General features: G+C 41.9%; 1 protein-coding gene across 1 annotated transcript; it reads left to right on the top strand.

Moving 5' to 3' along the window:
• The first annotated feature begins 34,928 nt into the window (after positions 1-34,928).
• On the top strand, positions 34,929-123,294 carry LOC126484706 (prisilkin-39-like). The gene is made up of 3 exons (XM_050108302.1): positions 34,929-34,940; positions 64,716-65,319; positions 123,218-123,294. Exons 1-3 carry the CDS (start codon positions 34,929-34,931, stop codon positions 123,292-123,294), a joined length of 693 nt encoding a protein of 230 aa, XP_049964259.1.
• The last annotated feature ends 20,885 nt before the right edge of the window (positions 123,295-144,179 follow it).

The following is a 144,179-nucleotide window of genomic DNA, read 5'->3' as shown; positions in this document are numbered from 1 at the left end:
AGCAACATAGACAGCAGTTAAAGGAAGTCCTTATGAGGTTGAGAGCAGCTCATTTGACATTGAGCCTGGAGAAGTGTCATTTAGCGTTAGAAGAAGTAAAATATTTGGGTCATATTCTCAGTAAGGACGGAGTGCGAACAGATCCGAGGTTGATACAGGCTGTAAGGGAGTTTGGGGAGCCGAAAACTGTTAAGGAAGTGCAGTCATTAATTGGAATTTGCAATTTATACCGAAAGTTCGTTAAGGGTTTTTCAGACTTAGCACAGCTGTTGGGAGTGTTACGGAAGTGTGTGAAATCTGAGTGGACAGAAGAGTGTCAGAAACTGACAAACTGAAAGAAGTGTTAACCTCAAGTCCGGTTCTTGTGTTTCCAGATTTTGAGAAGGAGTTTATACTAGCATTCGATGCATCGAATCAAGCATTAGCTTGTGTTCTTAGTCAGGAAATTGATGGGAAAGAACATCCTGTAGCCTATGCATCTAGGCAGTTGAATGTAGCAGAGAAGAATTACTCAACAAAAGAGAGGGAGATACTTAGCGTAATCTATGGAATCACATATTTTAAATGTTACTTATATGGAAGAAGCTTTTGGGTAGTGATAGATCATGCTGCGTTGAAGTGGTTGTTGGGGTTGAAGGATCCGTCCACTAGACTCACTGGAGGGGCTGTGAGGCTTAATGAATTCGACTACGAGGTGGTGCACAAACCTGAATGGTAATGCGGATGCACTAAGTAGGAAGGTGGCAAAATTGAAGTCATGGGTTATGACGTAGCGGCATGGCAAGAATTACACGATGCGGACAACGATTGTAAATTGTATAGGACACAGCCGCAATTTAATATGTACAACGGTCTTCTGTGCAGGGAAGCAAAGTTAGGTCCAAGGGTAGAAGTGCCACCGAAGCTGAGGGTTGAGGTTTTAAAGGAAGCACATGATCACCTGTTATCTGATCATGGTGGGTGTAGAGCGACGAATAGGAAAGTGCCGCAGAGGTATTTGTGGAGAGGTAGGAAAGAAGATGTGGATCAGTGTGTCAAGAATTCTGTACCATGTGAGCAGAGAGAAGATTTGAGTCGGAAACAGATACAGCTACAACGATTGCCGGAAGCGACATGTCTAATATCTATGTTTGGGACTGATGTCTTAGGATCTTTCAGGTGAACATCATTGGGGAAGAGATTTGTTCTGACAATAATAGTCAATTTTTCAAGGTTTGTGGAGACGGTGGCTATGCTAAATCAACAGGCAGCAATGGTCATGCAAACGTTAGTAAAGAATTGTATTTTAAAGTTTGGTGTACCGGAGACATTAATTACTGACCAAGGGATCAACTTGATGTCGGATTTGATGAAGGAACTGTGTAAATTGTTAAATGTAAAGAAGTTGAGGAAGAGTGTGTTGCATCCACAGGTCAACGGAAGGACAGAACAGGTACACAGAACAATTGGGAAGATGCTGAGCTTTTATGTGGATTCTCATCACCATCAGTGGGACGAGTATTTGAAGCATATTGTATGCGCATATGATGCAAAAATCCATACAAATACCCGTTTGTCTCCGTATGAGGTAGTGTACAGGTGAAAAATGCTTTCTCCATTTGATTTGGTGAGGCAACAGAAAGGAAAGACAGGTGCATCTGTATGTCAATCACAAGAACAATTCGGGATGTTTGGAAACGGTTATAAAAGGCGAATACGAAGACTTTGGAAAGGCAGGAAGACGGAATGAAGCGGAACGGACATTTACCGCAATATAGAGTGGGGCAACTGGTAATGGTGTCCAGCCCCTGTACGCAAAAAGGGAAAACGAAGAAGTTCGTCATGAGGTATCAAGAGCCATACCATGTAGTTGAAACCACATCCTCGTTAATGTTAAGCTTCAGCTGCCAACTAGAACACTGATAGTGCACATTGGGTGGTTGAGGCCATTTAATGGTTGTCCCAGTGTGATTCCAGGCATGTGACAGGATGGGAAGAGGAAGAAAGAGAGAGTGGACAGAGGTGTGTAGCGCTGGGAGAACCAGAAAGATAGATTACTGCTTGATGTACCGTATGCTTTGTGATCCAGAAAGTAGTGGAGTATTTCTAATTTTTCTTAGGTTTCGTGTTATATGTCATTGGGTTTCCGTAGATTAATTAGGCATTGTATTTTCATATGTTGTATGTGTTTTCGAGTATTGTGAGCGTGCTAGAGACAGCAGTCCTTTTGAATTGGGAGGAATGGTATTGGTGATCACGTTCCTCAGGTCAATGAGAAGAGGAGCGTACTGCAGTTAACAGCCGGTATACCGAGAAGAGAAGGCAGGAATTGCAGAGCTGCCATAGAGGGAAGGTAACGGTATGACCAGCCAGGGCGATAAGCACCAATCTGGACATGTGCATAATGCAGTTATGCTAGGAGGAAAAATATGGACTGTCCAAGGGAGATCGTGGAGCCAAAATTGAGCTGACAACGGGTCACGATGCGTTGGATCTTCTCCACCTACGAGAATTTGGTAGTAGTAGCAAGTTGTTTTGAGCGGGGAGTATTTGCAGAAGGGAAACGTATAGAATTCGAGTGGAGTGGAAATTTAATCAATGGAACTGTGTGTAACATAATAAGACCAACCTTCCATCTGACAGCGTCGGTTTCAGGAGTCACGCAATTCAATGTTACGCAGCGACAGCTGTACTGGCCAGAAGCCACTTGAGGGTTTTTGACAAGACAGAATCTGACCTTGTTAAATCAAACTCTGGAAACTCTCCCTCAGCCCTCCCCATATGCTTAAAAGATAGGCCTGTACACCTCCGCCCTTACGTGCCCATTAAGGAGAGAAGGGATCTGATATCTGAGTCTGCCAATAATGCCATGGCAATGGAGGACGCAGAACCAACAATGTAGGCAGGCAGCTAACTAGATACAACGGTCATTGTCAGGGGCGCCCCGACCGAGTGTTCTGCAGAGACCATCTGTCTGGCATCTGAGTCGCCAAGTTAAGGCAGGAGCTAACTCAAGTCAATCATGTGTTTATCAGCTTAGCAGCATGACCTACGGATTGTTGGGTCACTTTGTCGATTGCGTGTTTAGGGTAATATTTTCGTTTTTGATAGGTTGATTTCGTACGCAGGTGAAATTCTGGCTTGTTTCTGGTCTAGATTAGTACTTGCTTTTCAGAACTACAACTGTTGTGTTTGTAAGTGCATGCAACTCTACTGTAAGATTCAATGATGGATGGAGTAGTCGATGATGAAATATTGTGGAAGTGAAGTAGATCGGATCTCCGGGTGGGGACTATTCTGGATAAAATTAGCATTGGGACGGAGAAACACAAGACTTGCTTTCTGTGGGTTTAAAGTGTGTAATATTTGATCCCACGATCGTTTAGTGACCTGTCTTGACGCTCTGTCCCCGTAGATGTACAGTGGCGCCTCAACGTTCCGTGAGTCGTAGTATCAAGCGGTATTGATGTAGTTGTTTATTAATGTAGTTGTTTTTTGTTTATTTTCTGTTCGTTATTCCGTACTTTACGTGTTACGTGCATTCGTGTTTGTATAACTGTGACGCTTGTGACTTTCTCGCCAGCCGCGTCGCGCTCATTCCCACGCGAAGAAGAACAACTCACCAGTCACAAAGGTACCTACGTCCAGCAGAGCATTAAGCAGGGTGACGATAAGATCCCCACCATTCTGGCAACATAGTCCCCTATTATGGTTTGCCCAGCTAGAAAGCCAGTTTGTACTCGCACAAATATCAGCGGGTGGGACTAAATACATGTGTGTTTGCAAAGTTCACGGAGGACCTAGCAGCAAAAGTCTAGGATATTCTAGCTACACCACCAGATACCGATTGGCACTCATCGATTAAAAAGGCATTGATTACACGCTTAGCTCGATCAAAAGAAAAGCGGCTACAGAAGCTTTTGCGCACTGAGGGACTTGGAGATCGCACTACGTCCTAATGATTAAGACGCTTATGTGCATTGGAAAGTAACACCGTAAATGATTAGATTAGATTAGATTAATTATTCATCCCATAGACACACAAAAGAGGGGATGCTCCTGGGTGTGGAACAAGTCAGATGAACACATTAAAAAAATGTAATTAGAAAAACTTGAGTTTCATTAATTTCAATGATCCTCAGTCAATAAACAGTAAATTATTTGCATGAATTAAAATTAAACTTCTAATATTTACAGTTTAATACTTACATCTGTTTTCATTAAATCCATCATTCACACAGTAGCTCGTACCTTGGCTATTACAACGAAGTATTGTCAAAAATTAAAGTAAATTACTTATTTCAATGATTCTCAGTGAAGGACAGTCAAATTAAGTACAAGATTTAAAATTAAACTTCCACTATTTAGAGACTTAAGACCTGCATGTGGGTTCCATACATCCAGCATTCACACAGTAGGTAGTCACTTGACTGTTACAACCAAGTATCATCACAAATTTAAGTATAATAAATTTTCATTAAAATGGTTTACTGCACTTGTTGAGAAATTCATGGATGGGATAGAAGGAGTTAAATTGTGCCTTGTCTGAAACTAAGGTCTTAATGGTTGCTGGTAACACTGAAAATATGTGTTGCTGAATACTGGACTCCCTTCTGGGCAACAGTAAGTGATTTTAAATCTTTATGTATATTGTTCTTATTCCTAGTATTGATACTGTGTACTTAGTAGTTAGTTGGAATAAGAGATGTATTATTTACAAAAAAACTTCATTAAGGAATAAATATACTGAGAAGATGTGATTAGTATGCCTAATCCTTTGAATTGGTTTCGACATGATGTTCTTGGATTTACACTACACATTACTCTTATTTCAACGCTTCTGTACTCTAAAAAATTTTTTTGCTTTGTGGAGATACCCCAAAATATTATAATATATATACATAATGGAGTGAAAACAAGCAAAATATGCCAGTTTTCGTATATTTATATCTTCTATGTCCGACATCATTCGCATTGCAAACAGACTTTTTAGGCGCTTTAGCAGTTTCTTAGTATGTCGCCCCATCTGACTTTATTATCAAGTTGTGATTCCAAGACTTTTACACTCGCAACTGCTCTTATTTCCATGTCATCATATATTATACACACACTATAAGGAAATCTCTTGGAAGTTCTGAACTGCATATGTTGGATCTTTTCCAAGTTTAATGACAGTGAATTGTCTATGGACAACTTATTAACGTCAGTAACAATTTGATTATCTGCCGTTTCTAAATTTACATTTGATTTACTATTTATTGCAATGTTTGTATCATCTGCAAATAAGACAATCTTGGCATCTGGAAATATAACAAATGGCTCTGAGCACTATGGGACTTAACATCTTAGGTCATCAGTCCCCTAGAACTTAGAACTTCTTAAACCTAACTAACCTAAGGACAGCACACAACACCCAGTCATTACGAGGCAGAGGGAAATATAACAGATGACAGGTCATTAATATACACAAGAAAAAGTAGTGGACCTAGTATGGAATCTTGGGGGACACCACATGTTATTTCTTCCCAGTCAGAAGATGTCTGATTGCCTACTGCTGAAATGTTATGTAATTATGTCCTTTGTTTTCTATTAGTAAGATATGACTGAAACCACTTTGCAGCACTACCAGTGATGCCATAATATTTTAATTTACTTAAAAGAATGCTGTGATATACACAGTCAAAAGCCCTTGACAGGTCACAATATGCCAGGTGCCTCTAATTTGTTGTCTACTGAATTAAGGACATTTTCACTGTAAGTGTAGCCTTCTCAGTATCAGAACCCTTAAGAAACCCAAACTGTGACTTCAACAGTATGCCGTTTTCTCTAAGGTGCGTATGTAGGCGTTTGAACATAACCTTTTCAAAGATTTTTGGAAAACCTGACGAAAGTGAGATCAGTCAGTAATTTGACAGCATTTCTTTGTCCCATTTCTTGTGGAGAGGTATAACTTCAGCATATTTAAGGCAGTCTGAGAATGTTCCTGTGATAAGTGATTGATTACACAAATAACTTAGGATACGACTAAGTTCACATGAACACTCTTTCATTAACTTTGTTGATGCGTTATCATAACCACTAGAATGCTTTGATTTCAAGAACTTTATGATAGATTCTATTTCTTTGGGTGAAATAATTGCCAATTCCATTTTACTGAGATTGCTGGTGTGCACTGGTTTCAGATATTCCATTGCATTATTTACTTAACCTGAGAACCCCATGCTATAAGTAACAGAGACAAAATACTTGTTTATATGTTTTGCAACACAACATGGATTTGTTTCCAGGGTTTCATTTATTTTTAGAGCTATCTGTTCCTCCTCATTTCTGGTCCTACCTGTCTCTGAATTAACAATATCCCATACTGTTTTTATTTTATTTCTGGATGTATTTATCTTCTTATAATGCAGGTGTTTAGATTTCTGGATAACCTTCTTTAATATTTTGCAGTAATTTTTGTAATGAGCTATAATGCTTGTATCAAAGGTGTTCCTACATATCACATAGAGTTTCCTTTTTGTCTCACATGATATCTTTATCCCTTGTGTGATCCATGGTTTCTTATTAGACTTCTGCTTAATTTGAGTTACCTTCAGGGGAAAACAGTTTTCAAATAAGGTGGTAACTTTATTAATGAATGTTTTCTATTTTCCATTTGTGTCTTGGATGCTGCAAACATCCATCCAATTATTTATTCGAGCAATTTCCTAAATTTCTCCGTTTTTGACTGCTTCAGAGCCCTTTTGTACTCAGTTCTGATAGATGTTTTACCCTGACAATTTTCAAAATTTAATGTTAGGTGTTTCATATCATGGTCAGATAGCTCATTTACTACTGGTTTTGTAATGTGGCTTAGTTGCATAGAATTGTCTGTAAACATATTATCAATGGCAATCTTAGAACATTTGTATCCCTAGTTGGGATATTTACAGCAGAAATTAAATTGAATGATATACCACTGATTTTAGTAACTGTTCACTGATAGTGTTTTTCAGCACATCTATATTAAAATCACCAGCTACCATTACTTCTTTGTTTTTTAATTTTAGGTGAGACAATAAATCTTCAAGACCGTTTATAAACAGGTTGAAATTTCCTGAAGGTGCTCTGTATAAAGGACCTATTATGAAATTTTATCTCTGTGGTCACATGATGTTCAGAGATTCAGATTATATCAACTGTTTTCGATGACTCGGATTCCTCAATGCACATGAGTAGATCATAAATTTTACTTCTAAGCTCTCTAATATTTTGATGGTAGTTGGCATTTCACATTTACTGAGATGAAATCCGGTGGAAATAAAATTTCTGGTGATTGCTGTGCGGAGAGACAGGTGATATGCAACATGTACGAGATCCAAGAAGAAATAATAAGAGTGGAAGACGAAGAACAAAAATGTAGTGTTCCGTCCCTATTGTTCAATCTATAAATATAAGAATAAAAAGTAAAATAAAGGTTCAAGAGTGGAATTTAATTTCAAGTTGAAATGATGTCAATGATAAGATTCACTGATGACATTACTATCCACAGTGAAACTAAAGAAGATTTACAGGATATGTTGAACAGAATGAACAGTCTAATGAGTACAGAATTGAGAGTAAATCGAAGAAAGACGAAATCAAATCGAATTAGGCGAAATGAGAACAGCGAGAAGCCTAACATCATGACTGATGGTCTCGAAGTAGATGAAGTTAAGGAATTATGCTACCTAAGCAGCAAAATAACCCAAGGTGGACGGAGCAAGTAGGACATCAAAAGGAGACTAGGACTGTCGGAAAGACGGGTCTACCGGTGTCAAACGTGGGCCTTAATTTGCGGAAGAAATTTCTGACAATATACGTTTGGAGCACAGAATTGTAAGTGAAACATGGACTTTGGGGAATTAGGAACAGAAGATAAGAAAAAAAAAAAAACGGCTCTGAGCACTATGGGACCTAACATCTATGGTCCTCAGTCCCCTAGAACTTAGAACTACTTACATCTAACTAACCTAAGGACAGCACACAACACCCAGTCAGAAGTTAATCGAAACATTTGAGATGTGGTTGGTGCTACAGAGGAATGTTGAAAATAAGGTTTGTTGATAAGGTGAGGAACGAGGAGGTTCTGTTCAGAATCGGATGGGAAAGGAACATACTGAAAACATTGACAAGAAGAAGGGTCGCGATGATAGGACATCTGTTAAGACATCAGGGGATAATTCTCTGCTGCTAGAAGGAGCTGTAGACGATAGAAACTATGGAGGAAGACAGAGATTGGAATACATTGAAAATATAATTGAGGACACAGGTTGCAAGTGCTACTCTGAAATAAAGAGGTTGGTAGAGGAGAGGAATACGGGGTGGGCCGCACCAAACCAGCCAAAAAATTAAGATAAATAAAAAGTAAAAAAGGTCAGGGCACCGGCGGTAGCATGAATGCTCAGTCTGGTTCACGCAGGACAAAAAGGCACTGTTAGATTAGTAAAACAGAATTTTATGTGGCCGGATATGTACACAGACTGCAGAACGTGTGGAAAGCGATACGGGCATGCCAGTACAAATAAATCACGCTACACGTCACACCACCATTAGGCGCAATTCCCCCGCTAAGTCAGTGTTTTGAATATGTGCATTCTGTCATCGTAGGCCCACTCGCAGTACTGAAAGGCTACAGTTATGTCTCGTGGTAGTAGGCGGGTTCACCAGATTGACAAGGCCTTTAGAACGTCATGTTAGAAACAATAGCGCAAACATTTTTACGTGGCTGGATTATACATTTCTGAGCAGCGGTGAAAATTATCACTAATCAAGGACGAAAATTTTAAACCTACGTCTTCAGAGCATTAGCCACTTTACTGGTTACGAATCGCGTATGCACCGCGACGTACCAACTCGCTTGAAATGGAGTATTTGAGCGTCTTCAAGGCAGTTAAAAGCAGCACAGCAATACCCAGGTGGACAGAGATACTGTCTGTCGTCTTTTTTAGGTCTTCGTACGTCTTTTAAGAGTGATCTGAAGAGCACAGAGAAGGAACTACTATATGGACAAAAGTTACTACTCCCTGAAGGGTTATTGCGAAGCATGGCACATGACTCCTCAATCGCCCCAGACTTCGCTTTCCGATGGAGAGAACATATACTCCAGCTGAGACACACAATGCCTAGAAAGCTGTTGGAAGGACACTCAGTCGTTTCAGCCGAGATACACTAGGGCAGGTATGCGCTTTTACGCAACGATATAGTACGTAAGCCACTGCAGCCGTCGTACAGTTGACCCAATACGGTAGTTAGTAGGAGCAGCAATACTTTCCACATAATGGTCACTGGTACGCCCACCTCAATCGCGCAGGATCGGATCAAGCCAGCGTGTCTGGATACAACAGACACTACAACGATCACGGAGCGCGAACCAGAAAAGACAAATGAAAGAGCAACAAGCGATGATACCGTACCCCGCGAGCTCCACCGAACACCAGGAAGTGAGACGTCGATTCGGGGAGGATTACTACCGCGCTCCCTGTTAAAACCACTGACTCACGTGGGGCATCGTTCAGTGTCAAGAGAGTATATTTACTAGGATTGGACAAAATGTGAAATTCAGTCTGCGCCATCGTGAGCACTAAAAGGGGAGTAATGTAGTTACCTGTTTTGACATGCTGTTGCTGGCCGGTGTGGCCGTGCGGTTAAAGGCGTTTCAGTCTGGAACCGCGTGACCGCTACGGTCGCAGGTTCGAATCGTGCCTCGGGCATGGATGTGTGTGATGTCCTTAGGTTAGTTAGGTTTAAGTAGTTCTAAGTTCTAGGGGACTTACGACCGCAGATGTTGAGTCCCATAGTGCTCAGAGCCATTTGAACCATTTGACATGCCGTCCCGACAAACACACACTGCGGCGTAAAGGTATCGCGCGGTGGCAGTTGCAAGCTTTACTAATCTAGTTGTTTACTTTCTGTTCGTTATTCGATGCTATTCGTTACGCGTGAATTCATGTTTGTACCATCGAGCATTTGTGGAAATAAATATCTTGTTTACTCTGATACCCACAGTCAGTTTGAGGGGCTAGATAATTTAAAAGAGGAATGAAAAGGCTGGTGTTCGATATAGTTGAAATTCTTTAAGTGAGGTGATAGGAAGAACAGCAGTTCTTGTCAGGTGAGAACAGAGTTAAAAATACGGAATTAGATAAATGTAGAGCAAGAGGAGGAATAACAACGAAAAATAATATGAGTCTGACGGTAACCTATTATTAACAGCATAGGGAACGTGACACAAAGGCAACACCACCCAAAGTAATACAGTTTTATACCTGTACCATACATAAGAGACTGAAGCAATGTACTGTTCGATGAAAGAAGTGTTTGGAGGGTTGAAAAATTAATCGTGATGGGAAAAGGGAATCAACCAATAGGAGAAGGAAGGGGAGGAAGTATATTAGAACAGCGAATGAGGGAATGAACGAAAGCGGAATGAAATGGTAGAATGTCGCACGGAGCGTAATTTAATCATTGATGAAGCTTTGTTTAAGAGCAATGGAAGAATGATGTATATGTGGAAAACACCTGTAGACACTAGGAGCTTTCTGATAGGTAACGTAATGTTAAGAAGGAATTTCTAAACTGTATTTGAAACTGCAATATATTTTCAGGGGAACATGCGGACTCAGCATGTAATTTCGAGGTCAAGCCATATAGATTACAATCCAAGAAGTTGCAGAAAGATAGAAAATGAATGACAGAGGATTTCGGTATAGACGAGTGGGCACATCTGAAAGAGGAAAAAGCAGCAGGATTTTTCAGCAGCACAAGACTTTTAGAGTCAAGCGAAGTATACTTAAAGAGAAGGCAAAATTAGGCATTGGCCCCTTACACCTAATAGTCAATTAATAAATTTCTTAGTAGAATCCACTGATCTATAAAGTGTACACACACACACACCCACACACACACATACATGAATAGTGATAAGTATGATTTTTGTTGTTGTTGACATGTTTTACTTATTTAAAGGTTTTCTAAATATCAAGTTAGTAGCTATCCGTTTTGGCATCGAAGGAAAGAATAGTGCACAGCTTGCTAGATGCTTTCATTGTAATAATATTGCATTGAGTCAGAGTGTCATTACAAGACAGTGTATAGTACATTTGGCAACACTGCGCGCTGCCAAAGAAATCATTAAATATACAATAAGGAGACATGCGGAACCGTGTAAAACGCTCTAGTCGGCTATAAGATAGCAATTTTATCTGTACGTTGCAAGTCGCCTCTATCGTTTTTCTTTCCCGAATAGCCACTTTCTAGCGTAACTGCCGCTGTAGTCGTGAAGTAAAACAAATAAACGCATTAAACTGACTTATACGAGCTTTGATTGTGTAGTTGCGTCTATATAGGACGCCAGTCAGTGGAAGGCGCTGTGAAACGGCACCGAGATGAAACCAGTCTTCTTTCTGCTGTGCGTCTTCGTTGCCATCGTAAGTGAGAACATTTTCTTTTGTCAGAGTGAACCGTCTTTTAGTCTAACGTAAGGACCATATTTTTGCCATTTACTGCACAGAGCGACATCTAACATTTAGCTATTGATTTTAACCTTTCTGTCAATGAATTTCAGTGACTAGCCGGTGGCATATACGAATATATTTCCATTATCTACAGGATATATAACAATAGCTCCACTTTCGCACTACCTTGTGTTTATAAGTATGTCGAGGAGGAACGCCATTATACTTCAAATGTGTGTTAAGTTAAACGAACAGTCAATATCGCTATAATATTTCTTCGTTGACCGGTTTCAGCTTATATATAAGCCATATTGAGAATTTTTGGCCCCCCTATGGCTGGTACTGGCGTCTACTTGGTTTCAATGTGCTACCATGATCGTACAAGAAACGGAGGAGATTCCAGCACCAGCCATAGCGGGCCAAAAATTCTCAATATGGCCTTTACATAAGCCGGAAACTGTTAATGAAGAAATATTATAGCGATACTGACTTCATTTTAACTTCTATATAGCATCAAGTTGCTGTTCGTCATATACTATGATGTCTAATTTTGTATCCTACGAATTTTGGTTGATGTGTAGGGTAATATTTACATTTTTCGGATGTTGTTGGATGTAAATCTACAAGAATTAACAATGACCAAACCAGCAGCTTTGTAATTCAGAAGGCTCTATAACCTCCCTAACGAAAACCTCAACAGTTTATCCCTCCAGAATGAAATGTTCTTACATAGTCCCATTGTGACCACCTCTTTTCATAAAATGATTCGGAGACAGAATAATAACCCTTCAAGTGACCGACGTAGGAGTTTCTCGATGGTGGTCGTCTGGAGAACGAATAAAGCAGACATCTTGGGTACAGGAGCATCAAATATTTTGAATGACATGCAAAAACTTTGAAACTATAAAGGCGAAGCTATTAGGGCTAAAGCTGAACTTAATAGGTATTACTGTAGTGAAATAGAAAAAAAGAATCACATCTTTGTGGTCACGTTGATTTACGGTAAAACGTGCCGGAGTCATTACGAAGACGGGTTAGAAACCTGCGTTACTGTAACCAAACTGTAACATAATTCCGACTAGTCCATCACGATCAAATAAAACAGAATATTTTTTTAATACTGTCATACTTTCATTCTGTTTCCTACTTTGGTAATTTATGCGTGAAGAAATCATTTCCTTATCTCTGATGTTTGAAGGCGAATTGATCTGAGGAACAGACGTTATGCAGATGTTGTACAAATGAAAATAGATAAATTAATGTCCCGTAACATGATCGATGTTTCATCACCCGTCTTCAGTCTGTACAATCAACTTTCTGCACCGACACATCCGCGACAAATTTCAGGCTACGAAATTGATACTGCTGTTGCATCATATGGTAGTGTGGTCACTGTGGCTTTTTTTATCGGATTACCGCGGTTCAAATATCCTCAAAATAGTGTTGAATGTATAAATTCCATACATGTGAAGTGCGGATCGTGTTCCGTTCCGCTGTATTTTAGTCACTTTTTTTAAAAAAATACTACGTGTTTCGAACATACAGTGTTTCAAGGAAACGCTTAGTTTTTTGCCAAACACAACTGAATTTATGGTTCATGTGAATGTGCTGGTCATAATTGTTTCGCGTTATTGTTCCTTGAGCAGCTTCTGCTTCCGTAATCTTTAGGTTCATTAACCATCTAATATCGATTCTGCAGAAATGGAGCGTTCTGCAAATAAACAGTATTGAGCGGTGGACGACCAAAGACAACTCTATCTTTCGAAGCCATTTACAGCTACTTTTAGGCGTTAGAGCTAAGATACCTCCCTTACGAGGAGTGAATAACAACTAATACAAAACTAAATGTCTTCATTTACATGCAATGGGAGTGAATTAATGCTTAAGCAGTACAGACAGCTTTATGGTGAAATAGGAGAATTAGTGACAGATATGAAAGGAGATGAAAATATAATACTAAAGCGGTGGGATGGCGACAGCAGTGGAGAGATTATGGGGAAGGATTCCTACGAAATGTAAATGAGATGTATGAAAACATTCGGTTCCAACTAGATGAGGCAAACATTTTGTTCCTGAATGAAAGGAGAAATTAATATACGTGGAATAGACTGGGAAAAGAGCGATAATACGAAATATACAACAGCATTACAAGATATATATTAAGTTATCAAATATTTGATTGCCAAGTAAACGTTTGCGCTGACTCAGATCTTACTCTATTTATGATAAGTACTGATAATACTCAAAATATTGAGTGAAATGTAGAATTCTGACACACGAAGATGGCGAGAGTCATAAGTGAAAGACTTTGAGGCAAATGTGAATCGTGTAAGTAAGCACATGGATACCAGTTGAACGGAAGAGAAATGAAACGGAAATAATTCAGGTTTTAGAAGGCATGACAGTTACTGTGGAACGAGGGACCGTAAAGAGTGGGTTCTTCAAAATACGTTTCAAGCAGACAACGAAAAACGAAATGAAGTAAAATAAAGCACAACAATATCCGGGAGGGGAGGGGGGCGGGGGGGGGGGGGGGTTTGGGGACGCAGCGAGTATTTTCGGTTAATCGAAAATTAAATTACCATGAAGTATATGGGGGATAAATCAACATGAACTGGGTACGAATTACCAATTACCATGGAGATCGGCGAACTGTTTTTCATAAAGAGCCTGTAACCACCAGTTATAGGTGACAAAGTCCTCGATGTGGTTTACAGTACACAGGTGGTTCATACCCGTTTGTGGTTCTGTGCTGTGTTACTGTGTTGGCTGGGAAAGAGTCACGATAATTAAATAGGTTCTCAGACTTCAAAAACTCATCCAGTGCTAATTTTTCATTTCGTTCCATATGTTTTACTTTCTCTCGTTATGCATTTAAACCCATGAAATTTCCAAATTGGCTTCCTCAACCCTGTGGATAATTTCGTGTCCTCGGTTTCAAAGTTACATATTCATAAGGGCGCTACTAGCTTTTCGTCCACACTCTTGCATGCAGAACACCGTATCTTGTTTTGGTGGTCAGCTATACGTAATACGATCCTGGCAAACCAGTTCTTGTGCTCACCCAAAATAGTTTTCTTCTGCCCTGCAATGTGGCTTTATCATGAGAATTAGTTATTAGTCGCTGTGCACGCACTCTAATTGAGATGAACCTTGAGGCAGTGTGGCACTGACACCAATTTTCGCCAGGCAAAATGACGTCCCGTCAGGTTCCAATATAAATCACCCAAGGGTAGTTCTAGCGTTATGTTGATAGAGAAAATCCTACCCTATGATTCGAAGGTAATAACTGCCTGTTTGACTTCCTTATACTCCTGGAAATATTTTGTCTCCATCTGAAAACTCAATATTGCTATTCTCTCGTCCAGCAGTACAGACATACACCAAGTTATGCTTTTAATCTTGACACACACAAACACACACACACACACACACACACACACACACACACACACACACACAGTTGGACGTGTTGCTTAGCACATGATTCTAATGAGTTTTCGTAGATCCTAGGAATATTACACCAATGTATGTGTTAATGTTAATCTAAATCCTAACAATGGAAATATCAAATTGTTATTTAGTCACACTCCTACATGGTATTAACGTAAACTTATTGAAACAGGAAGAAGAATGAATACCCTGAATTCATCGCTGACACGAATGAATTTAATTATTGGCCGGCACGATAAAATATCTTACTAACATAACAACCATACGTAGTTGTACGATCATACATTCTTTATTTGTAATGATGACCAACTGGTATTCACCGAGCAAAAGGACTAACTCCGATAGCAAATGATGGTCTCGATCAATAAATTTAATTGGGGACATGGTAGGAGTTCGTAAAATCTCCACTTAGGATTGTTGAAAAATATAGGAGAATTTCAGTTTTTGTGCATGTGTAATCCTATGTGTAATCGTATGAGAATCAATTGAACAAAGAGGATTATGCAAGCGCTATAATTCACCTGGCAGAGAACCGTCGGAGATGCTAAGAGTTATATAATTCAAGAATGTCAACACTATGCAAGAATTTACGATACACTCAAATATTACAGGGACTTAGAGAATTTTCTCCCAATGAAACAACATTACAGGACGTTTTCTTTATAGTATGGACATCTGCAGAAACATGAGTGTAACACAGATATAACAATTTGAAATTACTTAATAATTGAATCTTACTGAGCCCAACGCGTAACATGTGACTGTGGGGTCGACACTATGGCATATGTTTATAAGTTCAACAATTGGTAAAATCCCCCCTGTGGGTCCGGGGATTAGAATAGCCTGAGGTATTCCTGCCTGTCGTATGAGGCGACTAAAAGGAGTCCCTCCCCCTCAAGGGGGTAGTTAGCTCCTGCGTCCGGAGACGGACGGTTCCATGACCTATATTTGCGGTCATTTTGGTTTTTCACTTCTTCTCGTTTCTTCCTTCCTTTGGTTGGTTCCTTACTTTGTTCTTCTCCATCTCACTGTCTTCCTTACCCTTTCCCTTGCCTTCTTCTCCTTGCCTTCTTCCCCTTGCCTTCTCCTTGCCTTCTCTGGTCTCCGCCTCGGCGTTTGAGACAGTCTGTCCTCTCTCTCCCTCTCTCTCTCTTCTTTTTCCTCTTCTTCCTTCTTTCCTGTGCGCGCCTGAAGGCCGACCCACGCGTTCGCACGCTTAGCCGGTGACGGGGTAACGCGTAATTCCCCACCCTGGGTAGACAAGTAAGGCACGCACGTACCCCCTGGTAAAGGCCAGGCCCAGGGAGGGGTGATTGCCTGAGCTGATACCTTCTGACCATGCCGATTGGTCCCTCCGTCTGTTCCTCGGGAGGTGTGACCTGAGGTGTAAACATTCACCTAAGGTGGGAGTGCCCTCTGAGAGGGTCCCCACAAGGAAGGAGCGCGCCATCGGAGACGCTGGCAATCATGGGGGATTCCTCCGCAATGGATTTCTCTTCTTCTTCTCTCTCGACTTCTGCCCATACACGGAAACTTGACCAGCCACCAGTGACAAAAGTACTACCGCCTGCCCCACAGTTCCTCGTAGTTCCTCGATCTAAGGACAGCAAGGATTTTTCCTCTGTCAACCCTTTCGTTATCCAGAAGGGCGTACATGCCATAGCCGGATCTGTCAAGTCGTGTACCAGGTTGCGTAATGGTACCTTGTTACTAGAAACTGAGAGCGCCTTTCAGGCACAAAAACTGCTTCGAGCCACACTCCTGTACATGTTCCCTGTCCAGGTGGAGGCTCACCGCACTTTGAATTCGTCTCGTGGTGTGGTATATACTCGATCACTCGACGGATTGACTGACGAGGAGATTCAGTCTTTCCTCGCTGAGCAGGGCGTGACGGCTGTCCATAGGGTCATGAAAAAGGTCAACAATGACCTTGTACCGACCCGGACACTTTTCTTGACCTTTGATAGTGTTCAGCTGCCGTCGCGTACCAAAGCGGGCTACGAGGTTATTTCTGTTCGCCCCTATGTCCCGACACCTACGCGCTGCTACCAGTGTCAGCGTTTTAATCACACTCGCCAGTCTTGTTCCAATGCGGCTAAATTTGTCACTTGAGGCAGGGATGCCCATGAGGGTGACTGTCCACCTCCGTCTCCTCGTCATGTGAACTGTCAGGGTGATCATGCAGCATCCTCCCGCGACTGTCCCATCTACATGGAAGAATGCTATATCCAAGAAATTTGGGTCAAAGAGAAAGTGTCCAGCTCGGCTGCTCGCAAGCTATTTGCTAGTAGGAAGCCCACGCTGCTCCCAGCGGGAAAATACAGCACTGTCCTCGCCTCTCCTCGGACTACCAGGGAGGTGGCGCCGCAGACATGCGATCTGACCTTCAGCACCACGGTCGTCCGTTCGGCCAGTGCTGAGATCGCGCGGTCGACGTCTCCTCTTCCTCCCGTCACCCCTCAGACACAAGCACCTTCATCAGCTTCTGCCAAGACGAAGACCCAGAAGTCAGATGCACGGGCCTTCAAGAAGGAACCGTCCCGTGCAGACTCCATACGTACATCGAACTCCCAGCCATCGACCAGTACTTCCACTAAACGACCTTCCAAGAAGGCTCATAGGAAGCATAGTTCTCCTTCTCTGCCACGGCGCATTTCTTCTCCTGCGCCATCCAGCGGTTGCCGCCCCAGGCCGTCATCCGTTACGCCTGACCGCACCGCTGGTAGCCGAACATCTGGCCGTCCAAAGGCGGAGGAAGCTCCTCCTCCTGGCCATCTTAACGAGATGGCCGATGAACATATAGAACCAATGGACGATGACTGTCCGCCTACTGATAGCGGTGGCAGTGCTCGCTCGAAGCCAGGCCCTCAGCGGCCTTCGAGGTGACCCCTTCTTTCATCTTCCTTTTCTTCTCACGATGGCACTTATTCACTGGAATATTCGCAGCATTCGCTCCAACCGAGAGGACTTGAAGTTGCTGCTCCGCTTGCACCGTCCGCTCGTCGTAGCCCTCCAGGAAACGAAGCTACGCCCATGCGATCACATTGCCTTGGCACACTACACCTCTGTGCGTTTTGACCTACCCCCTGTGGTAGGTATTCCGGCTCATGGAGGGGCTATGTTGCTGGTCCGGGATGATATTTACTACGATCCCATCACATTGCACACCGGCCTGCAGGCAGTTGCCGTCCGAATTACTCTCCCCACTTTTACATTTTCCATTTGTACCGTTTACACTCCATCGTCGTCTGCCGTTAACAGGGCAGACATGATGCAAATTATTGCTCAGCTACCTGCACCATTTTTGTTAACTGGAGACTTCAATGCCCACCATCCCCTTTGGGGCTCTCCAGCATCCTGCCCAAGGGGCTCCCTGTTAGCAGACCTTTTCAACCAACTCAATCTTGTCTGCCTCAGTACTGGCGCCCCTACTTTTCTTTCGGACACATCTCACACCTATTCCCATTTAGACCTCTATATATGTACTACCCAACTCGCACGCCAGTTTGAGTGGTATGCCCTTTCTGATACATATTCGAGCGACCACTTCCCGTGTGTCATCCATCTCCTGCATCATACCCCCTCTCCGTGCTCAACTAGTTGGAACATCTCCAAAGGAGACTGGGGACTCTTCTCTTCCAGGGCGACCTTTCAGGATCAAACCTTCACAAGCTGCGATAGTCAGGTCGCACACCTCACGGAAGTCATTCTCACTGCTGCTGAATATTCCATCCCTCATACTACTTCTTCTCCACGTCGCGTACTGGTCCTCTGGTGGACCGCAGTATGTAGAGACGCTTTACGTGCTCGTCGACGTGCTTTACGCACCTTTAAACGCCACCCTACAGTGGCGAATTGTATCACTTATATATAAACGATTACGTGCGCAGTGCCGTCGTATCATTAAAGAAAGCAAGAAAGCCAGCTGGGCTGCTTTCACAAGCACCTTCAACAGTTTTACTCCTTCTTCTGTTGTCTGGGGTAGCCTGCGCCGGCTATCTGGCACTAAGGTCCACTCACCAGTTTCTGGCTTGACGGTCGCGAATGACGTCCTTGTGGCCCCTGAGAATGTCTCCAATGCCTTCGGCCGCTTTTTCGCAGAGGTTTCGAGTTCCGCTCATTGCCACCCTGCCTTCCTCCCCCGAAAAAAGGCAGAACAGGCTAGGCCACCTACCTTCCGCTCCTCGAATCGTGAAAGTTATAAAGCCCCTTTCACCATGCGGGAACTTGAAAATGCACTTGCCCGGTCACGGTCCTCCGCTCCAGGGCCTGATTCTTTTCATATTCAGATGCTGAAGAACCTTTCTCCTGCGGGTAAAGGTTTCCTTCTTCGTACTTATAATCGCATCTGGATTGAGGGACATGTTCCCGCATGCTGGCGCGAGTCTATTGTTGTACCGATTCCTAAGCCGGGGAAGGACAAGCACTTGCCTTCCAGTTATCGACCCATCTCGCTTACCAGCTGTGTGTGGAAGGCGATGGAGCGAATAGTTAATTCTCATTGGGTTTGGCTGCTCGAATTTCGACGCCTACTTACCAATGTACAATGTGGATTTCGTAGGCGCCGCTCTGCTGTTGACCATCTGGTTACCTTGTCGACCTTCATTATGAATAACTTCTTGCGGAAGCGCCCGACCGCGGCTGTGTTCTTTGATTTGGAGAAGGCTTATGATACTTGTTGGAGGGCGGGCATTCTCCGCACCATGCATACATGGGGCCTTCGCGGTCGCCTCCCTCTTTTTATTCGTTCCTTTTTAATGGATCAACAGTTCAGGGTACGTGTGGGTTCTGTCCTGTCAGACACCTTTCGCCAGGTGAATGGGGTGCCTCAGGGCTCAGTTTTGAGCGTCGCTCTCTTCGCCATAGCGATCACTCCAATAATGGATTGCCTCCCAGCTGATGTATCAGGCTCCCTTTTCGTGGACGATTTTACCATCTATTGCAGCGCGCAGTGTACATGTTTCCTGGAGCGCTGTCTTCAGCGTTGTCTTGACCTTCTTTACCCCTGTAGTCTCGCCAATGGCTTCCGTTTTTCTGCCGAGAAGACGGTCTGTATTAACTTCTGGCGCTACAAAGAGTTTCTCCCACCGTCCTTACGACTCGGTCCCGTTGCTCTCCCATTCGTGGAGACAACAAAATTTTTAGGTCTTACATTTGACAGGAAACTTAACTGGTCTCCACATGTGTCTTATTTGGCTGCCCGTTGTACCCGTTCTCTAAATGTCCTCCGTGTTCTCAGTGGTATGACGTGGGGAGCGGATCGAACCGCCCTACTTCGCCTATATCGGTCGATCGTCCGCTCAAAGCTGGATTATGGGAGCTTCGTATACTCCTCTGCACGGCCGTCCATCTTACGCCGCCTCAACTCCATACAACATCGGGGTTTACGTCTTGCGATCGGAGCGTTTTATACTAGTCCCGTCGAGAGTCTTCATGCTGAAGCCTGTGAATTGCCACTGACCTACCGGCGCGATATACTGCTTTGTCGGTATGCCTGTCGGCTACTGTCAATGCCCGACCACCCGTCTTATCGTTCCTTTTTTGACGACTCTCTCGATCGTCAATACGGGTTTTATGTCTCTGCACTGCTACTCTCTGGAGTTCGATTTCGTCGCCTCCTTCAACACCTTGATTTTTCACTCCCTGCAACCTTTAGAGTGGGCGAGAGCCACACGCCACCTTGGCTCCAGGCTCAGGTTCGCGTTCACCTTGACCTCAGCTCGCTCCCAAAGGAGGTTACCCCCGGTTCGGTATACCACTCCAGTTTTGTCGAACTTCGTTCGAAGTTCATTAATATGACCTTCATTTATACAGATGGCTCTAAGACCAATGACGGGGTCGGGTGTTCTTTTATTGTCGGCGCACAAAGTTTCAAATACCGGCTCCATGGCCATTGTTCGGTCTTCACAGCTGAGCTCTTTGCCCTCTACCAGGCTGTTCTTTACATCTGCCGCCACCGACATTCTGCTTATGTCATCTGCTCCGATTCCCTGAGCGCCATCCAGAGCCTCAGTGATCCGCATCCGGTTCACCCTTTCGTGCACCGGATCCGACGCTCTGTTCAGCAGCTGGTGGACGACGGTTCTCCGGTTAGCTTTATGTGGGTTCCTGGCCATGTCGGTATCCCTGGGAACGAAGCTGCAGATGTCGCGGCCAAGGCTGCGGTCCTCCAGCCTCGGACAGCTTCTTGTTGTGTCCCTTCATCAGATTGTAGCAGGGTCATTTGTCGGCGCATTTTATCGCTGTGGCATGCCGATTGGGCTGCACTTACGGACAACAAGCTTCGGGCCTTGAAACCTCTTTCCGCGGCTTGCACGTCCTCCTCACGCCCTTCTCGGCGGGAGGAGATAGTTTTGGCCCGGTTACGGATTGGACACTGCCGGTTCAGCCATCGCCATCTGCTGACGGCTGTGCTGGCGCCGTTCTGCCCATGTGGGCAATTGCTGACGGTCCGCCACATTTTAACGTCCTGTCCGGATTTTACTACACTGCGTCTTGATCTGGGCCTGCCATATACTCTCGATGCCATTTTAGCGGATGACCCAGGAGCAGCTGCTCGCCTTCTTCGTTTTATCAACTTGACAAACCTGTCTAAGGACATTTGATTATGCTGTTTTTTTTAATCCTATGCCTGTCAATCTGTCTTCTATCGTGTTTTCCCTTTTAGTTGCTGTTTTAAACTTGTGCCTCGCGGTGCATTCCTAACGTAGTCTGGGCGCTAATGACCATTGAAGTTGTGCGCCCTAAAACCACAAAAAAAAATTACAAAATATAACGCGTTTTGGTCCTGCATTGCGGGCGTTCACTTACCGTGGTACTTTTCTACATGACAGCAGTGAATATATTTTAAGAAGCAGTCATAAAAAACATATTTCATTTGTGTGATAAAAAGAGCATGGTCTGAAAATCAAGCTATCGCGGAAGAATCACAAGATTCCTCCCAAAAGCAGTGCAATACTAACTTCAAAAACTGAACTTTCGAATTACATCCCAGCACTGAAAGAGTGAGCTTAGTATATACGCGCATTTAAACAACATTTTAATACATTCATTTTACTCATTGCAGAATAAATAGCAATCATGTCCCCTTTACCCCAATTCCATATAAAATCATTTTTTTTATTTTTTTACAGTATTATGTAGCTGATGTCTCGCTGCTTGTAGCTAAAGCTGAGTTAGAACACTTCATGAGATTTGTCAGCTGAAGTAACATCTGACATATTTACCTTTTGCATTTAATCCAGTAGCAAAAGTTGATTCTCTTGAAGTAGAGTTCCTGCTAATCACTGACTCTGATGTCCAGAGTATAGTTGAGGCAAGGCTTGACTACCTCACATTCTGCAGCTGTTTTCATATCATGGAAAAGCAGGTCCACTACAGCAATAGTAGGGTAAGGGCAGCACGATCCCAACTTTGAAACTGATATCAAATTGATATGCAAATTGATAACATTGATCAATTAATTACCGCCAACCCCTCACCCCCATCCCGAAATGATGCTGTGGCGTTTTGCCAATCAGTAATGGGCCCCACAATTCAAAACGGCAGTGCCCTTTCTGGGACTCGAATCCCACTCCTTCTGAATGGATAGGCCAAGTACACACCCCAACACAGGGAAGCTGTCCACATGCAGGAGAGGAAGGCTAGGTAAATGTATGTTACTTGTTTTGCGTGGAAAACTGGATTAACTAATCATAAAGATCGGTCCTAATTACACATCTATATTTATAGCACTACATAAGGAGTGCCTAAAATCGCAATACAGCTCAAAAAATGACAATGTCTTACAACTGGTGTTATCTTGCTGGGATAAAATTTCACAGTACCACTCCAATTCTGCATAGAATGATCCCTTCACCTACACGCTGGGGGAAAAAGTCTGGGGTGGAAGGTACAATCTTCATTTTTGGCAGGAATTGTGTTCAATTGACGAGGTGCGGGCATTGGACAGACGGAAGTTGAGTAAGCGTATTACCTGTAAGCATACAACTGAGGACTGTGTCTGTTAGACATCAGAATTTGCTACTGACGATCCCTGCTGCACTGCTCAATAACCACCCTGCAGCCCAAATGATCGAAATTCAAAAATGCGAACACACTATACCACAATTGATGTAAATTGCTTCACTGTGCTAATTACATATTGAAATTGTCGTCAAAACAAACCAGCACTCGTAAACAATGGGTTATAATGCAATACATGTACTGGCTGATTGGAAAAAATCTTTGTAGTAACATTTGTACAGTACACCATGTGTAAAATTGAAAAATCATCACTGCCTAATGTCCACGTAATTTCGAAACCTTCATTAATGTAATAAAAAGCGAGTATTAAAACTGTGAAGTATATGGTTTCAGAGTGTTCCGGGCGTTCAAATTAGTGTGTGTAAATAAATTGTCACACACGTGGTGTTACAAACATTTCACAAACATAAAAAAAAAAAAAAATGGTTCAATGGCTCTGAGCACTATGCGACTTAAATTCTGAGGTCATCAGTCGCCTGGAACTTAGAACTAATTAAACCTAACTAACCTAAGGAGATCACACACATCTATGGCCGAGGCAGGATTCGAGCCTGCGACCGTAGCGGCCGCCCGGCTCCAGACTGTAGCGCCTAGAACCGCACGGCCACTCCGGCCGACTCAGACGCACGAAATGACATTAGAGAATACAGTCTTTCACTCCATTGGTTCACATGTCAGTGAAAACACAATCATTTTATTTTCAGGAATAACAGGCTGTAATTTAAGAGGACATCGTTGATTTGTACACTACTGTAGCTCCTGTTTTACCAGTGCGATGCTATATCAAACTGGTGTTTATGAAACGTAAAAAAAGAAAGCAAATCGAGAGAGATGTCTTCTAATACGACCTCCTAATGTCACCTTTTAAACAACCCTGTAAGATTCTTATAATACATCATAAAAGTCAAAAACCTTCTGCATGTTGACATTAATCCTATTAAATATACTTGTATTGGCCTACTGGAGCAGGTGGCCAGTGACCAGATATGTCTGCACAGACCTGTGTATACTCTTGTCGCCTGTGCTGGAAGAATAACGTATCCCACAGACTGTCAATCGTAAGAGAGGATTCCTGTGTGGTGCTTTTAAAAGCAGATTGATACAGTGTTTTTCAGCTGTAACACATCCAAGCATTGTATGGCTACAGCTTTCGACACCGCCTTACATTTTGTTTTTCTACGATGACTTCGAGGTGTGTGTCAGGTTATAAACTGACGTTAACACAGTTGGATCGATTTGCACTTATGTAAAGCTAGACATTCTGTGATACAACCTGTGCTTAGCACATTGTGGAGCATTTCCAAACATCTGTCTGAAGGTGATGAACTTTACATTTAACCTCATCTTCCACAGTGAGAGGTTAACAGACGTACAGTGTTCCACCAAGACTCTTTCAAACTAGTATCATAAAACACAAGTGTCTAGCACTACATGATATGAACACAGAACAAAACCAGCACTGTATTCCCATTCAAGTGCCTTAACTACCATTCCACAGAAATTAGTTCCCAAATAGAGCAGTAGAGCCCCAGTAAATTGCGTACCCAACATTCTGATGAGAGGAATTTGATGGATAAAGAGTGTTCCTCACATGATACTCAATTATATAGGTAATGATGGATGTGTTTGTATGGGTTGATGGATATCTAAAATGCATAAAAACGTGCTAAAGTGCTGTTTACTAGCTTCTACTGAAATGAGCACGTACATTTACTATACCAGTCTGACTCTATTCCTTAGAGCAACAGGGCTCTGCTCCCCGAGTGAAAAGCATGAGAAAACATATCCAGTGTAACGATGGTGTCATCTCCTGAGCTGAAGAGGCACCTGTATCTTCAAACTGAAAGACGGATGAGTATTTCGAAACAGGATCTGAAGGTTGCTATTCTTTCAGCTACCTAGTTTCAGAGACATTTGAGAGGATAGTTACTATTATGGATGTAAGGCGAAAGGTTAATGCCCATGAACCATGATGTGTCGTTTCCTGTTACTACCTTAATAACATAAATACCTCTGAAATAGGTACGCCTTTGGAAATCACAATTTCAGTTAATTACAACACAGATTGAGTAAGATATCACACCTCAGTAATACAGCAATAAAAACAAGTAGGCCTACAAGAATCATGAAATAGCTACTAATTTCTTTAAAGGGAACAAGCAGGCGTTTAATAATAACGGCTCCAGTTGCATAAAATTACGAAGTGCAAAACAGTCAGACCTTCTTTAATAACTGCTTCGGCTAAGAAAAATTACCAAATGAAAAACAGGCAGACCCTCAGTATCAACAGCTTCAATTAATCAAAATTACCAAATAGGAAACAGGTGGGCCTTTTTTAACAACAGAATCAATTGAGAAAAATTACCTAATAAAAAAATAGGCAGGCCTTCCATAATAACAGACACAGTGAAATAAAGGCACCAAATCGAAAAGAGCCAGGCCTTCAATGACAACAGCTTCAGTTAAGAGAAATTACGAAGTACAAACATGCAGGACTCCGACAATAACAGCTTCTGTTAAGAAACATTATCTTACGTGGAAACAGGGAGGCAGTTTCTAATAAATGCTTCAGTTAAGTTAAATTACCAAATAGAAAAAATATTCTTCATCAATGAGAACAGCTTCAGTTAAGCAAAATTACCAAATGCAAAGGAGACAGGCCTTCAATGATAACAGCTTCAATTAAGTGAAATTACCAGACAGAAAAAAAGTAGGTCTTCTTTCATAACAGCTTCGGTTATGTAAGACTGCCAGACAGAAAAGAGATAGGCCTTCATGAATAACTAAGCCGGTTAAGTAACCAAGACTTTGAATTACCAGCTCACAAGGAGTGCAACATAAGGCTTATATTAAGGGAGCAAAAGACTACACCAAATAGGAGACCAAGAAAGATAACAATGAGAGGAACAGACATTCAAGGTTCTTTTCATTGGGTACAGAATGGCTGAAGAAGATGAGGTTAATTACGTGAAAGTGACAATAACTAGCCAATCGGTATACTTGTGTCACTGCAAGGTAACGCCTCCTGGAAAACTAGGCTGCGAAACCCAGTTATATAGCCCAAGAAATTGCAAATTTTGAGACCAAGGCACGTCCTGAGCCAATATAATTAATAGACCAATGACGTCTGTAATTCCTGCAGGTAACTCTAAACCATCCAGCAGTATTGCACTTATCTGGCGCTCGGAGGCATTTGGCAGGGAGGTATTCTAAAACCCACCTTTCTAGTTACTGCATGATGATGGAGTGGGGGGGGGCGAAGGGGGGGAGGAGGTCTGGCTCAGGAAAGACCTTCGGCTCACACAGTTTAAGAAATGCTGTTCAGAAACAACAAGGCCAGTATAGACTCAGGAAGAGCAAACAACGTCAGAATTTAAGGACCCAACTGGTGGTGAAATGCATTTAATAAGGGAGTCCATTATCGCAACAGACCTATAGGTATCAATAAGAAATTAACAGTCAATACCTCAAATCCAAAATTTAACAAGGTCATGAATCAAAGGTTTAGTTTGCCAGTTCCAAAGGCGGTCCAGAGTTCAGCACAGCGCAACTGGATTCAACTCTCTAATCAGTGTGCCACATCGCAGAGACGGCTCGCCACCTGGCCAGGCTCCGCACGAAGATGGCTTTCTACGTCAGCCACCGATTCAAACCTGCTCACAAATATGCCCAGCAACTACTCGCCAGACTCAGTGCCCAAGACGCTTTCGCAAGTGCCCGCCTTACTCTCCAGGCGGACCTCTCACACCGTCCTCCCCGCTGCGTTATCACTCCTCGAAACAACACGCCCTTCCCCATTAAACTACACGAACAGATGTTAGTGGTCTCAGACCAGAGGGACCTCACACGACAGAGCTGGCTAGTGGCGCCAGCAATTCGAAAGGCGACCTCAGAAAGCTTACCACGGCTCAAATCCCCCCCCCCCCCACCCCTTTGACCAATGAAGAAGAGGAAGTGGAAGATTAATTGACAGGTGGTTAAGTGCACCCTGAGCACCTTACCAGTGGTGGTATGAGTGCCAACAAGTTAATCGGATCCAGAATCTTGATTCTAGGGCATGGGCCTATGAGATCACTCACCTCGCTGACCAGTGGATCCTTTGCCGATTAGCCACATGACACCTCCGAGGGCACGGGCGCGTCGAAAACAATTTACTCAAACAACAAAATATAAACATAAATTATAATTACAGCAAATGTTCCTTCAATGGATGCCTGATTCCGGGCAGCCACCTGAATCCATAGCAAGCTAGCTCCTTGCAAACAACGGACTAAATTAATACAATGCTTGACAGACACTAAGGGATCCTTAAGCACTAAGGAAATGATCACAGAAAATGACAAATGACCAGGGTAAGGGTATACAATTCTAAAACACCGCTGTCAACAGAATGCAACCACGCACTGCTACGTTACACCTTACCCTACACATCAAAAAAAGTTTTGCATCACCCCTGTTCCCAGAGCTCCTGAAGATAGACGTTGACTGTCGATATTGTATCTCAGACACAGTCCCTTTGGCTGTTCAGAGATGTCTTTAAACCTGCCCGAAGGTGTAAACAACCAAGGATGAGGAGCGCCTATTGGACAGAGGGGGTCCGACAGCCGATCAAATACAGGCAATGCACCAGGAAGGAGGTACACGTCTCGTGTTGTGTGTAGTTCAACAATGCCTAAACGGTCAATACTGTGGTTCGATCGCGTCCGCATTTTTACTTGGCACCAAGAGAAGTGTAAAGGCGTCTAGGAGTGAACCAAAGCGATGTTGTTCGGACATGGAGGGGATACAGAGAGACATGAACTGTCGATGACAAGCCTCATTCAGGCCGCCCAAGGGCTACTGTGGCAGTGGATGACCGCTGACTACCGATTATGGCTCGATGGGACCCTGACAACAACACCACCATGTTGAAAAACGCTTTTCGTGTAGCCACAGACGTCGTGTTACGACTCAAACTGTGTGCAATAGGCTGCATGATGGGCAAATTCACTCCCGATGTCCACGGCGAGGCCCATCCTAGCAACCACGACGCCATGCAGCGCGGTAAAGATGGGCCCAACAACATGCCGAATGGATTCAGGATTGGCATCACGTTCTCTTCACCGATGAGTGTCGCATATGCCTTCAAACAGACAATAGTCGGAGACGTGCCTGGTGGAAACCCGGTCAAGCTGAACGCCTTAGACACACTGTGCAGCGACTGCAGCAAGGTGGAGCTTACCTGCTGTTTTGGAGTAGTACTATGTGGGTCCGACGTACGCCGCTAGAGATCATGGAAGGCGCCGTAACGGCTGTACGATACATGAATGCCATTCTCCGACCGATAGTGCAACCATATCGGCAGCATATTGTCAAGGCATTCGTCTTCATGGACGACAATTCGCCCCCCTCTCCCCTATCGAACACATCTTGTGAGGGATTTCCTTCAGGATAACGATATCGCTCGACTAGAGTGGCCAGCATGTTCTGCAAGCCTGAATTTTATCGAACATGCCTGCAATAGATTGAAAAGGGGTCTTTATGGAAGACGTGACCCACCAACCACTCTGAGGGATCTGAGGGATTGCCGTTGAGGAGTGGGACAATCTGGACCAACAATTCCTTGATGAAGTTGTGGATACTATGCCACGACGAATACAGGCATGTATCAATGCAAGAATGGGTATTAGATGTACCGGTGTGTAAAGAAATGGGGACCAATATCTCAGAATGTATCGCTGTATGTTGGTACAACATGCAATGTGTGGCTTTCATGAGCAATAAAAAGAGCGGAAATTATGTTTTGTTTTGGTCTCTATTACAGTTTTCTTTACAGGTTCCGGAATCTAGGTGATTCAAAACTGTTTTTGATGTGTGTATTGCGGATAGAGGTATGTAAGACGGAAGGTTAGGGGCCATGTACCGTCACGTGTCATTTCCTGTTATTGCCTTATTGACATAAATACCTCTGAAACAGGTAGGGCTATGAGAATCACAATTTCAGTTAATTACAACCAGATTGAGTAAGATACTAGTTATGAAACAGCTTTTAATTTACTTAAGAGCCCGTCAGTAATAGGAGCTTCGGTTGAGTAAGATTACCAAATAGAAAACAGGCAGCATCTTCAATAATAGCTTCAGTTAACTCATATTACAAAGCAGGTAACAGGGAGGCCTTATTTAAAAAACAGCGTGAGTTAAGTAAAGTTACGAAATAGAAAACAGGCGGACCTTAAATCAAACAGATCTAGTTCAGGTTAAGTATAATTACCAATAGCTAAATAGTCAGGCCGTCAGTAATAACGGCTTCAGTTAAGTAAAATTGTGGTTGTTGTTGTGGTCTGCAATCCAGAGACTGGATTGATGCAGCTCTCGACGCTTCTCTTTCCTGTGCCAGAAATCTTCAACTCCGAGGAACCTGCAACCTACACCCCTCAGAATCTGCTTAGTGTATTCATCTCTTGGTCTGCCTCTACGATTTTTAACCTCCACGCTTCCCTCCAGCACTAAATTAGTGATCCCTTGATGCCTCAGAATGTGTCCTACCAGCCTATCCTTTCTTCTTGTCAAGTCACGCCCCAAATTCCTCTTCTCCCTAATTCTATTCAGTACATCGTCATTAGTTACGTGATCCACCCATCGAATCTTCAGTATTCTTCTGTAGCACCACATTTCGAAAACTTCTATTCTCTTGAAACTTCCTGGCAGATTAAAACTTTGTGCCTTTGGAAGGTAGGAGACGAGGTACTGGCAGAAGTGAAGCTGTGAGGACAGGGCGTGAGTCATGCTTGGGTAGCTCAGTTCAGTTGGCAGTCTGGCTTTAGCTGTCGCCTCGGTCGCACGCTCCTCAAGTTTGCTCCGTGAACGTTCAGTGTTTACACCAGTGTTTTCGTGTTTCATTATTGTTTACTGGCGTTTTGCACCTGAGTTAAGTGTTATAAATTGAGCTATTGGTCTTCGTTCGTGTCGTCGTTCCACGTAGTGCCGTTGGGATGTCGGCGTGGTCCGAAATTCCTTCGCTGCAGAACATGTCAAACTCCGTGAGAGAAAACACCGTGATTTTCACCTTCGACAAGTACACCCGTCGAGTACAGCTCTCTGCACATTAAATACACGACTGGATTACCGAGGTAATTGGCTTTCATTCTGAATCTGTTCATACCATGCAGCTAGACTCTGATGAATACTGCATTTGTGTAAAGTTTAACGATCCGGTGAGTGTAGACCGCTTTCTGGAAAAATTTGGTTGTAAAACGGAATTTATACACCGTGATGGTACTAAAAGTACTGTAAAACTCAGGAATTCTGAGACTGTAATTAGAGATGTTAGGGTTCTGAATATTACCATAGAAGTAGACAACTCGAAAATTGAAGATGTCCTTTCAAAGTGTGGGGTAATCCGGCAAATAGTCAACGAAAGGTGGGCTTCGCATTTCAAGCTGCAGTGCTTCAACGACATTCGCTCCGTGGAGATGAAAGTGAAGGCAAACATTCCCTCCCACATCTTTGTTGACGGGCACAAGGCGCATGTTTTGTACTCAGGGCAAACCCCTACATGTCATGTATGTAACGAGTCTGGTCACCTCCGTCAGGACTGCCTTCGCCGTGTTTTTGTGCTAAAAAATAACCTTACGCAACGCCGAAAATTAACACTCAACGATTTGTTGCCAGCGAGTAATACAACAGAGCCGGCGGCTGTCGTGGATCCTGTTACTAAAAAGTGGTTCAAAATGGCTCTGAGCACTATGGGACTTAACATCTGTGGTCACCAGTCCCCTAGAACTTGGAACTACTTAAACCTAACTAACCTAATGACATCACACTCATCCATGGCCGAGGCAGGATTCTAACCTGCGACCGTAGCGGTCACGCGGTTCCAGACTGAAGCGCCTAGAACCGCACGGCCACACCGGCAGGCTCCTGTTACTACCTCAGAAAATGTTGCTCGTAATGTTAATGTATTTCCGTCTTTAAAGCCTGCATTAACTGCTGAAATTCCGTCCCGTGACAGCGAGATTCCCACTAAAAAGCGTCCTCTAGAGGACACTGAAAAGAATGTTGATGATGACTCTTCCTGTGAAACACCCGTTGCTAGGAAGCCGAAGCCAAGTCCTGAAGATCTGTTGGAAGTGGAAAAAGGAGATGAAATGCAGGTCGGTGTGGCTCCCACTTCCGCACAAGGAATCATACTGTCACGAACAGATAGTGACGCAGCTGGTAGTGACCTTTCAGAGAAATGTGACCCTGAGCCTGAGGTCACGGCTGAAATAACCGCATCAAGTGCACAACCCATACAGTGCGAACAGTACGAGAAAGTACCAAGTAAACAACCTGCTGACTCCGAAGCGCAACACCGCACCGAAGGAGGAAATGAACAAGCATCACCGCGTCGCCAGCAAGACAACACAACAGACAACAAGCCGGAGCCAAATATTGACGACTCGCAAGCCACCGCCATTGCACCAGACGGCCACTGTCGGAGGCTGCGACCGAAACCAGGTCTTGCTGTCACGCGTCATCAAGTGAAAGCCACACCAGAGAAGAAAGAGTTCAAGAAAAAGAATATTAAATACGAAGTCATCAGGTCCAACAATGACGAGGAGAAAGACAACAGTGACTTATAGCAATGCATTGTCAGGATTTCAGGATAATTTTCTTTTCAAGCATTTTGTTTAAAAGCTGTAAAAAATTTTCTAGAAAGTTCGTACATGTAATGGGCACACAGCTTGTAAAGATCGTGACTTGCAGAGGAGCACTTTGCTGCTGTAATCATACCGATCCTCTTCCCAAATAGCTTCTTCTGGTATGTCTGTGATGCAAGCTTATAGCTTTACTGCCATTAACATTAATAAAATAACAGTACCCTTGAAATTGGCAGAACTAAAGGAATTCTTGTACCAGTCTGGGACAGATATCGCGTTGCTACAAGAAGTTTCGATAACGGAATTTTGGATCCCAGGCCTTTTTTAAATTGTTAATGTTTCTACAAACGCCAGTATCGGTACAGCCATTTTCATAAAGGAAGGCATTCCGGTGACTGAAATCGAACGACTAGAATCAGGAAGAGCCGTAGGCATAAAATTTTTCGATGCGACCGTGCTGAACCTTTACTCCCCATCAGGAAATTCCCATAAATTGGATCGTGCGAAGTTTTTTCAAGATGAATTAATTTATTTATTGAGGAAAAATCCGTGTTATTTTATACTAGGTGGAGATTTTAACTGTGTTTTAAACCAGAAAGATCAACAACCAAATTTCAACTACTCGCCACAGTTAAAAAAGTTGGTAAGTGATCTACAACTTAAGGATGTGTGGGATCTTCAGCAACCGACGTCAGCCGAGTTTACGTATATAACCAGCCACTCCCGCACCAGACTGGATAGAATTTAAGAGTCACCAAATATGCAAAATTTTTTATTAAACGTTGAAACTGTTACCGCGTATTTTAGCGATCACAGTACACTTTTAACTTGCTTTAATTTAAGTGTACAGCCAACCCGTCGGTTCAGAGGCCAATTTTTCTGTTTTAACTGACGAAGAACTGGAACAGGAAATAAGAGTAGCGTGGACTATGTGTCCCCGCACAGCAGACAAGCACCCAACAGTCATTGACTGGTGGACTAGGAGGGCTAAACCAAGGCTGCGGAAAGTTGTCATGCAGCATAGTGTAGCGAGGCACATGGAGTTGAGGAATACAATGGAGTTTTATTATGAAGTTTTAAGAGACTTATATCAACAGGCACATGATGACGTGATTCGTATGAATGTTATAAAATAAATAAATAAAAGCCAAGTTATTAAGCATTAAACGGCAACAGATGGAGGGACTATAAATTAAATCGAAAGCCACATCAGTAGTAGCAAATGAAACAGCTTCTCTGTATCACTTGCTGCGGTATGCTACAAACAGACGTCAAACTTTTATTGATGATGTCCAGACGCACACTGGTACAAGGCTTACATGCCAGAAATAAATACTGGACGAAGTCACAGGTACTATGACAACTTATATGCCCCTACCACAGTGGACAATGGAGGACTTTCTCACTACTTTAGGTCCACAATTGTCGGGAACAGAAAGCGCTGCCATCCTGTCACATGTTACTAAAGATGAAGTGCATGAGGCAATGCGTAACTCACCTCTCAAAAAATCTCCGGGATCTGTGGAGTTTTATGCCCGCTACTGGTCTATAATTGGGGACAAGATCACTTCCATGGCGAATGAGGTCCTGAATGGAAAAGCGGTCCCTGCAATGTTTAAGGAAAGTAAAATAGTACCGATTCCTAAGAGTAAAGGCAAAAACAACTTAAAAAATTTTCGGCCTGTTTCGCTACTAAATTCTGATTACAAAATAATTTCACGTATTATCAACAAAAGACTCTCTGCCTTTTCCAACAAAGTATTGAGTCATCATCAATCTTGTTCTCCAACCAGAACGATATACGAAAGTCTATCTGTATACAGAGACGTCATTGCAATGACCTCAGTGACAAGTATAAAATGTGCTTTAATCTTTATAGATTTCAACAAAGCTTTGGAACGCATTAGTCATAGTTACCTCTTTGCGACGCTGTCAAGAATGGCTTTCCACCCTCAAACTGACAACATGCTAAGAAATATTGCAACAGGTAGAAATGCAAAAATAACAATCAATGGCTGCTTTTAACTGGACGGAAACTACGAGGAAAGATCACGGTGCTGTAATGGAGAACATCCATCGAACTATGGACCAGGTGCAAAAAGATTCATCAACTCCTGCATTTTGTCTAAAGCGTATTTCACTGCGTAGGTGTTTCCAATCCCCAAACTAGTAGCGAAAGGGATCATGTCCACTGTTACCAATAATTTTTGGCGAGGAGACATATTCAGGGTTGGTGCGACTACCGTTATACTGGATGTCAGAAACGGGGGCCTCGGTTGGGTGGATATTCGAAATAAAGCGTCTGCTCTGTTCCTCAAACGGACTTTCCATATAGTCAGAGAACTTCCACAATGTATAACCGCAAAGCTCTTCGAGGCTGTAACACCCCAGAGCCTGCAAGCACCGATTGATGTGCGAAGGATTAATGCCCGTCTACAGTATGTGAGGACCTTTCTCCTCGAAGCAAGTTATCTTAGTGACGAAATCAGGCCCAATACATGTATCATAGCGCGCGACATCATACTTGAAAAGAAGTTAAATGAGGGCAGAAACAAAATTGAAAAGAAATTCCCTAATTGTGACTGGAAAGCTGTATGGCGGAACATCAACTAGCCGGTCTATCTAGAGACGCTATTTCCGCATGGTACACAACATTTAACAATATCATCAGCACCAACGAGAGACTATATGGGATCGGTTTACACCAAACACACCTTTGTGGAAAATGCAATCTGGTGGATACACTCATCCACCGATTCACCTGTGGCGGCAATGTGAATAACTGGAATTGGATCAGGCAACAAATCGCCTTTCTCACCAGATCCTCGACGGAATATATAACGCCATCGCTCCTCCTGAGACAACATGACATACATTCTGAAATTAAAAACCAACGCCATTAGCTGGTTCCTGGGAAAATATGTTAGTTGTGTCATCAACAAGCTTGGGTCGGACAACGAGATGGAATTCCGCGTTTACATGAAGTGTGAATACGCAAAAATCTGCACGTATCGCAACCACAAGAGGCACTACTGCAACATGCTGAAGATCATTTTTGGAAGAATGGTTGTCGGTTAAATATGTGGAACCACTGCAACATCTTGAACGAGAACGAACAGAAGAAAATTAAAAGTCACTTGGTTTCTTATTATTATTTACTATTACCTTGATACCGAAACTTCTATGTTACACGAAGAGTTTTTTCAAAACAATTTGTTCAGAATTACTCGTGTTCGACTTCCAAAGCATTTGTGTGATTCAAGAAAAATTGTTAATTTTTATCAGTGTTCATTTCCTACTCAGAGAAGAGATTTCTTTGTCTTTCGTAGATCGGAGAATGGGAGTTTTGTATTGAGATTTCTGCACACTTGGTGCTATGACCCAACAGGTAACAAAAAAAAGGGGTGGGAGGGGTTTGGGCCTCGACGACGCACTGGCAGTGCCGTGAAGAGACACCACTGCTAGTGCGGCGTGTACCACGCCCTGCCCTGACCATCCTAAAAATTAATGCGTTGTGTGACAATGTACAATATTCTGAATAAAAAAGAGGGTGGACAGAGCGAGAAAAAAGTCGGTAGAGCACTTGCCCGCGAAAGGCAAAGGTCCCGAGTTCAAGTCTCGGTCCGGCACACAGTTTTAATCTGCCAGAAGCTTCATATCAGCACACACTCCGCTGCAGAGTGAAAATCTCATTCTATTTTCTTGTTGTCTAAACTATTTATCATCCATGTTTCACTTCCATACGTGGCTACACTCCTTAGAAATACTTTCAGAAAAGACTTCTGACACTTAAATCTACACTCGATGTTAACAAATTTCTCTTCTTCAGAAATGCCATAGACAATCTACATTTTATATCCTCTCTACTTCGTCCATCATCAGTTATTTTGCTCCCTAAATAGCAAAACACATCTACTTCTTTAAGTGTGTCATTTCCTAAACTAATTTTCTCAGCATCACCCAATTATTTCGAATACGATCCATTATCCTCGTTGATGTTCATCTTATATCCTCCTTTCATGAGACTGTCCATTCCGTTCAACTGTTCGTCCAGGTCCATTACTGTCTATGACAGAGTTACAATGTCTTCGGGAAACCTCAGATTTTTTATTTCTTTTCCATTGATTTTATTTCCTACTGCAAATTTTTCTTTTGTTTTCTTTACTGCTAGCTCAATATAAAGATTGAATAACATCTGGGATACGCTACAAACCTGTCTCACTCCATTCTCAACCACTCTGATTCCCTTTCCTGCACCTCGATTCTCATAACTGGCATCTAGTTTCTGTAAAAATTGTAAACAGCCTTCCAGTCCCGGTATGTTTCCATGCCACCTTCAGAATTTGAGAGAGAGGATTTTCCAGTCAGGATTGGCAATAGCTTCCTCTAAGTCTACAAATGACAGAAAAGTACGTTGGTCGTTACTTAATCTCTCTTCGAAGACAATTCGTAGGGACAGTATTGCCTCGCGTGTTCCAGCATTTCTATGGAATCTGAAGTTATCTTCCCAGAGGCCTGCTTCTACCAGTTTCTCCACAGCCGTGACTTATTAAACTGATAGTTCGGTAATTTTCACTCCTGTCAACACCTGCTTTCTTTGGGATAGGAACTAGTATATTCTTCTTGAAGTCTGATGATATTTCACCCGTATCATACATCTTGTTCACCAGATGGTAGTGTTTTGTCACAGCCAGCTCTCCCAGCGATATCATTAGTTCTAATGCAATGTTGTCGACTCCCAGAGCCTTGTTTTGACTTAGTGCTTCCAGTGCTCTGTAACTTCTTCACACGGTATCATATATCCCATTTCATCTTCATCTACGTCCTTTTCCATTCCCATAATATTGGCCTGAAGTACATCGCCGTTGTATAGACGCTCTATATACACTTAGCATCTTCTGCCTTCCCGTTATTTGCTTAGTAGTCATTTTCCATCTGAGCTCTTGATTTTTCATGTAGGTGGTTCTCTTATCGCCTGAGGTCTCTTTAATTTCCTTTAGGCGGTATCAACCTTACCCCTAGCGACATATGCCTCTACATCCTTACATTTGTGCTCTGGCCATCCCTACTTAGCCATTTTGCAGTTCCTCTCGATATCATGTTTGAGACCTGTGTTCCTTTTCTCCTGCTTCATTTACTGCATTTTTATATTTTCCCATTTCAATATCTCTTCTGTTACTCAAGGATTTCTACCAGCCCTCGTGTTTTTGTGTACATCATCCTCTGCTGCCTTCACTGTTTCATCTCTCCAGGCTACCCGTTCTTCTACTGTCCTTTTTCCTCCTGTTCTTTTCAGCCCTTCCTTAATGCTCCCTCTGAAAGTCCCTACAACCCCTGGTTCCATCTCCTTGAATTCCTACATTGTTGCGGTTTCTTCAGTTTTAATCTACAGTTCATACCCAATAAATTGTGCTCAGAGTCCACATCTGACTCTATAAATGTCTCAAAATTTAAATCGGGGTTCCTAAATCTCTGTCTTACTTTTATATAATATCTCCGAAACCTTCCAGTGACAGCAGCCCTCTTCCAAATTTACAAAAGTCTTGAATGATTCTTGAATCAAGTGTTAACCATAATTAATTGGTGCTCTGTGCAAAGTTTAACGAGCCGCCTTCCCCTTTCATTCCTTACTCACAGTTCATATTCACCATTACGTTTCCTTCTCTTCCTTTTGCTACTATCGAATTCCAGTTTCCCATGACTATTAAATTTTCGTCTGCCTTAACTACATGAATAATGTCTTTCATCTCATCATACACTTTTTCAATCTCTTCATCATCTGTGGAGCTAGTCGCCATATAAACGTCTAGTAGTGTGGGAGGCGTGGGCTTCATGGTTACAATTATGTGTTCACTGTGATGTACGTAATAGCTTATCCCCGGGTCTATCTTTTTTTTTAATTCATTATTAAACGCACTCCTGCTTTACACGTGTTTGTATCTACAACCCAGTATTCACCTGACCAGAAGTCTTGTTCCTCCTGCTACCGAAGTTCACTAATTCCCACTATATCTAACTGTAACCTATCAATTTTCCTGCCTGATTAAGCGATCTAACATTCCACGCTCCGATTTGTAGGATGCCAGTTTTCTTCCTTCTGATAACGGAGTTCTTCTGAGTAGTATCGCCTGGGGCTATTTTACCTCCGGAATATTTATTTAACCATACAGTAATGTCGCATGCCCTCAGGAAAAATTATGGCTGTTATTCCCCCTTGCTTTCATCAGTTCGCAGTACCACCACAGCAAGGCCGTTTTGGTTAATGTTACAAGGCCAGATCAGTCAGTCATCGAGACTGTTGCCCCTGCAACTTCTGAAAAGGTTGCTGCCCGTCTTCAGGAACCAATCGTTAATCTGGCCTCTCAACAGAAACGCCTGTGTTATGGCTGCACCAACAGTGTGGCTATCTGTGTCGCTAAGGCCCTCAAGAGTCCCACCAATGACGAGGTCCATTGTTCATGCGGGAAGGGAGTGTAAAATTACCAAATAGAAAACATGTAGGCCCTCGATAATAACAGCTTCGTTTAAACAAAATTATCAAAGAGAAAACAGGCAGACCTTCAATGATAACACCTTCAGTGAGGCAAAATTCCCAAATGCAAAACAGGTATGCCTTCAATATTAACAGCTTTAATTAAGTGAAATAACCTAATACAAAATTGGCAGCCCTTCAGTGATAACACCTTCAGTTAAGTAAAATTATCGTATACCATCAGGCAGAACTTCAACAAAAACAGCATCAGTAAAGTAAAATAACCTAATTGAAAACAGGTGGGCCATCTTTATCAACAGCTTCAGTTAAGTAAAATTACGATATATTAAACAAGCAGACCTTCTTCAATTACAGCCTCAGTTAAGTAAAATTATGATCAAGAAACAGGCAGCCCTTCCTTAATAATAGCTTCAGATAAGTAAAAATGTAAATGTCGTGTGACTAGGGCCACCCGTTGGGTAGACAGTTCGCCAGAAGCCAGTCTTCCGATTTGACGCCACTTTGGTGACTTGCGCATCGATGAGGATGAAATGATGATGATTAGGACAACACCCAGTCCCTGAGTGCCGAAAATCTCAGACCCAGCCGGGAATCAAACCCGGGCCCTTAGGATTGACATTCTGTCCGCTATCGGGGGGGGGGGGGGGGGGGGGGACTTCAGGAAGTAAAATTATCAAATAGAAAATAAGTAGGCCTTCAACGGTAATGATTACATAAAATTAAGTAAAATTATCAGATACCAACAAGCAGGACTTGACTAGTAACAGCTTCAGTTAAGCAAAATTACCAAATGCAAAACATGGAGTCCTGTAATAATAACTTCAGCTAAGTAGAATTACCACACACATAACAGGTAGTCCTTCTTAAATAACATGTTCAGTTAAGTGAAACTACAAAATCGAAGACAAGCAGACCTCCTTTAATAACACACTACTAAATAGAAACCAGGTAGGCCTTCATGAATAACTGATTTAGTTAAGTAACCAAGAGTTGGAATTGCCTCCTACAAGTGGTACACCAGAAACGCAAGGAGCACAAGGCCACACCAAACAGCACGGCCAAGAATGATTATAACGAGTGTCTGGGTTTCGAAGGTCCTTTCCGTTGGATATTGACTGGCAATAGTAATATTAACGATGTAACGTTAATTACGTGAAAGCAACAATAACTAGCGAAACCGTCTGCCTGCGTCACTGCAACATACTGCCTCTACAGTGACGGCGAAGAGCCGAAAAGAAAACTAGGCTGACAAACTCAATCACATAGCCCCAAAAACTGCACGTTTGTAGACTCAGGCTCCTCCTAAGCCAATATAATTAACAGGGCAATGATATCTGCAATGCTCGGCATTGTTACATGAGAAAGGTACCTATCTGGTGTCCGAATATGTTTGTCAGGGCGGCTGGCTAAAACCCAAACACTTAGTTACTGCTTGACAATGGGGTGGAGAGGTGTCTGGAAACAGGATACAAGAAATACGTTATTGCTCCGGCTAAGGGAGTACCGTTGGCTCTCACAGTTTAAAACCTCCTGTTAACGAACAACCAAGGCCAAGGCCAGTATCGAATCAGGGAATGCAAACAACAGCCACAGTTCAAGGAACCAGTTGGTGGTGAATTTGGTCAGCTAAAAAATCGCAGTGCTCGCAACAGACCTATAGGTATCAATAATAAAATAACCAGAGGGACAATAGCAAAGATTAACTTAGTGGCGCCAGGAATTCGGAAGGCGACGTCAGCACCCCCACCGTGGCTCAAGGTGGTTAAATTCTCACTCTCTCGTATTTTCAACAGTAAAGGAAATTCACAGCAGAAACATTCCATTGAGATTCCTACATGTAGAAGTATATACATTATGTGATCAAAAGTATCCGGACACCCCCAAAATCAAACGTTTTTCACATTAGGTGCATTTTGCTGCCACCTACTGCCAGGTACTCCATATCAATGATCTCAGTAGCCATTAGACATCGTGAGAGAGTAGAATGGGGCGCTCTGCGAACTCACGGACTTCGAACGTGGTAGGGTGATTGGGTGTTACTTGCGTCATACGTCTGTACGCGAAATTTCCGCACTCCTAAACATCCCTAGGTCCATTGTTTCCGATGTGATAGTGAAGTGGAAACGTGATGGGACATATACAGTACAAAACGTACAGGCTGACCTCGTCTGTTGACTGGCAGACCGCCGACAGTTGAAAAGGGTTGCAATGTGTAATAGGCAGACATTTATCCAGACCATCACACATGAGTCCCAAACTGCATCAGGATACGCTGCAAGCACTTGTCAGGTAGACGGGAGGTGAGAAAACGTAAATTTCATGGTGTTGTGGCTGCTCATAAGCCACACATCTCGCCGGTAAATGTCAAACGACGCCTCGCTTGGTGTAAAAAACGTAAACATTGAACGACTGAACAGGGGAAAATACGTTGTGTGGAGTGACGAATCACGGTACACAATGTGGCGATCCGATGACAAGGTGTGGGTATGGAGAATGCTCGGTGAAAGTCATCTGCCAGCGTGTGTACTGCCAAAAGCAAAATTCGGAAGCCGTGGTGTTATGGTGTAGTGGTATTTTTATTGGAGGGGCCTCCCACGCCTTGTTGTTTTATGTGGAACTATTAAAGTATAGGTCTACATTGATGTTTTAAGCCCCATCTTGCATCCCATTGGTGAAGAGCAAGTCGGGGATTGCGACTGCATTTTTCAACACGATCGAGCACTTGTTCATAATGCACGTTCTATGGTGGAGTGGTTACACGAGAAGAACATCCCTGTAATGGAGTTGCCTGCACAGAGTCTTGACCTGAATCCTATTGAACACCTTTTGGATGTTTTGGAAAGGCAACTTCGTGCCAGGACTCACCGATCGACATCGATACCTCTCCTCAGTGCAGCACTCCGTGAAAAATGGGCTGCCATTCTCCAAGAAAACTTCCAGCACACGACTGAAGAGTGAGTGGAAGCTGCCATCAAGGCTTCAAGGCTAAGGGTGGGCCAACACCATATTGATTTCCATCATTACCGATGGAGGATACCACAAACTCTTAAGTCATCTTCAGCCTGGTGTCCGGATACTTTTGATGACATGGTGTAAGTAAGCAGACGACATCGCTGGTATTGATCAACACTGTTCTCACTGCTTCTGTAATTTACAGACATTCAAATCGAATTAGCCGCTTATGGAGTGCTCGTAAGTTACAAGTAGCTTTCACCCTAAATTAAATAAGAGGGATTGGAGCAGCCTCCAACAACAGATTGTCATTCTACCTTTTGACGGGGGTATGCTGCCACAGCTGCAAATTTTAAACAACTAATGGCTGGGGTAGCCGTCATTTACAACCTTCGTTTTGTGCCCAGCCAGCGTCGTGGACCCTTGTGTATGTCGACATTGTTGGTGCTGCTCGACTGCCTCGACTGCAAGGACTTCCGGCTATGGCCGGCCATGCCTCTCAGAGAGAGTGCACACGATGTGGGCTACAGTCAGCATAGACGGTAGCAACTGACTCTTTCCCAAGCAGCAGACTTTTGAAAATGCTAACTGGAGACTTCTCCAGAATTTCGTTGTTGTCACAGAGGGGTCCAGCCTTTCGGAGAAATACGTTTAAAGGCGTGCAGGAAGCGTTCATCTGATTTATGCAGACAGTATATCATCAGATGGATCTATTTGTGGGACACCAGTGAGAGAGGGAGGGATGAGGGTGTTAGGGGGGAGGTAAGACTGGCTCTATGTTGAACAGCAGATGACCGCTCATGGAAGAGAACACACATGCAACTACCGCCCCCCTCTCCTGGTGTAATCTTTTGTGGTCGGTTTTTCTCGGTTTTTATGGTAGTTGTGTTATTACATCGATTTTTCCCAATCACCAGTACATATATAGCAATATGACCCACTGGTTAAAAGTCTTGTTTTCTTTTCACGACAATTTCGATGTGTAATTAGAACAATGAAGTAATTAACATCAGTCGTGCTACTTGTATTGGCATTCCCGAATTTCAGTCACCTAGGCTACAGGGTGATTGTCTAGCAATCCAGTGGGGGGCGTCTGTACTTACCTCTGCCGTCAAACAGTGATGAACACAGTCCTCAGCTTTATAACCACTGGTAATACAGTTATTAAACTCTTCTCTGTCCAGTGCCTGCATCTTGTCAACTGAACACAATTCCCGCCAATAATAAAGGTAATAATTTCCACTCCAACCGTTTTTCCTCCAGCCTGTGGGTGAAGGGATCATCGTGTGTAGTATCTGAGTACATCTACCACTAGTTTCGAGTGGTATTGTGAAATTGTTTCCCAGCAAGGTGACGCTAGTTTAATGACATTGTCAATTCTTGGGCTGTATTGCAGTTTTTGGCGCTCCTTGTCTGGTATTATCTATATAGATGCGTAATTAGGACCAATACTCATGATTAATTACGTAATCAAGACCGGCCTGTACTTCAGTTTCCCGCCCAAAATAAATATAGTACACCAACCCAATCTTCCTTTCCTGCATCTGAACAGTTTCATTGGGTTGGAGTGTGCCCTTGGGCCTTTCGTCCAGAAAGACCGGAGTCGGCGTCCCAGAAATGGCACTGCCACTTCGAATTTCTCGATAATTCCCGAATGGAGGTGGAGTGGGACATCAGAACACCCTTGGAAGAAAGAAATTCCTGCCACTTTTGAAGGTAGCACCATTTTATTAATTTCTCACCAACATTAGAAATTCCTGCCAAAATTCGAAATTCCTGCCAACAGGGCATGTGGTGGAAGGAGAGGGCGATGGGGGAAATGGATAGGGTGGGGAGAACCCATGTTACAGTTGGGAAAAGCCGACTCTGTTATCTGGGGCAACTAATTGAGCAATTTAATTAATTTGCTCATCAATTTGGTATCAAAATTGGAGTGGTACCACCCTTACCCTACTGCACCCTACCTTTCTTTTACAAACAAATGTTTTCTTGAGTGGGTGTGCAGATATTATCTTGACTCGTTAGGGTAGAACAAAACTTGAATGCAACGAATTCCTCGAAGGTACAACATGACAATCCAGGTGACATTTCATTGGTGCATGGGGGCTTATTTATATGCAATACAAATAATTTTAGTAGCTGTATGTCCGGTTACGAAGTCTCGTAACCGGTTGGCCCTGAGTAGTATTAGTACGCAATCTGACTGCATAGAATAACAACAAAGAATGAAAGGAAACTTCCGTTAACACAATTAATTAATTAAGTCCCCAGCAGCTATTAAAGCTACGACACAACAAAACACAAGTGTAACTGTTCTGTGTGTGGAAGTGTGATTCAACGTACACATCTGGCACGGTTCTTCCTGAATTCGACAAGATGCTTTAAACGCCATTCACAGTGAAGTAATTAAAAAAACCAGAAATACTATGACTGCACATAGGAACCAGAATTACACTCTAATACATGAACACAAGCCAGATGCTTTGTTGACTGAACCTGTGACCAAGAGGCATTGTTATTTAGGAAATTTGTAATACAAAATTTTTTGTTTCCTTCGTATATATTGACGAAAAATACACTGTGATCATTATAACTGATGTGTCGACAGAAGTGCCGACACAGTTTTATTTTGAGGGGGCCGATAGGCACGCTATCTAACGCAGACGGGCGTGAATTCTGGAACAGGATAAGTAGTGAATTCTAATAAGAAAAGTATGCAGCTCCTCGAATACTTAACTTTATTCTTTGTTGGTTTACAACGTTCTTCTTGAGACATTTATACGATAACTCTCAAACTATATAAGGCTAATGGCGCCTTGCTAGGTCGTAGCCATGGACTTAGCTGAAGGCTATTCTAACTGTCTCTCGGCAAATGAGAGAAAGGCTTCGTCCGTATAGTCGCTAGCAAAGTCGTCGTACAACTGGGGTGAGTGCTAGTCCGTATCTCGAGACCTGACTTGTGGTGGCGCTCGGTCTGCGATCACACAGTGGCGACACGCGGGTCCGACATGTACTAAATGGACCGCGGCCGATTTGAGCTACCACCTAGCGAGCGTGGTATCTGGCGGTGACACCACAATAACATCCCCATTCGAACAACATCTGCTGTCTAGCCCATCAGAAACACTGCACACGACATGGCCTCAACTAGTAGAGATATTGACATACTCTCAACAAGCAGTGCCCGCAGCAACTTCTGAACTACTACTGCCCACGGCAACTTCTCAACTTCTACTGCCCAGTGGAGGATGCTGAATAATACTCTTTGGCGCAGTCTCTGGCTCTGTGACTCAGTGTAGCCACCTTTCATATGCCCCTCCTCCACTGGCTAGAATTTGATGGTATTTTTGCCAGCATTGGTGGTGAAAATACCACCAAATTCGTCCAGAAAAATACAGACAAAAATAAAAGGTAATATTAATAAGTAAATATCACATAACTAAATAAATTTTGGCTTTGCACTGACCCTTCAATAACCCAACATATAAAATACAGTAAGGAATACAAATGCTTGCCTAGGTGTGATTTTACATAATAGTTTACACAAGTATCATGTGATTAAACAATTCAATCAATAGTGTCAGCAATGACGAATAGGTGCAGGTAAGAGTCTCATAACATTTTATAAACAGTAAATACACAAAAAAATCAGTTTATGCAAATATTCACATAAAATCATTTCAATGGTTCAATGAACAAGTAGCACACCTCAGAGTAGTTGACAGTTCCAACAGTAGCACCCAGCAATGGTCAACAGGTGGAAATAGCAGCCTCATAACATTTCATCAGCAGTAATTAAACAACTCCAACAGTGGCACCCAGCAATGTTGAACAGGTGAGGACACCAACAAGTGACATCATTTCAGTAGAAGCAATCCCATCAGTGGCACCCAGCAATGTTGAACAGGTGCAGACACCAACAAGTGACGTTATGTTAGTAGAAGCAGTTCCATCAGTGGCACCCAGCAATGTAGAACAGGTACAGACAGCAAGAAGTAACATTATTTCAGTAGAAGCAGTTCCATCAGTGGCACCCAGTAATGTTGAACAGGTGCAGATAACAGTCCATAATATTCACCAGCAATAATTACACAGTTCATCAGAGTTCCTCAGTACAAATTAAACATTTCCAAGTGGCACCCACCAATGTTAATAGGTGTAAGCATGAACAACAGTTTGCACACACAATTGCTTTTACAAAATTATCATCAATGCTCTTACACTAAACATGCAAATTATAATAAACACCAAATGATATCAAATAATTGTCATATTAACTATTACAATAACACAAATATCAGTAAATCTATAATATTTATGGGTGTCAGTGCAAGCCACAGCAAACAAGCAAAATAATATTTAGGATGTAGGTCAGTACCAATTATTTGGGATTATGAAAGGAAAACACACAAATAGACTCACTCATATTTCATCGACATTTAAGTATTACTGTGTAATTGAACAGTGCTAACTGTGTAAATGCAATTCTGTCAAAATTTGATGTTCAACATGTGTATCATGTAGTAGTGGCAACAGTGCATAACAGTCAATAATAGTTAGTCAACATCATAGTCATCATGTCAAGACCAATGTTTGCCAAGCCAAATCAAAATGTACGGTTGCTGAACAACTGTCAGTGTGCCAAGATATGCAACTACTTCCTCTCTAAAAATAAAAAAAATTATATACTGCTTATTGATTTAACAAAGTGTGTGTGTAGACAATCTTCTTTCCACTTGAGTGTTCTAGTCTGCCATCTTCATCCTCCTTGTTCCATATAAACCAACAAAAAAAAAAAATATGCCCCTCACTTACTTTACCTCTTATCCACCAAAACTCCAATAATCATCAGCATCACATAATCTTAATACTTCAATAATACCTCTTACGTCGATACATACAAACCTTATCATCAATACCATTATCTTAACTCTTGTCCACCAAAACTCCAATAATCATCAACTTCACACAATCTCAATACCTCAATAATATGTTTTCAATATATCGATACATATAAACCTTATCGCCAATATCATTTCACTTCCATAACAACTCTTTCCTCTAGTCAGTCTCCTCGAACAAGTGCAGATAATATCCTAGTGCAAACTTCAATTTATCATCCAATGCAATCCGAAGACACAATGTCCACACACAACCTCTGTGTAATCCATATTACCCAAATCTTCTACTCATTATGAATTATAAAATACAATTTGGTTACGTTGTCCATCATTAAATAAAAGAAATTCATACATGACCTCTAACAGCCTTTAGTTTGAATAACTCTCAGTAAGTAAGTACGAGTACGGAGTGTGAATAATCGTAATATTTCACAGTGTGTACACCACTTGAAGAATCATGGCAAAACAGAAGCAAACATGTGGAGTATTTCTTGTGTCAAGTGTCACTTGCTATTTCAATTGTTCACGAAGAATGCAGTGTAATAACTGTCAATGGTCTAAAGCTAATGTTGGTAAGTTCATGTCGTTAGCTTCCTTCCTATTAGCATAAATTTATACAGCTTCCATAAAACCTCCAGCTCATGTGACTTCAGTGAAGTTTCTTGTACCATTGTCGTTTGTAGCATTATAGCAGTTCATTTTTTTATCTTAAAATAGGCACTGGGCGTAAGCAAAACATGCAAAAGCGAGTAAATATACCAGTGGAAAACAGAATGTCAACAAGTAGATGCAGCATAATCCCTATAACGAGGCTCTGCCAAGCGAACAATCTATAATTAATACCATAGTGTGACCTAAACTCCATGTTCGTACACCGTATATCAGTATTTCTATATACCAAATTAAAGAGTAGTTATGACAACAAAACAGAAATGTGTAAATATGCAATCCATACGCACAGCAGCAAATATATATCTTACATATTAAACAGGTCATTAGCATCATATCAGCATAAGCAAATAAATGTTCACATGTAATCTTAATAAGTAAACATGAAGGCGCAAGCAGATAAATCACAAAGTATAACTTACATATAACCATATCAGCACAACTAATCAGGTGACAATTATAATTCAAATAAATAAGCACAGCAGGCACATAATAAAAAAAATATGACATCAGTGAAAAAGCAGTGCAGCCAAGCGATGCATGATACACATAAGTAACAACCCTGTTCATTAATCAATCATTGTTAGAGTCAGCAAATGTACGCAAGCACGTCGCTTCACAAGTAAATTCATAGAACATAAAATTTAGCACAAAGTATAAATCACGTAATCGCGAGCAGCAAATTACTTCTAAAGTACGTATCTAAGCGGAAATATGTTACCTGAAAAATAAACTCAGTAAATAGTTACCTTTTTAGTTTATTGGTGTCTTCTTCGAAATTACATTCTTCCTGAAATTTTCTCGATAGCAAGTCCTCTTAACGTCGGACACACACAGAGAATTTATCTGAAGTTCTTCAATATTTTATACAACTGTATCCTGAAAAATACTGAACGTTAATAGCATAATTTATCAAGTCACTATAGCTTTATACTGGATTTAATCAGAGAAATTAGACTGTGTATTTGTTTACGGCTGTCAGTGCATTCGCACTGAGCGCTCGATCAGCTGTAGGTATGAGTGATGTAGGAGGTAATTGTTTGCGGTCAACGACTGCCTTATGCGGCGCGCAGACTTGACTGTTGCTTTGATTATGTGCCGCCGACGGAACACGGCGCGATATCGTTGTATTCTCTGCATGTTTACGTATAACTGTTAGTTTCTCAAAGTATGTCATTCCACAAAAATTTTAATGTTCGATATATGATGTATTCCCTTAGAGCGCCGAGATTTAAGTGTTTCTACTCCGACAGTGTTATCATGAAGAATTTTGCGAACCCTATACGGACCGTTATAAAGCAGAAAAAATTAGCGAAACAAGCCTTTTCCTTTGTGAGACAAACGGTGAGACTTAATCAACACCTTTTGACCAACTGACAAGGTTTTTAAACGACCAGGACGTTTAGCTGATTTCTCTCTTCAAGCAGCCGCAGATGCAATATATTGTAGAGCCAGGTTGACAACTTCAGAATGCCGCAGTTTCCGTGAAGGCGGAAAAGAAACGATTTCAGAAATGCGATTTGTCGGTGCTTTATGTCTTAATATCAATATAGGCGGTAAAGAAGTTGAATCATTAGGGAGTTCATTGAGAATGTTTTGGAAAATATGAAGATATTACTGAAGTAGCAATTTTCTGGTAATTTATGAAAGCATTTTCTGGTACCAAAATGTGCATAACTGCAATGTGTATGCATTAATAATCATATCATCCATCGCGTCTGTGTATCTATTGTTGTTGTCATGAATGAACACACTGTCGTCATAATACTCAGCGAAAACATCAGAAGTAAGAAACCTTAAACAATTTGTGTCTCATTCAGATTTCGTTACACACACGAAAAATTTCAAACATCTCGGCATTCCGGCAATTGTCAAGTTCACATTTCCTTCCTTAAAGTTTAAAATTGCCTTATGTGTGTTAAGAAACTCCATACCTAATGTAATTTGTGTACTGAGTAATGGAACAATAATAAAATTAGCAGAAAATTCATATCCTTGACAAATGAAATTTAAGTTGGTGTGTTGTTTGACTTCCACACTTTTACCAGAAATAGCTCCTCGAATTGTAGTTTTAGAAACAGGTAACACAGGAGAAGCAATAGTTCTTACACATATACGAAAAACTGATTCTCTAATAACATTTAATGGGCTCCCAGAATCTAAACCCGCAGTGAACTTATTCTTACTCACGCATACTTCAATAACAGGATGTAAAAAGGCGTCTACATTATTTTACTTTTCGTCTAGCAAAATATCTCTCATGTCTCCCAAGCGTACGTAGTGTAACGTCGTAGTGTCATTACTTTCTGAACCGTCTATATTGCTGCCAGAAGCCGTAGCTACAAGTCATTGTCGATTGCTTGCGTCACGTCTTTGATTATTCGCGTCATTCCGCGGATCAATTTCTACGATTTGCACTTGTCTCTCTGAATTTCTGTCACGTGGAGGATGCCAGTTAGGTCCTTCCTGTCTGTTACATGCAAATTCTTGGTTGTGTTTGTTATTAAAATTTCTGTTTTCCTGTCTATCTGCATGACTACTTCTTGTGTAATTGCGACTGTCACTTCTGATATTATTGTTATATCTACTACCCTGGTTATTTCTGTAGTAAGAATTTCTATTATTGTATGAATAAATACTGTCTTGATGATTATCGTTTCCGTATGATTGATCGTTTCGGTAGGAGTTTCCGTTGTTATAATTGTCTGTGAAATTTCTGTTAGAACGTCTGTTATTGTCATAAGGCTGGTATCTATTGTCCTGTCTGTTTCGTCTGTCATTTTCAAAATTACCGCTATAACGTCCGTTCCGATCACTATCCCTTTTCTCTGAAAATCTATTGTGAAAGTCTCAATGCCGTCTTTACATCTTCCGGCTGAAGCAATGTGTCTTATCGATTGTGGCAGCTTACTTAAACAAATGCGAATTAATTCAGTCGGGCTATAAGGGCTGGAAAGGAACTGATTCTTTCGAATCATGTCTTCAAAGTATTCTGCTGGCGTGCGGAACTCCGACTGTTTAAAATTACGCTGCATAATAAGACTATGACTCTGTCATGCGTGTTTTCGGACTAATATGCCGATAGAAATGCATGATAAAAATCATTTAAATTATTACAATCTCTAATAAGTGCGCGCTCGCGCGTCGCCGGTTCGTTTTCTAAATATCCACACATAAATTCCAGTTTGTGACTTCGTGGCCAATTTGGTGGAAGTGCGTACATAAATTGATCTAACCATGAACATGGATGTATGTCATTCTTAGAATTGGGAAAGATCTTAAATTTCCGAACAGCTAAATAGTGTTTATAGTCAAAGTTTTCGCCCCGTGGCGACAAAGACCTACCGCGTCTGTCCCAGTCCGAATGTCGATTATTGTCAAGTTCGCGCGCCTGGCGCTCTCTTGTTGCATCTCGTAAATGAAATAAATTATTTTCTTCAAAGCCCTCTGCTATCTGTGATTCTAAATTTCTTCTGCTGTCTTTTCCTACGATTTCGCTTTCAATTTGTTTGACTTGCTTTCGTAACGCCTCAAATTCCCTTTTAAAGCTTTCATTAAATTTTCCCTGATTTTCAACATGTTTATTTATGTTCTGGTACTCTTCTGTTTCCGCAAATTGCAATGGAGCTGTATCATCTGAATCTCTGTCCCCATTTAAACTAAGACTTGTCAATTTATCTGAAATCTCCTCAACTCTTTGCGATAAGTCACCTATTTGTTCTTTCTGTTTATTTACGTCTTCCGTAAGTGTCGCGACTCGGGTTTCAGTATTAACACATTTAGTAGATAATTGTGCATATTGCTGTGTAAGATTATTTATTCTGTCATTTGGTACGTATTCCTCGATTCTTTCAAATATTTCTTCCTTATCTTATACACGTTGTAAATTTAACTCTGAGAATTTTTTTACTATCACGCGATCTCTTTCTTCCTGTTCTGTATCCTGCTCCTTTTGTCTAATTTCAATTGAAATTTATCTATTATTGTGAGAATTCAGAATCGGTTGTTCTTCTTCTCTAATTTCTCTCTTTAATTCATCTTTCATGTTTTTAAAACATGTCCCTAATCATGAGTCTAACCGTGCTTCCATTGTTCCCATATCAGTTTCTAACCGAGTTGCCACTGTCTTTAATTCAGATCCCAAATTTAATATTGCACTCATCAACTGCTCCATATTAACTGGTTCGAAATTCTTTTCACCCCTAACATATCCCGCAAAACCAGCTTCCTTCGTCATAGCTGTAAAGCTATCTGTGTTCGATTCTATTCCAGAATCTTCTGTCGTTAATCTCGTATTCTGAAAATTTTTTGATTGTGAAAAATTTTGAACTGGTTCCGGAGCATTATCCCGACTTATTAAATTGTTTTCTACTTCATTATTCATCATACTGTTCTCCTGTGTTGGCATTTTCGTCATTCTCCCTATCCATCATTTATGCCTATTTCATCGATCGCGTAATCATTTACAAAACATACTAAACTCGTCACTATACGAAAATTACACACAATATGACACTTTATCACCAACAATAACATTCACACGAAATGCTTCCTGACAAATACGATTAACGAACAATTGAAATCTTCATAATTGCACAAAATTGTCAAACCAGTATACAAGATATCAAAAATTAAATTCTGCAAAAATACCATTAGAAGAAAGATAAGACAACTACAAATGTTCATTACCAAATCTACACATGCAATATAGACTACAATTTCTAAACTACAAATTACTACAACAATACTACTGTCTGCTATTTTTACTATCAAAAGAATTCCAAGGGTCGATCCGAAGCAGCGGTCGCCACGTGCATGGGGGCTTATTTAAGTACAATAAAAATAATTTTAGTAGCTGTATGTCCGGTTACGAAGTCTCGTAACCGGTTGGCCCTGAGTAGTATTAGTACACAATCTGACTGCATAGAATAACAACAAAGAATGAAAGGAAACTTCCGTTAACACAATTAATTAATTAAGTCCCCAGCAACTATTAAAGCTGCGAAACAACAAAACACAAGTGTAAATGTTCTGTGTGTGGAAGTGTGATTCAACGTACACATCTGGCACGGTTCTTCCTGAATTCGACAAGATGCTTTAAACGCCATTCACAATGAAGTAATTAAAAAACCAGAAATACTATGACTGCACATAGAAACCAGAATTACACTCTAATACATGAACACAAGCCAGATGCTTTGTTGACTGAACCTGTGACCAAGAGGCATTGTTATTTAGGAAATTTGAAATACAAAAAATTTTTATTTCCTTCATATATATTGACGAAAAATACACTGTGATCATTATAACATCCCCATTCGAACAACATCTGCTGTCTAGCCCATCAGAACAACTGCACACGACACGGCCTCAACTAGTACAGCTATCGACATACTCTCAACAAGCACTGCCCACGGCAACTTCTGAACTACTACAACCCACCACGACTTCTCGACAAGAACTGCCAGTGGAGGCGGCTGAATAATACTCTTTGGCGCAATCTCTGTCACTGTGACTCAGTGTAGCCACCTTTCATTGCTCATAAAACAATCTTGTCTTTGTTTTCAATTTTGGGGAGTGTGGTTGCTCATTGACAGTCAAGTCACAACAAAGCTGTGACATGAAAGCGTAAAATGCCCCGCCCACGGCAGGTAAAGCCATTTATTTGTCGTCACACATTAGCGTTTTCTCGTGTTCTACGGCTCCCGTTAAATGTCTGCACTTGCAGAAACAGATGCTCGCACACAGTATATATTCCGCGACTTACACCACAATATTGTTCTGTCACGATCATCTTGCTTGTACTATATAAGGAGTGTGAAATGTCGTTTGTCTGAAGGCATTTAACACTCCATATACCCTACTTATAGGAAATATGTCGGGACCTTTCACAATCTCAAAAAAAAAAAAAAAAAAAAAAAAAAAATTATTTCTCATTATAATACAACTGTCTATCATTTCTTTCTTTATAAACGAATAAAACTTCGTTTTTAATTAGAAGTATTTTCAGTTTTGTGGTTTCGTTTCAAGTAAATTGTACTGAACGGTGTTAGTCTACTTAGTGTATCTTGCTCTTATTTACTTCATATCCTGTGCAGTGCAAGAAGATGTCCTGCAATGAACGATCTATCTATACAGAAAGATATCACTTTAATACGTATATGCGCATGTGTGTGTGTGTGTGTGTGTGTGTGTGTGTGTGTGTGTGTGCGTGTGTGTGTGTGCCGGCCGAAGTGGCCGAGCGGTTCTAGGCGCTACAGTCTGGAGCTGCGCGACCGCTACGGTCGCTGGTTCGAATCCTGCCTCGGGCATTGATGTGTGTGATGTCCTTAGGTTAGTTAGGTTTAAGTAGTTCTAAGTTCTAGGGGACTGATGGCCTCAGATGTTAAATCCCATAGTGCTCAGAGCCACTTGAACCATTTGTGTGTGTGTGTGTGTGTGTGTGTGTATCAGGTCAACTTACTCGCAGTTATTACATTTACCCATTTATTTAATAACAAATTTCTTTAAAGCCAGTATACTTGGGAGTTTCTTATTTACTTCTTGTATATGCACGTAGTTAGTTACCTTTGTCTCAGATTATTACTACCTGATTAGTTGCTTGTTGGGTATAAGCTTACAATTCGGTCTCTAGAGTCAAATTTCAATACAGACTCTAGTCAACAAGCGTGTAACATTAGTGCTCCATTCATTTTCTTCTCTATTGTAAGGTAAGCCTATTCGGTTATAGAACTAGTTGGTAGAAATTTTTATTTCATTACCACCAGTCATTATATGGCTCCATACTTCTGCATTCACTGCACTTACACTTCTTTCAAGGGCAGGGACTGTTTCAATCACCTATACCATTATAGATGTGGGTTCAAACTTATTTCCCTAAAAAAAATAAAAAAAAAGTTATACATGTCATTCCCTCAATGGATTTCTCTGACCCAGGTATAGACTATCTCCTCTATGGATCCGTCTAACCTCACCACTCTCCTGGCTACACTAAATGGTACAGGTCATTCCTCCCACAGATTAATCTGACCACGGTATAAGCCATTTCTCCTACGGAATCTGCCTACCCTTTTTCTCTCCTACACCTCATCTGCTTCTTGGGTATGCTTCATCTAAACAGTCACTAGACCCCATTGGACTAATAGCAAATTATTTATTTGAAAGTTTTGTGTAATAGTCTTATGGTTAAAAGTTCTCACTCTTTCGTGCCTGTGTAATCAGATTTTCTTGCACCACCCTTGCAACTTTTCCAAATCAATTGCAGGTGAATTCGGCCATGTAAACAATTTTTACAATGGCTATCCTATAAAGATTTTATTTGTAATTTCTGTTGGAGTTAACCCTATCGACATATGTGGTAAATAATCATGGATTACTTCAAATTCCTAATACTTTCATAACACGTCACTAGGATTGGTGTGTGGACTATATTTGGGTATAGTATGTATCACAATCCTTCCCAAGCCAAGAACGCCTTAAAATTAATGCTAAAATTCTGGACCATTATGAGTTAATAGACGACGTCGTCTAGCCATATCTTGAAAACTCTCTTGCAAACAATACATTGGTGTATCGGCATTTGTTTGTTTAATGCTATAAAGTTTAACATAGGGTGACCAACATTCAGCACCTTCGTTATAAAGAGTGTTTGTATTAAGCGATACTACTATCTGTTCTGTTATAGAACTTACAGATTTCTATGATCTTTCCTCCAAATTAGATAGCGTTTCAGGTGTGTTAACTATTTCTCTAAATTTTTTGAACTGTTCTGAAGCAGTTAAACGCTCGTTCGCTTGTGAGATTTCCTCTTCTCACGAACTAAATTGCAGTGGATCTTGATCTCATCATTCAACTCCCGAGGCAACTTGGTCAAAGTACTTGCGATATTAATTCATTTAGCTTCTACTTACTGTTTGATGGATTCTGTTATCTCTAATTTTAGTTCTTCTGTAGTATTTTCTACCTTCACAGACAGTTCGTTACCTTTAGACTCTGCTTCGTCAGATAGTCCCTTGTTAGTGCCAGCAAGTTTATTTGATGCATCTACTTCTTAAAATTAGAAGTCTTTTTTCAGACTATTTTCCAAAAAATCCTGTAACGTGTTCTGGAGCCTCTGCGGCCATTCTTCTAGTAATGATTGACATACAACGCGAATATTTTCTATTATGTACCCTCTACTCCTGCCCTGTTTTCTTAAACATAATATTGTACACTGTGTCGCTGTCTACAGGAAAAAATGTTGCCAAAGAGGATTTCTGTAATTTCTGAACAGCCCACACTTTCCGAAGAACTGGACTCTCTCGTCGTGCAGCCGATGTAACCGCGTGTAAGTGGCGATGCCCCGCGCTGTCTTCCACTGACTCGTACAGTACAGATGCTTCGAACACAGCGACAGGTGGACTGCACCGTGTAGTGCGGCAGCACACATCCAACGTTTCTCAGCTACTACTGCCTCCCCGATGTACTCAAGATTCGAAATCTTCTTCTCCGAAGCCATCAGAAAATTCTTCTCCTCCAAATCCGCCGAGAATTAGTCCATCGTAATTAAAACACAGATTTATTCGCGTCTCGACGTTGATTATTTGACACTTAAATTTACTTGAAGTTGCCGCAATACTTGTACCACAATTCTGTAAGTATGGCTTGTCCTCAGATTCGGTGAACTGTTCCAATATTTCTCTTCGCTTTCTACTTAACGAATCTGTTCGCTTACAGGTTCTCCTAATGTTTAATCCTTGTTGCCCTTAACAACGCCGTAATTTATCACTCACTTAATTTCAAGATTTTGCAAATTGTTGCCCTTAACAACGCCGTAATTTATCACTCACTTAATTTCAAGATTTTGCAAATTTGTAGTTCCTTTACCTTCTCCTTTTTGTTCCAATGCTCTGCATCCTGTAGACTGGGAACAAACTGAAGTACGGTTTGCCTGTTGTTTTAGGATGCTATGAAGCTGCTGGCTCGCTCCTTGTTGTCGACGCTGAGGCAAAACATTTCATGAGATTTTTCACCCGAAGGTACATCTGACGTATCTACCTCTTCCTTTTAATCCGGTTGTCGTAGTTGATTCTCTTGAAGTAGAGGTCCTGCTAATCAAAGCCTCACAAATTCCGTGTGTAGCCGAGGAGATGCTTCACTTCTCCACTTTCTCCCCGTGTTTCTGGAGCAAAAGAAGATAACTTCTACTCATATAGCTGAAAAGTAGGTCCACTACCTTTCTTTTACAAACATATGTTTTGACTGTATGAGCTTTCGGGCAAAGAACCTTGCCGCTCCCTTTTGACACGTCCGTGGTTACGACCGCTCACAACAGCCTCTGAAAGACTGCACTGGTGAAAAAGTGCAACACACCAGATAACTTTAAACTAAGAGTTTTAACAGTTTACAGTAGCACACAAACTATGCACCCCCTGTAGGAGGGACGTTCTCGCTTCCCACGCCCGGGTTCCCGGGTTCGATTCCCGGCGGGGTCAGGGATTTTCTCTGCCTCGTGATGGCTGGGTGTTGTGTGATGTCCTTAGGTTAGTTAGGCTTAAGTAGTTCTAAGTTCTAGGGGACTGATGACCATAGATGTTAAGTCCCATAGTGCTCAGAGCCATTTTTAGGAGGGACGGAAATGGTACAGAACACTAACAATTAAAATATTAACCTTGCCACCGAAAGTGGAACTTGATTTTAACTTCTAAGAAAAGTCTTACGGTGAAAGGGTGGCAACTTTATATACTAAAATGATCATTCAAATAAAGCCCATTAAATGCAATCTTATATAAAATTTTACAAGGCTGGCCAAACAATAGTTAAGATGCTCTACAGTACACAGATACCGCCTCTTAATATCATAGGCAATAATATCAAAGTTTCCAAAGTTCAAAACATATTTCAGGAATTCGGCAGTTGCACTTCAAGCAATAAATTCGTTAACACCGAATCCGACAAACACGACAGAGGCAGCTATTAACGTACAGCAGATTGACAGGGGGATTACTGAAAACCCGAACCGCAGATTGCTCTAACCCTCCCCAAGCCCACAAGGGAAAAACGGACCACCCAATTCACAAATAACCACCTTCCCGCGGGTGAGCAAACGGAGAAGAATGGTGGGAAGACCCCACAACAACGGCTGGTCACCTCACCAAGAAAACAAGTAGAATTTAACAAGTAAATGAAAAAACATATCTGCAATCAATTAACTTCTAATAAACTGCGATTTCTGGCGAAGACCTTGCGCAGCACCCCCAACGCTCTCCCGAACCGTCCGCTGCCAGATGCTTCAACGGACGCAGGAAGGCGCGCCGATCTCCCGTCTCACGGCGTCGCAGCTCGCCCCGGCCAGCCCGATGTCGTGGTTTCACTCCTGTCGCTCTCGTGTCAAGCGCGAAGCCACTACCCCTTTCTATACGGCGCGGCCCACTGGACTCACGTGGGGACCTCACATGCGCCGACGCTCAAGGCGGACAAGTCATCTCCTGTCTCAGTGCGCGATCGACCAATCGACCGATCCAACCGCCAATGACCGTTGCCCGAGCAACTCGAGCAGACTGGCGGCCTTACGCGCATACTCAGATGCCGACAGGGCGATCGCTAGATGAGTTCTGTTACTGGCGGAGTGTCAAAACTCTCATTGTCTGGCTTAAAGTTTGATCCAAACGACAGACATACTCGCACTCCGACGACACACAGACACTAACTGCCACACAAATGCGAACGAGAGACAGACCAGAAACTGGTGACGCGAGACTGACCTAGCCTCACCCCGACTGACCAACTGTCCAGACTTGTCGCCTAGCGAGCTCATATCGCCTCTTAAATGCACGTGAATAGGCTACCTTTCCCCTTTCCCACCAGAGAGAGACACGAAAGCTGCGACTGGCACAGCGGCGCCAACGACAGAAACGGAGGGCGACTGCTTTACACTACGCGCTGCGGCGCGCTCTTCAAAACAGCAAACTTTACCACGGCTCATGCCCCACGCCGGTTTCAGGAACTCCTGAAGACAAACGTTGGGTGTAGGCTGTGTATCACAGACACAGTCCCTTTTATTGTTCAGAGATGTCACTAAACCCGCTCGAAAATGTAAACAACCGTCCTTGAGCAGCGCCTATTAGATGGGGTCCAACAGCCTATCATTTCTAGTCATTCCATCAGGAAGGAAGTAAATACCGCGGTTCGACCGCGTACGCATTGTTACCAGGAAGGGCTCTCAACAAGGGAAGTGGCCAGGCGTTTCGGAGTGAACCAAAGCGATGTTTTTCGGACATGGAGGAGATCCAGAGAGACAGGAACTGTCGATGTCATGCCTCGCTCAGGCAGCCCTGGGGCAACTACTGCAATGAATTACCGCTACATAAGAATTATGTCTCGGAGGAACACTGACAGCAGAGCCACCATGTTCAAGAATGCTTTTCGTACAGCCACAGGACATCGTGTTACGAATTAAACTGTGGGCAGTAGGCTGTATAAAGTACAACTTCATTCCCAACGTCCATGGCGAGGTCAATCTTGGCAAACACGATACCATGCATCGCGGTATAGTTGGGCCCAACAACATGCCAAATGGACCGCTCTGGATTGGCATCACGTTCTCTTCACCGATGTGTGTCGAATATGCCTTCAACTACATAACGGTCAGAGACGTGTTTGGAGGCACCCCGGTCAGGATGAACGCCTTAGGCACAATGTCCAGCGAGTGTAGCAAGTTGGAAATTACCAGATGTTTTGGGGTGGCATTACATGCGACCGACGTATGCCGCTGGTGGTTATGGAAGGCGCCGTAACGGTTGTTCTTCTTTTAGTGTTCAACCATGAGGTTGGTTTGCAGCAGAGCGCCATTGCTCTCTTCTCTCTGCCTTCCTCTTCACTTCCACGTATGTGTTACATCCAACGTCATTCATGACCTGTTGCATGTATGATACCCTTGGTCGCCCCGGCCGATTCCGTCCCTCAATAGCTCCTTCTGCTATCGTTCCCTTGATGTTGTTGTGTCGTAGGATGTGCTCTACAAGTTTGTCTCTTCTTGTTTGTATGTGCCTCCACAGAGATCTGGTTTCCTGTTCTCTTCTAAGCACTTTATTTGTTACTTTGTCTCTCCAACTGACCTTCATCATCCTTCTATAGCACCACATCTCCAGGGCCTCTAGCCGTCTTCTCTCTTCTATTCCTATTGTCCAAGTTTCACATCCGTATAGGGCCACACTCCAAACGAAACCTTTCATGGGACGTTTCCCTATTTTCAGACTGATGTTGTTGCTGGTGAGTAAGTTCCTTCCCCGATTAAATGCAATTTTGGCCTTTTCGTATTGTGCTCGCAGTTTTCTTTCCGGTTCCTACCATCCCTTGTGATTTTGCTTCCGAGGTAAGTAAATTCCTGTATCACTTCCAGCTCCTCTCTTCCAATTCTCACTCTCAGAGTTTCATATTCTGCTCCTGTACTGCATACCATCACTTTAGTCTTTTTATTGTTTATTATCATTCCATACTGATTGCATAGAATTTTTTCCATTGTTCTGAGGACTTCCTCTAGATGTTCTTTTGTCTCCGTGACTATAGCAATATCGTCTACATAACGTTGCATGTCTATCTTCTGCCCAATAATTTTGATCCCCACCTCTGTAGTTTCTCGAACTTGGTCTATAACTACCTGGATGTAAGCAATGAATATAAGAAGAGAAAGAGCACCTCTTACCCCTTTTCTAAGATTTGCTTCTTGTTCCTGGAGACAGTTCCTAAACATTGCCACCTCATTCTTATGGAAACTGAGTATCACACGGATGTCTTTGTAATTTATTCCACTTTCCCTCAGCACTCTGAACATCTCTTGCCAGATAACGTTATCAAATGCCTTCTCCGTGTCTACAGAGACGATATGAGTCGGTTTATTTTTCTGTAAATGCTATTCGATAACGTGTCTCAGTGCCAGAATCACCTCTCTTGTTCCCAATCCCCTTCTGAAACCAAAATGATCTTCAATCAGCATATCCTCCACCTTCTCTTCAATTCTCTTCAGAACTATTTTTATGAGGATTTTTGATGCAGTTGATACTAGGCTTAGAGTTCGGTACTGTTCACATTTTGTATCTGGTGCCTTCTTTGCTATAGGAACGATGATACATTTCTGGAAGTCTGTCTGCGTCTCTCCTGTGTTATAGATGGACCTAATAAGTTTAAGCAGCATCATTTCGTGCAGTCACCAGCATTCTTTACTAGTTCTGCGGGGATTTCATCAATACCCGTTGCTTTGTTGTCCCGTAGATCTTTTAGAGCTCTGTCAAATTCTTCTTGCATAATGTCATCTCCCATGTCATCTTCGTCTACTTGCTCTTCTCTTCCTATTACTTCCTCCGAAAGAGGTGTTCCGGCATACAACTCCTCTATGAATTCTTTCCATCTCTTCACGGCTGTACGATACGTGAATGCCATCCTCCGACCAATAGTGCAACCATAAAGGTTGGCGAGGCATTCGTCTTCATGGAATACAATTCACGCCCCCACCGAGCACATCACGTGAATAACTTCCTTCAGGATAACGACATCGCTCTACTAGAGTGGCCAGCATGTTCTCCAGACATGAACCCTATCGGACATTCTTGGGGTATATTGAAAACGGCTGTTTACGGACGACGTGGCACAGGAACCACTCTGAGCGATTTACACCGAATCGCCGTCGAGGAGTGGGACAATCTGGACGAACAGTGCCTTGATGAACTTGTGGATAGTATGATACGACGAATACGGCATACTTCAGTGCAAGAGGACGTGATAGTGGGTTTTAGAGGCAGGGATGCGTACAGCAATCAGGACCATCATCTCTGAAGGTCTCGCTGCATGGTGGTACAACAAGCAATGCGTGGTTTTCATGAGCAATAAAAAAAGGGCGGAAATTATGTTATGTTGATCTCTGTTCCAATTTTCTGTACGGGTTCCGAAACTCTCAGAACCGAGGTTATGAAAATTTTTTTCATGTGTGTCATTTGGTACGCCTAGCTGGAGAATGAATCACCTTCTTCACTGCGGGTGCACAAATACGTCCAGTCTCCTGTGGGAATCTCAGAGTAGCGAACAATGAAAAAATGGACAGACACTGCGCATGGGTGGCGACCTGTAGGAATGTGGATCAGCCGTGGGGGGTACCGATATAGTCCTTGCAAGTTCGATAACGCCGAATGGTGCTGTGGTTAACGCACCTGCATAGTGAGCAGGAGCTCTCGCGTTCGAAGCCCAGTCTGACACACGTTTTCGGACGTCACCACCTACTCCACGTAATGTTCTGCTGCAGCTGACAGCAGTGATCCCCTTCAATTTACATATGACACAGGATCTGTTGTTCGTAAAACAAGTGGCAGCTTCTGTTTATTAGTAGAATAATGAAATGCAATCGGTCTACAAGGGAGATTGCTTAGAAAAGTCTCGTCCGCCCAGTCCTAGAATATAGAGCAAATTGGTGGCTCCAGCACCAAACTGCACTGACAGAGGATACTAAATGTATACAGTTAGGAGTAGCACTGGTGGTCACAGATCTGTTTGACCCGTAGAATGGTGTTACGGAGATGATAAAGAACACGAAATGCCAGGCATTAGGAGATAGACGCAAAGTATTGTGAGAAATCGCATTTAGGTTGAAGAGACAGTTTCATGTGATGCAGCTAGGCTTCATGTGATGAAGCTAAGAATACTTTAGACTAATATTATACTGCACACACAGACGTTCTGCGATTCATACGTGCATCGAACTGGGATGTAGTTCTCATAAATTTCTCAGTGTGGTTCACTCCCTGCGATGCACTTCTCAACGATTTGCACACTGTGGATGCAGACGCAGTTGTAGAGTTATAATTACAAACAAAATTGGTTTCATGTTTTTCAGTCAGTTATAGAGGACGTGCTCATGTAGCTGTGTGACTGGCAGGACACTTTTTGTACACCTCTTGTCACCTATTCACGTTTGTAACTGTCTTTCGTTTGCTACGGAACGGCATCTTATGAGAGTCCCCCTACATGTACCATTTGCTTATCCACAGATATGGATCATAATTTACTTTATATGTATTTTCATGTGTGCTTTGTCGTGCAGAAAGGATACGATAATTAAAATATGAATTCCGTAATTCGATTTCTATGTTTTTCATTGTAGTTTGTGATTATGGTGTCGTAAGTAAAGCGAATTGTTACTGCATCTGACAGAAAGTAAGATAATTTTCGATCACTTCTGATAGTAAAATATTTGGCATTGTAAGTCTTGTCCGAGTGCCTCCAATTTTCTTCATCCGTGTATCATGTAAGACCATCGTCCCTTTTAGCTGGCGAGAAAGTTGCAGAGTTCGAATGAGGGGATTAGTGCACTTTTCGTGGTCCTTTCCTGGCCGCAAATTTCACTGGAAGCAGTTTTCAGAATTCCGTCTGCACCCAGTGTTCGATAAGGAGTTGCATAGGATTATCTGTTCCCTGATTTCCATTACAATTTTCAAAATTTTGCTGGCATTTAAGTGCGACAGAAAGTCATAAAACCACTTATGTTTGATACATGTGCACGTGTAAGTCCTAAATGCTGTTGTGTGCGAAATCTTTTAATGGTCGAAATATGTTATTAGAAAAGATTTGCTTTAGGCTTCGTGAACAGCTCATATCTTTAGCAATCGTGAGCATTGCATCTGAAGTATTACTACTCCAAGTTCATGACCGAAGAGCTGGTGTGTTTAGAGTGCAGTGTCGTAGGTAAAGATATAGATTCCATACTTGGAATTTTATATATAACGTGAAAGTTTACTTTGGTAACTTGTGACACTGATGAATAATCTTATGACCCCTTTACTGTTGAATAAAACATCTCTCATCAAGTGCAGAGCACCAACACATTATGAGAACTCTCTCCAAACACTCGTTAAAGAATGTGAGGTTGGTTTAGCCGTCTTTAACTACATTATAATATCCTGTAGAAAACTTGAACAAAAAACTGTACCCAACTGGAAGAAATCACTGGTCACACACGACTACCATAGAGATGGCTGAAGTGATCCACAAAATTACGATCCGGTATATTTTAGTTCCATCTCTTGCGGAATTTTAGAACACATTCTGAGTTGACAGTGAGGTATCACGGAGAGCACGGCCTTGTCCATGACAATCGACATGTTGCACCTCCCCGTAGAGAAATGTTTTACAGAAAAGGCCGCACGGTCATCCAGTCACATCCAAAACAGACTGCCAGCTTGCTGTAAATGAACAGAAATGTAATATTATGTACTTTTCTAATCCAAAATGATAGCGTCCTATGAGTATTATATCATAAAGCCAAGTATGGAATCTGTCATATAATAACATAAGTTTCCATTTCTGTAACCATCATACAGGCAGAACTCTAGATAAAACTTGTTTGAGACTTCGTTTCTTTGATAAGGTACAGTGAAAATGCAATCAGTCTACAAAGCAGTAAGTTAACATATCATTCGGTTTAAACATCCTACAACGTTGTTAATACTAAATACACAGACACGGCATTTTAAAATTACATAATGAACGCCAAATGATGGCATGTTTCTTATCATTAACATTGAAACAATGACGATTAGGAACTGGAAAACGCCTGAAGTTCGACGCCAAGTATCATGCAAAAGCCCATTCATGTAGTTTGAAGAAACAACTCTAAATAACGAATCTAGGAGTACACTACTGCTCCTTAAGCTTTCGATCCTGTAGGCATTTAAAAGATAAGATTATGAACTATTTGCAGAAAGCACAAGGGCATATGAGCATTTTTCCCATTCTCTATACGCAGCTGGAACGGCAAGAACGGGAAGCAGCCCTAATGTTAATATCACAGAATGTATTTATTACCGTGAATCTCAATGTGGTTTGTGGAATATCGACACATAAATTGCTTGCTTTGTACTTTGGCAGAATAACAGCAACATTTACAAAATAACTGAAGTGCTGTATGCCACTATGGATGTAGTGGAGGATATAAAATGTGAGTAGCCGAAGATGTCCTACAGCCTGCTAACGGAAAACATTACAAGGTATTGAGGAGGGTAAATGAATTGAGTATACAGTTTATAACTCAATATGCACTGGAAATGTGTGTGTGTGAAATCTTATGGGACTTAACTGCTAAGGTCATCGGTCGCGAAGCTTACACACTATTAACCTAAATTATCCTAAGGACAAACACACACACCCATGCCTGAGGGAGGACTCGAACCTCCGCCGGGACCAGCCGCACAGTCCATGACTGCAGCGGCTAGACCGCTCGGCTATCCCCGCGCGGCATGGACTGGAAGTAAAGCACTGCAGATAGTGAGGAAGAGATCGTCATAAGGAAAACTGACGAGATGTAGTTGAATATCTTATGCTTCTAGGAGACGAAACTATCTACAACAGGGGTAGCCAAAACGACCCATAAAACTACACTCCATTATATTTGACCTCCATCTGCTGTACAGTCTTCCAGTATACCTCATATGTTAATGGAACAGGATGATGATAATGACGTTTGGTTTGTGGGGCGCTCAACTTCATGGCCATCAGCGCCTGTACAAAGTCCCAGTCATTACACTGTCAAATTTTTTACTCAGTCTAATCCAGCCACTGTCACGAATGGTGGTGATGATGATGAAATTAAGAGGACAACACAAACAACCAGTCCTCAGGCAGAGAAAATCCCCAACCCGGCCGGGAATCGAACCGGGACCCCGTTATCCAGTGGCAGCAAATCTAGCCACTAGACCAAGATCTGCAGTCAATGGAACAGGAAGAAATGTTGTGGGATATGATATATCCACGGCTATGCACTTCATTGTGGTTTTGTACAGATATAAACGTAGATGTAGAATTTGTATTGCTTCATTATTACAATGGATAACAGAAAGAATAGCCTAATTTACGCTGGGAACAAAGCGAATACTATTAAACTAAATCTTTGTTCATGTTGAAAACGTTATTTGTAAGGTGACTGGCACTGTCAACATCTAAGATTTCATGTGGTGTCATCCTGGCCTCACAGGTACTGACTGGCAGCTAAGTAAGTAGGCATATATGAACACATCTGCTGCTCTTAAAAATAACCATGGCCTACCTGTCATTACAGCATGGCATTACATTAAATATTATTATCAGTTGCAGAATAGTAAGCCTAAATTTTGTGATGATTGTGTTGCAGGTGGATGGTTACGCGCCTGGTGCTTTGGGATATAGTGGCTTGGGTCAGCAATATGGTGGTCTGGGATTTCGTGGTCAGGACTCTTTTAACCTGGGATACAGTGCTTTGGGGTACGGAGGCAAGGACTGTGTTAGTCCAGTATATCATGGCGTGGGATATGGTCAACAGCAGTTTGGTGGTGTAGGATATCCTAGTACAGGATATGGCTCTCCAGGTTACAGTGGCAAGGACTATGTTAATCCAGTATATGATGGCCTCGGAAATGGTCAACAGCAGTTTGGTGGTCTAGGATATCTTAGTCCAGGATATGGTTCTCCAGGTTATGGTGGCACAGGCCTTTCTTATGATGTCGAGATCAACATTCCAGCATATGAGCCGTATGGGACTTTGCCTCTGCAGTATCCCCAGTTTGGTGATATCGGATTTGGTGGGATAGGATATGGTGGCACGGGCCTTCCTGCTGTTAACGTCGAGATTAACGATCCAGCATATGACTCATATGGGCAGTTGTTAACAGTGAACGAAGCTGCAGTTCCTCTGGACTATGGCCAATATAACCTACCTTCCACATACACTGCACCTCTACCCACCTCATATCAAGGAGGTAAGAAAAGACATCAGAGTGTTTTTACCGTTAAAACTGTAACAAAGTAGCCATTAGAAAGTCCAACCCCTCCTTTGAAAGTATTTTTAAGGTCAGAATTGCTTATTAGTTTTATGTTATAAGGAACAACACAAAAACAGGTACATCTTATAAGACACTTTGTTTCTTGGACAGACTTTTCACTTTTCTTAACTATATTTCTAATTTCCAATAATTTGCTGAATCACTTTAAAACAAGTATTTCCATAAATAACCACCTCTCCATTTCGTTTACTTTTGTTTCTGTCGAACTAAACACTCATTTGAAAATTGGGAAGATATCATTTTGTTCTCCATGTGGAAGAAGATGAAGGGCAGAAACTCAAATGTGCAACACACCAATGTGTTTATTCTTATTTTTAATATGTATCACACTGTGACCATTGTAAAGCTATAAAATATGTGTTTAGCTGTGCACTCCAGAATAACTAATCATTCCTCAAATAAATATCGGCATACACATGACATAGAGAACGCATAACAGAAATACTGACTTTAATGCAGTGTATTTACTGTCCAGTTTGAGTACAGGGCCATGTTCACAGTACTGTACAAAATCAAAGAAGCATTAAATTACTGTGAACAACATGACCTGTAAAGCCATTAGGAAAACCACATTTATAAGACGATACGTGAAATATGCACTTATGAATCCGGCATTACATACCATAGATTTTTCGAAATTCCAGGTACATACTTGCATTCAAGCAGAACAATTCTAAAAACAATAACTGTGTGAAATTCGGGTGCTAATTACTACAATGAAGATATTAAACCGTCTAAGGATAGTCAACAAAGAGTAAAATTTGATCACAATGTCATGGTCAAGTTGTTTGAAGTACAAAGATAACACAGCATGAAACATACACGGAGACATCACTGATTACAACATCAAAATGTAAAACACATATATATAAAACACTATACAAAATACTATAATGAATCCTATGTAAAACATGTAAAAGCTTAAAACACACTCCAGGATTTTTAGGAGTGAGAAGAGTGTGAGGTTGTGATTTGGGCAGTATACTGATAATTAAGAACATGGGTCTTACAAACGTAAAGTAAGCTCAAAAGAGTACATCGTGTGCGCCGTTCATCGCCATATATGGTGAGACACTAGAAAACATGATAATAAAAGTGTTAATTCAGGAAGAAAATGAGCTATAATACCAGCAACAATTTTTATAGCAATATATAAAGAGTGTGACGTGGTTGTAGTTATTACACCAAAAATCAAGCACAGTATATCATTGCACCATATGGCAAGTAGAAAATACATGCTGTAATCTTCTAGACAGAAGAAGGTATGCCAATGAAACGCCCTGATAAACCCGTAGCACAGGACAAGTAGTACGAATTGTGGAAGGGAGCCAGAAAGAGTGGCTGATGAAGGTTTCTCGGGTCTCCAGCCGGGTGGTAGCGTTGATACCTCGCGACGTTATGGGAAGTGTCATACTACCCATCTTCTGGCGAAGTGTCGAGATTCGCGGAGAGCGGGCTATTTATATGCGCGGTCACCCCCCTCCACTGGACCTCGGGTGGCTGCGGTGGACCAGCGGCGTGGGCGCGGTGGTGGGGATGGCGGTCGCCCCCGGCGCCCGCGTTCGGTTCTCGGTGTAAGCATTCTGTTTGCGTCCGCGGCGGAGGACAGTGACTGGCGTACTCCCGACGGATTGCAGCTATCGCCGGGTTCCATGCTGCGCTGAGTTGGTATCCCTCGTCTCTGTTGACCCGATTCTCGTAATTCCTTATTTCTATGGATTCTTTGATCACGCTTTCCCAAAAGACAGATGATCGGCACAGTACCTTCGTGTTTTCGAAGTTGAAGGTGTGTTCTTCATTGATGCTGTGTTCTGCTATGGCTGATTTTTCTATGTGGCCTAGTCGCACACATCTGATATGTTCTTTGCAGCGTTTAGATATGCAGCGCTGTGTTTGCCCAATGTATTGCTTTCCGCATTCGCATGGTATACTGTATACTCCTGGTGTGTTAAGGTCCAGCGCGTCTTTGGCAGAACCTAGGAGCTCCCTCGTATTCGGTGGTGGTCGGAGAATGGTTTTGATCTCGTATTTTCCCAGAAGTCGTGCAATTTTGGCCGGGAGCGGACCCACGTACGGAAGGAAAGCGAGTCGTTTATCTTCTTCTTCGACTTCATTATTTTCGTCTTGGGTTCTCACTGCTTCTTTCTTTCTTTTAAGCACCCTGTTAATCAGCGTTCTACCGTAGCCATTTTGTTGGAAGACCTCTCCCAGATGTTGCAGCTCAGATGGTAGGCTGTCTTTGTCGCAGACGGCGCTCGCCCTATGTACCAGGGTGGTCAGTACTGTTTGTCTTTGTGCTGGATGGTGGCAGCTTGTTGCATGAAAGTATAGATCCGTATGTGTCTTCATCCTATGCACTGCATGGCCTAGTGATCCATCTGCCTTCCTCTTAATTCAAATATCAAGGAAGGGGAGGCATCCATTTTCTTCCATTTCCATAGCAAATTTTATGTTCAGATGGATGCTGTTGAGGTGTTCAAGAAACTCATCTAGTGCCTGTTTGCCATGTCCCCACACGACAAAAGTGTCGTCGACATAGCGGAAGAAGTGCTTCGGTTTCTGTCTGGCAGTTTGAAGGGCCATCTCCTCGAAATGTTCCATACAGAGGTTTGCAATCGCAGGAGCCAATGGGGAGCCCATCGCCACACCGTCGATCTGCTGGAAGAATTCCCCGTTGCACTGAAAGTATGTGGTTGTTAGTGCGTGTTCGAAGAGGCTGACTGTTTGTGGTTCAAAGTGCTGGGTTAAAAGTGCCAAGGAGTCTTGAAGAGGCACTTTCGTGAAAAGTGACGCCACGGCGAAGCTCACGAGTAGGTCCTCCCTTCGCAGTCGCATGTCCCTGAGTATTTTTACGAATTCGGCTGTTTCTCACATGGTGGCTGCAGTGTCCCACAAGGGGTTTGAGCAGTGTCGCTAGGTATTTAGCAATTTCGTAACTGTGAGAGTTGATGGAATCCACAATCGGTCTGAGAGGTACCCCTTCCTTATGGATCTTGGGGAGTCCATAGAGGCGTGGTATCGCTGGAGCTCTGGGGTACAGTCGCTTCTTCATTTGCTCTGGTAAGTCCGATTTCTTCAGCAGAGCTATCGTCTTTCTACTCATCGTCGGGGTTGGATCCTTCTTCAGCCTCTTGTAGGCCTCGTCTTGTAGCAGAAGGTTTATTTTCTGTCGGTACTCGGCAGTACTTAACAGGACTGTAGCGTTCCCTTTGTCCGCTAGTAGGATCGTTATATCAGAGTCATCTCTAAGGGACCGGAGAGCTGCTCGTTCTTCCGCAGGTATGTTATTTTTAGGCAGTCGAGATCTGTCGATTATTCTGCAAGTTTCCCGTCTTACTTCCTCGGCTTCCTCCTTTCGAAGCGCTCGTACTACTTCTTCCACGCCACTGATAATGTCTCGTTTCGGGATTGTTCTGGGGACGGGGGCGAAATTCAGTCCTTTTTTGAGGACTGCAATTGTGGCAGCGTCCAGTTCTTTTCCAGTCAAATTGACCACGGCTCTGGTATCATTCATCTCCTTTTTTGTCGTCTGAGTCCCGGCTAATCTGCCGAATTTTCCGAGTTGTTTAGATGTAGAGCCCCGTTTTGGCGCCTCACTGTTGGAGTAAGTGCTGCAGTCGACCCATTCCCACAGATAGGCTGGTAATGTCCCTGCCAGTGTACGTGGCATGTGAGGAGGGTGTGCGTATTCCTATCAAGCTCCTTCCGAGTGAAATGAATGCGCTCCTCTACTAAGGCCATGCCTGCTCTTCGTAATATCCGGTCGGTCTTCTAAGATTTTACTGGATGTCGAATCACCGCAAACCTTGGTAAGATGTAGGAAAGCCAGTGTGCTGAGAAGTTTCGCTTTCCTGCTGCGTTCTTTCTGTAGCCTTTTTAAGCTGCAGACTATTTACTCCCCGTAGAGGTGTCGTATATGTGATTGTAGGCTTTCCCGGCGTAAACTATTGATGAAGGTTTCTCGGGTCTCCAGCCGGGTGGCCGGCCGGAGTGGCCATGCGGTTCTAGGCGCTACAGTCTGGAACCGAGCGACCGCTCCGGTCGCAGGTTCGAATCCTGCCTCGGGCATGGATGTGCGTGATGTGTGTGATGTGCCGGGGGCGACCGCCATCCCCACCACCGCGCGCACGCCGCTGGTCCACCGCAGCCACCCGAGGTCTAGTGGAGGGGGGTGACCACGCATATAAATAGCCCGCTCTCCGCGAATCTCGACACTTCGCCAGAAGATGGGTAGTATGACACTTCCCGAAACGTCGCGAGATATCAACGCTACCACCCGGCTGGAGACCCGAGAAACCTTCATCAATAGTTTACGCCGGGAAAGCCTACAGTCACAGAAAATGTGGCTGTCAGTTACACTCCAAACATAAAACTCTTTATTTAATTGTCCAAACATTACAGCGCAACTTATAAGCTTGACTATCGACAGAAACATCTTTATTTCTAAAACAGCTGAAAGTCCTTTTGAGACAGAAGGCTCTAGGCTTTAACCTTAAATAGTATTTACGGCCAAGCAATTTAAGACTTGACTAGTCAGATAGATTAAGTTTCTTTAAAGTGGCTGAGGACCGATAAATTTAAAACAACATAACTATAATAACCTTTCAATAGACAGAAGGACCAAGCTTTATGACCAATAAGAAACCTTACTCCACAAAGGCTGAAGGCCATTGTTAAAAAAAAAAAATAATTAAAAAAAAAACTGTAATCAGTTTTCCAAGGTAGAAGGCCCAGAGCATTTAACCTTACGTTATATTTAAGACCAAAATGATGTAAGACTTGATAAGTAAGAACCTTAATTTGAAAGTGGCTGAAGGCCCATCATTTAAGAACAATACAATGACGATAAATTTTCAACAGGCAGAAGGCCCACAGCTTTATCTTGAAAGCATGTAATACTTGATAAGTAAGTACCTTAAAACTTATAGCGGCTGAGGGCCCATGCTTTAAAGAAAATACAGCTACAATAAATTTTCAACGGGCAGGAAGCCCACAGCTTTACCTTTCAAAAGGTAATACCTAATAAGTAAGATTCATAAAACTTAAAGTGGCTGAAGGCCGATGCTTTAAAACCATACAATAAATTTTCAATAAGCAGAGGGCCCAAGCTTTATCTTCGGACAGTGTAAGACTTCCCAATTTAGAAAAACTTACTTTTAAAATGGATGAAGGCCTTTGATTTTAGGAACACAATTACAAGCATACAAATTCCAACCATCGGCTATGAGCCATTAAAAATACACAATTAAACGCCAACAAGAAAGACAGTACAGGCAACGGCAGATGTTTCCAGGCGGCTCGGCCTGCCGTTAAGGTCTTAACGTTCGCTTAGGTGAGACAAGAAATCGGCCCAACTATACTCGATCTGCGGCAACACACCCGAAAGACCTTCAGGGACTCACTGACAAGACAACTTGCTAACCACCGACCAGTATATGAGAATTCCAATGCCAAAACGTTACAGACATAGCCACCCACAACCTGGAACATATTTAGCTGTCAAAACCTACAGACCTACCAGAATGTTGGACAGGGACAACAGGTGAGGAAAGTACACTGAATAAATCTACATCTGCAACGAGGGCAGGTAACCGACACACTAACGGCCACAAGGCAGAAAATTCTGCTGGTGCACTTGAATTTAAAACCGACAAGTATATTTAATTCCACCACATGGCGGCTAAATTTTAACCAACTCGAACACCCGCTGTTGCTCCCAGGAATACCACCAACGGCGAACCACAACCAACAGGACAACGTGAACAGACGTGGCTTAATTAATTAAATCACCACGAACCTCACAGCACTCTGAACATCCCCGACAAGCTCTGACACTGCGTAGAGACCACCAGCGGGCCCGGCAGACTGCGCCACACAGAGACTTGCTTGCTGATCCACTCCAACCGACCGACTCGCTGCACACCACCAAGCCGGCACTTTAAACACCAGACCTAGGATGGTATACAGCGCTAAGATCAATGCACACCACTGCTTCCACACTTAGAAAGAGGGAGAACCACTGCATAATGGCAGTAACCTCGGGAAACCAAATGCAGAGTAACAGCCAAGTCTTAAAGCAACGCATAAACCGAGGTCATAACGACTCAACCTCCCACCCCCTCAAACTTAATCCAAAGAGTGGGTAATCCAAACGCTGAGCTGCTTGAACTTAACCTGACTAACGTGAACCACATATTGCTTACCTGAGTTGTTCTCCTTGACCAACAGATTTACCAGGCCTAATATATACATGATAGTGCATGGCCCCAAGAAACGAGGAGTACATTTACCAAGATTCCCACCGTGCACCTGCCTCCCTTGGAAGCTGTGGACATAAACCTGGTCCCGCGGCCTGCCCTTAAAGGTTTCCCGATTACGATGATAAAGCTCCGCTTGCTTATCATGAGCTCTGAGTATATTACGCCTGCCCCGGTTTTTCTTGATAACACCTGGATTAACGTTGGCTGGAATAAGATCTTGAATTACCTACAAGTTCTAAAAAGGGTAATTAACTGGGTAGTTAAAGATCAAGAAAGCAGGCGTAGCTCGTAAGGCTTCATGACTGGCGGTATTAAAGGCAAAACTAAGCCAGGGAAGACTGGAGTTCCATTTACTGGGGGTTTTCTGATGACAAATAATCAGAGAAAACATTCCAATTAACTCTCTCCACAAAGGACCCCTGCGGATATACAGGATGGTGGTGACATGCTTGACACTGCTCTGAAAACAGAAGGCCTTGAAAGGGCCCGAAAGAAAGGCAGAAGCGTTATCGCTAACTGCTTGGGTAACCTCAAATCACTGAAGATACTAGTTAAGTGGTTAATGGTGGTGTTAGCGGTAAGGCTACAACTCGGAAGAAGTTAAGTAAATCTAGAGAACGCTTCGATCACAAATAGTAAATATCAATGCCCTCTTTTAGTACGAGGTAAAGACCCCAAATAATCAATATGGAGCTTGTGCATGGGAGAGAACTCTCGTTCAGAACGCAACCAACCCTGTTGAAGAGTATTGCTGGGTTTGGCTACATTACACAAGCGGCTTTGGGATACCATTTGTCTCACATCCTGGTCCATGGAGGGCCAAGTTAGAGGCTCCTTGCTTTTCTGGAGAGTCTTAAAGTCCCTAAATGGCTACCCACCAACGAATCATGAAAATAGCAAATGACCAGACGTACCAACGTTACAGGCAAACAGATCTTAGACTGCTTAGCATTGCGAACCATCCTGCAAAGAATACCCCTCTTGACCTCATACTCGTCCGAGAGCTCTCCTGCCAACACACGTTGCTTAATACCGGCCCAAACAGGGTCCTGATCCTGATGCTGAACAATGTCTTCGACCAAAAGCGGAATTTCACCCAACACCATGCAATTAAGATTGTCGCGCTCCATGTACTTCCTTCTCTCACTAACCGTAGCTTCGGTAAACATCCAGCTGAGAACACCTACAAGGACATTTCCAGCGCCTTTCACAGGTTTGACTTCAAACTGAAATGCCGAAATACGCACTGCCCACCTGGCAATACGGCCAGTTTTACGCGGCCTGGCCAAATCACAGCTCAACGGTTGATTGTCGGTTTCCAATTGGAAAACCGGATGTTCAAGGTAGAAGCGGTACTTCTCTAAGGCAACTAAAACGGCCAAGGCCTCGTACCCATACACAGAGCACTTAAGCTCGGCATCAGTTAAGACACGTAAGATAATGCCTGTCTCCGGCCATCAAACTCATGGAATCCTCGCATTAGAACAGTCAGTATGCGCAATAAACCTTTTATTAAAATCGGGTACCCCAAGAGACGACGGGTAAGCTATCAATGTCTTAATGTTCTCAAATGCAGCTCCTGGGCAGGTCCACATTCGAAACCCACACCCTTTCGATGTAATTGATTTCAGGGTGCCACCAACTGAGCAAAATTAGGAACAAAGCGCCTAAATTAATTTGCCATGCCTATAAATTTAGCAATTCCCCGCTTATAAGCAGGAGGTGGCAATGCCCGCAGGGTTTTCGTCCACTCTTGGTCAATGGGAATACTCTGACCCGACACTATATGGCCTAAGAAAGACACCTCCTGCTTAGCTAGCGTGATTTTACTAGGCTTAACAGTTAGACTGTCTCCTTGTAACCTCAAGAGAACTTGCTGGATATGCTCCAAATGATCCTCAAACGAACGACTGTAGATAACCAAGTCGTCCAAATAATTATAGACACGTACTAACTTCAAGTCACCAAGGATAATATCCAACAAACGAGTTAGCACCGCCGCTCCGGTAGCTAGTCCAAAAGTAACTCTGTTCAATTCGATCAAGTTCCAATCAGTACAAAAGGCAGTAACATGTTTACATTCCTCAACCAAAGGAATCTGATAATAGGCCTGATTGAAATCAAGAACTGTAAACCAGTTAGCGCCAGCAAACCAAGTAAAAGAATTATGCACATCTGGCAGGGGTACTGATTCAAATATAACCTTAACTTCCAAACTGCGGTAGTCAACCACAGGTCTGTAATCGCGCCCCTGATCTTTAGGTACCAAAAATATTGGAGAAGCACAAGCCAAAGCAGAGGGCCTAATCACTCCTTGTTGGAGCATCTCAGACATTTTAGCCCTGAGTTTCTTCACCTTCTGGGGTGAGAGGCAATATGGAGACTGCCTAACCGGAATATCATCAGAGAGACGGATATGATATTCGAGAACGCTAGTCACAACAAGGTTATAACTAAGGAGTTGGGGAAAACTGTGCAACAGCTCGCTCAACTGGGAGGCCTGATTGGGCTAGAGATGGGCCAAATCAAATTCATTGGCTGCAACCTCCACGGCGAAGGCCCGGGCAGTCTGCTATACACTAGGTTTAGCGCAGCAGTCGCAAAGGCCGAACTTTTCGCTAGGAGAAAACTTAAAATAAAAGGTTTTTCTGGAATAATCCAAGATCAACCCGGTTTTAAGGATGAAATCACACCCAAATAATAGATTAACAGGCAGTTCTTCAACGAAGGCTAAGGATATAGGCCACCGATATACTCCCTGGACCCAACCCTGCTGAGGTAACCCCTGGCCATTGGCCACCCGACAACTCCGCACCGGCGAAGGGACCAAACGAGATTTGGTAAGATGTCCAAATTCCAAAAACCACTCAAAACTCAATAACGAAAAGAAACTACCAGAATCCAAAGTGCAGAAACAGGCTTGCCACCCACACGAGAACAAACATAAGGTAAAAGTGGTGATGAGGGAGCGACCATCCGGGTACGCCAAGGCCTAAAGGTTCGAACCTGAGCTCGCTGGCGAACCCGGCGTCATCTATTGGCTCTAGTAGCACGAGGCTGAACACAAGCGCGAACCAAATGAGCTGTACTGCCGCATCTGAAACAGCGCCGGGTTTCCCTTTTGATAACTTGAACGGTTGCAGATAATCCGGAATCGTGGCCTACGTCACGCTCCTTACTCTCCTGAGGTACGTGGCTCTCAAGTGGTAATGCGGACGCTGCTATAACCGCATCACGGGGCTGTCCCCAGGTTTCAGGCTGTTTACGGAAAACAAAATACGACTTATCCACCACACGCATTCCCTTAAGAACGATAGGGACTAATTTTTGTTCAGGTAAATCAATCAATAAGACCAAAGAGGCTACCTGGACTCCTCACTCCGCTGCCCTTCTCAAATGTAACGACACTCGAGTTGTTTCTGAACTCCGGTGGTCAATCTTTGGCTAATTACGAGCTCCCTTAATTTCTGCAACGGAAGCTCTTCCCCCATGGCACGTGATAGGTGGTCCTGGAACTCACCTTTAGCTAGAGGGTACAACAATGACAAAATTACTTGGTGTTAAACGCGAAAGGCGGCCGCATGTTGCTGTAGACGAACCAGCAACCACAACAGTTTCTCCACCTGATCAAGTCGTTCTACAACCAATTCAGTAATATACCGAAGGTAATAATCCAGAGGATTGGGCAACTTAGCAAACACAGTGTCTAACTTAACAGATAACGGATCAGTGCCACCGACAGACTGGCTATCATGCTCTCGCTGATAGCGCACATCGCTATCGCCAAACTTCCTCTCATCCAACTCCAAACATGTAAGCTTAAACTGTAATGCGCTTGGGGGTTCCCCAACTCATCGGTAAATTTATTGTGTTGATCCCCCGCAGCTAACGTACTTAAATCGGCTACCCTATTATCTAAATGCATCAACTGCGCCCGCCCCCGGTCCAGCTGACTGTCACTAGTATGGGTTCCCTCTAGGAGACAAATATTGTCCTCAAGGCCCTTAATAGCCTCAAACAGATATTTAATCGTCGCTCCTGTCACACCGACCACCGCCAACGTGACGTCAACTGGTTGCAGCACGGCAGCGCGCAAACAGCCACCAGTTCTGGAACACTTCCCTCAATCGTTTGGAGCCTTACTGCCAACTCGTAGATTAGGTGGTCTTTCCTGAGCAGGCCGATCTCCAAACACTGTCTGATTCTAAAACGGCTAACGGCCCATGAATTAAATACAACTGCTATAAATATGTTTTTTGAGACATGTGGCTCTAGGCTTTAACCTTAAATAGTATTTAAGGCATAGCGATGTAAGACTTGACTAGTCAGATAGATTAAGTTTTTCTAAACCGGCTGAAGGCCGATAAATTTAAAACAACATAACTACAATAACCTTTCAATAGGCAGAAGACCCAAGCTTTATGACCAATAAGAAACCTTACTTAAAACGGCTGAAGACCTTTGTTAAAAAACACTGCAATCAATTTTCTAAGGCAGAAGTCCCAAAGCTTTTAGCTATAATAGTATTTAAGCCCAAGTGATGCAAGACTTCAAAAGTAAGTATCTAAAATTTTAAAGTGGCTGAAGGCCCATCGTTTTAAGAACAATACAATGACAATAAATTTTCAACAGGCAGAAGGCTCACAGCCTTATCTAGAAAGAATGTAATACTTGATAAGTAAGAAACTTAACCCTCAAAGCAGCTGAGGGCCCATGCTTTTAAAAAACAATACAGCTACAATAAATTTTCAATGGGCAGAGAGCTCACAGGTTTATCTTCCAAGTAAGATCCTTAAAACTTAAGGAGGCTGATGGGCAATGCTGTAAAACAGTACAATTAATTTTCAACAGGCAGAAGGCCCAAGCTTTATCTTCAGACAATGTAAGACCTTCCCATTTTAGAAAAACTTACTTTTCAAACAGCTGAAGGCCAAAAACGCAATTACAAGCATACAAATTCCAACCATCGGCTATGAGCCATTAAAAATACGCAATTAAGTGCCAATAAAAAAGGCAGTATAGGCAACTGCGCTCAGAAGTTTCTAGGTGGCTTGGTCTGCCCTTAGGTGAGACAAGAAGTCGGCCCAACTACACTCGATCCGCTGGCAACACAACCAAGAGACAGTCAGGGACCCACCGACAAGACGACTTGCTAACCACCTACCAGTATACGAGAATTCCAAAGCCAAAACGTTACAGACACAACCGCCCACAACCAAAAATACATTAGGCTGTCGAAACCTACAGACCATGTTGGACAGCGACAACAGGTGATGAAAGGACACTGCCTGAATTTACGTCAGCGACCAGGGTAAGTAACCACAACAATAAGGGCCAAAAGGCACATGAATTTCAAACGGACAAATATAGTTAACTGCACCACAAGGCGGATAAGTCTTAACCAACACGAAAAATCGCTGTTGCTCCCAGGAATACCACCAACGGTGAACCATCAAACAACAGGACAACGTGAACAGACGTGGCTTCGTTAATTAAATCACTGCTCAACTTTCATGTCCTGGGTCAGTGAACCACAAACTTCGCAGCAGTCGGAACAGCCCCCACACGCTCCGACGCTGTGTAGAGACCACCAGCAGGCCCGGCCGACTGTTCCACACGGAGACTTGCTTGCTGATCCTCTCCAACCGACCGACTCGCTCTACCGGCACTATAAAGACCAGACTAAAGAATGTATACAGTGCTAATATCGACACACAGCACAACTGCCACATGTAGAAGGAGGAAGAACCACAGCATAACGGCAACAACTGCGGGAAGCCAAATGCGGAGTAACAGCCAAGTTTTAAAGCAATGCATAATCCGGGGTCAGCACGGCTCAGCCAACAAGGCTGAATCATCATTCTACGTCAGAAGCAACAAAAGACAATAAAGGTACAGCGACATTTATATTAAACCTTTACACCTGTGTGTCATTGCAAGAGCGAAGACAAGAAAGCAATACAGATGGCAGAATACAAGACCCTGAGGTAGCATGAAAATACCATTTATATCTGGTATCCTATATTTCCAATGGGATAACAAAGTTACTGTGGTTATTCATATTGCATTAGAATCACTTTGTACTTAATATCCCTTTTGGGTGTACAATCATCCTTGCGAATAATACAGTTTCTACCAATACATCTGTGGTAAAATTAGAAACACAAAGGGTACAACTTGCCAGTCTTACTAGAGTCTGATTATGAATTTTCACATAAATGTGAGTGAAGGTAAATGTTATAAAAGGATAAAATATTGAGGAAAAATCAGCTGTGAAACTCAGCAACATTTAGATAAAAAAGCCAAGACCTAATCCTCAAATTACCAAATAGGAAGATATACCAACATAGTTAACATTATTAATCACATTCAGCATGAAACAACAGCAATAAGGAGTTATACAAATGGTGGAAGTTACCAATATCACTAGTGTCACATATTAAAATCTACAAAAATGTAAGGATGATTGTAAACCCAGAAAGGATACCAGTTTTAATGAATTACCGTAATTGTAATGACTTTGAAAAATTAGGATGCTAGGGATTGATCTTAATAAATGTGCGTACACCTTTATTGTTTTTTCTTACTTCTGACGTAGACGGCTGATGTTACTTATATGTGCATACCTTTATATTAGTCATAAACTTACATTTTCAACTTACCATGTGATGAAAAAACATATTGTGCCTGATATTAGCCATAATAATTACATATGTCACACATTTGGTTTATTGCTAGGGCAGTTATCGTTGGTTTTGTAGCTTATCCTCCCTCACTTATCACTTTACTTACCATATTTTCCAGACAGTCGCTAGTCACGAGAATAAACTGGCGGACAAGCTACACCCTTTTTTGATTTTTATTTTAATCTTTTACATGTTTCACATAAGGTGCATTATATTATTTTGTACAGTATTTTATGAACATGTGTTTTGACCCTGCAATCTTCAATGTTTTCGTCTACGTTCCATGTTGTGTCGTCTTTCTAGACCATGGTCCTTGAACGTGATACTGTTTCCATTTATAATTCTGTTGTTGACTGTCTTGAACTAATTTAATGTCTTCTACAAGAAGGAAGTCAGTACGAAGACTAAGTTATCTGTAAACCGTTCAATCTTTCGACCAACTTTGTTGTACGGGAGCGAAAGCTGGGTGGATTCAGGTTACCTTATCAACAAGGTTGAGGTTACGGATATGAAAGTAGCTAGGATGATTGCAGGTACTAGTAGATGGGAACAATGGCAGGAGGGTGTCCACAATGAGGAAATCAAAGAAAAACTGGGAATGAACTCTATAGATGTAGCAGTCAGGGCGAACAGGCTTAGATGGTGGGGTCATGTTACACGCATGGGAGAAGCAAGGTTACCCAAGAGACTCATGGATTCAGCAGTAGAGGGTAGAAAGAGTCAGAGCAGACCGAGGAGAATGTACCTGGATTCGGTTAAGAATGATTTTGAAGTAACAGGTTTAACATCAGAAGAGGCACCAACGTTAGCACTGAATAGGGGATCATGGAGGAACGGTATAAGGGGGGCTATGCTCCAGACTGAACGCTGAAAGGCATAATCAGTCTTAAATGATGATGATGATGATGATGATGATGATATTTTTTGCTGTGACTGTGTTTCATAAAGTTATATTGTTCATAATTGTTCTGTTTGAGTTTAGTTATGTACTTTGTATTTCAAAAATGCGTGATGTGTAGTGATGATTTCATAATTGGTATTTGACGAAAGAATTTTCTTCTGAATATTGTTATCATAATTTCTGACCTTGTACGTGATATTGACCACAACAGTTTACTGCAACTCTTGTTTCGTTTTTGTAAAGTATCCTGAAAATGGTCCTGGACTGAAACTAGTCGGTAAATACATCCCATTGAAGGCAGCTTTTACGTTATGCGATTCCTGCCTCATGAAAGAAATCCCTCACGTTGATATAACATGTTTTCATATCACATGGTGCAACTTCTAAGCCTTCTGAAAGGTCTTTCTGCACTGTCTACACTACACAGTCTTAAAAATAAAAAGTTTGAAATTGAATCACAAAGCCAATAGAGAATCTTGTTATTACAATTCGGACGACGGACCACATTCTAGTGTATCAGACATTATTACAGAAAATATTGCTTCAAATCATTCGATGGCTATGGTTGAGTTAATGAAATCCGCTGCGTTTGCTCCTCGGAACCACATTAACCGTTTCTTTCAGCTTTTCAGCATTAGGAGGAATCTTCGTATGGTTTGGTATAATCTCACCAGTCATTGTATACTTGGTTACTGGGATACCTGAATGTGAGGACAGATCAACGTTTCATTCAGCGTCAAGTCTGTGTACACAAAGTAGATGTAATTTATTGTGTTTATTCATTATTACATTCTGCAATGATACGTAACGTTTTCCGATGCGAATGTGCTACACACTGATTCGACTTACACGTGGAACCGAATGACGTGAATGTCACCAGGTAGAGCCTCAGATGCATGAGACCCTATTCTATATAGAAGTGTAAATCAAGCTTTGAAGTGAATTGTTTGTTAATAGAGATTTACCATCAGAAGGCAGGTGAACAGGAAGCAACATAACCAAAACGCCCGAGAAGAGGCCAACATCCTTTACTGCGTAGCCTGAGACCTTCGCTTTGCACGCGAGAGCTAAAGTCATTCGCCTTTACTATGTTATTGTTATGCATTACAGTATCAAGCGACTCCTCAGAAGGAAGTGAGTACCGATGTTCCTGTATTCTCTAGTGAAGTACTCAGATGGCAGTTGTCATTTATGGACAATGAATTCAACCAAGCATATGTAGTGTGCCACCTTAATACAGTGCAGTAGCAAGGGCGGTCTGTTTGATCCAAAAAGAATGGATTTTCGCTCGTCTTGCTGCAGATGCCAATGTTTCTCCATCTGTCATCCATAGGTCTGGGATACACTAGAGGCTGACACAAGACCAGTTGAACAACGTGGACGACGCATTACGCGGAGACTGATACTTCGCGACTTCGTACGGCTACCGCTACCGCTAGAGTAGTGTAATGAGGCCTCTGAAGGGCCACTGGATCAGCTGTGTCCTGTCATTTTGTAAGGAGCAGGTTTTTTTTTTATTTACTTGGCCTTCCGAATAGCAACCCGATCTAGCCATCAATGTTCCAATGTACATAGAATTTAATACAAGAATACAGAAATGCATATTAACAAGTAGAGAAAGCTCAAACCATCACAGTTGTGTCCACTACATTTTTGCTATAGTTAGAAAAAAAAACAGTTAAAATTGTGTTGAGTTACAGTTATGTACACCATTAAGAAATGCAGATTGGGACAGTAGTCGTAAGGAACATAACAATGAATTTATAAAGGCGAATGTCTTTGGTAAATGAAAGGGAACCTGCTCATTGAGAAAAGCGGTATTCCACACTCAGAAATGTCTTCAGAAAGTCTAATTGTTAACAGTCAAATTTGGGACGGATACATATGATGTGGTTGACATCATCTTGCGACTCAGTGTCACACGTACATGCCGGCGAAGCATTAACGTTGATCCGATGTTGATGTTGAGGAAAAGAGACGTGATTGAAACGAAATTCTACGATAATGTAAATCGTGGATAGGTCCTCATGAAGCACGGCTGTGAAGGAATCTGTGGTTGGAGGATAGCACAACAACTGCCTTTCGTCTGCTGTGCAATTTCCACATCTCTTGCCATTGTTAGTTTGCGTCTGTGTAGGGTAATTTCAGATCCAGGACAGCGACTAAAAATGTCGCTTGCTTGGCTGATGCTTCAGTTCCCTCATTATACTGGATTGTCCTCCCAAACCGTGCGCTACGAATATATTGCGAAACTACATCCAAGGTATAGCGATTAGATGTTCTGCTCCATCTCAGGTGTTGAATATTTTGAAGAACGCTTTGAGAGTCAGAGACAGTTAGGATTTCGGGGAAGGAAGTGGAACAGACAAACTTTAGAGCTTCCAGAAGTGCCATTGTATTCGCCGTAAATATAAAAGTGCTTGGGGGCAGTTTGAAGTTTTTCCGAACCAGAATCTGGGGGCGCAGAAATACACCAGTATACTCTTACAGTGTAATTTCGGTTCCATCCGTATATACACAGGAAAAACCAGGCCACTGAGCTGCAACAAGTTGCTTAATCTGCTACTGACAATAACGCTTCCCAAACAGTTTATATTAAAATAATGGACTGGAATATGAGAGCTGAGTACATGAAGATCGTAGTCAAAAAGAAGCAAATGCGATGAACATAGTATAGAACGTATGACAGGTGACCAAGTATGAAGCTGGAACAAACGGCCGGAGCTGTATTCCTCCTATGGGAGGCAATCCAAAGTCGGTAAATGTAGTCTTTCCTTTGGTAGACAGAAATGTCCATACCATGAATGTAGAATTTATCCGATAGCATGTGGCATCCAATGCTCAAGGGCATTTCCCCTGTTTCCATCAAAAGGGCCTTCGTGGTGGACTATCGCTCCAAGATAGGTACGAATGGCTCTGAAGTATCCAGTTTGATGAGATGAACTTCTGCCGCGTTGTGGTACAGTTACAGCCACAGTCTGGCCGAGATCGAATAATCCCAGGGTACACGAAGAAGGGGCTGCGAGACGTCCTGTTTCACTACCCCGTTTGACACGACAGCATCTCAGAGCCGCCTTCAATTCTAACATTCCCATGTGAACTGGCAACTTCATCACTGGAGAAATGTATTATTCGCAGACGAGTCTCGATTTCGTCTGACGCAAAGTGAGGACCCTGTTGTAGATGCCGTGCTGAGTGGTACTTGACGAATGTTGTCCAGTTAACTGACAGATTCGGTGAAGGTTTTGCGACGTGTGAGGAGGCATCAGTTTTAACAATCTCACAGACCTCGTTGTCCATGGTCACCTTACCGCCAGGCAGTACACCCAACATACACTGTTGGACAATGTGGTGGATGCTGAGTAAGTTGACGGCCCTGAATACCTTCTCATGCTCCATAATGCAAGGAGCCATAGGGCATCAGTAGGGACGTTTTTTGCCGCCTAGACACTGAAGTACTGTAAAGGTCAAACGCCATCGAGCATGCGTGGGAGCCACTTGACAGACGGGTTCATGGTCGTGCTGTTCCACCAAAGACTGTCCCAGAACTCTCAAGGGCTCTCATTGGAATATGGGAACTGAAAACACTGTCTGACGTCTGTAGACTTCTACGGAGCATGCCAAGTAGATGTCTAGCGGTGAGAAACACCCACGGAAGGCATAAACATTACTGATACTCTCAGTGTCCAATGAAAAGCATAGAGGATGAGGGGATGAATCATATCCCCTCCTTCTTTTCAGTACTCCATTTGAGTATTGTTTATATAAGGAAACGATGATACTTTGTTGCTTACTTAATTTCTGGAAGGTAAAGGTATAATTCGGTAACATACCCAGTCCTCCATTATTAGTCAGTGGTGTATGGAAGACATCCAAAGTCATGTTCGTCTAATTCTGTTGAACAATATACATTGCCTGACAAGTAAAGTGAAGCACTCGGAAGACACAGTCAAATGTCAATGTGCCGTCGTACATGTACACATGATCGGCGGGTATGTGATTAGACTGCCATTTCTGAGACTGGTGTCGCCTCCAGAGTGTATTAGTGTTGTTGGTGTCCATTTCCAGGTCTTGCAGGCTATATAAGAGGGGTCAAAATCGTCAGATGTCGAGTGACTGTTGTAAAGGACATAGAGGTGAAACATTCTTGTGACAGAAAGCGCTATCAGTACGTGAGAGAACTTGAAAGGTGCCCCACTAGTAGGATAGCTGGGTTTCTATAGGACATTATAGACACTGAGTATCAGATTACACCGATAAAGATATCCAGTGTCAGATTACCCACTTGGGTTCTTTGGTACGCTCACTGCCTCTCCTCTGGGGAACCACTTTGATTTGATCAAGGTCACCCAGGAGAATCGCCAGCTCCTCCCTTCCTCCCACTATGCCCCTTTCCACATCTTCGTTGTCGACCAATGTGGATCATGGATCCCATCTTCACCTACCACATCATCATATTGTATAACTAGAACACTTGTGTGGCTGGAGTTCAGTCAGGAGATCGGCAGCATAGGGACACATTGTGGACTGTATCTACTTGCTAATAACAAATGACTTTAAATCACGTCACCTGAGTTCTAGGCCAAGGATATTAGTTAGCAACAGTCTAATATTGCGTCATTCAAAGCACCAAAAGAGACTACACCCAGGCTGATATGTAAGTACACTCATTCTTACACAGCAGAACGTATTTTTCCATGTTTTTTTTTTTTATTATTTTCGTCAACATTATGTATTTTTTACCCATTTCGCATGTTTATCAGAGATTCCGTAGTTATACATATTTTCCCAAATTTTTCGCATTTTACCAATTTACGCAATATCAACACTACAGCTCCGACGATGTGTCGACGTAATGATGCTGTCAAGCAATCACAGTGCATTGTGTGTCTAAAATAGCTATCAATGCTACTGAACATCCCACTCACAATTTTCATCTTTTATAAGTGAGAAACTTGAGGGGGCGCCATAGAGAGAGAGACAGTTTTAAGCTGCGGCTGTTACGTCACTTGAGGCCTATGTGTTAATAGTAATAAAATGTTTCATCATTCAGGCAACACCAGACACTTCACTAAAGTAAATATGTAAGTGCTCTCATCTTTTTACATTTACCACTATTTTACGCATTTTAACCAATTACTTGAAGAGGGTCTGGACATCATGTCTACAGCACATCGTTCTGCATTGCATCACACCCTGTCACAATGTCACTTCAACGTTGCAGGATGTCACGCCGACGTCACTGATGCTCTCACCTAATCAGAGAGCAGCATGCTCGCGATTTATATTTCATCGCTAAGACACCACTCCATTACTATATTATATGTTTTAATATAAACTGTTTGGAAATTGTTATTGTGAGTAGCGGATTCAGAAATTTGTTGCAGCTCAGTGGCCTGGTTTTCCCTTTGTATATACCAATAGATCCAAAATTTCACCGTAAGGGAATAATGGATGTGCATTTCTCTGCCTCAGATTCAGATCCGGAAAACCTTCAAGCTACCCCCAATAGCTTCTATATTTAAGACGGAGACACTGGCACTTCTGGAAGTTCCTACGTTTGTCTGTTCCACTCTCTTCTGCGAGGTCTTAATTTCGTCTGACTCTCAAAGCGTCCTTTCGAAATACTCAACACCCAAGATGAAACCAAACATCTAACCGCTACATCTTGGATGTGGTTTCGGAATATATCACTGTGTGTGTGTTAGCAACGAAGACATTGGTAGAAATAATGGCGTCACAGGATATAAATGACATTATAGCAAATTCTATAACCAAAGATTGTGTTTGCATAAGAAATACCAGACCATGATAGACAAACCAATTACAACACTACATTGTGTGACTGCGTGACAAAATAGCAAAAATTGAGATGATTATCAATTTCTAGCTAAAGATGCTGTATTTATAACAAATAAAACACCGAGATATCAATAGAAAAGCCACCTGCTAAGTTACCACGACACTACTAGATTATGTGAGATCGTAGTGAAGTTCTGATTATTCCAACCAGAGATACAGTGTGTGTAACACAGCGCTAAATCCTACACGCCAAGAGAAAGAACTGATCAATACGAGGAAATAACCCATTTGAAGCATGGCGCCTGACGGACAACCCTGAAACGTGGTGTGTAGCAGCACCCATTGTCCACTGAAACCTCCAGTGGCAGAGAAAGTTGCGGTGTAATCCACATGTCCTGGTGCCTGACGCAACTGACTCTGCTGCAGAATCATTTCTGGCTGAGGAATCTCCCGCCTGCAGTAATATCAGCAAAGAGATCCCAACACCTCGATGGATCTATCAGAGACGACTAAAATATACATCTACATTATGAGGAACTCTCTACAGCATCTTCAGCTTGAATAAAACAAGGAGATGCTAGTACCATATTGAATTCTAAGTTTGGGAGTGGCCGCCATCAAATTTATGACCACGAAAGAGAGCCTCAACCTGTCTCCTCAACACTAGTCAGATCATTTCCCAAGGCACGGTAGAGAAGACCTCTACAAGCTCACCAGAGTAGTGCAAGCTTACAACAGTCTCCTCTCCACAGCCCTCTCTCTACACCAATCGAAGGAATTCTTCGGAGTATCCATTATGATTTAAAACTTGCGTTGGTTCACGGGACAACACATTTTCAGGCAGGCAGCATTCCCTGGAACAGTGGATCCATATAATTACAGTCGTGTGACGAGGGCCTCCCGTCGGGTACACCGTTCGCCTGGTGCAAGTCTTTCGATTTGACGCGACTTGCACGTCGATGGGGATGAAATGATGATGATTAGGGCAACACAACTCCCAGTCCCTGAGCAGAGAAAACCTCCGACCCACCCCGGAATCGAAACCGAGCCCTTTGGATTGACATTCTGTCGCGCTGACCACTCAGCTATCGGGGCGGACGTAATTACAGTTAATAGATCTAAAAAAAAAAAAGTGTACCTTAGTTTGTGGCGATGCTGTAAGAGTCGTAAATGCAGACCTCCAAGGAAGCTGACTGTGGATGAGAAGTGGCAGAGCTGTCAGGCAGAATAAAAAGTCTTGCAATATTAGTGATGTGACGTCTTTATAAATGTTATAGACAGATGAGGAAGTAATCGGAAGTATATACGTCCTCGTCATCCACAAATGAGGCTGGGCAATGGCGACAGTGCCGCAAAAAATAGCTTTTTCTACACAAATCAAACAATGGAAAGTCCAGGATGGAATGAAACAATGCGAGAGAAGGAAAGTTGCTACTCACCATATAGCGGAGATGCTGAGCCGCGATAGGCACAATAAAAGGCAGTGTAGTTTCAACTCTCTGAGACTGCGGATATGTGTGCAAGTTGCACTTGAGTGAGTATGTGTGTGCGTGTGTGTATGTGTGTCTACTGCCGACAAAGGCCTTAATGGCCGAAAGCTATGATTGAATCTTTTTATTGTGCCTATCGCGTCTCAGCATCTCCGCTATATGGTGAGTAGCAGCTTTACTTCTCTCGTATTATTTTTCTACAGAAAGGTCAACGACCTACAGAGGCCACAGAGCCTCGGGCACAGTATCACAAAATGCTAAGTTAGAAAAGTACGAGTATATAGATGACGTATCGCCTGCTGATACACCGATTCTCTAAAGCGTATTTACAACAGTCCTACTGCCATGTAGTTTGAAATTGCAACCAACACAAGCACACACTGACATACACACGCACACACATACTCACACTCAGTGACTGCCGGGAGAGAACGGACTGCACATACCTGAATACCTCGTAACATTATAAACGCCTCCCCATTTGTGACGAGCAGTCGAGAAAATATGTCGGAGCTTCCACAGCAGCGGACTACCGTTGCCATGGCACCGACGTAATGCCGTGAGCCCCGTGAACATAAAGACAACCCCTATCCGTATAGGTAACCGCCTGTCCCAGGCAAGATCTATCTCGTTAGCTCTGAGTAACTGTGAGGGAAACGACTAACACCAAGAGGTAACTGGAGGGGGATCCCTGGCCTGTGTGTGTTGCTAGCAGTAATGGCCCGCAACACGTGCAAACGCATCCTCCTGATAACTCGTGTCACCTCTTGAAGTGGTTAAACCAAGACGATTAAAAAGAATTAGGCACCGATAAGTAACCACGCACTGGCGGTACCCGATAGTGCCACTGTTGACAATGTTGACAGTGAGAAACTGAGGAATTTGTGTGAATAAAAATCTTTCCAATATTATTTTTATTACACGTCTATGAGCTACTGGGTTTACACATACCATTTTAGTAACAAAATGTTATATTTTCAAGGAAGAGTCGGACTTATGAGTTACTAAATTTGATCAGCCTTTGCAATTACATTCTAAAATTTGTAAAAAAAGCCACGTGTTTCGGGTTTTTGCTGCACACGCCCTAGTTTCCACTTTAAAATTATATGTATACGCAGATAACTCCAAACATTGTGACCACTGCACACCATGACGTTGGATGCCGCCTGGTTACGTTGCGACCACACGACGCGCCAACAAAAGTATGTACGCAGAGTAGACGCGGGGGAAGATATGCTCTGCAAATGGGGAAATCTATCGAGGTAAGCGACTTTGACGAAGGGCAGATTGTTATTAGGCAGAGCCTGTGAACGAGTATTTAAAAAACGGTGAAGCTAGTCGAATGTTCACGTGCGACTGTCTGAGCATCTATGGCGAGAGGTAGAAGGACAGTGAAACCACCACTAGGTGCTAAGTGGCTGTATGTCCACGGCTCTTCACAGAACGTGGAGTTCGGAAACCTTGTCTGTTTGGTAAAGTAGGATAGACGCCGATCTGTGGCATCTCTGACGAAAGAGAACAATGCCTATGCACGACAAGTGTTTCGGAGCACACTGCACATCTTACGTTGTTGAACATGGAACTCACCAGCAGACCACCCCTACAAGTTCATACGCTGAGCAGACGACACAGTAAATTACGATTGCAGTGGTCACGGGACTATCGGCATCCCACCATCGATCATTGTAAGCCTGTCGGCACTTCGGGTGAATCACACCATTGAAGTGAACGGCGGCTCGAAATGAGCAGCGTGCCACAGACTGGTGGGAGCAGTATTGTAGTATGGGAGACATTCTCCTGCACTTGCATGAGACCTTTAGTAGTAATCGACACATTGACATCTGCGAATCACCTGCACCCCTTCAATCTTGATGTCTTCCGCGACAGCGATTTCATCTTTGAGTAGTACAATTGTCCGTGCCTCGAAGCCAGAAATTTGTTACAATGGTTTGAGGAGCCTTACAGTGAACTCAAGTTGGTGTCTCCGCGATAAAATTCGCCTGCTGTATATCCTGTAGAAACCATGTGGGCCGCTGTGGGGCGCCATAACCGCGTGCGCAAATTGGCTCTGAGCACTATGGGACTTAACTTCTAAGGTCATTAGTCCCCTAGAACTTAGAACTAATGAAACCTAGGTAACCTAAGGACATCACACATATCCATGCCCGAGGCAGGATTCGAACCTGCGACCGTAGTGGTCGCGCGGTTCCAGACTGTAGCGTCTAGAACCGCTCGGCCACGCTGGCCGGCGTGCGCAAATTAGCGGCTCTGTTATTTACTCGAAGTACACGATATGTGCGTAGGCATTTCATGCCACATACCTCCTAAAATCTACCAACAAGCTGACGGATCTGTGATACGGAGAATCAGTGATGTATTTCGTTTCAAAGACGGACAAAGAAAACTGTTATGCAGATGGTCATAATATTTTGTCTCGTTAGTGTACAGAACATGTTTCTACAACCCATTATAGATCTGGATTGTCTATTTTTTTCTTTTTTACAGTAGAGTGTCGACGTATTGCATCCTGTCATTGTCGAATAATCATTTAAAGCTACAGTTGTCAACCACATACAAACATGTAGCTAAAATTATAAAACTTATGTTTATAATTTTGGCAGTCAGAACTAGGAAACGTGTCATGATCAACAACACGTAAACTAGTATTACCTCCCCAGGAGATAAGTTGCAGGAAGATCTCAGAGCCATATATCTAAAACTGTAATAGGTAATTGTCCAACTCTGCTTGAGATACATTTCTTCTTTAAGCATCAGGAAGGCATACTTTGCTCTACATCGTTACCAGCAATTCAGCCAGGATTCATTGTGTTATCACAATTCTGATTACGATCACTAGATCGGTTCTACTGGCTCTGAGTACTATGGGACTTAACATCTGAGGTCACCAGTCCCCTAGAACTTAAAACTACTTAAACCTAACTAACCTAAGCACATCACACACATCAATGCCCGATGCAGGATTCGAACCTGCGACCATAGCGATCACTAGATTGTTTCAAATTCCTAACAATACTAACAAAAATCTCAAGAGGATGCTGTGCGTTTGATAGCCTTAGTAACTGCAAATAACTAACATGTTGCTGACCCCACTAACGTGGCTGATGAAACCATTTGATGGACAGATAGTCACATTTTCCCGCCATTAGGAAATCCTTATAGGTCCTGATTGTCTTTTTTTTTTAAAGTAATCGATGTATGGTACTGCATCCTTCATGTATACTTCTTCTGTGCACTCTGATATTAACGTTTATTACAATTTTCCAAATTGTTAACCTAAACCCCGTGGGAAGTATTGTATCCCATACTGGTGTGCTTACGACCAATAGACAGTCATCCAATGTTCGTGTAGTCCAGAGCAGAACAGTCAGAATCGCTGTTTGGTGGCTCATGTAAACGATTTTAAGGTCAAATAATTAAAACTATAGGCACACAGGGCATAGCTTGTTAATGAATTTTCGGACCTGATTAGATAGAACGTATGTTTGGACACACAAGACACTTAATTAGCTGGCTGATTCCCGTTATGCCTCAAATCATCGACATTAGCATTTGTAAAAGTGCAGGACAAATAATATCATGCATACGTAACTTGCTGCTTTCAAAACCAACAGCAGATGCTTTTTACTAATGTTTTTTATTCACTGTAGTAGCAGAAAACCATCGGATATACACCATGATGACAACACTTCCAGTCACATGATATAAATGTGGTTCAACTTGCGCTATGTTTTTTGTGCCACAACCAGTGGGGTGGTATGCGTAGCCCACCAACGACAAGCAGCATGCGTAGTTTGCTCTGCACACCGAACACACATACTTAGCGACGTAAATTTATTAGACTATCAGCCTCGACCAATGCAAAGAAATGTGAGAGGTAGCTCCCAAACACTACAGCTGTATGAAAGAACGTGATGATTCACCCCTGCTGTCCCCGTAATATATGCATACTTTGATATCGTTTCAAGTACAACTAACTGTGTACTTTGATAAAATAATTTGAGTTGTCTAGTTTTAAGGTGGAGATCGATTACACTGAATCATCGATACTGGCAACTGGTTTGTAGCCGATTCGGTGGTGGAATTCAAAATAACTTCACTGGATGTAAGACTGACTAGTCACCTAAACTGGAAACTCCAGAGAATTAAAGTAAACACTGTCTACTTGTATGGCTGCACATATAATCAGGCCTGATAATTGGATATAGTTCTTTACTGTGTATGTCTATAGTCTTAATTATTAAACGTTATTATTTAAATAAAGTCGGGCCACATTACTTATTATAGAACCGAGATTGGAATCTTCCTTGATTATGACACCAGTGCTACAAATGGTAGAAACATAATCTCCCCAGATGTGTTACGCTTCCACCACACAGTGCTAGAACCAGTATGGTGTTCTAAATGAATAACTATCATTGAACTTCAAATATACAATTATTTACGACGTTCATAACGTGTTAAGAATTTTCGTTGCACGTTATGACAAAATACGGAAATTGATCAACAGATTGATATACTTACCAAGTTCGATTAATGGATGTGAGCTACAATTATCTCGAGAAATAGTTCAATAAAAGTTTTTTTACTGACAGTCCAGTGCTTACATAAGCACACACATCAAAAAAAGTTTTGCATCACCACGGTTTCCAGAACTCCTGAAGACAGACGTTGACAGTGGATATTATATCAAAGACACAGTCCCTTTGACTGTTCAGAGATGTCATTAAATCAGCCGAAAATTGTAAAGAGCCATGCATGAGCAGCGCAGACGAAGGGGATCCGACAGCCAATCATTTCTAGTCATTCCACCCGGAAGGAGCTACACGGCTCATGTTGTCTATAGTGCTGCCATGCCAGGAAGGTCTCTCAACAATGGATGTGTCCAGGCGTCTAGGAGTGAATAAAGCGATGTCGTTCTGGTATGGAGGAGATACAGAGAGACGGGAATTGTCGATGACATGCCTCGCTCAGGCCGCACAAGGGCTACTACTGCAGTCGATGACTGCTACCTACGGATTATGGCTCGGGAGAACACTGACAGCAACGCCACCGTGTTGAATAATGATTTTTGTGCAGCCACAGGACGTCGTGTTACGACTCAAAGTGTGCGCAATAGGCAGCATGATGCGCAACTTCATTCCCGGCGTCCGTGGCGAGGTCTATCTTTGTAACCATGACACCGTGCAGCGCGGTAAGGATGGGCCCAACATGTCGAATGGACCGCTCACAATTGGCATCACGTTCTCTTCACCGATGAGTGTAGCAAGTGGCTTGAACCAGAGAATCGTCGGACATTTGTTTGGAGGCAACCTGGTCAGACTCAACGCTATACACACACCTTCCAGCTAGTGCAGCAAGGTAGCGGTTCCCTGACGTTTTGGGGTGGCATTATGTGGGGCCGACGTACGTCCCAGGTGGTCACGGAAGGCGCCGTAACGGCTGTACGATACGTTAATGCCATCCTTCGACCGACAGTGCAACTATATCGACAGCATATTGGGGAGGCATTCGTCTTCATGGACGACAACTCGCTCCCCTATGGAACATGTCTGGGATATATTGAAAAGGGCTGTTTATAAACGACGGATCTACGCCGAATCGCCGTTGAGGAGTGGAACAATCTTGATCAACAGCGCCTTGATGAACTTGTGGATAGTATGCCATGACGCATATCGGTATGCATCAATGCAAGACGATGTGCTAATGGGCATGATAGGTACTGGTGTGTGTAGCTATCTGGACCACCACATCTGAAGGTCTCGCTGTATGGTCGTACAACATGCAATGTGGGGATTTCATAAGCAATAAAAAGCGCCGAAACTATGTTTATGTTTATCTCTATTCCGATTTTCTGTACGAGTTCCGGTACTCTCGGAACCGAGGTGATGCAAGGCTTTTTTCGATGTGTGTATATTGTCGAAGAAATATTAGACATAGGTTCACTGTGTTGATTCAAATGCTTGTCCGAAGGGCGCTTATTGATTTCAAGGAGGCCACTCAAACATGGTAATCCTCTTCCTAACACACACTATGCACACACACACACACACACACACACACACACACACACACACACACACACTGTATGGAGCTTTCTGTCATTCACAAAAGTGATGGTAGAAACGAACATGTTTACCGATCCATAATTTCATTTATCTGACGCGAAAATGTACGTTGTCTCCGTCTGTCACTCCTTAATAGTGTTTATACGAAAAAATATTTGTCCTATTTGAGTTCACCTGATACTGTCTTGTTGATTGAACCTGCTGGTACAAAGTCTAGCATTACATTCTTGGTCTTTGTGTAAGGTGAGTGTTACAGTAAAGAAATATTCACTGGTGTAAAGTGTGGCCAACAAGCTTATAACATCACACTACAGGATATGAGACATACAAGATTTTGGGTTAATAGAAGTAGAATGTAATTATTGTTTAACCTATTTTAAACACACAGTGCCTAAACAGACTGTCCAGCAGCAGAGTGCTATTAGAGGATAACATCACATTAAGTGATTATGGGTGTTTTTTCATCTTAGAACAAAATGATAAAATGATTTATTCATATCCTTTCTATAGGCTTCCCTTCCCAAGTGTATCAGGCTGATTTATGTCGTAGATGGCACATCGTTGGAGTTCTAACCTATGTCTGAATCAGGGGAGAGGCGCATTCGTATAAAAACATCTTAACGTACCTACGTATCTGATGGTATTACTGTAACGAGTACGAGTATTTCTTGCTACTAAACACTGCTTTCTTGTTAGTAATGCCATATGGGTAAACCAAGTAGCTCACAGAAATTTAATAAAAACAACATTAGAACGTTTTTTTTATACTGCTTCTTCTCGCTGTCACTGGTTTTAGCTTGGCGGCACATATCGTCAGTGTCATCAAGCACCAGCTTTCTCTGATAACGGCAGCGTGTGAACTCTACTCGGCTCTTCTTTCTTTTGAGTGGCCTTGGTTTAACCATCTTAATAGGGGGTACGAGTTATCGGGAGAAGGCGTCTGCACTTGTTGCTAACCATTACTGCTAGCGACACTCACAGGTGAGGGATCCCCTCCGTTTATCACTTCATGTATGCCGTTTCCTCCGGTACTTGGAACCAATGAGATAACTCTTCCCTGTGACTGGCGGCTGCATATACGGATAGGTGGTGATGGACGGCTACTGTCTGGTCTTTGTTTCCAGGGCCCATTGGACGTACATCATTGCCGTGGATCATCCGTTCCTCCGCTGTGAAAGCGCAGACAGGAATGTGCAGCAGCTCGTCATAAGTATGGCGGTGTTTGTGCTGTTGTCAGGTATGTGCAGCTAGTTATTTTTCCAGCAGTCACTATGTGGGTTGGTGTGAATTTTGATCGTAATTTGAAACCACAAGGTGGTAGGTTAGTTGTTAGTAAGTCTTCGGAGAATAGTATCCGCGACCTCTACGCTTCTCTAACTTCGCATTTTATCATAGAGGGAGCGACACTCTGCGGCCTCTGTGAGTCGTTGACCTTTGTGTAGGAACAGTTTATTTTTACTGCACTGTGGCCATGGCTCAATCTCATAAGTGCGTGGGGAAGCCGTACGAGTATATACTTCCCGTTATTTCCACATCTGTTTACAAATTTTGTAGTGTCTTCACATTACTAATACTGCAAGATCTTTTACTCTGCCTGGGAGCTCTGCCAGATGTCATTCACAGTCATATTTCTTGCAGGATTGTATTTACGGATCTTATTACATTGCCACATACTGAAATCGTTGCAGGCTTTAGATATCGCAATTATCATTGCTTGTACTCACGACACCAGCGAGTGCTGCCGTGTTGGATATGGGTTCGCTCACGTATAAACGCAAACTTTAAAAGCATCATGGTAGGGTAGGATAATCTGCCAAGCCATCAACAGATTTCCTCTGGTGAGTTATGAGTGGTTTTCCTGAATGGCCTTTTCTGCGAAGATCCGAGCTAGCGTTCCTTCCTCCGCCATGCATGGGAAGATGGCCCGACTTGTGCTGGGCAAACAAATTGGGCTCTGTCTTTCACGATTATGGACTCGGGGATGAGCGTAGATGCTGGAGGAGATCCTTGCCTTATCAGCATCTCAGTTGTTTTGTTTGACCTGCGAATGGTGTGGATAGTTCCTCATAATCTATGATGTGTATTTGTAACGATCTTTGATATTTCTGCAGTCGTTTAGGTATATATTTGTAGCTATTACCACAGATTGGAGTTCCATCTGCCAGAACTGATATAATAGCAGTGGTTTTGGGTTATCAACCATGTTACAGAGGATTACACCGCAACTTTCTGAGTCATTGGTGGTTTATTGGAGTTGTGTTCATTGCAACAATCAAGTCATAGTTTTTATATTTTTAGTAATGCCAATGAGAAGAAAATCTCCCTCTGGAATTCCATACAAAAACCACAAAGTGTCATTAGAAATCAAAATATTTTTCTCCTCAGGCAAAGTAAGGCGAAAATTTTAATGAAATTCAGCTGTATTCATACTAAATATTCAAGGTCATAAAATTAGTGATTATTATTTTTCATTTGTTCAGTCCATTATATTTCAGTTTAACCTGTCGATGTTCAAAAACTGAAAATCCAGATAGTTATTAAATTCAAATATCAGTCTAGCAAAAGAATCCTAAGTTCGTTATTAAGTTCCACACAAATTTTCTTCCTGTATGTAGTATTCAAATATTCATATCCAGCAATGCTATGCAAAAGATTTACCTCCAGCAAACGAATTTCTTAAACAAATTAGAATTCCTCGTATCATTGAGCCTCTTGAGTTTGGCTCAGTTACGTATGTAGAGCAAATTTTTATAAATCAAATTTAAATTTAGTTTAAAAGAGAGAAATTCCGGGCCTATTGCTGGTGGTTTGACATTTTCTTCTGTGGCATTGATGCTGTCCCATTTTCTTCTGCTTGTAGATTGATGAGGTGCCAATTAGCTGTCAGAGTTCAGATGCCCTAATAGAATGCATGACAGCAAATGATTTAGTACTGGCCAGCCAAACCATTAACTAAAACTCAAGATTTGCCTTTATGGGCTACAAAAACTACTTATAAACTGAAACATCCTGGCAGATTCAAACTGTGTACCGGACCGAGGCTTGAACTCGGGACCTTTGCATTTCGTGTGCAAGTGCTCTACCAACTGAGCTACCCAAGCATGACTCACCACCCGTCCTCACAGCTGTACTTCCGCCAGTAGCTCGTCTCCTACTTTCCCAACTTCACAGAAGGTCTTCTGCGAAACTTGCAGAACTAGCACTCCTGGAAGAAATTGTATATATAGTTTGTATTTCGAGTGATAAAGTTGATTCATGAACAAAAAATGAGATATATGTTAGCATTTTCCTGAACCAGTACAGCAAAAGTTTATCCTTTGTGGAATAGAGAAAGAGGAAGTTGTGATCCCAATGCCTAGAGGCAGCACACAGCTGTTTATGTCACACCCACTTCCTGAATCAGCCAATCGGATCAGTGTTGTCACGCAGGCGAGACCACTTCTGAGCTCGAAAAAACAGATCTATCCTTATTTATTTCTCAACCAAATATTAACCGATTTGCAAAATTCAAGAAGCTAGTGCTGTGTACATGAAAAAGGCTATTGATGGGAATAATAGTAAATAAAAGTGGATATTATCCTGCAACTGACATACTAAAGTTTTCCTCTATCTTTCTTAACATGAAGTTAACAAATCTAAATTGTTTCGTTTACTTGTATAATTAAAATTTTTCATACAAAAATTAAACTCTGAGAAAGATATTTTAAATTTTTCTTAGCATACATGATCATGTAAGCAACTGAATAATTAGACATTTTATCACTGAATGTGGTACACAGTTTCACTGTCGTGTGGACAATACATTATTTTTCTTGACATATTCATGAGACAGATGGAATAATTTGTTTTTAAATTGTATGGATTTACATTAACATCATCATTCAACTGGTAATTCGCTTAAAATCTCTGGAAGCATCATATCCCTTGAGATAGCTGTTTGGTGGACCTAGATTACACATCTCTTGAGGAAAAACTTAATTTCTTCCATTCTTTATGTAGATAATCTGTAGATTCATGTCATTAGATAAGGATCAGTCAATCAGTTGTTTATTTTTTCCATTAGTTTAAAACATGACGGAAATAAGGCTTACCAGAATCTGCAGGTAAATAGTAACTGGTGGTATCTAATTCAAAGTTGCTTTTCCAATTCACTCTAGAAATCTCTATAATCTGTAGATTCATGTCATCAGATAAGGATGAGTCAATCAGTTGTTTATTTTTTCAATTAGTTTGAAACATGATGGAAACAAGGCTTACCAGATTCTGCAGAGTAATAGTAATTGGTGGTATCTAATTCAAAGTTGCTTTTCCCATTCACTCTAGCAATCTCTATGGTTTGCAGTTCGAAGAAAGATAGGGGACTGTACAAATTATTTAGTCTTTCTTGTTTATATCTAACTACAGTGATATGGTTTCCATTGATACTCATCAATTTTGTCTTCCTTAACAAGTATGTTCACATCTTCTACACCAGCCTGATTATATTCAGCCCATCGAAGAAGGGCACTGGTTGCACTAGTATGCCAAGTAAAATTTACAGTAATATCCCGTTCCAAAACAGTTCCTTATGATCTTTAAATAAATCGGTGGGACTAATCTAGTCGAAAAATGTACTTCATTTTTCTTCCTTTTTGTCTTTCCATTATTGTGGATATGACCTTCCATGGTTAACTCATCGACTAGAGATGAAGTCAATCAGATAAGGGCAGACGAAGAAATAAATGGGTGTTCCATTCTATATTGTTTCCTTCCTTCATAGTGATAACATTAAAAATCTTTGCCACATTATAATCAGTCAGCTATTTGTTGCATTTTTCATCATATGTTGCATAATCTGCACCATCAGTTCCAATAACACTGAATCTCATGTACAATCGAGTATGATTGGGATAAAACCAACCATCTCCAATATTTATTGTAATGTTTGTATCCTTGTTGGGAAAATTTAGGTAACTTTTAGTCTTCTCATTCACAGGGATCAAGAAAAATTTATAGCTGTCTTATTCTTGTATAAATGATAAAAATGTATTAGTTATTTTCTAAAGTGACTGTTATAGTAGCATCACTGACACCAATCAAATTATCGTTTCCATCAATTACAGTCATTTTCAAGTCATTAATTTTATCATGCACTAGAACAAATACCGGATAATGAAGTTCCTGAATTAGTGGTCGACCAAACTCAGCACTAGACTTGAATGAAGCAATAATAGTAGTTTTTCAATGAAAGTGATCCTTAAAGCATACTTCTTCCTACCAAGAACAGTGGCAACCTTTGTTTGCTTTCTCCATTTTCAATTTATGTTCTGGCCTCACTGACCAACTTTTCTGCTTAGATGAGCTTCCTGTCCCATTTTCATGCTCAGTTTGAAGTCATTCAGGAGCAAATACCATCCTTCAGACTCCACAACGCACTCAAACGATGAAATGTGCCGTTGTGCCCTAAAGAGAGACTGACTGAGATGACGAAGAGGTTAGCACAATGGACTGGCATTTGGGAACATGACACTTCAAACCAGTATCTGTCCAAACTGATTTATGTTTTCCGTGATTTCCTTAAATCGCTTAAGGCAATTGCTGGGATGATTCCTTTTGGGGGTCATGACCAACTTTCCATCCTTCCCTAATCCGATGGGACCGATGAAGTTGCTATTTGGTCTCCTCAATCCTAAGTAATACATGTTGTGCCGTTGTGCCCTAAAGAGAGACTGAGCGAGATGGCGAAGTGGTTAGCACACTGGACTTGCATTTGAGAACACGACACTTCAAACCTGTAACCGTGCAAACTGGTTTATGTTTTCTGTGATTTCCTTAAATCTTTTAAGGCAATTGATGGGATGATTCCTTTTAGGGGACATGAGCAACTTCCCATCCTTCCCTAATCTGATGGGACCGATGAAGTCGCTATTTGGTCTCCTCAACCCTAAGTAATACATAATGCTTTGGGACCTTATATGCGCGCTCATCGGTACAGAAACAATGATTCGAAGTGAAGTCAACAGATAGCTGCATATGCATAAGATGTAGGTACAGTATGGCAGATTGCAAGCCAATCATTCAAAATGAAGGCAAGAATTCAAGGCTACTGTTCATAACAACAGGGTACCAGAACTACATCAAGATACCTGACTCTTTTCTGTTTCACCTTAGAAACACAGGATCTCGTCACACAACTTCTGTGACGTGTTCCTGATACAAGCCTGAACACATCTATATCAGTGGCGAACTGATCAGTTTAGTTTATTGTCATGAACACAATCTGTGCTCTCTGTGCAGTCATTGGTACATTTACCCTACTCCTCAGAAGAAATCATAAATAAAAATGGCAAGCTCCTGTCCCATTCTATTTGATGTGTAATAATAGGACCAAGTAGACATGGAAAAACAACGTTAATGGTTGATAATTACATTTTAGCTCCAGGTTTGTTAAATTAGATGGATGTTAATTATTGATATGTTTACTGTAAAAGTATGGATTAGCCAAAACATCACGAATTCAAAAAAATATGCAAGAGATTAGAAGATAAAAATCTTAAGGAAATTGTATCATTTATTGATAATAATGAAGAATCATTAGATTAATGACAAGATAAATTGTTTGTTGTATTAGAAGATTTCATTCTCACACACCAGGATTAGTTTAGAGCTATTTAGAGGCAGGCAAAGAGAGATAGTTGCTTTTTATTTAGCTTAGACATACTGAAAAATATCGAAACAGTCACTGAGAGATAATCTTAATTTTTTAATTATATCTAACAAGATGATACACATTTCGCAGATATTAACCATGTGTTTGTTGGTGGTTGAAAATTTGATGATTTTAAGAAGGTTTAGTAAATGGTGGAATGAAGATCAGTCTGAAATTTCTATGATAGATTCAGTAGGAAACCCACTGAGGATAAAGAAGATAACAATGAAGTTAATAACAAAAACTATAAGCCATCTATTGTTATATCTAATAGATGACAAACTTGTAACTGATAAAGTTACAGAAATGTTTGACAAAGAATAGACAGCCAAATCGTCAAGACAAATTTCCGAAATTGGGAGAGTTATTCTTTCTAATCCAATCGCATACAAGCTGAACGCATTTGATGGAGAGGAGGTAAACGTAGATTTCTATGAGCAAGAACAGCAAAAAACAAGGTGTCCTGATACATGCCCTGCTGAGAAAGTTTTGAGTAAAAAAGTTGGTGATCTATGCATTAAATGCATAAATCTTATCAATGTTATATAAAATTTAATTATTAAAAAGTAACTGAATTTTCATTTGTATTGTGAAATTACCTAGTTTTTATATTAGCTCAATATGATGAAGATTGTCATTAATTATGTGCGTACCCATCATAATATGTTAAAAATTGTAGTATCTAACTTTGCATAATTTGTTTTCTTATTCTTTGGTACAAATTTGTTGAGCTAGGATCATAAGTAATTCTTAACAGATCTTTAAAATCTGAATGTATACATATAATATTGTTCAGTTGTTTAAATATGTTCTTCATTGTCCTTGGGTGACGTAATAACAGTATTCACTGTCATAATCAAAAATCTCAAAAGAACGAAGGGTCGTTTAAAACGTGACATTAATTGTTTGAAAAACAACAAGTGGATTTACTTTACTTCTATATGACATATTACACCATCATACAGTTTCTTTACGTCATATTTTATTTTGTATTTATTGTGTTTAGAAACTAACACCAAAACTTCATATGTAATTCAGTTCTTGAATTGTTTAGCTTCTCCCTTTCGTCATTTATGCCTGGTTCATTGATAACTATTCATGATTTGTCATTACCTCTCTATGCTGAGATATTCTTGAGGATTAAAGTATGAAATATTGTTTTATCGTCTATATCAGTATGTTTCCTTGTCATAGTCACTTCCTTTATATTCTAGTATTTCTGAAATATTCCTAGCTTTAAACCATGGAATTCTTCTAATTAATTAACACTGAAACTTGTTTACCATCAAATTTGAGTTTGATGTTGCTGAGGTATATGATTGCTTCCATTTAATGGAACACTTTCATTTAGAATAATTTTTTATTTTAATTAAATTTAAAATATTATAGATGATTGGATATTGTTTGGTTGATTCATGTATTGATAAAATTATTGGATTGGTGATGTATGTTATCGCCACTATCCATTATTTGATTATTTTCTATCTTTACTGAAATCTATTGTGATGAACAAATGAAGGCAAATGAAACAGGTATACTGTTGAGAAATTCTTAGTGAATTGAAATTTCCAGAAGCTAATACGTAGTGATACTCTTCACTGACATGTAATGTTTAACCTTCAATATCCCAGAAGCTAATGCATAATGATACTCTCCACTGACATGTAATTTTTAACCTTCAATATCTATTGGATGACCATTTTCTAAATTTTTTAATTAAGACATTTTTGGTTCAGTTACAAAATATCCTACTCATTCAAAACAAATCTACCACAAGAAAGATAGTTATTATCCTTTCCTCAAAATTACATATGTTTTTATATTGCTTAGTGCTTAGTAACTAATTAATGTAAATACATTTTCAATTTTTCCAAATCCATTTCTGAAAATATTTCATGATATTTCTTCCTGCAATAACAATTTCAAATGGTTTTAATTTTTTTAATTTCTCTGCATTTGCATGAATAGTTACACATGGTTTGTGGTACCATTGTATTTCTTACCTAATCAAAACTGTTTCTGGTAAATGGATGTGATCAAGTCCAAAAAGTGAGAAATTGTGAAATGGAGAATTTAATTGACAATTTTCCCTCACATAAATATACAAAATATAACCATTTACATATATGTAAAGCACATATTAGCAAATATCAAAAAATTGGTATAATAAAGACACTTGTGTATCTCACAAACATATTGTACCTAAATATTAAAAATCATTTAATGTGAATTTCAAATGTAGATGACTCGAAATTATTATTTTCGATTAAAATGATGATAAACACCAAAGGGGAAATAAAACTGTATTCATTATCAAGAAATTAAGGGTTTTAGTTGTTTCAAATTAAATCCTGCATCTAGGAACAAGCTCTCATGAAGATGCAAGATTTGTCAACAAGATGACAAAATGCAAATTAGAGTTTAATATGCAGAAGAAACGACTATTAAAGGCCTCAAAAACATGTTGTATAGAATTCCGTAAATTTACCCTTTTTTATTTTTCGTTTTGACAAATCTAATAATCATTTTTCTCTATTAAGTGGAGAGCAAAGTGAGAGATTACACAGACACTTCACTTTGTGATGTTTGCAGGAGAAATAATATAAGTAACTGCAGCAGGATAAGAAATAATGGTTTACTTAATTTAATTACATCACATAATTTGTCAAAATCTTGGCATTAGTTGCTACAGAATATTGAGGACACAAGATTAGTTATATTACACGAGTTTCCATTTCATGCTGAATTATACTGAAACACTAAATAAAGGCCCAATTGTGGATTTAATATAAATTATTTTTGTAAATTTGATGACTTTATTTTTGAGAAAACAGTGCGACTAGATCAGATATTTACATTCATTGGTAAGTTTATGGAACAAGGAAAAGAGTATAAACCATTGGAAAAAGAGTTATTTGATATGAAACAAGCAAGACCAAGATTTAGTAAAAATTGTAAGCATAGTCTATTGACTTCAGAATGGGTTGTAATAGTGCAAATATTACTACTCATGATAACATCAATGAAAAAACGATTATGGAATTAAAGCACTTAATCCTGTGGTAGAAGTAACTAAAAAGAGAACTAATTCCAGAAAAGCAGAACAGTAAAATGTGACAAACACAAATTCAAAAATTTTTATGCAGTTTCTACAGGATATAAGGCATTGCGTAATACTAAATAATTTGTTCACGTTTTGTGCAACAAAATCAGATATATATTACCATCTGATGATGTGATATAGTAGATACCACATTTAATATTCAGATGTTAGCAATTCCTAGAGGCAATATGGGTGAAAAAGTAATAAATTTATATGCTGACAAAAGACTGAAAGATGTATAACAAAAAATAATGATAAATATAATCTGTGTTGAGATGTTATTCTATTTCATTTTATCTATGAGTTACGGAATTCCATTATGCCATCTTCAGGCTCCATATGCATCCCTCAAAAACAGCAGGTATTGGCTTACAGGGACCAAATGTTCCTGGATGTGGTGAATTCTATATTGTGTACCAAAGGCTTCCTTCAAAGATTTGATTGCAATCAAGTCTTCAAAGTAAGCAGTTTTAGTACAGTTCAGAATTCATGAAATCCTGGAACGTATGGCCACAGTATGCCAATAACGTCTACTGTTTGAGAGATGTATTTGTTGCCTGAAGATGGCATGGTGGAATGCTAAAATTGGTAGTTAAAATAAAGTAGTATAACATCTCAATTGCATACCTGTTGGCAAATTTCATGGTAAAATTGAGCAGTTATAACTGATCTAACTTATCACACAAATTATGTCCTGGATAGAGAACGAACTACAGCTGCTATTAAGAAATTTAGAGTAGGCGATAAATAAATAAATTACAAATAGTGTTAAGTAACATACTACATAAATCGTTAGTAGAATATAACGAAGAAAGTTTACTCTATTTGATAATAAAAGTGCTGAGCAATTGCCTGATATCCAGATAAAAGTTTTATGTGCCTAGAATTTAAATTCAGCTATCTATAGTTGTCCTGAGGAAGAAACAAAAATATATCTGTATAAAAATTAAAACCATTTTTGAGTATTCAACAGTACTTCAGCTTTCTTAAGATCATAATATTTCTGTTATAAATGTAACAAGGCATATAACAATAAGAACAAACATACATGTCAAGCAGAAAATGTCAGTAAATTATGCAAAAGGGAAGAACATGATACTATGGGAAATAAAATATATTATGAACGCTGCAATAGTATTATTACTATGAAGAAACTGTAAACAATCACCAAGAAGTTAGTAAACAGTCTGTAAATGTGTAGAATGTAAGTGTATTTCTTTGAATCTGGATGACATAAATGTGGTTTTGGGAAATGTAGAAACTGTGACCTAATAGTAAAAAATCAAAGTCATCAGTATTACAAAAAATGCTCATATATGTGGAAAAGAGTTTGGTGGGGAAATTACCATAAAAGGATGCCAAAATTGTACTCAAAGTGGTTGTTATCCTAATGGAGAATACCAAGATTATTATGTTTCCCAGTGCTAGAAATATAAAAAAATAGAGGAAAACAGTTCGGATTTCATAAAAGGGGAGGGGAATACCCATGACAACTAGTTGTAATTATACTGAGAGATTCATGTGGTCTCATTATGAACCTCAACAAGGGACTGGTATACATTGTAAGGTTACCCTTGTATTTTAATTTTCGTTGGTCTGTTCATAGATAACCGAATCTTTACACATTGACAGATTTGCTCTAGGTATTTCGGCACATTGGGTCCCACTGCTATGAACTGATCTTTCAACATTTCAGTTAATATGTGTGATGATTTATTTACAACCTTGGTCAGTGTGAACCATTAAGAAACCGTTAGAAACTGAGTAATGTATCAAAATATAGCAATGGATAACATAAAAGAAAGATCGATTGACAATGGCACAAGACGTATTATGTGAGAGCAAGTAACACTTCCTTTTACTGAACTTGCTATAACAAGACTTTAATAGCATTTTCTCCTCGATTATTTCAACAGCATTAGGAAATATCAATTGTAATCTCAATAACTGGATAAATTATTTTTCCTTAGACTAGTTGAACTGGAATCGCAATGAAAAAGGGATCTGTTTTAGATTTGTTTTTATTTTCAGTTTTTCAAAGCAAGAAGAGCACTAAATTCACACACTGAAATTCACACACTGACAGTATCTACCAGTGGGTGGAAGCCCAGGTAACAGTTATCAGTATGGTCTCCATAAAACTATCTGTTGTCACACATGAGTCCTGGCTAGGAGAATGGGCCTGAATTTGAAGATATTATAAGCAAACATAGCACTTTGCACACATATGCATGCAATTAATCCAGCTACCCCACGTACCACAAACACATGCAAGAAAGACGGTCAGCAGAGTATGTTACTTCAGTACGCCATGCTTGTAACAGTATTTTGCAAGATCGGAAAAAAATTGGTTCGCTGCGGGATGTCGGGACAGGAAGGTCCATAACAGTGACGGTTCCGATATATTGGGATGCATGGCCACTGTAGATTCGATCTAAACGTTGTGTACCGTTCACAGTTCGGTTGCAGTCCGAATAGCGAGCAATGACATCTGTGTTTGACTCCTGACGAAGTAAAGAAAAATATAGCCCCTCCAGGCAAAAAAGGTAAAAAAATAAAATGATAATTGGGTGGTTTTAATGTTTCAGATGTTGTACATCTTCTCCCTCCATCTCAGTGCAACCAATAGAACGTCTATTCAGCTATGTGATACTGTCAGAAAAGACGTTCTCTTGTGATGTTCACTTCACATTGGCTTGAACGTACCTACGCCGTCAAAATCGTTGGCCGTTCATGTAAATTTCTTCAGTTCCTCGTATTGTCGTATTTTCATAGCTGAAGAATTTTTTTTGAAAAAAAGAATTGTCAACGATTTGCTAATAAGTCGCGATAGGTGTCGTCGTGTCGTTATTTCTGTTTGGAAGTCAAGGTTTATATGAATATTTTGTGCATACTTCCTCAACTTCAAAAAATTGTGGAAACTGTACTTCGATTTAGATATGTTGCTCCATTGCGATTTGTGACTCAAAAACGTTGACGCGCTATGGCTGTACTTCCACAACTTAACAATGCAACTGACTGACCGAACGCACATCCATTATTTCCTGTTGTTAGTTCAGGTTCCAGCAACTGTTAGCACGCTAACGTCGCTTATAAGCCAGGAATAATATCAGTCTTGAAACTTTTTGGATGGACACCTTACTTAAGTTCGTCAGAAAATTTACCACACCTGAAAGACAGAGTACGCAGGCGGCTGCGTATAGAACGCATGTATGATGCGCTGATCATCATAAACTTATTTTTAATCATTGGAGCCTTTACTCTTGATTGACATAAACATCACTTTTGAATGACATAATAAGTTTCACTTTCGTTACGTTTCTCCATCTATATTTGCTGAGTTATCTCAGACTATTCTCCTCCAAGAGTTCTACATAGTTACCTGTAGCAATGAAGTTTTGTAGTTGTGTTTTAGTTTGCCGATTACTGAAAGAGAAGTTTCGAGGAAAGCCAAGCTATCTCTTAGGCTACATTATTAAAAATCCCTTCTTTAAGAATCATACTTTAATGTAAGCATACCTATTAGGCTGAAGGTTAATAACTGTCTCATTCACCACCTTGCCAGCTTGAATGAAGCTTTTGTTTTGCAACATTATACAAGTGGTTCACTTTTCCAGTTCAGAAGACATAAATCCCAGTTACTTCATGCACTTTCCCCCTGCTACGCTCTTGTGACAATAATATTGAAACACAGTCCTTCGAAGATGTAAAAATCACTTTTATTCCACTGATTAAGTTTAATTTGGATGCTTAAAAATACCTGTTGCCCAAAGAAGGTAAAGTTGCGGGCGTTGCTTGTCTGTAAGCTTGATAAATCCTGATACAAAGAAAGTTTGTATATTAACCACTATTTTATGAAAGGTGGAGTGAGAAAATGAGCTCTGAATTTGCTGTAGACACTATACGCTCAGCCACTTGACACCTTCAAATATTTTCTAACGTATCTGCCACCAGTGCACGAAGCTACAGTTACGTTTGTATCAGAACTGTTGTGTCTTACATACTCGTCAAATATGGGGTGCCTAGGTAGCCTACTTCCTTGAATCGCTAGACAACAATTCAGGCAAACTGCATTAATGATTTTTATTATAGTAACATAAATGACAATACTTAACTTTGAGAATTTACAGTGGTGTGTCGCAAGCAATGAGCCGCAGATAATATAAGAAAATCTCTTCAGTATACACAACTCCTTATACAAGTGAAACACTGCAGTTCCTAAGCCGCTGCTGTGGAGCTCATAGAACGGCTAGCCTTCAACTGAGCCGCTGACAGGCAGCACTGCGCTTATGTTCTCTTCGCCCAGAGCCCGCTGCTGTCTCGGTGTCGTTCTAGAGAGGGGTCGGTCAGCGTACTATTGGCTGATGCTTTCTCCAGAGCCCTCTCTGCTCTGCGTTCCTGATCCTCGTGCCAGGGTTTGACGTTTACCCCGAAACAATAACATCCAACGAATTACTATTTTCGTGGCTGTAACCCACCTTGGTTTAAGAATTCTTACTAAACTAGGAAAATACGTCACCTGTAACAATGCTGACTACTTACGACCTTTCGTAAGCCGGTACGCAACTGATTATTAAAGGAAATCCTCTGTTTGGTTCCATATCGTAAGATTCAGATTCGGTCAATTTGCCTACCGCTCACGTATGAACAGGAGAGCTTTTCACTGCGTACCTTCAACATCATTGGGATACTTAGCGATCGACTGAGAACCAACAGCGAGTGATCATCGACGGGATAAGAGATGAAGCTAACTTACACTTAGCATACCCTCCTGAAACAGCTACTAAATTAAAACTGTCCCCACACCTGATGGGACTCATTCTGAATATGCTTTCGGTGTGAATTTAATTTATTTCGTGCTTTTATGGCTACCTCGTTTAATTCATTCTAATTTTATAAGTTACTATACTGAGCAAGCAGTAAAAGAAACGAAAGAAAATTCGGAGTAGGAATTAAAATCCAAGGAAAAGAAATAAAATCTTTGAGGTTCGCCGATGACATTGTAATTCTGTCAAAGACAGCAGAGGATTGGAAGAGCAGTTGAACGGAATGGACAGTCTCTTGAAAGGAGGATATAAAATGAACATCAAGAAAGCAAAACAAGGATAATGGAATGTAGTCGAATTATGTCGGGTGATGCTGAGGGAATTAGATTAGGAAATGAGACGATTAAACTAGTTAAGGAGTTTTGCTATTTGGGGAGCAAAATAACTTATGATGGTCGAAGTAGAGAGGATATAAGATGTAGACTCGCAATGGCAAGGAAAGCGTTTCTGAAGAAGAGAAATTTGTTAACATCGAGTACAGATTTAAGTGTCAGGAAGTCGTTTCTGAACGTATTTGTACAGAGTGTAGCCATGTATAGAAGTGAATCGTGGACGATAAATAGTTTAGACAGGAAGACAATAAAAGCTTTCGGAATGTGGTGCTACAGAAGAATGCTGAAGATTAGATGGGTAGATCACATAACTAATGAGGAGGTACTGAACGGAATAGAAAAGAGAAATTTGTGACACAACTTGACTAGAAAAAGGGATCGGGTGGTAGGGCATATTGTGAGGCATCAAGGGATCGCCAATTTAGTATTTGAGGGCAGCTCAGAGGGTAAAAATCGTAGAGGGAGACCAAGAGATCTATACACTAAGTAGATTCAGAAGGATATATGTTTAGATGTATGTTGCAGTAAGTACTGGGAGATGAAGAAGCTTGCACAGGGTAGAGTAGCATGGAAAGTTGCATCAAACCAGTCTCTGGATTGAAGACCACAACAACAACAACAATTTTATAATTTATAATAACTGATGCTCAATATTACTATGACCACAAGTGGTTTTACGTAAAGTAAGTTAAAACAGAAGGCGACAAGTTATATATCAATGTTTTAATTAGTTGCGGTTTATTCAACTAACGATTTATCAAAATATGACTACAATTTGACACTGTTGTTCCGTATTAACACGTTTTCTGAATACGTATTTTAGACACACGTACATTATTTTCTTAGTGACAAAAGTAAGAGGGAGTGTGAATGTTCTTAAGGAACATTAAAATATAACTTTGATAAATGAAGCAGCTCCTCTGTTTGAATGTCAATGCGGGGAACCACAACAGAGTAGTGAAGCATGTGAATGTTCTTGCCTTGAAGCAGATGAGCAGATATTGTTCCTGGTGGCTAATTCGTCATCCTGTTTCTTCACATACCGAATATTGCGGTTTAATAATGCTTGCCATGTTGCCAAACAGAGCGATTGTTCTCAAAGTTATTGTCCTGTAATTATTAGACCACCACACAAGACTGCAAATTTATGCATCCGTGACTATTAAATTCTTAAGACGACTTACATTTGGGTAAAATGTTACCATTCCATTTTGTAAATGATTTGTTTTAGATCTCGTTGCACGTAAATTCACATTTCGCTAAACGCTCGAGAGCGTCATTGACACAGCTCCACTTTCTAATAAATAGCCTTGCTCAAAGTATAAAAAAACCTTAAAAATATTTTCCGTCATTTTAACTTGTTACGGAAATGATATTGCAGCACTGTTGTAAACGTTTAATATAAAGTTAACTTTTGTTCCCAATATCAAATAGTACATGTCCTAGCGACGTGCCCTGCATGCTCGCTCAACCTCGAATCCGTTCCGCCGTTGTCGCTAAAAGCGCGTCAAGGCCGTCAGAACAAAAAAGGCAGTGTTTTTTTTCAGCTTAGTCAGTTTATTATTAAAAACCGTAATTCAACTTAATAAACTTCATCAGAGAGATGCATAGGCATTTCCTAGTGGTAAATTACTTATGTACGGATTAACAACTATTATTTTTATACGTATTCATAAAACTTTCAGATATTTAAAAGCTAAAATCGTAATACATCTTCTACAGCTTCAGCTACTAGTCAGTGTCGATAATCATATAACCAGTATTTTAAAAGTACAATGCTTTCAAGAAAATATTTTAATTTTGATTTTATAAATAGGTAATTTGATTTTTTTTACATCATATCACGTGGAAAAAAAGGACAAACAAGACTTAAGGACGATGAATATCAGATACTGAGACGAGTAACAGCATATCAGAAAATCTGTCGACAATCTACATCATATCTTCCGCAAGCCACGGTGGCGGAAGGTTGTCGCGTCCTGGCATAAATGGGAGCTGGTCAGTCTGCGTCCCCGAGAGATGCAGAGCAGAAGGCAGAAGGACAATTCACAGTAAAGGCGTTTGATTGTTTTCTTCTATCTGAGCCAACACTGGTAAAGGCATTTACTAGAAATGCAGGTGGTGAGACTCGGTAGGGAACTCGTTTTGGAGACTCCCGGACAAACAGGGTTTTGAAATAGTTCAGTATTCCAGGACTAACTAATACACTGGAGGCTAGTTGTAGGGTTAGAAGAAGCATGAATAACAATGTTACAACAGAAGCCAGTGCAGAAGTCCCAGGAGTGTATGCTAACCACAGTAGCAAACACTGGCAGCATCTTAAGGCTACAACTTAGTTGGAAAGAGAAACATACTGAATGTGACACTGTTCACTGAGGCACTCCAAGAGAGGGAGCAGACTTACATGGAGCTGGACCGAGGCTGGTGTCGACGGACGTGGATTCGGCGCCCACAGCGTCTGACTGAGAACTCCGCCAAAATGCGGAATCTAGGGGTTTTAAAAGGTCGCGTGAGGGCTCTGTTTTTCCCACTTAAAGCCACCCAGCCAATCCTGTAGCCCTCTTGCAGGTACCTGCCAATCATGGTTTAGTTAGGTCCCTTGTACAGCTCCTAAGGCGGGGATGTTAATGCAGTTGCACTAAGTGCGTATTTGGTATAAACCTTGTTCAGCCGAAAGCTAAACGTAACTGTTCTGCCAAATACGAGTAAGGCTCGCACCATTATTATTATACGTCACTTAGCCCCGTCCCTCGGGCTCCCTGGAGTAGGGACTGATAGCTCAACAGTTTTTGGCGTTTTCGCTCTCTTTCTAACCCTTGTGAGTCTACTGACGTTGCTGTTTTGATATCAAGCTGGCTTTATACACGTGCCTGTTGGTTACAAAGTTCTACGGTAAAAATAAAATAAATGTCGTGTGACTGGGGCCTCCCGTCGGGTAGACCGTTCGCCTGGTGCAAGTCTTTCAATTTGACGCCACTTCGGTGACTTGCGCGTCGATGGGGATGAAATGATGATGATCAGAACAACACAACACCCAGTCCCTGAGCGGAGGAAATCTCCGACCCAGCCGGGAATCGAACCCGGGCCCTTAGGATTGACATTCTCTCGCGCTGGACACTCAGTTACCGGGGGCGGACAGTTCTACGGTGGCAACTTACTACAGCGTCTAGACTACATATGAAGTTACATGTTAATTCCTTGAAGAGTGAGTAACGCCCTGGGACCGCGTCTGGGGGCGTCTGCATTTTCGCACGGCTCTCCCCTTACTGTTTACTTCATGTAACCTTATCTCTCTTAGTTTCGTCTGCCCTCGGCATCGTCTCTGCTTCTACGCCTTGGAATGCCTGTCCTCCTTTCTCACAGCTTCAAGATAACACTACAGTAGCAAGGAATAATCACTATGTTAAAGGGTGCCCTGTATCACTGCTGGTCATTTCCATTCCTTTTGCAGTCGCATATAGACTAAGGGAAAAACCACTATATGCCTCCATATGAGCCCTATTTTCACGAATGTTGTCTCCGTGGTCCTTACCCACAACGAATGTTGGCGGCAGTAGAGCCGTTCGGCAGTCAGTTTCAAACTACGGTTGTCTAAATCTTCGCAGTAGTGTTTCTCGAGAAGAAAGTCGCCTTCCCTCTAGGGATTCCCATTTGAGTTCCCGAAGCGCCTCTGTAACATTTACGTGTTGTTCAAACCTACCGCTAACAAATACAGTAAGACCTATTGGAATTCCTACCATAGCTTCCGTCAGTCCGATCTGGTACGGATCCCAAGCACTCGAGCTGTACTCAAGAATAGGTTACACCATCGTCTTACGTGCGGTCTCCTTTACAGGTGAACCGTTCTTTCCTAAAATTCTTTCAGAAAACTGAAGTCGACCATTCAGCTGCCCTACCACATTTCTCACATGCTTGTCGCATCTCGTATCGCTTTGCAGTGTTATGCCCAGATATTTAAATGACTTGACTGTGTCAATCAGAACATTACTAATACTGTATCCGAGCACTACAGGTCTGATGTTCCTACTAATCCGCATCAACTTAAATTTTTCCACATTTAGAGCTAGCTGCCATTTGTCACACCAACTGGAAATTTTGTTTGAGTCGTGTTGTATCTGCCTACAGTCATTCAACTCCGACACCTTATCGTACATCACAGCATCATCATCAAACAGCCACAGATTGCTGCCCACCGTGTCCGCCATATCATTTATTTATACAGAGAACAACAGCGCTCCAATCACACTTCCCTGGGGCACTCCCCACAATACCCTTGTCTCTGATGAACAATCACCGTGTCGATGACGATCTACTAGGATAAGTTATGTAAGAAGTCTCTCATCCATTCACAGATCTGTGAACTTATTTTATATGTTCGCACCTTCGTTAACAGCATGCAGTGGGACGTGGTGTCAGATGGTTTCTTGAAACGTAGAAGATATGTGGATCCGTTGAGGTATTTGTAAGCGTATGTGTACTTTACTACACAGATTATTCTAAAGATCAGTGGCGACTCGTGAGTAGACATTTTGATATTCAGAAATTTTTTGACTCACATAAACGTGGAAATGTGAAATAGCATCTTCTGCATAACAGTTACGATTCTCCAGGAATTTACACAACTGCAGCCTGTGAGTTAACGAGCATTTCGCTCTCTTTTAAGCATATGGCCGAAAGAGTCAGCCTTCAGGAATGGTGAAACTAACCCTGTCGTCGAGGACTGTATGCCACAAAGAGCACTGATTAGTCACGAGATAGGGAAACCGTCTATTGTGCTGAACGAGGCCTAAGCGCTGTAGTGTGTTAGTGAGACAGATGAAAACCTACGTCATAGGGAAACCCAGTGAAACTAATCCTGTCGTCGAGGACTGTATGCCACAAAGAGCGCAGATTCGCCACGAGATGGGGAAACCGTCTACTGTGCTGAATGAGGCCTAAGCACTGTCGTGTGCTAGTGAGACAGATGAGAACCTACGTCATAGGGAAACCCAGTAGAAGGCTTTTGTGGCCAGGGATACGTAGCAGTGTTAAATATGGCGGACCTAAGATCGGCCGTAAAGGAAATTATTTGATTCTGAAGCAATGGAGGGAATGAAGCCACAGTAATTTTAATCTACGATCCTTCATAAAAGTTCATGGTAAAAAATAAATAAATGTCGTGTGACTAGGGCCTCCCGTCGGGTAGACCGTTCGCAGGGTGTAAGTCTTTCAATTTGACGCCACTTCATCGATGGGGATGAAATGGTTCAAATGGTTCAAATGGCTCTGAGCACTATGGGACTCAACTGCTGAGGTCATTAGTCCCCTAGAACTTAGAACTACTTAAACCTAACTAACCTAAGGACATCACAAACATCCATGCCCGAGGCAGGATTCGAACCTGCGACCGTAGCGGTCTTGCGGTTCCAGACTGCAGCGCCTTTAACCGCACGGCCACTTCGGCCGGCGGGGATGAAATGATGATTAGGACAACACAACACCCAGTCCCTGAGGGGAGAAAATCTCAGAGCCAGCCGGGAATCGAAACTATACTCACATTCCGTCGCGTTGACCACTCAGCATGGTGATCCCAATAGAACTTTAATATTTATCATATCTATAATAGTTTAGGAATTACTGTTAAAGTGAAATTAACAAGTTTTGTAACAAAGACCTGAATGCTAAAATATGAACGCTTTGGTCGATCTTAACGACCGACATTTCATATAGAAACATACAGTTAAAATGACAAATATTGTAAACATCAACTCTGTAACCTTACTTGTTTAATAGATATAGTAAATTTAAATTATCAGTATTTTCAACTAAGCATCAGATCATCACTTCCTCCAAACAAAACACATTGAACGATGACAGCATGACACCTCATTGAATCATTAAGTAATTGAATATTTGTTGCAAAGTTTAGTCCATAATAGCTAATTCTGTTCTTTATTTATTTACCAGAAAGCACACTGGTGCAAGGATACTGGTCGTGACATTCAAAGTTAAGAAGGAAATTGTATTGGCTTTATGTCAAAGTGTCAAAGAATTTAACGTTTATTATGGATATTACGGATATTATTGTTACTTTATTTAGAACGTGAAAGTCGTCAAACTTTGATTATTCCAACATGTTAACATGTAATGTAATGTAGAATAAGCTGTAGCTAATCAGATGGACGGCTTGAGGAAAGGGAACTGCCCTAGTCAGTTGAGCGAAGATGTTCGGCGTGCGGGAAACGCGGTCGGAGACGGGCAGAGGACAATGCTGGTCGAGACACGAAAGGGGACAGTTCGGATGGAGACACGAAAACGGACAATTGTGTTCTAGACACCAAAGAGTTCGGTTTGGCTGTAGACACGAAAGGTATAATTCGGATACAGACGCGAAAGCCGACGGTCGGTCCTTAGGCAGCTAGGAAGTGAAGCGACTTAGAAAATTTCGCGTTTTATGGTACCGCGGGACTTGGTCTCTGAGCGGTCAGCAGCCACGCACCTGGTGTGAACTCTAACGTTTCGCCTAGTTAACGAGATGGACTTGTAATTCGCGATGAGATTGTGAATGATCTGTGTCAAATAAATATGCGCTCGAGTGTAACAGTAACTCTAAATACGATCACTTTCGCTACTAGTTTGCTTTCTGAATAAAAATTATTCTTACCAAATAGCAACTGTGTGGCCTATATTATTTATGGGTCGTTAATTTAGCTCCCGAATGTTATTATTACTGTTATTATATGTTATACTAACTTTGTATTTCGCAAACTTGTCATCAGCCAGACAATTTACCCAAAGGGTCACAAGTGTCTAATTTATGGCGTGTGATGCGACACGTGGGGTTCAACCCGTAGACGAGTATGAGCCAAGACATTTCGACGAAGAGGAACCGCTTGTGAGCCCGAATATCTTTTTGATGTTAGCTCGCAAGCCGCTCCCACAATAATCATAACTATAATAGTAATAATGACGCAATAACGGCATCTGACTACATTTGCCTCTACAGTGAGTGAATTAGTGTATCTTGAGAGCATGCTATCATCTAACGGGATTCATGCCGATTGCGAAGTGAACAAAAATGAACGTCTACGCTAATGTGCTACCAACTAGTAGTTTAGCAGTAAGGCCTAGCTGTACACGCCACAAACTGTGCCAGTTGCTTATCAAATCCGGATTTATATGACCCACAAGGTAATTACTTAATACCAGCTGCGCATGCATGAAAACTGTTTAAAATGTGTACAACAGAAGACGTGCTTGCGACCCAGATGCCGAGTATCGCAGAGTCTAGAGGAGCAGCAGTGTATCATATCACGGTAGACTTAAGTACCGCGTGTTTCAGATTGCCGCATCTATGTTACGTTTAACAGCAGTCAGAGAAAAATGAGGAATACATCCACAAAGTGTCAAAATTGAGGGTGTTCACGTACTCTTGTGCTGTCACAGAGCAGCCGCCTCAGCGGAGGATCTTGCACTTCCACGAACGGCAGTTTATCATAGGTCGCTGGACAATGAGAAGTATCAAGCGTAGATCATTTTCGTTAGCAAGAAAATTGGGCTTATAACTAGGGACATATATCGATGACGTCAATCGGTTGTTGATGAATGAAAAACAGTTATTCTTCACGAAGTATGACCTTTGTGGAAAATCTCGTCTATAAATAGCAACATGAGAGCCAGAAGGTCCCGAGGCACAAGGAGCCAGCACAACCGCTGGCTCACCATACATTCAAACAGCTTGTACAGAATGTTGGTGAAGCTGATGAGACAATAGTTGTCAACATCTAGTAGGTTCTACCCAGGCTTTAGCATTGAACTGATGACACTTTCCCGCCATTGCGATAGGAATTCGCCATCGCTCCAAATGAGATCGAAGGCAGCCAGGAAGCGCTATTGGGAATCTGCTGACAGATTAGCAAATGGATGCGATCTGGGCCAGGGAATGTGTGAGGACAGTAGGATAGGGCACTGAGAAATTCCCACTCACTGAAGGGAGCATTATAAAACTCAGAGTGGCGTGGAAAAAAAGAGAAATGTTGTAATTCTCTGATGCAGAGATGTGAGCATAATGCTCAGCAAGATGCTCTGCAATTACGTCTGAATAGACAGATACAGCTCCATTTATGGAAATTCCAGATACACCTGCTGAGTTCTAATAGCCGTAAAGTCAGCGTAGCTTGGTCCAAACTTGAAAGGAGGAGGTTCGTGTTCCAGCGGTGGAGACATTGCGGTTCCAACACTCCTGCTTACTTTGTTTGATGAGGAGAAGAACCTGTGCTCGGAGCCGTTTGAAGGCAATATGGTTCTCAAGACATGTTGGACGGTTCGCCTACGGTCTCTAAGGGCTGCCGCGATTTCCGGCGACTACCAAGGCACTGACTTCCGCCAGAGGCAACCGGAGGAATGAGGGGTTGCTGATTCAGATGCGGCAACAATGATTTAATGACGACATGGTATACTTCAGTGATGGTGGCATGCAACGGATACTCAATGTCGGTAGCAGATGTGAAAGTGTTCCTTCCGGTCAGCCTTGTGGCGAAACCATTTGGACAAGTGTCGAGATGAGGGACGCTGCGGTAGTCACAGGAAGAGTGGAAAATGGTCACTATTACACAAGATGTCATGTGCTCTCCAGTGGATACCTGGGATAATGCCAGGACTGCTAACCAAGAGATCAGTGACAGAATATGTGCCATGTGCCACACCGAACTCCATAATTTTGAGCTCCTTTTATAGTATCAGGCAGTCTGGGAAGCATTGGGAGTGATGCTGTCGATAGTTCAGACAGGTGGGAGGAGGTTCACATGGAGTATTGAGATGCAGCAAACGTCTGCAGTTTCTACATGTGTCACTGGAAGGGCACTAGGACGACATTTGCCCGAATTTCCAGCACTTAAAGCACTGCATAGGGGGGAAGGACTTAGGGTTTGACGTCACATCGGTCGGTTGGTTGTTTCGGGGAAGGAGACCAGACAGCGAGGTCATCGGTCTCATCGGATTAGGGAAGGACGGGGAAGGAATTCGGCCGTGCCCTTTGAAAGGAACCATCCCGGCATTTGCCTGGAGTGATTTAGGGAAATCACGGAAAACTTAAATCAGGATGGCCGGACGCGGGATTGAACCGTCGTCCTCCCGAATGCGAGTCCGGTGTCTAACCACTGCGCCACCTCGCTGGGTCAAATCGGTAAACCATCACCTTGACCTTTAAGGAATCACCCTCAATGGCCAAGATGAAGGCACCAGTGGCAACCCTATTGTCTTTGGGTACCCTGTAAACGCACCAGACGAAATGAGCATCCCGCCGTTCTAAATTGCCACGTAGCTCGTCATGAGAGTGTAACAGGAGGTCTCAGGGAAAACAATTTCCTGGACCATATTGACGCTTTTGGGGAAAATGCCCAAAACAGGACTATCACCCAGTTTGTTACAGGCGAGTAACGCCCTGGACTGGGCTGGGGGATGCAGGTGATCAGACAGGATGCTCACGTAAGTGTCACTTGTCAGTGTCGTATCTAGGTGTATCAGGTGTCCCATATCACTCCAACTGCACATGGCCCACACCATTACAGGAACTCCATCAGCTTTAATAGTCTACTGCTGAAGTGTAGGGTCCATGAATCTATGAGGTTGTCTCCATACCAGTAAACGTCCATCTGCTCGACACAGTTTCAAACGAGACTCGTCCGACCAGGCAACAGGTTTACAATCATCAACAGTCCAATCCCACTGCTGATGGGCCCAATCGAGGCGTAAAGCTTTGTGTCGTGCAGTCATCAAGAGTACACGAGTGGGCCTTCTGCTCTGAAAGCCCATATCAATGAGGTTTCGTTGAATGGTTCGCACCGTGACACTTGCTGATGGCCCAGCACTGAAATCTGCAGCAATTTGCGGAATGGTTGAACTTCTGTTGCGTCATCATTGGTCCCGTTCTTGCAAGATCCTTTTCCGGCCGCAGTGATGTCGGAGATCTTGTGTTTTACCGAAGTCTTGACATTCATGGTACACCCGTGAAGTGGTCGTAAGGGAATATCCCCACTTCGTCGCTGCCCTGGAGATGCTGTGCCCCCCGACTATAATACCACATTCAAACTCATTTAAATCTTGATTAGCAGCAGTAACCGATCTAACAACCGGATAAAGATATCGATTTGAAGTAAGGGTACCTGTACCAGAAAAGAACGAGGTATGAGAACTGTTTTCGCTTATAACTTTCGACTCGCTAGTTTTCTGAACAGGTACCATTGCATAATTGATACGTTTATTCTTCTCCGTCATCCTTGAAAGTTGAACGGCATCACTGAACTACGCTGTATATACGTGCGTTTACAGGCACCGGCGCCTGTAACTTCGACGCTACCTATGTTGTTGGATGACGTTTCCGGAACTGGGCCCCTATTCAGAATATTATGTACTCACTCCGCTCTAGAAGTCCTAGAATATTGCAAAGGGAGCATCAGAACAACCTGAATTTAACAGACAGTATTCACATATGCCGCTGAATGTACCTACTTGAGAATATTATTTACAACACGTAGTTCATGAAATGTGACCTCAAAAAAACACTGAGATCTGTGAAAAAATGCCGTATACTGCACGATGTTTTAACACATTTATTCTTCATTCCTAACACACTCCTACAGTCGCCGGCCGCGGTGGTCTCGTGGTTCTAGGCGCTCAGTCCGGAACCGTGCGACTGCTACGGTCGCAGGTTCGAATCCTGCCTCGCGCATGGATGTGTGTGATGTCCTTAGGTTAGTTAGGTTTAAGTAGTTCTGAGTTCTATGGGACTGATGACCTAAGATGTTAAGTCCCATGGTGCTCGGAACCATTTGAACCATTTTCCTACAGTCGTGTACACTTGAAGAAATCCCTGAGACCTGACAGGGGTTTTGACAGCTTCCAGCTGCGAAGCACAAACGGCTGCATGCGGAAACAAAACGCTTCCATAGAGCTATGAGGAGGCGTTGCCATAGAGGCGTTTAGAAAATCGCGTTTTAGATAAGCGAAGCAGTTGCGCCCGGCGTACAGAAACTATTTCATAATACAAAAGAATATGAAAATTATTTCACGAGCACTGGAAACGAAATTTTTTCGATATTACGCTGCAAGCACAGTTCGTTTGCCGTTTCCGTTTCTAATTGAAAACTGGAGAAATGAGTACCCGGGAAATGCCGGATTTGTCAGCGAATTCTAGTATAAGCAAGATGTACCCCTCATTCTGCTGCACTGCAAATTCATAAACACGTAAAAATCACACCAGTATACATAGGATGCAAATACAATACTCGTGTTCATTGATGCTTGTGTAACATATATGAGCTTATAAATAAAAGAACATTCATTTGGAGATGCAGCTAAAAATATTCTCAGGGGTACTGAAGTAAAATAATACTTTCATATACACTCCTGCAAATTGAAATAAGAACACCGTGAATTCATTGTCCCAGGAAGGGGAAACCTTATTGACACATTCCTGGGGTCAGATACATCACATGATCACACTGACAGAACCACAGGCACATAGACACAGTCAACAGAGCATGCACAATGTCGGCACTAGTACAGTGTATATCCACCTTTCGCAGCAATGCAGGCTGCTATTCTCCCATGGAGACGATCGTAGAGATGCTGGATGCAGTCCTGTGGAACGGCTTGCCATGCCATTTCCACCTGGCGCCTCAGTTGGACCAGCGTTCGTGCTGGACGTGCAGACCGCGTGAGACGACGCTTCATCCAGTCCCAAACATGCTCAATGGGGGAAAGATCCGGAGATCTTGCTGGCCACGGTAGTTGACTTACACCTTCTAGAGCACGTTGGGTGGCACGGGATACATGCGGACGTGCATTGTCCTGTTGGAACAGCAAGTTCCCTTGCCGGTCTAGGAATGGTAGAACGATGGGTTCGATGACGGTTTGGATGTACCGTGCACTATTCAGTGTCCCCTCGACGATCACCAGTGGTGTACGGCCAGTGTAGGAGATCGCTCCCCACACCATGATGCCGGGTGTTGGCCCTGTGTGCCTCGGTCGTATGCAGTCCTGATTGTGGCGCTCACCTGCACGGCGCCAAACACGCATACGACCATCATTGGCACCAAGGCAGAAGCGACTCTCATCGCTGAAGACGACACGTCTCCACTCGTCCCTCCATTCACACCTGTCGCGACACCACTGGAGGCGGGCTGCACGATGTTGGGGCGTGAGCGGAAGACGGCCTAACGGTGTGCGGGACCGTAGCCCAGCTTCATGGAGACGGTTGCGAATGGTCCTCGGCGATACCCCAGGAGCAACAGTGTCCCTAATTTGCTGGGAAGTGGCGGTGCGGTCCCCTACGGCACTGCGTAGGATCCTACGGTCTTGGCGTGCATCCGTGCGTCGCTGCGGTCCGGTCCCAGGTCGACGGGCACGTGCACCTTCCGCCGACCACTGGCGACAACATCGATGTACTGTGGAGACCTCACGCCCCACGTGTTGAGCAATTCGGCGGTACGTCCACCCGGCCTCCCGCATGCCCACTATACGCCCTCGCTCGAAGTCCGTCAACTGCACATACGGTTCACGTCCACGCTGTCGCGGCATGCTACCAGTGTTAAAGACTGCGATGGAGCTCCGTATGCCACGGCAAACTGGCTGACACTGACGGCGGCGGTGCACAAACGCTGCGCAGCTAGCGCCATTCGACGGCCAACACCGCGGTTCCTGGTGTGTCCGCTGTGCCGTGCGTGTGATCATTGCTTGTACAGCCCTCTCGCAGTGTCCGGAGCAAGTATGGTGGGTTTGACACACCGGTGTCAATGTGTTCTTTTTTCCATTTCCAGGAGTGTATCATCATTTAGTAAGCTATCAATTTCATGATAGTTTGTGGCTTATCAGAATTCTGTTCCATCTAGTTCAGTTTTAAATGGCAATTTTCAAATCATTGCAATGTATTCGATTACAGCATAAATTTTGACACTAAAATTTTATGCGATACCGCTGCGTCGGTGCTGTTAAGAAGGACAGTGCAATGTCCTTTCGAACTTGCTGCAAGTTCGAAGTAAGACTTCATCATTCTTGTTAACGAAAAAGGCACTACAGTATCGTATTTATTAGCCTGTACGGGAGTTACATAATGTATGAGTACAGATTGTGACACAGGAACTATGACTTGTGGAACTTGCATCTACCCATGGGTCGTGCGCGGATAGCCAAAGCGGTCATGCAAAGCGAGAAAACGGTGACCGAGACCCGGTCTAGTACAGATTTTCATTATCGTCATTTCTTTATACAGCTGACGGTTGTTTGTATTTTATGGTTTGAATAATCTACTACATTCTGATCAGCTATAAACAATCAGGAAACTATTACTTTTTACAAGTTTAAATATAAATATATTTCTTATACTTCCATACAACTGAGAATACTTTGAACTGTACCTCTAAAGCCGGCCGTCGTAGCCGAGCGGTTCTAGGCGCTTCAGTCTGGAACCGTGCGACCGCTACGGTCGAAGGTTCGAATCCTCCCTCGGGCATGGATGTGTATGATGTCCTTAGGTTAGTTAGGTTTAAGTATTTCTAAGTTCCAGGGGACTGATGACCTCAGATGTTAAGTCCCATAGTGCTCAGAGCCATTTGAACCATTTTGTACCTCTAAATGTTTTCTCTTTAATTACTTTCTATGGTTATCTGTGTGTTATGCGTGGATCAACGACCTCTAGGATAGCGTTTTCATCCTTTATTCACCGTTGAGCCCAAACATTACGATCGTCTGTTTAATAGCGGGTTGTTCCACATTTCAAACGCAGTACAACACAGAATAGACTTGGTATGGATTCCACAAGTCTTCTGACAGGATTGAAGAAGTATGTGGGACCAGATGTATATGCAAAGGTCATGTAATTTTAGCACTGTGTATCCCAGTAAATACAGATTAGGCACATGTGCTGGCCAAGTCGGCTACAAGAGGTCACTATAATGCTCCTCGAAATTACTGTACCATTATTCTGATAACGCAACATGGAAGATGCCTTCGCCGATAGGGAGACTTCAAGCATGAAGCAATCTAGGTGGTACACAATAATGTTCACTTAGATCGCTTCGATTACCACCAAGGATCTCACGGAAACTCATCTTTTTGCATCCCATAGCTTAACTCTGCACTGCCAGGTCTGCATCTCTGACGCGGTGGATGTTTCGTGTAGCCGTTAGGCTGGTTAGCGGCGTGTAAGGATCAAACTATCGAGCTGATGTAACAGGAAATGCGATTCATTCGATAGGCGACATGTTTCTATTGACCCATGGTGAAAACTCTGATGCTGTACGCGCTGCAATCATAACTGACGATATCGTTGGGTCAACACAGGAACACATAGCGATCTTGTGATGTGCAGTCCCATGTTCAACAATGGCCCTTGTACTACGAATCACTTGTTCCTGCACCAGCGTTGCACCCTGTTGTCGAGTCCGCCACGGATAGCTGCCTGTCTTGGATTACTCAGTGAAGAACTCTCCGACCTCTATATTTTGTGAACATATGTGGTCTTCTAATACCATACGACCTACTTGTTATTCCACCATACTTCAACTACTTCCCACAGGTGTTTACAACAGTAGTACACGAACTTGCGACCAGTTTAGCCGTTTCAGAGGTTCTCTTTTCCACCAGTAGCGCCACAAGACTGCGTCCCTTGTCGAAACCGCTTGTACCAGTGCATTTCCGCGTTTGGGACCAGTATCTTTGCTCTAATTACTGCCCATTGGTCTCTCTCTGGCTTACATTCTTCCGTTACTCCGTCACGTGCTCGCAACACCACCAGGAGGTTCAAGTGGCTCTGAGCACTATGGGACTTAACATCTGAGGTCATCAGTCAATTAGACTTAGAAATACTTAAACCTAACTAACCTAAGGACATCACACACATCCGTACCCGAGGCAGGACTCGAACCTGCGACCGTAGTAGGAGCGTGGTTCCATACCGACGCGCCTAGAACCCCTCGGCCACAGTGGCAGGCACCTCCAGGAGGCGTTCAACCTCGAAATGGATCGTGGTCATAATATTTGCCTTATCAGTGTATACTAGTTAGACCTCGCACTGTAGCTTCGACTCATGTTAATTTTAGGTGCGTGTGATTTGTTGCAGTGCATCACAATGACTGGTACATCGTGTTTAGATCTTAATTTCTGTTTTGTTTTTAACGTCTTAATTTAATAGACAGTAGTAGTGTGTTGTTTTACTTCAGTTGTAGGTTCTGAAGATGGCTCTTGTATAGCCGAAACCACCAATCCTGTTAACATAAAAATATCTTTGCGATCGAGATAGTTGGATTACAAATTTATATTTGTAATTTATTTACTAAAGTGATACACCTCATTCGCCGTGTGCCATTTCTTGATTTATGTAGCTAATTAAAGTAATATTTTTGAGTAGCGCTTCATTTTTACTAACCCTAAATATTACAAATTACATGTTTTCCTAAGTATCTGTTTTTTTTTTTTTTTTTTTTTTTTTTTTTTTGGCGGCTGGAGGGAGAGTGAGAGCAGCTTTGGTCGTTCTGTCAAGGTCGCAGGATGACATCGGTACGGCACTGGAAGTAGCACAAGATGGCTTGCGAAATTCAGAGGTGGGCCTGCAGCAAACGTGTACAAGAGTACAGTCTAGCCTAATCCTCGTTGATGTTTGCAGGCGTCGCAATGAGGTCTGCTGTGGCGCAGCCGGTGGCGGCCGCGGAAGCCGCAGCCGACGGGGCCGCCACCGAGTAAGAGCTGTGGGGCGGGCAGCCGACACGACAGGGGCTGGGGATCGCCGGCCCCGACAGACAGCGCGGTCGTCCAGTAACGCGCTTCAAGTCACGGCTACCCTGTTTACAAAAGAAAATCCCAAGGCAATAGCGATACACGAATGTATTTTCAAACAAATTTCACACCGACTTCACTCTCTGTACAGTAATAAAGACTGTTTCATATACCTGTTGGCAGCTGGCTTTATAATTTACCCCGCATCAGAGGTGAATAAAAACTATATCTTGGAATTCGGCATCTTCAGCGCTGTTGCCACCAATTCACACAGTGACGTGACAGAGACACTACACTATTTTGAGTGACCTCCATGTTAATGTGCGAAGCTATGCACTCAGAGGGGGCGTGGCGGAGCAGCATCGTTTCGTCGTCTGCGTCACGTCCTTTTGTAGCCACGCGTGCACATCGAAGTGGCACGTGGCGGGGACGTTCACATGGATCGCTGCTCTTTTCATTAATTTAAAACGTCAAAGTGCGAACTGATTTTGTGTCTGACGTAGAGTTTTGTGACATGAAAGTCTCATCAGTTATACAATCATAATTTTTCAGACTATCAGAGTCACGATATTCAGAACAAACCAACGCAGAACGCCGCTGGACAGCTGAACGAAACAGTTTAGCCAATACATCTCAATGTTAATATTGTTGTACAAGATTATGAATAACTGAGTCGTTCATCGGAACGACGTTGTTATTAAGAAAAAAAAAAATTACGTGAGTACAACAAAAACAGTTCTATACTGATCTATTTGGGCTTCTTTTATGTAGACAGTGAATGTGGCGTAAGACGCTATTTTGCATATTTATGTAACAATTATTACACACTTTTGTTATCTTTGAAAAAAATAGCCACATTTTGTGCTTTTCCCGGACAAACACCCCTGTATCTGTGCAGTTACGACGCTATGCTGGTGAGACATGCTAGACTTCTGTGTCACTTACTCTAGGAATAAAAGCTTTATTTCGAGGAAGCAACACAGGTCAAAAGACATAAAGTTTATTGCAAACAGGACTCTGTACAAGCAGCACAGAAGATACGAAAATATTAGTAAAAATGTAGCAACTACACTGAAATTTCAAGTCGCATTGCATTTTTCTTCTCTTTAGTCCACATTTTTAGACAAACAGAGGTGCAAAACGACTATTCTTTTGCTAGTTGCTCTAAGAAATTCTGTTTCCCAGCTGGAATACATACTGACGAATGACAAGTAAGTCTTTCTTCTTCGGATTATACACTATCATAAGTTCTTCGTACAAGATAGGAAACCTGAAATGAGCCGGCCGAAGTGGCCGCGCGGTTCTGGCGCTGCAGTCTGGAACCGCGAGACCGCTACGGTCGCAGGTTCGAATCCTGCCTCGGGCATGGATGTGTGTGATGTCCTTAGGTTAGTTAGGTTTAACTAGTTCTAAGTTCTAGGGGACTAATGACCTCAGCAGTTGAGTCCCATAGTGCTCAGAGCCATTTTTTTTTTGAAACCTGAAATGATATACGGAATGTTTCAGTAAGAGCATGCAAAAGTGTAACAGGACATGGAGAATGCTCCACTGAACAAATTGAGCTACCTGGAGTAGGATAAGCCAGATTTAGAAATACGGAAGTAAACTTGTCTACCCCTTTTGTCTAACATTACTGCCTGTGGTGTGATTCGAAGCACACCAGGGATATTCGACGGGGTGCGTCAGAATCTTGTTCGCCGATGTCATCCTTGCGTTGAGGTGCATAGCCATGAGGTTCAGCAAATTTTGTAAGATATAGTGCAACTGGTACGTTCATTGTGCCAAAGATGGTATTTGCAATTAACTAATGTAAGTAAAATAGTACACAGTAATGTGATTTTATTCCTGCTCTCTCCTTAAGATGGCTTGTCCGACTCCAGGTTCCCCTATCTAAAATTGTTGAGTGGGGCATTCTCTATGTCCGGTTAAATCTTTGCACGGTCCTACAAAAAAAAAACCTGAACAGCGGAGATTTCTTTTCTGAATATCTCTCACCTTTGTTGCAATACTTTAAAAAACCTACACTTGCAGGATGTTGCACTTTTTCATCCCGTTAGCGTTTCAAGGTCATCGCATGGCCGGCTGGTGTGGCCGAGCGGTTCTAGGCGCTTCAGTCTGGAACCGCGAGATCGCTACGGTCACAGGTTCGAATCCTGCATCGGGCATGGGTGTGTGTGATGTCCTTAGGTTAGTTAGGTTTAAGTGGTTCTAAGTTCTAGGGGACTGATGACCTCAGATATCAAGACCCATAGTGCTCAGAGCCATTTGAACCATTTTTTGCCATCGCATGAAACTTGTAGTCACACACCTTCAATTATTCTGAAAGAGCCTCCGTGCAGCCCTTGGTTTACACCACTAAGACCGCTGACATCCTCTAGTTCCTTTGTCCTTGGCGTCAACAATAACTGGAACCCGGGCGTTCTCATGGCATACGCGAAAGGCTCATTTTGTTCCTCTCCTCAGGGTGAAAATTTGGTAGGAAATTCTTTCGTCTACAGCAGTTGATTACTTATGGACGATCAGATTTGGAAATAGAGTCCTAATATTTTGAACATCTTTCACAAAATCTGCAATATTTATTCATACGATTCAAAATCGTATAAAAATTAGGAATTATGACAAAAACATGTTTGTTTCGAGTTTGTGTTACACTGCTACATTTGAATTATTGGACATCTAGCGTAGCAGCTACATCTTTCTGGCTATGAAAATCGTTATGGGCTGCAGCAACAACAATGTTTCTCTCACGTTCACGTGGACATTATACAGGAAGAGGACACTTTTCCTTCATATCTAAGAGCATACGCTATTCGTGAGTGGATTGCGTTTATTGTCCATCCACTCAAAATGTTAACGTTTCGTTTCCTTATCTGGCTCAAGAGATTTTAAATTTCACTTGTTCTCTGCAACAAAGAAGCCTGTGATTCGACAATGGTAGCTCGACCATCACGCATCTCTCTGACGGCGCCATAGCTGTCAAAGTGCAATTGTGTGAGTGTGGTGACCAGATACCCTTGTAAATCGTGTCTTACCAACTACTACAGTGGAGCTTGGTTTCCAAGATATGTGGGTTTAATGGGAAAGACACTATTCCCGATTCTGCAACCACATAAGCCTATTACATCAGATGCTCTGGATTTCAGGAGAGGAACAATAGGAACTTCTTTAAAAGTATCTCAAAAAACTGAAAAATTACTTTACTATCATTTCAAAATCCGAGTGTGATCCAGACTGTCTGACTAATCGGTAAATTCATTCTGTTTTATTCCATTTAGGCTTTATTGGTAAATTGTCTTGTGGCGTTAAACAACCCCAAGAGGTTGAATACGATAGATCAGTCAGGGTATTAGCCAAGCAGTTAAGTACCCATAATTCCTAACGTCTCTGCCGTAAACAACAGACCTCCCACTTGAACAAAGTTGAGATTGTTTACTCAGACATACCACAGACTGCTGATAAAAATTATGAATAAATTAAACAAGTTGACAAACTCCATGAAGGGTAGGAGTAATTGTAACTAACCACGTAAGTAGCCCCTCTGAAAGGGCGGTGATATCTCTCAGTAGCCACTCATTATTATTAGTGCATTACTAACGTAGAGTACTGACCTCAACCAACCACACATAACTGTCTACTACAGTTCCACTAGATAGCGAGAGGATCGTCGTGTAGTACATTCGCTGCGGCTTAAGAACGTGAGCTGATATTTTATACACAGGCGGAGCTGTACTTGTAAGTGTGGAGTATTTTTTCTATAGTGATAAACGACTATTTTTGTTAATGAATTGTTTGTATTAATATGCTAACCTTCCTTAAATCGAGTAGCAGTACTACATTTTAATTCAAATAGGTCTTTTTATTCATTACAGCATGTCTATTCAAAAAACAAAACAGAGGAAGAATCAGGCCACATATTACTTGATGAAATTACTGCTAATGATATCAGAGTCAACAGCAATGACAATGACTTTGCTCTTACCACCAATAGAACAGATTCTAGCCGTGTTTCCAATCGTGTGTCAACCAGTAGTAATTCTGAGGATAACAGTTGAAAATAGAAGAGTAGAGAAAACAATGAGGTGAGAGGCGCTTTTCCATCTACAGTTACGATAAAGTGGAGCCAAGAAAGAATTGTTGATCAGTTTTCGTTAGTTACTGGACAAATTGGTGTAGCTGCAGTAAGAAAAAAATTAACTGAATCTAAAACAAATTAACCTATTTCTGGTTTTTTAATAAGACACGTATTGCTTCAAAGTAATTTGTATGACACAATGAGAGGAACATCTTTTGTCCTCTCCAACCAACATGAAATAAAAACATGCCTTGGGATAAATCGTTTCATCTCAATCATTAAAAAAATATTTTAAAAGAGATCTCTACAGAAGTTTTTTGGTTCCAAAGACAACCTCAGTGGCTCCTCCATCATATTTGGTGCGCAGAAATTGTTTATCAGTTCACATCAAGGCATGGACACAAATGAATAGAAATTTGTTAGCTGTGTAGGTACTTAACACCAGCCCTTTTACTCAACTTGAAAGAAGCCTGTCTTTCATATTAAATATCGCTATAGATGTAAGGTGCTAGCAAAGTGCAAGGCTTCGATATACTGTTCTCATCTGCTATGGAAGTCATAACTCTGGCTGCATAACAGAGCATACATGTGCACTTTATTTTAAGAAAGAGACGTAATATCTGTCAGGTGCCGGGGTAGTTAGTATTTATCTTGTCGAAGGGGAATGTCGAAAGGTGCGTGGATTCTCGTCTGATGACTGGAGGGCCCAGTTGTATAGTTCTCGTTATGTGAACGCTGTGCGTAGCCAATATATTTAGTTTTATTATGTTCAGAAGCCTTTGTTTTGTTTATGGTTGCCGGCTGAAGTGGCCGTGTGGTTCTAGGCGCTGCAGTCTGGAACCGCGAGACCACTACGGTCGCAGGTTCGAATCCTGCCTCGGGCATGGATCTGTGTGATGTCTTTAGGTTAGTTAGGTCTAACTAGTTCTAAGTTCTAGGTGACTAATGACCTCAGAAGTTGAGTCCCATAGTGCTCAGAGCCATTTGAACCATTTTGTTTAAAGTTATTTCCAGACAACAACATTCATGAATTCATGTTGAGATCGTTTCGTGGTAGTGTGTGTTGGCGTAGTACTCCATTCCATTGATTTCATCTCTGCAGTTTCTCTGTGACCAAAGTTAAATCTCTTCGTTCCGATCAGGATCATGTTACGTGCAACGTCGGCATCTAATTGAGTCGTCAGTGGATGCAAGTTACGGTTCGTGTTTCCCTGCTATTTATTTTATCACGGCGATTTGACATCATATAGGACTTCCTTCTGTTCTGTTTCTGATAATATGTGGTATTTTAGTACCACATAGCCTATTCTAGGAAGTGTGTAAAATTGTTACTGAATTTTCTTTCTTGATTTTGAATAATAATCTAAACTTATTTAGAATTTCATATAGTAATTTTTCATCCAGAAGTCACTTATAAATTATTTCATTTTTCATGCTCACTTATCCTACACTTTTGAAGCTGGTTCTGAGCCCATTTAACAGAATGCGCTGAACCCTCAAGAGACGTTCTATAATGATAAAACGATATCAGCACATACATTTTTTTTATTTCATTGCATACAGTTTACAGTGAATGGAAAGCTGGTTTGAGCTGTTTTGGCATTGATATGTTAATGACGAAACATCCAGCTAGAAGGAGTGAGTAAACATATCCTCTGCATCGTCGTTTTCTGCACACAACATGGAAACGCACTTACTGCAAAACTTCTCAAAGAGCGGAGCAATACCTCCAGTAATACGCCAAAATTCAAGAGGAAAATTCTGATGAATTTCGAAATCGCGAGTACTAATTTGATAGCATGATTCGTAGGAAGAGGAATCACTGCCCTGGATTCTTTGTCCCTGCCACCCGTTATAAGCGTCTGAGTCTCCCAGTCTATATCTGGTAAATTAAAATCTCCACCCAAAACTATAACATGGTCGGGAAATCTACTCGAAATATTTTTCAAATTTTCCTTCAGGTGTTCTTCCACAATACCTGCTGAACCAGGAGGACTATAGAGGCATCCAGTTACCATCTTTGAGCCTGGTTTAACTGAGACTTTTACCCAAATTATTTCACATTTCGGGTTTCCATCAATTTCCTTCGATACTATAGCACTTTTTATCGCTATGAACACGCTTTCCCCTTCACTGTCCAGCCGGTCTCTGCGGCATACATTCCAAATCTGAGTTTGGAATTTCATTACTCTTTACATCTGGTTTCAGCCAACTCTCGCTCCCTAGTACTATGTGGTCATTGTGACCGTATATTAATGAGAGCAGTTCTGGGACCTTTCTACAGACGCTCCTGCAGTTTACTATTACCACATTAATATTATTCCCTGTTACGTTTTGCCTACTGCTACCTTATCGCGCCTCAGTAGGCGTCTTTTCGGGCCTAGGGAGGGAATTCTCTAACCTAAAAAATCCACATGTACACTTCACACGTACTCCGCTACCTTTGTAGCAGCTTCCTGCGTGTGGTGCACGCCTGACCTATTCAGGGGGACCCTACATTTCTCTACCCGATAGTGGAGGTACAGAAATTTTGCTCCCGATATCTCCGCAGAATCGTCTGAGCCTCTGGTTTAAGCCTTCCACTCGGCTCCAAACCAGAGGACCGCGATCGGTTCTGGCAACGATACTACAAATAGTTAGCTCAGATTCCACCCCGCGTGCGAGGCTTTCCGCCTTCACCGACTCCGCCAACCGCCTGTATGAACTGAGGATGTCCTCAGAACCCAGATGGCATGAGTCATTGGTGCTGACCTGAGCAACAATTTGCTGTCAGGTGCACCCAGTGCTCTCTATCGCCGCCTACAGGGCCTCCTCCACATCTCGGATGAGACCCCCAGGCAAGCAGACAGTGTGAACACTGGCCTTCTTCTCCGACCTTTCCTCTATTTCCCCAAGGGGCTCCATCACCCGCCAAACATTGGAGCTCCCAATCACTAATAAACCCCTCCCTCCGTGTGCCTGCTCGGACCTTGTTGAAGGAGCGGCCACATGTCCACTCACAGGAAGAGCGGGCGATGCAACACGGCCAGCCTCCACATTGACCCTCCGCCTCGTGCGACGCGAACGCCGCTGAACGCGCCACTCCCCTTGGGGAGAGGGTGGCCCAACCGCGGGTGAAGCATGTAACACCTGGGGCGTACCATGCGACGCATCAGACTCCCCACTGCCGCTACACTCCGAGGCAGCAGCCTGAAGACTGCTGACCATGACCATCAGTACGTTCAGCACTTCGCGACCAGTCGCCAGCTCCTCCTACGTCCGTACACAGCAGTCACACATCCTATCCATCCTAAGAAATCAACATTTTACTGTAGAGAGTTAAGGAATCAACTTTTAACTATCCTGATGATTCACTAAAGGCGTCTGATAGCTGAAACTGTGGTTACTAGACACGTCTTTTTGGAAACAATGAAAATAAGCACTAACTGTCTCTGGATTGTGTTCAAAACAAACACGAAATCTATGGAACCCTATTACTAGTACTCAAAAATTAAAGCTTCCTAAAAAGCAAAAAAAAAAAAAACACGGAAAAGATGTGACAAGTAAGAAAAACACAGTTAATTCTTAAATTTACGCAGCTTGCTGCACAGGAGATGTGAAGCAGACGGCATGAGCCGTGTACCTCCTTCCTGGTTGAATGGCTGGAACTAATCGGCTCTCGGACCCCATTCGTCTACTAAGCGCTGCTCATGCATGGTTGTTTACATCTTTTGGTGGGTTTAGTGACATCTCTGAATAGTCAAAGGGACTGAGTCTGTGATACAATATTCACAGTCAACGAAAAATTCAGGAATTTTGGGAATCAGGGTGATACAAAACTTTTTTTTAAATGTGTGTATTACTGTCCCTGTACACTGTAACTTATCACCATATAAAATGCTTAATTATAGTCTCGCCTTAATCTACAATTGACTATGAACTTCCATGTACATTTCTAGATTCTAATACACCTTGTACTGCTGGATATGTGGTAAGGTCTTGCTGTCCTCATAGGCGATGATTAGAGAGTGAGGCTGACTTGCGCTGCTGTCTGACTTAACTACACTGATGGCGGCATATGGAACTTCTTGTGGGCGTGTCTTCACAGGACGTCTCTCATTCGAAGCCGAGTCAGACAGCTACTGTGCTTACTTGTGGTTCCTCCTTGCGTTTCCCACTTCAACAATGTACCTCCTCCTTTGGGCTACACCACAATAAGTACATACAGTATATAGCGATATTATCATGTTGATATACCGGTAACATCATTCCCCAATATATATATCCCTTATAATTACATTTTCCATGGGTTTTACTATGTATTACTAGTAAATAGTCACTGATCATTACGCTTTCTGTCAAACGAATTAAAGAAAACTTTCTCATTAAGATTTTTTGATATTACACTGATATATGACGCTTGAGTCAGAAGACTAGGGACATTGCTGGAGTCATGAAAATTTCAGAGATGATTTGACACAATATCGATATATAAGAGGAACTTCACTATCAGCAGAAGCTTTGAAAATTGTACTGGACATGAGGACGCAGTGACAGTCCAGAAATTAGAAGTAACGAGTATTTGGCATTTGCGTTCTTCTATACAGACACGAATCTTCACCCAGACTGCCTGCTACGAAACAACAAAACGGTAATGAAGTGAAATAACGATAATTCCACTGCTCAAGTGCTTTCTGTAATCATAAAATAAACATATTCAGAAATACGCTTACGCTGTTATTCACAGGAACTGTGACAAGAGTTTTAAGACCGGAAAAGAAATGAATTTAGTAGTTCTGCCCAAGGATTTGGGTGCAGTATTCCCAAACGTAAGGGTTAGTTTATAAATCATGACTAAGAGCTCTTAAATGAATAAAATAATATTACGGCGGTCAGAAAGGTATCGTCTTTGAAGTTAGATACTGAAGTGGACACAGTAACTGATGCTCAAGGTACATGGTCACATCACAGATAACTCCGCAACATATCACTGAGTATCATCCCTTAGAGAAAACAATGAATTGTGAGACTAACCAGAAAATTATGGTATACAAATGTTGCTGTCTCCCAAATTGTATATCGAATTTGAATGATCGACTATCTCTCAGGTATATGTATTAACTTAACTTTAAGGTTCTATAAATTTTAGTTATTTTATAACAATTGAAAATTTTTTGGTATTGAAGCTGTGTGATGAGCAGGGACTATAACCTGAAACTTTTATTTAGTGACAGCGCTCTTTCGGTGGAGCTATAGGGGCACATGCATTTTCTCGAAATGACAGAATCTGAGTTGTATTGAAAAGCCGATCCACGTAGGAAAATTTTATAAATTTCTGCCACATTAAAACATTATTTACACAGAACAGGAGTTTAACAATAATTTTGAACTGTGGTTGACTAAGTAGTCTCGTTTGGCACATAATCAGCGATCCTGAGTTATCTGCATTTTATCTGTAACATTATTTTCATTCCTTGTCTAACAATAGAAACCCACACAATGTAGATTACTGAAGTAAATTTTACAATCGCAAAGGCTTCCGCCTTTTACAGCGTTAGTGTTTCATGGATAGCTGAGAAAGAGCCGCTTACTGAAAATACGATCTCTGCACATCCAGGAATTTGAAATTCCTTCAAAAATTGAGCTTCACCTCTGATATGCCTTATGTAAGCTCTCCCTGTAGAATGTTACACGTATCACTGTTAATACAGTTGCTCGGAAACAAGAGTTTCAAAGCTCACGACTTAACAACGGATCACGTTCGACACAGAATGAAACTGTCTACCTACTAAGCGTGATGTGTTTGTAAATAATCGCCATCGACTTGGTGAACACACATTATCAGGGTCTGTTATAAATGGCATCACGATTCAGATAAACTTAGTTTATTGGTTTCCAGTAATGAATGATCTTAACTACAGTTTCCACTACCACACTTTCGCAATCGGCACTGATAATTTGTCATTCCAGAGAAGTCACCATTTTATTGACCTTGATTCTTTTATTGATTCCAGTTCCGGCTTTTACTACAGTCTCCTTTAGGTCATTAAATCGCGTAAATTCGAACCAGTAACTTCACTTGCACCAACACTGGCTCCTTCCTCTTTGAAAAAAGCACTAAAGCACGAAAGATATTATCGCCCTGTGAGCATTTCATCTAAAATGTACAATGTTTTCGCTATGATTTTGGCTATGACCATTCCACTTTACCTGGATTAGCTCACTGAGGAAAATGGTTTTCACACAGAACTGAATACAATTGACCATATCCTCAAGCTACAGAAAACGGTTAATAGAACAAATGAGTTCTTGACATTTTTGTGCCTTGCGGAAATATATAAACGTGAACTGTCAAAAAGTATTCCGATATGAGTCAGGTTCTAAACATGATGTAAACAAGAAATATTCCGACTGATTAATTGATCTGGGCAGCGTGCCGAACACATTGTTCAATTTTCCAGTCAAGATGTCATCTTAGCTGAAGAAAACAGTTTTTGCTCAATACATACCAGCAGTGGCTATGAGATGTTGTCATTAAATGAGTTCATTGTGAGAAAACTTATAGTTGCTCAAAGATGGATGGCTAGATCAGTATTGGGCCACACAAATAAAGGCAGTATGAGAGCAATAAATATAATTAACTTCTCATGGTTGGGATTCACAGTCACGTATAGACAAGCGTGTAAACGAGATTTTATAATAAAATACGTGGATATTTCAAAATTATATTAGTAATTGTGAAGTGTCACATCCGCTACAACTTGCAATGTATCTATTCTCTTATTTTATGTATTTTAGGATCGCCAATTTTTATGTCATGCATCTGATCAGTTTTGTATTAAATAATAAGTAACAAATTTTATCAATAATCCCGGTATATTTTACTGTAAAGAAAAGTTTATGGGCTATTACAAGGTAACAAAAGCATGCTCCAATGTATTTTATTTTTGTGTATTTCATAAATGAAATGTAGCCTCGACGTTCTACCTCAACAGTGAGTCATAGAACTGTACAGTTATGTTGCACACTTATCGAAAACATTTTAAGCAATTTCGATTGAATAGTGTACATATTTACTTAGCCTTGTTTGTTAGAATAGAGCCTGGTTGAAGGATGCATTCTGTATTTGTGCGGAGGTATTGTGATGTTTTGTCCCTGTATGGGGCGCGGCACAGTGATTGGATTGCTGGCGAGCGTTTTACGCCATTCACATTCGTAAAATGTATTCGCACACAATGTCTTCACCTCATTTAAGAGCACTTAAGTCAATGTGAGAGCTTATTAAAACACATGTATTATCATCGATTATAAATAAATATTCCCATCCTATCCTACTGCTCCTTACAATCATAGCACTATTTAGAAAGCTGTATGATGTCGACCGATGAAAAGACTTTACGATATAAAGCTTATAAGTTGTATCCTCAGTGTGCAGTATCTTTGCTACGTGCACAGGCAGTATCTTTAGTAAATGTGTTTTCGCGCCAGCAGACTTAGCTCCACATGTTTTCAGTGCACCTGAGCTTTATTTGTGATAGATTATTAGTACGATGGTAACATTGACAATACAGCACATATTTAACAACATATTACGATGTAAAAAGTATCGTACTCAGCGGACCTTGTGGGACTCTCGCATTCAAAAGGCTGCATTATGACTAGTCTTATATTCTGACAAAATGTAAGTTATGTACATTTCTCATCAATTTTTGTAATCACGCCACTATCTTGATGAAATGCTTGTTTAATTATGTGTATACACAATGTGCTTCATTTCTGTATTTTTTGTGTTTAGTTAACTTTTGCAATGTTACTTGAAAATGGTCCTAAGGCTGAAATTGTAATAATAAGTATTTCATACAGTCAACGGCGAGTATGATGTCTTTTAAGTGATAAATATAATAGGTATAACTATGGTCAGTGACGTAATGGAAAGAATACATTGAAATGGCTGTGGTCTGGTCATCTCAATCTAAAATGAAGGCACATACAAATAATAAGCAATTGGAGCGAAATTTACTAAATAACAAAATCTTTGACGAAAACACCAACAAGTGTTTTGTGAAATCGTTTAGATGAATAGAATAAACTGATTATGGAAATCATGTACAGAAAATGAAGTGTTGACTAAAAGTTTAAAATGTAATTACAATCTTGGATTTTTAAAGGGTAATCTTCCTTTTTTAAAAAGTATCCAGATTCCCCTATGTAACGCAGAGCTTACTGCTACAGCTTACAAGAGGCGGACCTGCCAGTGTAAGAGGCAAGGGCTATTGTGTTATCAGTAGAGAAGCAGTGAGAGCTGAATGGGTCGGTCAGGAGGTCTCAGCGACCTCGGACGTGGACCAGTCATTCAGTGTAAAAGGAGAATGAAGTTCAAGAGGAAGGTTCCAATCCGTTTGAAGCTACGGAAGTCGCCTGCTGGTGATGAGATTATGGAAGTGGAAATGCAAAGAAACAGCCACAGCCAAACCAAGGCCAGGCAGATCCCATGTACTGACCGACAGGGAGTGTGGGCTTGGCAGCGAGTGTTTGAAATATCGCCTGGCGTCAGCGGAAGGAACCGTTCGTATGTTCACGAAGTATTACCAGAAGCCCAGCTTGGACAATAGTTTGGAAGCTGGTTAAAAACAATGAGGTACAATGGAGAAGCAGTTTCGTCTAAGGCACTCAACTGTACAGCCAGTGCTAAGCGAGGCTTTAGATGGAGTAAAGAGTGACGCCACAGAACAGTGGATGGCTGGAAACTGTTTATATGGGTTGTTGAATCACGCTACACCCTGAAAACAATTTATGTGGATGATAAAATCATGCTACACCCTTTAGCAATCCAATGCAAAGAATTGGGTTTGTCAAATGTTTGGAGAATGTTGTTTGCCATTAAGTGAAGGATCAACAGTGAAGTGTGTAAGAGACGACGATACGGTGTGGCTGTGTTTCTCGTGGTCAGAGTGGGGTCGCATTTTTGCGCTTAAGAAAACGCTAAACGAGTTATGGCGTGAACACGTCCTACAGCATTCTGCGCTACGCACAGAAGAGGCATATTCGGAGACGATGCATGACAATTCGCCCTGTAATAACACAGCTTCTGTGAGGCATTGGTTTATGGACAATACCATTCCTGAAATAGACTGGCCTGCCCAGTGACCTTACTCGGACCCAATGGAACACTTAGGGGAAGATTTCAACGTCAACTTCACGCCAGACATCGCTGCCTTGTCTGGTTTTCGCTCTTGAGGAAGAACTGGCAGTGCAATCGTCTACAGATATTGATGTGTTTCATTGAAGGTACACTTGTCAGAGTTGAAGCTGTTATAAAGGCGAAATGTGTATCTACCCCCATTAATCTCCAGTAATATGTATTCGGATACTTTTGATCAGATGGTGTACACAAAATTTACGTATTTCAGTTCACATGAGAAATAAACACACGAAGAAACTTTCCGCCTTTAAAGTTGAGAAAATCAGAAACATCAAAACAAATCTAAAAAAAACACTGTGAAGCTTGCGACAAGATTAACTCAAATGAAATCACAGAAACATTTCCAGTTTTTTTCTCATATTTTCCAAACACTCAATTTCCAGTCATCTGATCTCTCTTCTGTATGCTGTACACGTCCACTAGTCACTAGGGTTGTTGATAAAATAACGACGTATCGACATGATGATAAAATCTTCTCGATTTGACAGCCGAATGAATGCGTTGTTCTCCAGCAACGTTTCAGTAAGTTTCTTACTTGCCACCTTCAGGCGAATTAAGAAACTTGCTGAAACGTTGCTAAAGAGAAACCCATTGACTCGCTTGTGAACCCGAGAAGATTTTACCATCGAAAATCGCCAAGAAAGCCAGCATTCTCATATATGATATATCGACATGCCGATATAAATCTACAACAAATTTTCACCGACATATCGGAGTATCAGTATCGAAATGGTAAGATCGAGTGCCGTTATTTTCGTTTCACATTACATATTTTTTGCAATATTCCATAAATGTTTGAAGCTGTTCTTTCGAAATGATAGTAGAACATAACTTTATTTTCACTTTGTGAAGGAGTCTTACTACTTTTAGAGCTTTCATCACGTCCATTCTTTCTCTTTGATTGCGTGGAGCAAGTATAGATGGTACAAAGAAGTGGTCCAGTTGTACTAATGTGTGGCGGTGTGAATGGAATAACAATATATCCGACATGAAGAAATAGCACGTCAGTTGCGTTAAAAACATTTTTAATGCAAGTAGGGTGCTCTTTCTTCAGAACAGCATTCTTCACAAAGAGTTGCTGAAACTGATGAAGAAAAATCTAAATGACAAGATTGGTCCTCGCTGTGGGCGGAGACGTATGAGGGGAAAGGGAAGACGACACGAAGAATTCCAAACAAACCTTTTATTCTGCCACTTGCAGTTACCATTTTTAGCAAAGTGCTTATAGCCGAGCATGAACATAATCGTTTTCCTTTCAATTCACACTGGACTCTCATTCGGGAGGACGCCGGTTCAAACCCGTCTCCGGCCATTGTGATTTAGATTTTGCGTGATTTCCCTACATCGTTTCAGGCAAATGCCACGATGGTTCCTTTGAAACGGCGCGGCCGATTTCCTTCCCCATCCTTCCCTAATCCGAGCTTGCTCCTCTCTAATGACCGCGTTCTCCACGGGACGTTAAACATGAATTTCCTCCGCCTTCTCCTCCTTTCAATTGTTGCTCGAAGCGGCATAAGCAGGTTGCTAGATTGCTGATGTGTAGAACGTCTAATAATAAATCAATATATTACTCTAAATCTGGTGGCATATTTACAATGTCCCTGCGCTGTACTGTTCCATGCGCTTCAGTCCGGAACCATGCTGCTGCTACGGAAGCAGTTTCGAATCCTGCCTCGGGCATGGATGTGTGTGATGTCCTTAGGTTAGTTAGGTTTAAGTAGTTCTAAGTCTAGGGGACTGATAACCTCAGATGTTAACTCCTATTGTGCTTAGAGGCATCTGAACCATTAAAACGTTCCACCGATAATTTATTTTATTTTATTTTATTTTTATTTATTTATTTATTTACTTTTTTTTGGCCGGTACGTTGATGTTTTTTCCGTCCTTGTTTCTAACATAGGGTGCCGTTAATGATATTTACTTAAATAAAAATACACGGATTGCCGATATTTTTAAAAATACCAGCACTGCTACTAGACACGTCCCAATTGATCTCTGTTGCTGTATAGCCCATGTGTTTACCTCCATTCTCTCGTGTGCGCCGCGTAAAGCGCTGCTCGTGGCTAGAGACAGCCGGTTCTCTCCTAAGGACTCTGTGGCGTGATTTCCGTAAAACTCTAATGAGTGTACTAAGTAGGTGTCAAATTTCCCAGCATAAACAGCCGACGACAGTTTGTGTAAATTAACGTACATACTTTGAAGTATTAGATAAGAACAGTGTCGAGCTGTGGCCTTTTCCAAATTAGTTGTGTTCCTCCTAATATAAATATACATTTATAAATTAATCTAGGGATAATTCTCATAGTTATGAATGTGAGCGGATTAGCTCTACTCGTATTTCGTTGTTGGTGTTTCATACAGATGTTGGCTTCTAGTACTTCTGCTCCCTGTCTACATCACTTAAACGTAATAACTGTAACCTGGCTCGAATTGCATGTTGGCTAACTAATGGTTCCAGGGGGCAACAGAACTTCAAATCTTCAGAAACTCATATACTTTCAGACCGAATTTAAATATTTAAAATGATATCTCAATATTTCAACACGTCAGGCTGTATAGTAAGAAACTGTGTGTACACTGACGTTTTGGCCACATCCCGCCGCGACGTTGGATGCCCCCTGGTGGCGTTGCGGACCAGTGACGCGGTAACATATGTAAGTAAGAAAAAGCGGACCGGAGCAGACATGGACGGAGATCACCCTAGCAAAGATTTGAGCTACAAACAGGGTTCAAATGGTTCAAATGGCTCTGAGCACTGTGGCACTTAACATCTGAGGTCATCAGTCCCCTAGAACTTAGAACTTCTTAAACCTAACTAACCTAAGGACATCACACGTCCATGCCGAGACAGGATTCGAACCAGCGACCGTCGCGGTCTAGCGGTTCCAGATTGAAGCGCCTAGAACCGCTCGACCACAACGGCGGGCTTACAAACAGAGAAATTCACTGAAAAAAACTACTTTGACAAAGTGCAGATTATTATTAGCCTGAACCTGAGAGCGAGTATCTAGAAAAGCTGGTTGAAATTTCACGTGCTACTGTCGTGAGCATCTACGGAAAGAGAGACAAGTAAAGCAAAACTACCACTAGGTGCCAAATGGTTGGACGTCCACAACTCTTCACAGAATGTGGGGTTCGAAACCTTGTCTGCTTTGTAATGTAGTATAGATGGCGATCTGTTGCATCTCTGCCGAAAGAACGCAGTACTGGCGCAACCACAAGTGTTTCGGTGCACATCATGCATCGTACCTTGTTGAAAATGGATCACGGCAGTGGACCACCCCAGTGTAGTCACATGTTGACCAACAGCAGAGTAGGTAAGGTTGTAGTGGGCACACCAACGAGATTCGACCCTCAAGCAATGGAAACGTGCTGGCTCTTCGGGTGAACCACGTTTTTGCTGCACTAGGTCGCTGGTCGTCTCCACAAATGCCTTCATCGTGGTGAACGGCGGCTCGAAACGTGAATCGCGCCACGGACGCAGGTTGGCGGGAGCAGTATTACGTCAGCGGAGACATTCTCCTGCGCTTGCACGGAATCTGTAGTAGTAATCGAACAGACTAACAGCTGCGAACCACCTGCATCCCTTCTTGCTAGACGTCTTCGCCGATAACGGTCATCTATCAGCGTTATAACTGTCGTGTATCGGTGCCATAACCGTGATACAATGGTTTGAGCAGCATTTTAGCAAAGGCGACCAAATTGACCCGATGCAAATCCTATGGAATCCGTCTGGGTCGCTATCGGTAGCCATCATCACCTACGCAAATCAGCGCCCCGTTATTTACGCCAGTTGTATGAGATGTGCACAAACATCTAATGCGACATACTTCTAAAGATCGACAAAGAAGCTATTAAGCAGGTGGTCATAATATTTGGTCTCATCAGTGTATATTTTGAAGTAGCGTGTCACAGACCACTGGTGATGTTCCTCGCTGTGAGCGCCAGTATTTTATTATGCTGGAAGCTCGCCTTGATGCAACTTGATATATTTGAAGTACCATATGGTACAAAAACGGAGTGAGGTGCAAGTGACAGATGGTACGGTATGTACCAGTCCCGTGGGAGAGTCCGCATGTTGTACTGAACTTGCTTCTGATGGGTTGGCGCGTTCAGGTGCTAGGCGCAAAACACCTGAGGTGTCAGGTCAGAGGGTGTCCTGAACACCATTTCGACACAAAGCAGCTCAATAGGCTGTGGAGTGGAAGGGGTAGGCTAGCAATAGAACAGTGCATCACCATTGACTAGACACTCATTTATTGAACATATAAGTCAGGTATTACCCAAAAGGTGCCATCAGTACAAATTACAAAATAATATTCTTTTCCTTTAAGTCACTCAAACATTTAAACAGGCAAATAGCAATCATTTAACTGAAAGCCTTTTAAGAAAGAAAGACTAGAAAATTTGAATGATGAGTTAAAATCATATTTAAATAGGCTCTGACCGAACACATATTTTAAAACGAAATACTTCCTTTAAGGAACCAGCGAACAAAATTAATTACATAATCCTCAACAACCATATTACATCCAAGACATTTAAGATTAAACAGTAATATATAACATCAGAGAGCTGCAGTCCCAAGTTTCAAGCAGCACGTTTCAGATGGACTGCACTGCAATAGTACAATACAAGTCTCTCAGAGGATCTCCCCACACAGGAAGTTATTGCCGAAATCGACAAAATATCAACATCATTCCATGTACAGACCTAAAAGAAACTGAAAGCTCTCTTAAGTTTGGTACAGTTATTCCCTTTCAACATAACACACATCACAAGTCTAGCCCTAGGACGGCACCGACACCCCGCAATTTAGCACTCGAAAAACTACAACGATGCACTCATCACGTATCCTTACAAAATCCAAGAACACAGAGCGGAACATTTAACCACGCGCAGCGTGCGAGTTACCGGGACGCTGATCTCGCCCTTAACCTCAACACCAGTTCAAATACTAGTCAGCCTACAATCTTGAACCACCATACACATTCCTTCAGTTACTGCATAGAAAGCCAATGTGATAGGCAAACAGACCAGCATATGATAAAAGCTTCAGCAATTTCCTTACTAGACAACCCTTATGAATAGTAGCCGTAATTTTTTTTAAACGTGAGCACACCCACAATCAAAAGACAAACAACGCCAATCATAAGGACAATAGCACATAAGTAAGTAGCAATGGTAACTTTTGCTTAGATTGGCTACAAATCAGCGCGTGATTTAACACACCAGAGAACAGTCTTTACAACATAACCATCAATACAACAGCAAATTATTCACAGTGTACTCCCCCAAGATTTCGATTCGCAAGCCATAGACAAAACGTGGAGAACGTACCACTTAGACCAAAATAAAGGTGCTCCCTCAGTTACCCCAATTAACTGACTCCATTAGTTGCACAGCAAAGAACCAGACCTAATGAAACCACCACAGTTTGCGCCTCTAAATTGTCACAGTACACGTGAGACTCAATCACAAATGTAATTTTACATCACCAGTTCCCGTATAGTGAATACAAGCGCCTGATTTTCACCCGTTTATAACGGCGGGCAGCAACATCGTACGGAAAAGAGCGTAGACACAAGCTCTTACCAATTCTCTTCTCAGAAAGCAGCCACCGCAACTCTCGGAAACCACTGGGACATCCAGTGCAAAAATCGTTACTCCTTCACACAAATTACAGGACGCGCCGCTTCCCGCTGCTTGCTACGGCGCCTTCCGTTCAGAGCCAACTCGTATATCTCCATGCGACAGGTCCGGTCCCCCACTTCTTACGTTAACAACCGTCTTCCACCACGTCCCGGAGCACACCCTCCACAGGATATCGCCTCGTTACTCCTCGCGTAGGCGCCAGAGGGCGCTGCTTACCACCCTGACCGTGGCAGGAAAGATAAACCACCAGAGTGGTACTAACGATATGAGCCGCCACGGCTCAACACCTAACTTCTGTTATCAATTATTTACATTCTTTTCATTGTATTTAACCCAGTTTTTAGTATGACAATCTCTCATGGTTACCCTACGAGTCTATAGTCTTTGTTTATTATATTTCATTAGTTTCGAGAAACATATGGGTTACGATATTGCAACCGAGCTGCTTTGAACACCTTCGGGTTGCTGGGAGACGTAGTATTTCCGCTGCGCTAGTCAGACTGTTTCGGGCGTTCTGGAGAGTCGGACACGTATATCGTGCGTTACTTAGATGTGAATATGCAATACTCACTGTGTCTAGTGCGTACCGGAGAGCCGGACATGTGTATCAGATTTCGGAAGTTGGATGGAAAAGTTACCATTCAATTAAGAAAGCTATGTCGAGTGTTGTAAAAGACAGTGTAAATGTACGAATATTTGAATAGTAACTGAACAGGATACATCAATGAGAAGTGTCGCTTACCATAATTGTCAGTACTACAGATATAGCCCTCTGTAGATCCAGAGACTACCCTGGGCAAGTGGCATCCAGTAAAAGGCACAATCACAGGTTCGAACTGACAGCGTAGCCGCCTCCGCCGATGAAGATCCCACGACCGACGAGCTGTCTTCTGCGCTGGGTACACTACTTTAGCACACGGCAGGTTGGTGGAAAGAAAGCTCAGAGATTCTTATTCAATCTCTCCAGATCTCTCTAGTTGCCAGATCTGACTTCCTAAGGGACACATAATTTATTCCGCGTAAATTGCTCAGACAATACTCATCCATTGTTTTGGAATGAGAGCACTCAGTGAGTTCCAACAACTTTCCGAAACAGTTTCTTGCTGATGCCTCTCTGCAAAATAATGAAATGAAAGTAGTTAAATCCTTAATACTGCTTCGTTGTTCGTGCAAGAGAACCTCAGCGCCAGACATAAGCATGCAATTTGTTTCTTCTTTACTGCTAACCCTATACGCAACAGATTTTTCAGACTGTACCCACATGCACTACTTAATGTACATGTCGAATTATATCATTCTACTACATATATCTCAAGAGATATGGGGTCATAAATTTTTCGAAATGTGATAGCGCTGTTTATACATGGGAGCTGTATTCTTTAGACTCTCCTCTGGTTTCACATGTCTGAAGGCTGTGCTATGAGTTGGGATGTATGCACTGGACGGTTCACGGACAGAGTCACCGAGATGTCACTACCGATACGGCTGCCGTTTAGATCCAGATCAGTATGCGCTCACTCTTACGAGAAGGCCACATGGCAATAGCATTTCAGGGGACTCTTGTATTCGCTGTACTTGAAGTGCAGAACTCTAAAGGCTATCGCCCAAAACTGTTCCACTGAATTCTAAGAAATTATCCAGAAATTCGACTTGTTCTATGAGTTTCTTCGTGGGGATAAGGATGAAAAGAATCGATAGTGTCTCTGGATCACTGTTTCGAGTCTCGTTTCGGTTACTACTTTTTTCGCTGAATTAGAATTCCTACTTCATCTAAATATAAAATTAATTCAATATTTGCTAATTAACACACACCTAATTGTGACTTATGTAAATCGCATGTAAATTAAGGAGAAACGATATACTATAGCGCCTGTATATGGAGGAAGTTAAGAGTACTTGACATTTGCGTGTATTCACAAACTTTACAGCAACCACATTACTATT

This window comes from Schistocerca serialis, chromosome 6 (genome assembly GCF_023864345.2).
Source record: "Schistocerca serialis cubense isolate TAMUIC-IGC-003099 chromosome 6, iqSchSeri2.2, whole genome shotgun sequence".
Classification (NCBI taxonomy): domain Eukaryota; kingdom Metazoa; phylum Arthropoda; class Insecta; order Orthoptera; family Acrididae; genus Schistocerca; species Schistocerca serialis.
This window is presented reverse-complemented; position numbering and strand designations above follow the sequence as displayed.

Excerpts from the sequence above, each read along its gene's own strand:
- LOC126484706 (XM_050108302.1), top strand. Across the intron at positions 65,320-123,217 it reads ACCCACCTCATATCAAGGAG|GCGTCGCAATGAGGTCTGCT; the intron begins GTAAGAAAAGAC and ends TGATGTTTGCAG.